Source organism: Microcaecilia unicolor, unplaced genomic scaffold (assembly GCF_901765095.1).
Source record: "Microcaecilia unicolor unplaced genomic scaffold, aMicUni1.1, whole genome shotgun sequence".
Taxonomy (NCBI): domain Eukaryota; kingdom Metazoa; phylum Chordata; class Amphibia; order Gymnophiona; family Siphonopidae; genus Microcaecilia; species Microcaecilia unicolor.
Window position 1 is genome coordinate 13350 of NW_021963145.1, and position 144179 is coordinate 157528.

A 144179-nucleotide genomic window follows, 5' to 3' on the forward strand; every position below is an offset into this window, starting at 1 on the left:
TGTTATATTTAATTTCTTTATTAATTTTCTTATACATTCAAACATGAATTAGTTATCAGAAATATCTGAATTTTAACACATAGAAAAAAAAATATAGCAAGTCACCAGGAAATTCTACAAAAACTTTTTGACCACAACATATGGATCCAAGATGAAAGTAAAATAAAATTCAGCAATTACATTCTATTATTAGAGCAGAGAGCATACCACAATACAATCAGACAGCAGTATTATTCTGGTTAGCTTCTACCGGGGGGGTCTCTCATCCTTTCTTTACTTATTACAAATTCTTGAAGTTTCTTGGGTCAGTGAATAGGAAATTATTATTTCATAACTTATCAAACATTTACTAGGAAATTTAACAAAGAAGGTTGCCCCTAGGGCTACCACTCTTGGTTTAAACACCAAGAGCTCCTCCTTCTCATTTGGGGTTTCTTTGGACAAATCTGGAAATATATTATCATAGCACCCATGAAAACATCTTTCATATGTTGAAAATATAATTTCAAAACATTGATTTTGTCTAATTCAAAAACAAAAGATACAAGCAGAGTTGCTCTTTCAGATTCCACTGATGTCTCTAGAATTTCGGTAACATTTAAATCTTCTCTAAGCATTTGAACATTTGTTCTCATATTTCTTTTTATATAATATGCTTTCACAACCGGTGGAAAATTGTCTTTTGTAAATGCCAGGATATCGTGAAAATATTTCTTTAAAAGTTCCATCGGGGAAATAAAAGTTGAAACAGGAAAGTTAAGAAATCTCAGATTATTTTTTCTAAGTTGATTTTCAAATGATTCCATTTTCTTTACAGTCACATTTTTTTCTTTTATCAGTGCTGACATTACTTCCTTAGCTGTTTTCATCTCACATTCTAATCTTTTAAAGTCACTCTTTTGTTCTTCCACTTTATTAGACACCTGTTGCAAATTATTTTTAAGTTCTAATGTCTCTCCTCGAAGGGATTCAGAAATTTTCACCAAAGATGAGTTCACCCCCTGTATGGCATCCCAAAGAGTGTCTAATGTGACTAAGGCAGGTCTTACCGAACCACAAATTCCCCCGGAAACTCTTCCTCTGGGCTGAATAGGCGTTGAGGTAATCCTCGTCGCTCCATCCGATATCTCTCCAGCAGAAAGTACGGTGAGGGGGCCTCCTCCAAGCACCTGGACGGGTAAGCCCACGCCGGACGCCTCCAAGTGTACGCTAACCAACAAACCGTTGCTTCCGGGTTGTGGCGGGGTCATGCCTTGCGGGGGAGGACTCAAGGTAGCTCCCTCCGTACTGCTGCTCGCGGCTATTTGCCTGATTTCCCCTGAAGTATTCGCTGGAATGCCCGACATCAGGACTCCATATTGCTCCAAGGTAGGTTGGCGTGTGGGGGGGAAATTTCCAATCGGACCCGAGGGGGCTGGGGTGCCGATTTTTCCCTTTCTTTTCCCCATTTCCTGGGGACGCACCAAACAACCAGCACAAACTTGAAGTTCAGGAGCACTCACGATGTACGTCAGCTCACAAGCGCCATCTTGGAGAGGGGCTATTTTAAATACTCCCTCCCTCAAACCCACCCAACTGCAACATTCGACCAATGGGCTCATCAGCGGGTCTGGTAGGAAGAAGTGCATCAATTGAAAAGGCTAATCAAGTAGCCAGACCAGGAACACTATCCCTCGCCTACCAGAATTTTTGCCTGACACCAACGAACCGAGTCAGGGTAAGTGGCCCAGCCCATGGTTAATTGAGCCCTTCAAGACAAGCTTTCGGGCTTGACTAAACTATTTGTTATAAATTGAAACTTGCTAATCTAGTAGTTTAAAACAAGCCCTTACACAAACTAATGCCCTTATGTATTAAACAGATGTTGATGTGCTATTAGCTGGCATGCCTGTTAATGTTCTGTTGTCTAGGTTTACTTAATATATCACCTACTTTTACCAGATCTAAGTGGTTTACAAAATAGATCTAATATATATATACACATACACAGGAAAAAAAACTCCATAAAATGATAGGGTACACCTAATGCAACACTCACCAAGATTGCATTCATTCATCCATACAATCACAAAGACAACTCAATTTAGGCCAGTGCACAAGTCCAGTCATGCCCTCCTCCCGGGCTACAGATTGAAAGCCTGCTTAGAAAAATAAGTTTTTAATATGATTTTGCATCTCTTATAATACTTCTCAGTGCAAATTTCCTTAGGCAGGCCATTCCAGAATACCGGGACCTTTTGCTTTGTACTTGCCCAATGTGCCTAAGATAAAGAGGGCTTGACATCCTATGATCCTGCATTGACCTAAGACACCTAATTGGTGTATATAGTGTTGTCCATCTGCTTAAATATAACAGCTTTTGCTCCCATAGAGGAGCATAATCGAATGTCGGTGGCCAAATAGATCGCCGGCGATTTATGTTAGCGGCGGTGCTACAGCTGGCTGGAACCATATTATCGAAAAAGATGGCTGGCCATCTTTTTTTTTCGATAATACGGTTTAGCCCGGCCAAATGCCTTGGAGTTCGCCGGATTTGAGATGGCCGGGTTTGTTTTTCAGCGATAATGGAAAGTTATGTCAGCCATCTCAAACCCCGGCCAAATTCAAGGCATTTGGCCATGGGAGGAGCCAGCATTTTTAGTGCACTGGCCCCCCTGACATGCCAGGACACCAACCAGCCACCTAGGGGTCACTGCGGTGGACTTCAGAAAAGCTCCCATGTGCATAGCTCCCTTACTTTGGGAGCTGAGCCCCCCAAACCCACTACCCACAAATGTACTGCACCCACTAAAATTGCTCCAGGGACCTGCATACAGCCTCTAGGACTTATTGCTGCTGTATAACTATTTGGCACACCAGTTCACACCTGAAGACTAATCTCTCTGAAAAAGTCCTTTCTTGAAATAACCACGTTTACTCACAGTTAACTGCAGATCAGAGGTTGTGCCCCACTGGCAAAGAGTCCCCTGGTACTAAGATTAGCAGTAGGTCAGAGCTGGCACAATGGTGTACAATGCCCTCTTTCAATACCTTTCAAGGTAAGAACTACGTTCTATAACGTGGGGTAACACAGGAAAGGGAACTAAAACTGGCTTACAAAAATGGCCACTACCGCATGGACTACAACAGGAAACAAAACAGGGCACACTCTGACCCAGTTAGCAGGGGGGAAAAGCACCATGGGAGTAGAGCCCAGTACCCTACACCCACCACAATGCATTGCTAATGTGATTCTGCAGGGCACCTAACAGAAAAGGTGTCACACTCACCCGAGAGCCACATCGGAGGATACAACACATTCTGCTGTCATGGAGGTGGGTACGGCATTTGAGGCTGGCATACAGGCTGGCAAAAAAGGTTTTTAGTTTTATTTTTTTAGTATAGAAGGGGGTTGGTGACCACTGGGGGAGTATGGGGAGGTCATCCCCCATTCCCTCCAGTGGTCATCTGGCCAGTTGGGGCACCTTTTTGAGGTCGTGAAAATAAAAGGACCAAGTAAACCCGGCGAAATACTGCTTAACGCCTCTTTTTTTTTGTTCATTATCAGCGAAAGCCGGCCATCTGGTAGCCACGCCCATGCCCGCCCATGTCCCGCCTTCTACCGACACGCCCCCTTGAACTTTCGCCGGCGAAGCGACGGGAAAGCGGCGATGCTGTCTAAAATGCCGCTTTCGATTATACCGATTTCACCACTTTTAAGAACTAGCCGGCGATCACTTTCGATTATAAGCTGGATAGTGATTTATGTGCTAGGAGGCAAAGGATCTTAAACCTAATTCTGAAAGAGACAGGCAGTCAATGATATGTAACAAATAAAGGTGACACATGATCAAATAATCAAGCACTCCCTAAAATCCTAATTGCAGTATTTTGCAACATCTGCAGCCACCTAAGCTGACAACCAGGTAGTTCCAAATATACTATTTTGCCATAATCCAGCCTGGAATGGTATGTATTAGTGTTTGCAAAAGCCATTTCATCAAAATACCCTGCAGCTGTATCAGCAATTAAAATGCCTTTGTCACCAAGGAAAATATTTGATCCTCAAAAGATAGGGCTCAATCAATCACCACCCTCAAATATCTTAACCTATTCACCATTGGATTGATTTATCAAACAGAACAGGTGTTAAAGTTGAGAAAGAATAGTTCCCAGTTAGGTCATGGTCTTAATGACATTTAAGACAGGCCAATGCAGCTGACACCAATCAACCACTTCTAGCAGCCTCTTTTGTAAGAACAATAAGCCCATTGTAAATGGAAAGATCTTTGTCAGAATAAGAACATTGTCTGCATAGCAGTATATGCTCAGGGCCAAATTCTGTATATGGCACGCAAAATGTAGGTGCTGTCACGTCCGTGAGTCCTTGTGCCCAGGCGGAGCACAGAGATGAAGACTCAAACCTGCGCTCTGTTGGGCAGCCGAGCAACCCCGAGGCTTAACCTGTAATGACCGCCGTTCCCCGAGGGTTGTGCCCCCAGGTGCAGGCAGCCGACAGGACTTCCAGATGTAGACATGGGTCAGACGGCTGCAGACAGCAGGCAGAGAGGAATCTGGGTTCAAGTAGAGGGCAGAGGCAGGCAGTAACCAGAGAGTAGTTCAGGTTCAGGTAGCGGTCAAGTCAGGCAGCAGGCAGAGAGTAGTCTGGGTTCAGGCAGTGGTCAGGCAGCAAGCAGAGAGTAGTCCGTGTTCAGGCAGTGGTCAGGTCAGGCAGCAAGCAGAGAGTAGTCCGGGTTCAGGCAGTTGTCAGGTCAAGCAGCAAGCAGAGAGTTGTCTGGGTTCAGGCAGTGGCCAGATCAGGCAGCAAGCAGAGAATAATCCAGGTTCAGGCAGTGGTCAGGTCAGGCAGCAAGCAGAGAGTAGTCTGGGTTCAGGCACTTGTCAGCAATGAGAAGGTAACAGCTTGAGAATAGGTACCGCACAAACAATCACCCACCGAAGTAGAAGCCGAAGCAAAGAAGTGGAGCAACACTGCTCCTAAAATAGCCCCCACCATCAGGAAAAACAGAATCAGCTGGCAGGGAGAAGCTCCCATTGGCTGGCCAGCCAAAAGAGAAGGAGGAGCCGGGTCCAATCCCGAAGAGCAGGAGGCGTGGCAAAGAACTCAGCTTTCCGTCACAGACAGGCAGAGGGAATCACGGAGCGCCGGACTGCCAAGATGGCCGGTGCTCCATGTTGCAGAGGGAAGCCAAGGAGCCCCCCTCCCTGGAGCGTCGTGAGCAGGCAGGAGATAGAGGCTCGGAGCATCGCGAGCAGGCAGGGGAATCCCCGGAGCGTCAGTCCTGCCAAGATGGCTGGCGCTCCACATCGCAGGAGCACCCTTCACCGAGGTGAGGAGCATGACAGGCGCATTGGAATAAATGCCTAACCTTATTCTATGAACCATGTCTTCAGTAAGATGTTATTTATAGAAAAGTGCATAGACTGGGGGAATGTGCATACATTTAGGCATGGCCATTTACACCACTGAAAACCTGGTGTAAATGTCCACCCCTAAATGAACACACGTTTCTCCCTGACACACCTATATTCCTCCCATGGCTATGCCCCCTTTTCAGCTACACATGTCGGAATTTATGTGCGCCTCTTTTTAGAATATACCTAAAAAGAAACATGTTAGTCATAATTGGTTGATATCTGCCAATTGTTATCACTAGTTGGCTCATTACTCAATTGAGTAGCATGCGTAAATTGACTGAGCACACAATTTAATGTGTACTGCTCACCGTGCATTATATAGAATCCAGGGGTCATTCCATATTCCTTTATTGAATTTATCAGCGGACTCAGATAAATCTTAAACAACAAAGGTGATAGAGCCGAGCCCTGGGTACTCCACGCTGTAGTGATACTTAAGATGAAATCTCACTCCCTACTTTCATTGTATAAGATCTTTCAGAAAGAAAGGAGTCAAACCACGCTAAGGCTGTGCCAGTAATACCTATAGATTTTCAAACGCTGGATTAGCAAAGCATGATCCACTCTTGCAAAAGACAGTGCACTGTTCGCAAAGAGAACATTCTTATTTTAGTTTACTCAAAAATTCTGTAGTCAGGTGAGCAAATGTTCCTGGAAACAAAATGAGAAACAACATAAAGCCTAAATTTTCCAGCCGGAAATCAACGAAGCAGATCAGTAGGAGATAAACACACATTTATTGAATGAAAACCAAATGGATATAATGAGCCCGACACAGGCCGTGTTTCGCCCAGCAGGGCTGCGTCAGGGGCTGCACATTGATCCTTAGTTGTCAATATCTGTAGACATATGTACTAATGGAAATGAATGTACAGGAAACTGAAATCATGGATCTTCTCAAATATAAAGTAAAAAACAGCTCAAACTGAACGATCCTAAAGAGTGATTTCCATCGTGGAGTTTGCAGATCATCTGCCTTGCTGTTTTCTTAAATTTTCCAGCCTTACATTCCTAGCAGGTGCCTAGTTGTCTTTATAAAAAAACTTGCATATGTGGTGGAAATGACATTGTACCTGCCCTGGTGCTGGTGTTAATATTCACACCTATAATTTTAAAGTACATGTGTAGACTAGCGTATTTTATAATCTATGCGTGTACATTTATTTATTTATTTATTTGCAGCATTTATATCCCACATTTTTCCACACACTAGCAGGCTCAATGTGGCTTACAATAAGATTTATCTGAGTCCGCTGATAAATTTGATAAAGGAATATGGATTGACCCCTGGATTCTATATAATGCACGGTGTACATGCACACTGTACCCATGTTCTGCCAAACTTCAACTCCATACTTCCCTACCGTCAAAACACATACTTTTAAGCCAGTCAGTATTTTCAAAGAGGCCATTTATGTGCATATGTGGCTTGCTTATGGCTTGGGGTGAAGAAAAATCAATTTAAGGTATTACAAGTTGCACAGAATGCTGTTGCAAGGGTTCTCACTGGTAAGAATGGTATGATCATATTTCTCCTGTGTTGAAGGAGTTTCATAGGCTCCCTATTGCTAGCAGGGTAAAGTTTAAAATCCTCTGCCTGATGTTTAAGGTTTTTGGTCAGGCTTCACCATTATTGGCATCTAAGTTACATAATTATCAGCCCAGAAGATCCTTGAGGTCTGCAAACAAATGTTTGTTTGATGTCCCCTCCTACCAATTGTTCAAATTAAAAGAATATAGGAACACAATTCTTTACATAGCAGGTCCGGTTTTATGGAACACAATCCCTTTGGAATTAAGAGGCATTCAGAATTTTTAGGATTTTTAAAAAGACACCCATTCTGTTAGAATATCAATGAAATGCTTTGATGTCCCCATGCATACCCCCACCCTCCCACTCTGTCAGACTGTCAAAGTAATGCTTTGATGTTTCTCTTATATATACTACCTGCTACCACATTTGCTTATTTCCAATCTGACGAAGAAGGGCAACCTTCGAAAGCTAATCAAGAAATGTATTAAGTTATGTCCAATAAAAAAGGTATTATCTTATTTTCTTTTCCATGTTTTATTTTGTTTGATTTCTATTGATAACCTAAAAAGACCTCAAAAGGTTTTTGTGTATAAAGGCTTTTCAAGGAATATGAACTGTATAAATGTTTCAGCATTCAGTAACAACAAGTACCTGAGAATGTAAAGTTTGAAGTTTTTGTGATGGTTTATTCTGAGTGATCTTGTCTACTGTCATGTGTTGCATAGTTGGCTTCTATTATGTATGTGAAATCGTGAACCGCCTAGAACTTTTGTGATAAGTATTGAATAGAAGGGGTTTTTTTTTACAAAAAAAAAAATGTGTACACAAAAATGTCATGTAAGCCGCTTCGAATTTTAAATGAGTGACATATAAAGAAAAGTCAAATAAGTCATGATGGGATGTTTTCAGTGTTTTCACGTGATTTGATGCTATGTTTTTGTCTCCTAAATCTTATTTAGAGCAGGTTATAAATTTGTTAAATAAATAAAATGTAAAAAAAAATATCCTTTTGCATGTAAATTCATTTTTGTATTTTATTTTGAACATTTTGTTGGTTGTAGCCAGTTTGCTGTTAGTCTATATTTGGAACCTTTCTTGACGTGTCTGTTCTTCATGTATCTTTTCTTACTCAATCGGAGCACAGTCATTTGTGATCTCATCTTCTGCAGGTTGCATCAAAATGAATAATAACAACAACAACGTATTAAGCAGAAATTTCGAATTTCACCTGTCTCATCAGCTTTGCAGACAGGGAAACACCCTAATCACTCTTCCTCTAAGTGGTTAGTCCTGAAACCGTCCCCCCCCCCCAAGTGATTAAGCTGGTAGCACAACCCCTGCCCCTCCCCTTCTGACTAAGTGCTGGTCTTCCCTATTTATAAGAGCGGGTCTTCCCTCTGACTTCTATTGCATTGCCACAGTCCTTGCAGTGAGGCGTCTCTGCTGACAGGTAATGCTCACATCTGCTGAGAGAGGACTGGAAGCTGCTTTTATTCTCTTTAGTGCGTCTATCTGGTAGGAAAGAAAATGTTAAATGTCCACAGTTTTATTTTTTCCAGCTGAGGGGGAGGGTATGCTTGTATCTCAGAAGCCTAGTGGGTATGGTCTCGGGCATTATGCGTCTTATCAACATGGTAACATAGTAGATGACGGCAGAAAAAAGACCTGCACGGTCCATCCAGTCTGCCCAACAAGACAAACTCATATTTGCTAGTTTTTGTGTATATCTTACCTTGATTTGTAACTGTCATTTTCAGGGCACAGACCATACAAGTCTGCCCAGCACTATCCCCGCCTCCCAACCACTTTATCTCTTCTGTGCTGCCATGAGTGTGTGCAGTGCACATAAGTGACAGTCCAGGCTCCACGTTGCTAGACGAATCAACCAAAAGGTTGTAGAAAAATAGTTAACATCAACAAGAGGGGGGGAAATTAGGTTAGATTTAAAAGTAAATCTCCAAAGATGGCTATTTAGTTTGGATTTGAATATAGCCAAAGAGAGAGAGAGAGAGAGAGCAGGATGCACCAGGGGGCAGTGTCATCCCAGCTGTTAATTCTTTAGATCACATTACACAATATTTTTGTTTACTAATGACTTGTTTAATTAACATTATCTGGGAAGTAAAACCCCTCTAGTGTCCAATGTCCCCATCGATCTGTTCCCATATGGCTTATTATGGGAACATTGGACACTAAAGGGTTAATATAACGTGGTAACATAGTAGATGACGGCATAGAAAGACCTGCACGGTCCATCCAGTCTGCCCAACAGGATAACTCATATGTGCTACTTTTTGTGTATACCTGACCTTGATTAGTATCTGCTATTTTCACGGCACAGACCGTAGAAGTGTTGCCCTGCCCCCCCCCCCCCCCCCCCCCCCCACCACCACCACCACCGATAGTTAGTGTACAACTTTCAGTGGTGGAGCGGATAATTACTACTAGCTGAGTGGAAGGTTGCCCTTCTTCGTCAGATCGGAAATAAGCAAATGTGCTAGCTGACAGTGTATATAAGTGAAAACATTCAAGCATTACTATGACAGTAAAATAGATACCATTGGAGATTCTACATGGAATGTTGCTATTCCACTAGCAACATTCCATGTAGAAGGCTGCGCAGGCTTCTGTTTCTGTGAGTCTGACGTCCTGCACGTACGTGCAGCAGACTCACAGAAGCAGAAGCCTGCGCGGCCACATTGGTGATCTACAAGGGCTGACTTCTACATGGAATGTTGCTAGTGGAATAGCAACATTCCATGTAGAATCTATAGAAATCAAACAAAATAAAACATGGAAAAGAAAATAAGATGATACCTTTTTTATTGGACATAACTTAATACATTTCTTGATTAGTTTTCGAAGGTTGCCCTTCTTCGTCAGATCGGAAATAAGCAAATGTGCTAGCTGACAGTGTATATAAGTGAAAACATTCAAGCATTACTATGACAGTCTGACAGGGTGGGAGGATGGGGTGGGTCGGAGGTATGCATGGGGACATCAAAGCATAGCATTGATATTCTACATAGACATCACATGAACAATACTGGTGCCAGTAGGGCTCCCACCCCTGTTGGTCAGCATTTTACAGGACCAGGACACTGTACCAGTGACTTCACAGTGAGAATCCTGAAAGGTAACTTTAAAACCATACAAGAACGTAAGACCTTTGAAGTCAGAATGATTGAATATTTTAACACCTAACAGAAAGGACTTAACAAGGATCTGGGGTTCCTAGCCCATTATAAACCATAAAGCTGTATTCTCTGTTGATCACCCCACCCCTCACCTATCCACACCCATCCTGTTAGAATATCAATGATATGCTTTGATGTCCCCATGCATACCCCCACCCTCCCACTCTGTCAGACTGTCAAAGTAATGCTTTGATGTTTCTCTTATATACAGGGCCGTGCCTAGGGTCTCTGGTGCCCCCCTGCAGACTATCAGTTGGCGCCCCCCCCCCCCCCCCCGGTCTAGTATAAAATGCCATAAATAAATAAATAAATATAAACTTTTAACGTTGAGAACTTGATTATCAAAGTGCACATATTCCAAACACTATAATGAAAATAAAATGATTTTTTCTACCTTTGTTGTCTGGTGACTTTGTTTTTCTGATCATGCTGGCCCGGTACCTGATTCTGCTGCTATCTGTCCTCTTAATTCCATTTCCAGGTCTTCCTTTCCATTTATTTCTTTACTTTCCTCCTTTCTTGCCTTACATTGGTAAGTAAAAGCTGGGTCCTCTGCAGACTTGATTGTCCAGTGGATCCAGCTTCTGCCTATTTTCTCCATCCATGTGCAGGTTTTCTCCCTTTTCCCTCATCTCATCTGCTTCCTCTCTCTTCCCTCCCCTCCATCCATGTCGATCATTTCTTCTCTCTCCCTTCCCCTCCATCCATCTGCATCGCCTTCCTCTGTCTTCCTTCCCCTCCATCCATGTTCAGAATTTCTCCCCTTCATCCACGTGCATCTCCTTCCTGTCTTCCCTCCCCTCCATCCATGTCCAGCAACCCTCCTCTCCCACCTGCCTTCCCCTCCATCCACCCATGTCCAGCACCTTCCCTCTTTCTCTCCTACCCTTCCATCCAGTGTCATCCCTCTTTCTCTCTCCATCCTTCCACCCATTACCCTCTCTCAATCCTTCCATCCATTGTCTCCCTCTATCTCCCCTTCCTTCTAGACAGTTCTCTTTCTCGACCCTTTTCCATTCAGCATGTCCTCTCTCTCCCCATCCTTCCAGTGTCTTTTCTCTTTCCCTCCCTACCAGCGTCTTCCCTCATTCTGACCCCTCCTTCCAGCATTTTTCCTTTCTCAGTCTGACAGCTAGGGTCTCCCCCAGTTTCTCCCCAGCAGCTTCTCTCTCTCTCCTACCCATGTCCCCTCTTTCCACTCATCTCTCTCTCTCTCTCTCTGTACCCCCTTCCATCCAGCATCTTCTCTCTAGCTCTCCCCTGCTCTTTTCCATGTCCCTGGCTCTCCCCTGTTCTTTTCCATTGCCCCTCTTTCTGTCCCCATCTCTTTCTGGCTCTCCCCTGCTTTTTTCCATGTCCCTGGCTCTCCCCTGCTCTTTTCCATGGCCCCTCTTTCTCTCCCCATCTCTTTCTGGCTCTCCCCTGCTTTTTTCCATGTCCCTGGATCTCCCCTGCTCTTTTCCATGGCCCCTCTTTCTCTCCCCATCTCTCTCCTCCTACCGTTTCCAGCCATGTTCTCTTCTCTCCCTCCGGGCCTCTTTACAGTTCCAGTTACCCAGTTCCAGGCTGGAAATTTTGGGACAGTCCTGCATTTCTGCCCATTCTATGCTGTTGCATTATGGGACTCGAAGCACTCAATGGGCACTACAAATCCCACACTGTTTTGGGATATAAGTTCAAAACCAGGATTGCCCCAAAATCTCCAGCCTGGAACTGAATAGCTTGGCATCTCTGCAGCTCTGCCCTTCCCTACCCTTCATGCCCCAACATCTGCGCTGCCCTTGCCTACCCCTTTCCCCATCCTTCCTTGTAACTCAACATCAGTCCTGTCCTTCCCTTCCCCCATAGCTCAGCATCAGCTCTCCTACCTACTCATAGTTGGGAACAGTCCTGCCCTTCCCTCCCCCATAGTCTAACATCTCCTCTTCCCTTCTTACAGATGGACCCACACATCGGCGGTCCCTTATTTCTAATCTTTTTGCTATTGTTTTCAATAGCATTTACTATCATTGTGGGTTAAGTCTAGATAGCCTCCCCCCCCCCCCCAGTCCAGCACCGCTGTTTTCCCTCTCTCCACCCCCCCCCCCCCCCCCGAGCACCGCTGTTTCCCCCCCTCTCTCTCCAACGCTTTGTTTTCCCCTTTTTCTCTCCCCCAAGTCCAGCGCCATTTTGTTCCCCCCTCCTCTCTCTCCCCGTGTCCAGCGCCCCTTTTGTCACTCCTCCCTCCACGGACCGTCAAACCTTACCTTAGCAACGACGAAAGCACACTGCCCACATGGCCACATCCTTCCCTCGCTCCTCCGAGTCCTGCTCTCGCTCACACACTTCCTGTTTGCGCGAGGGTGGGACTCGTGAGTGACGAAAGCAGAGGGAAGGATCCGACGCCGGCTGGGCTCAAATCAGCTTCTTCTTGCTGCAACAAAGTAAGAGAAAACTTGACAGTCGGGGCCCGGGGGTGGGAGGATGAGAGGGAGAACGGAACGTGGTTGGTGGTAGGCTTGGGAAGGGGCTGGGTCTCGGGAGGCGTGTTGCGGAACGGTAGGTGGGAGGAAAGGGAGGGGAGGAAGCACAAATTTTAAAAAATGTGCCTGCCTGCATTTTTTTTTTTAAATCCGTTTTTAGCTACGCCACTGCCCGGGGGAGGATATGCGAGGGGATGTTGGATGGGCGGGCTCCAGCGCTGCTGTCGGGGTCCGGGAGCTGAGGTAGGTGGCGGCGGTAAGCATGGCGCGGCGGCGCCCTCCAGAGGTTGGCGCCCCCCTGCCATGCTTACCTCGCTTACCGGGTTGGCACGGCCCTGCTTATATATACTACCTGCTACCACATTTGCTTATTTCCAATCTGACGAAGAAGGGCAACCTTCGAAAGCTAATGAAGAAATGTATTAAGTTATGTCCAATAAAAAAGGTATCATCTTATTTTCTTTTCTATGTTTTATTTTGTTTGATTTCTATTGATAACCTGATAAAGATATAATCTCTCAGTGATTAAGGGCTCAATGTGTATCAGGAAGATTCTGTTTCCTTGCCAGTTGAATGGGTAGCTTTGTGCTACTAATGCTGCTGTAAAAACAGGCTTCGGAGTAGCTAAGGGATACCTTAAGAATGTTCCCAGTTAAGGAAAAACAGAAGTTTACAAAGCTTCATTTGTTGTGGTTAAAGAGGGCTCTGAATCATCATGCGTCAGCTGTTTCCCCCTCTGATGCCATCTGAGCAGCAGCCCAGCAAAAGGGAAGTGGATGCCTGGCACTGTGGGTTGGAGCTAGCTGTAGCTGTGACAGACAACTTTTAGCTGCAGGGTTCATGCTTATAAGTCACGTCTTGGATAACCTTGTAAGTTATTACTGGCGAGCAGCAGCAATAACTTTTCAAAGGTTACCAAAATTCAGGATACTTCTGAACAAGGATCGCTTGAAAGAACAGTAAGCAAAGCACTATGGGGTCCTTTCACAAAGCTGCGGTAAAAGGGAGCCTGCGCTAGCATTGGCATGTGGGTTTTTTTTAATGTGCGCTGAGGCCCCCTTTTACCAAAGTGGGTAAAAGGTTGTCCGTTTTTGACGAAAAGAAATGGCTCTGCAGTAAGTGAACCACTTACCGCACAGCCATTTTACTACTACTACTACTCATCATTTCTACAGCGCTACTAGACGTACGCAGCGCTGTACACTTGAACATGAAGAGACAGTTCCTGCTCGACAGAGCTTACAATCTAATTAGGACAGACAAACAGGACAAACAAGAGATCAGGGAATATTAAAGTGAGGATGATAAAATAAGGGTTCTGAACCAGTGAACAAGGGTTAGGAGTTAAAAGCAGCATCAAAAAGGTGGGCTTTTAGCCTAGATTTGAAGACGGCCAGAGATGGAGCTTGACATACTGGCTCAGGAAGTCTATTCCAGGCATATGGTGCAGCAAGATAAAAGGAACGGAGTCTGGAGTTAGCGGTGGAGGAGAAGGGTGCAGATAAGAGAGATTTACCCAGTGAACGGAGTTCCAAGGGGGGAATGTAGGGAGAGATGAGAGTGATTTTGGTGGGGATCCCTTACCGGCACCCATTGAGATGGCAGTAGGGGCTTCTACGCTAACCTGGAGGTAACTGAGCAGCACACGGCAATATCTGATTACTGTCGGTTAAGTTCTGGTGCTACAAAAATTAATTCCCATAGCACCCAAAATGGTACGCTGGGGATGGGAACTACCACCGGGCTCCTGCAGTACCCTGGTGGTATTTCCAGATTGGTACCCGGCAAGCCTGTTGCCATGCATGAAAGGGCCTCTATGCTTTTTAAAGTAACTTTAAGTACTACAAATGTGTTTGAATTGTATCATTTGTGCTTATAGAAAGGAGATAGGCAAAGGATAAGGACGGCTCTAACACATTTTTTTTTCTGGTTTTATTAAGGAAAATGAATCCGGCAATCTCACTAAAATGTTTTTCTGGCATAGCAATACTACTATGCCTCTCTTTTCACCAAGTCAGACCACAGGTAAGAGACCTTGCTTGGCTGAGGGGGGTAAGATGAGAGAAAGCAAAAAGAGAACAGAGTCTTAAGGGCAGCCACAAACCTTGCCGAAAAACTGATGGCCTGTTGTGAATGTGGCTTACTGAATACACCCTGCGAACTACGCTATGGCACTCATTTTCAAAAGAGAAAAAACACCTCCAAAGTGGCACAACGCAGCAGATGGCTGTCTTCTTGCAAAAATGTCTAAAAGTCATGATTTTCAAAACTCGGAATTGGGATGTTTTACTCTGCAGTCCATCTAAATTGCAGGGGGGGGGGGGCCATATTGGAGGCATGTTTTGGGTGGGACTTGGACAGGTTTAAAATCTGGATGTTTTTCAGCGATAATGGAACACAGACAAAGGCCCAGGGCAAAAAAAAAAAGAAGTTTTTATATAGATCTGTTTCAGAAAAGGTGCCCTAACAGAGCAGCTGACCACTGAGGGGATTAATGCATTACCCCCTCTTAATACCCCAGTGGTCAATGAACCCCTCCCACTCCCCAAGATGTGACAGTAGATATCAGGCGTTATGACAGCTCTCTATATTATGGCCATTCCTAGTGGTCAGTGCAGTGGACAGTGAACAATGGGGCACAGGTTCAATTCCCACTTTAACTCTTTCATTTCAGTACAAATATGTGAGCCCTTCTGGAACATACAAATACCTCCTAAACCTAACTCTATAACTGACCTGCAAGTCTGAGGTCTATTGTAATGGTGGACCTTTAGGTACCGTAGGCTTTCTCAGTTCTGAAGGGCTCACTGTACAATATAAAGGGGTTTAGGTGGGATTTGTACCTGGGTCCTTTAATGTGAAGTCCACTGGGCTGCCCCTCTGCACTGCTGGGATGTCTATGTGGCCAGTTTTTCCCTGGGGATTTTTTTTAATTAAATGGTCTTAGAGATGAATGTGTTGAGCATGAAGCATATAGTTCCAAGCTATAATCAAACCAGAAATTTAGACATTTTTCTGGTTCAGTTATGGCTGTGAGCTAGAAGGGTTGTGATGTTTTCTGTAAAAGTCTCAATTCAGACTTAGACGAAATATTGAAAATGCCCCTCCACAGTAGAAGGCAAGATGTCTTGCACCAATTTTCTTGATAACCAATTTAACTTGCAAATCATTTTATTAGGGGGGAGGGGAAATGTAAGATTGCTGCACTTCCAAAGTAAAATATATACTTTTTCTTTTGACAGAAAGTACCTCTTCCAGAAGGTAAGACATTTCTGAACTTTATTTATGTGAGCTATTATGCCATTTGGAATTTATATATTTCAAACAGGAAAAAATATTATGAATAAGTGACATCATATTATCTGGTTCCATTGACATTACATACATTTGTAAAAGTTACTGGCCATTTTGTTGAGTAGTAAACAGATTACATATGATGAAAAGGGAGATGTGGACCTGAAGAGCCTTCCAATCATGGCCTGAGCTTTGGGAACGCCTTAGCACTTTAAATCTTGCACAGGAGCGGAGCATAGCATATGTCATGGTGACAAGTAAATTCTATTAATGCAATTATATTGCTGATTTCACAGTTCTCGATCTAAGGAAGATCTATCTACCATGCAATGTGTATTAATTTCAGCTTTGAACTGATCACTGAATGTACTGAAAACAAACATGAGATGCATTACAGGAAAACATTTTGACCACAATGTAAGCTCTGATTGTCTGGTTCAGGATTTGCTTACTTGTCTAATGCCATACACAATGAGATTTAGTGGCTCAATTAGACACAGGGAGTTTTCTCTTTAAGTTCAAATTAAATCTCTTGTTACATCTGGTCCAAGTAGAGAAAGCTGATTCTTCTTCATGTTTCCTACTGTTTGAAAACACCAACTAATGCAATGTGTGTAGAACACTCAAATCTGTCTGTAAACCAAATTTAATGAATTAATGGAGATACTATTGTTAGCCTGCTTCGCAAAGGGAGGAGAGCTCATGTGGGTCTGCATCAGGGGTTCTGAACCCAGTCCTTGGGTCATACCAAGCCAGTCAGGTTTTCAGAATACACACCAGGAAAAGGCATGACATACATTTGCACGCACTGTCTCTATTCTATGCAAACTTATCTCATGTACATTCATTGTAGCTACCTTAAAAACCAGGCTGGATTGGTGTGTCCCAGGACTGGGTTCAGAACCACTAATATATCTATATCTACATTTATATACTATGTTGTGAGTCCTATTCACTCCAAAATTTCAGGGCAAGCCAAAGAGGATCCCAACAAGTGGACTGTTTTCGAATCTTAAAAATATACAAGGTTTCTTGTACACCCCAGGGAGCAATAGGCTTCTTAACTAATGTGGAATTTCTTGCATTTTTAAGAAGTGATAAGAGGACTAATGTGACATCAGAACTATATACAGTATAAAGATGTTTAATGCTGAGGCCTCGATGCCTACGATAATTGTTTTGGATTATAGACCTCTGCAGCAGCAGTAGTCAAATCTTGGTGCTTTTGTTTAAAAAAAAAAAAAAAAAGAAATTAGCCAAAAAAGATGCTACACCTGTTTTTCATCCGTAGTTGACATATTGCTTATTCTTTCATTTTTCTGTTTCAAAGGTGAGGATTGTTCCGACATCAGGAAGAAGAATCCTTCGTCAGCCAGTGGAGTATACTGGATAAAACCAGCAGGAGCCACACAATCTTTCCAGGTAGATCTACAGATCATCTTTTCCTTAATTTAAAAAAAAAAAAGTATCAAAACTTCATAGGACACTGAGATTAATATCCATTATGACCACAAGGAAATGTTTCTTGAATCTTTAATAGACTCGTATGTATTAAAAAGTTAATGAAGAACACATGATTAAAAAAAAAAAAAGTATTCCAGGAGTTTTGAATTTTTAGACCAATACTTAGGGAAACTCCATGGCTTACAAGCAGAAGTAAAATCATAATCTAACCCCACTGTTTACTAAGCCACTCGGCAATACCCACACAGCCCATTTAAAGTGAATGGGTTGTGTCAGCATCAGCGCAATGGCAGCCACTAGCATGGCTTGGTAAACATTGGGGGGGGGGGGGGTAAGGTTTTGTTTTGTTTTCATTTGACATAGATCAGAGATTCCAAAATTTGTGATCCAGCTGCAATGTCTATTTTTGTAAACTAAGGGGTAGAGAAGGGATTTGGGATTTAGCTCGCACCTTTTTTCAGTAGTAGCTCAAGGAAAAGAACATTCACACAGAATATTTCCCTCTCCCCAGAGGATTTACAGTTTGCATTTTGTACCTGATTGAAATGCAAAAGTCGCATATCTTCTGTTCTGCAAACATTATACCAAATTAGCAATGACATATTAAGGTCCATTTTAGGTAGATCACAGAAATTGGAATTGCTGCATCCAGGCTGGAATGTGTACAATTCCAGTAATATTTTAGAAAAGGATCTGACAGTGTAGATCTATTTCTAACATAGGTGCAAGAATGCAGATGTATGTGGCTAGAGCATCCATTTAGAAGTATTAACATAAGTATTGCCATACTGAGGACAGACTGAAGGTCCAATAGTGGCCAATCCAGGTCACAAGTATCTGGCAAGATCCCTAAACAGTAAAACAGATTTTATGCTGCTTATCCTAGAAATACACAGTGGATTTTACCCCCAAGTCATCACCGGGACCTGATGGTATTCATCCCAGAGTATTAATAGAACTAAAAAATGAACTTGCGGAGCTACTGTTAGAAATATGCAATCTGTCCCTAAAATCGAGTGTAGTACCGGAAGACTGGAGGGTAGCCAATGTTACTCCGATTTTTAAGAAGGGTTCCAGAGGAGATCCGGGAAATTATAGACCGGTGAGTCTGACGTCGGTGCCGGGCAAGATGGTGGAGGCTATTATTAAGAATAAAATTGCAGAGCATATACAAAAACATGGACTGATGAGACAAAGTCAGCACGGATTTAGTGAAGGGAAGTCTTGCCTCACCAATCTAATGCATTTTTTTGAGGGGGTAAGCAAACATGTGGACAATGGGGAGCCGGTTGATATTGTATATCTGGATTTTCAGAAGGCGTTTGACAAAGTGCCGCACGAAAGACTCCTGAAGAAATTGCAGAGTCATGGAATCGGAGGTAGGGTATTATTATGGATTAAGAACTGGTTGAAAGATAGGAAGCAGAGAGTAGGATTGCGTGGACAGTATTCTCAGTGGAGGAGGGTAGTTAGTGGGGTCCCGCAGGGGTCTGTGCTGGGTCCGTTGCTTTTTAATGTATTTATAAATGACCTAGAGATGGGAATAACTAGTGAGGTAATTAAATTCGCCGATGACACAAAATTATTCAGGGTCGTCAAGTCGCAGGAGGAATGTGAACGATTACAGGAGGACCTTGCGAGACTGGGAGATTGGGCGTGCAAGTGGCAGATGAAGTTCAATGTTGACAAGTGCAAAGTGATGCATGTGGGTAAGAGGAACCCGAATTATAGCTACGTCTTGCAAGGTTCCGCGTTAGGAGTTACGGATCAAGAAAGGGATCTGGGTGTCGTCGTCGATGATACGCTGAAACCTTCTGCTCAGTGTGCTGCTGCGGCTAGGAAAGCGAATAGAATGTTGGGTGTTATTAGGAAGGGTATGGAGTCCAGGTGTGCGGATGTTAAAATGCCGTTGTATCGCTCCATGGTGCGACCGCACCTGGAGTATTGTGTTCAGTACTGGTCTCCGTATCTCAAAAAAGATATAGTAGAATTGGAAAAGGTACAGCGAAGGGCGACGAAAATGATAGTGGGGATGGGACGACTTTCCTATGAAGAGAGGCTGAGAAGGCTAGGGCTTTTTAGCTTGGAGAAGAGACGGCTGAGGGGAGATATGATAGAAGTGTATAAAATAATGAGTGGAATGGATCGGGTGGATGTGAAGCGACTGTTCACGCTATCCAAAAATACTAGGACTAGAGGGCATGAGTTGAAGCTACAGTGTGGTAAATTTAAAACGAATCGGAGAAAATTTTTCTTCACCCAACGTGTAATTAGACTCTGGAATTCGTTGCCGGAGAACGTGGTACGGGCGGTTAGCTTGACGGAGTTTAAAAAGGGGTTAGATAGATTCCTAAAGGACAAGTCCATAGACCGCTATTAAATGGACTTGGAAAAATTCCGCATTTTTAGGTATAACTTGTCTGGAATGTTTTTACGTTTGGGGAGCGTGCCAGGTGCCCTTGACCTGGATTGGCCACTGTCGGTGACAGGATGCTGGGCTAGATGGACCTTTGGTCTTTCCCAGTATGGCACTACTTATGTACTTATGTACTTATGTACTTAATAATAATATAGAAATTTAACAGAGGAAATGCAGCAACTTACACATGTAAGCGTCAAGATTTACACATGTAACAGAGTATTTCAGAACTTGCACTTGGATATGTTGGCATTAACACCTCTATGTCTGCCATTTTGGAAAGCTATTTATGTCCTACCAATCAACTGCAGAGGGCACAATCTTTTATTTTGTTTCAATTTGGAGGAGGAGGAGATAAACCATGGAAGATTAGGAGGATGCTTCCCTTAATTCTTCCTGTACAGGGCTGGCCAAAATGAGCACTTTTAAAATACACATATGTGGTAGGGAGCAGCTGTAAATCCCAACATGGACATGGGGGATACAGGGGGTAAGAACATAAAAATGTAAAAATAGCCATAATGATCCATGTAGCCCAGTATCCTGCTTCCAGCAATGGCCAATCCAGGTCACAAGTACCTGGTAGAAACCCAAACAGTAGCAACATTCTATGCTATCAGTCTGACCCCCCCTCCCCGCCCCCCCCATGCAATCTACATTTGTAAATACCGGTTTTCTACAATTGGCTTTTACATGTGTGTAGTATTTACATGTGCAAATCACGATTATGGCTTTTGAATAAGGACCATGTAGAAAAGACAGCAGTGGCATTTACATTCTGAAATCATTCCCTGAACTTGTGTAATGCAAAACATAATGTAAAAGAGGAGTTGTTGGTTAACCAACACGAGACTCGCACTCTTTAAATGAACCGCTTTGCACAGCAGTAGCTTATTTTGCATGGCTCCCTATGCACAGGTCGCTTGTGAGATGAACGAGGATGGAGGGTGGACTGTCATTCAGAGACATAACGGTGAAAACTCCCTGGACTTTGAGAAAACGTGGGCAGAGTATAAGACAGGATTTGGAAACCCTTCAGGTAGGTGAAGACTCTGGTATTGGTTATTATCCTTGTCTCACACACAGCACGTAGTCCAGGATCTATTTATTTTTATTTATTTAAAATTTGCACAATCCACAACCAATGAACATGCACAATAAGCTTAACAAAACCAATATAAAATAAGGTCCAATTTATTGTCATCTAATCTGAACCAGATGATTCAAAACTGTATACTACAAGTCAAACAGCCCTCCAAAACAGATGAGCCTTCAGATGTGTATGAAAATGTAACTGATTTCTGTTTTTGTTTTTTGTTTTTTTTTTCATTTTGCTGAAAGCCAAAGGGGGAGTTGTCATAAAAATTGAGAAACGATAGTTATCTAACCTTATTTGCCTAAAAAATGGTATATTTAATATTAATGTGTCTGTGGATCACAATGCACAAAGGGCCACTGGGGCCAAAGCATTCAATAAAAAAAAAATCAGTAATGTTTTAAACTGAATTCTCAATTTTAACTGGAAGTCAGTGGAGATCCTTCAGACTCTAGACTTTGAGCCTTAATACTGTTCTTTCCAAACCTGTGTTCAAGGCAAGTTACAGATTCAAGGACAGTGGCTAGGTTGCTTCCCCTAAAACTTGTAATCTAACATCCTGCATCCCAATATGCAAAAGCATTTATCTGGGCAGCAGCACCTGCCAGTCACATAAACCCCAACATTTCAACATGATTGAAGGTGCCAAACAGAATACAAATTACTCCCCCAGGACACAAGTGAAGGAACTGAGGTGCTCAGCATCCATCAGCACCCACAGAGCTGGCTTCTATGCACCTAGATAAGTTCTACTGGCCAAGGCCAGTTATGATTTTCAGCTGCATTAGCCATATAATACCACTGAAAATCATTGCACGTTTTATTACATTGTGATTGACTAATTAGGTCCTTTGCACTTATTTATATAGCAGTTTAATCAGTTCCCAAAATGGGACCCAGCCCAACTAACCCTCATCGAGGACAAATCTGGCCCATAATAAAGAAGTATAGGAAATTAAATATACTAGAGAGCATTCTGTTTCCTAAACCGGATGCGTATCCCAGTTTAAGTTCCCATTTTCAAGATTGAGATACAGAATCGGAAGCAATGTTCTCATGTTCCAGCAAAAGCTGCTCCAGCTGTGCAGGACCAAAAAATATATAGGGGTCCTTTTACAAAGGCATGCTGAAAAATGGCTTGCGGTAGTGTAGGCATGGGCTTTGGGTGCGTGCCGATACATTTCTTTTTTAGCGTGTCTGTAAAAGGCCCTTTTTTTGCCATAAAAGGACATGCAGCAAAATCAAAATTGCCGCGTATCCATTTTAGGTCTGAGACCTTACCACCAGCCATTGACCTAGCGGTAAAGAATCTGGGCGGTAGTGACTTCAGCGTGTCAAATGCTACTTGGTGTGTGTCTGTTACGCACGCCAGAAAATAAAAATTATTTTCCAGAAGCGCATAGCGGATGCGTGCCAAAATTGAAATTACCGCAAGGGCCACGCAGTAACCGGGCAGTAACTCCAATTTGGCATGCATTCCATGCGCGTAGGCACCTAAGCAGCTTAGTTAAAGGGCCCCATAATCTTTACCAGATAAAGAAATTAAACACATAGAAGGAAATTTAAAGAAACGTGCAACTTTAGCTGCCATGGAGTTTCAGCTATGAAATTTGGCTCACAGAACACAGCATCTTTCTTTTTTTGAAATAAAGATTTCGAAATCAATATCTTACCATTCTCAGATGCTAAAGTCACACAAGGTCATGGTGCTGCACTTTGCTCAGGTTTTTTTCCCATGTTAAAAACCCTTTTGACAGAGGGTGCTAATCTTGTGTTTTTTGTTTTTTTAATTTCTACTTTTTTTATATATAATTATTAAATGCAACTAAGAAAATTAGCAAAAGGTAAAGAAATTACAACATCCAATTCAATAAATACATTTATTTCGGCATATATTCCAAATTTTCCAATCAATATTGTTCATTGCTTATTCTTGCTGTATACCGGCTTGAGTGAATTCCTTCAAAAAGAAAGTAAATATATCCAAATAGAGTAGTTACAGTTAACGGGATGATCTGTGTCTGTCTTAGGAAAGAGGTGGAGTGAAGGAGAAATGCCTCCTTGATTTATTTATGTGGATTTTTCTCGCTCCGTTTCTGTTGTAGCTCAAGGTGAGTTAGTGTATTTCCCTGTCCTTGAAGGGTGCTTAGTGACTTTTTCCCCCCCTTGGCTGGTGAGGGTCCCTAATTCCCATCAGCTGAAGACTTTGTCCAGTGTTGGTCTGCGGCGGCAGTGCCGCACTGCCTGCCCTGCTGTCTTCCCCTCACGTCCAGCGCTGGACGAAGTCTTCAGCTGGTGGGGATTAGGGACCCCCCACCAGCCAAGGTATTTGCAACAGTGGTGCTTCAGCTGGTGGGGGTTGGACTCCCACCAGCTAAGATGTACAGCGGCAGCAGAGGGGGGGGGGGGCGGTGACAGGGTGGCAACCAAAATGTGCAATTTTCAGAAGTTATCTATGGAGGGAAATAACTATCCAGGTAACCTGTCTGTTTGAAAATTGCCCATCATTTGCCTGCTTGAAAGCACACCAAGGACCAACAACCTCCATAATTTTTGGTAGAAAAGTAGGCTTTCCAAGAAGTGCATTTAGGGCAGGGGAGGGAAATAATGCATAGAATACATTTTTAAATCTTTGTGTGTTATTTTCAGTGGAAAGTAGAAAAAGCAGGTTCACATCTCTGTGGGTACTTTTTCCCTGAGCAATTTTCAAAAGGGAAAGCATGTTTGTACATTTTTCTTATGAAAACTGGTGCAAAGCTCATGAGCACAATTGTCCACAAACTGAGCATCAGTGTACCCAGTTTGGAAAATTGCCCCCTTTATAAAGCCAACATCCTATAACTTGAAAATATAGTTTGTGATGCTATCGGTGACCACACAAGTCACATTTCATAAAATGTGTATCTGGCAGTCCTATACCAAATAACAAGTGGGTCAATGTTCTAAGGGCTTATACATTTATACCCTAATTCTATATATGGTACTCAAAATTGCATGTGCAAATTTGGGCATGCATCCAATTTGCGCATACAATGTAATTGCATAATGAGCCAATTAGTGCTGATAATTGGGCACCAATAATAGCACTAATTGGCAATAATTTGAATTTATGCCTGTGTCTTTAGTCACTAATATGGAAGTGTAAATTTTACGTGCAGATCTGAAAAGGAGGTGTGGCCATGGGTGGGGTCACGGGCAGATGCAGTGTTACAGAATAAGGGAGATCCGTGCCTAATTTAGGCACGAGAACTTAGTCCAGGTTTCAGTTGGTATAAATCATCGCGCCCAAAATTGGGTGTGGTTCCTGGCACCAAATGCCATTCTATAAACGGTGTCCAACCCGAGCACCATTTTATAGAATGGACCTTCACACTAATTTTTTTTCAGCCCTTAGCGACTGCCACTAAACATGTAAGTCCTTTGTCCATAGATTTTCAGCAGCTAGTACTGCTGAAACTCTCTGTAACATAGTAGATGATGGCAGAAAAAGACCTGCACGGTCCATCCAGTCTGCCCAACAAGATAAACTCGTATGTGCTACTTTTTGTGTATACCCCAGTGGCGTAGCCAAGGGTGGGCCTGGGTGGGCCCAGGCCCACCCACTTTGGGCTCAGGCCCACCCAGTAGCAGCATACCTATGATGTGGCTGGCAGGGATTCCCAAGCCCCATCAGCCGAAAACTCCCAACAACTGTTCCTCCTGCATACATTATAAATAGCAGATCTTTGCCTGCAGCGACTGTTACATACTGCTCGCACCGGCCCCATAGCCTTCCCTCTGATGTATTCCCGCCTATGCGGAAACAGGAAGTTGTATCGGCAGGAAGGCTGTGGGGCCAACATGAGCAGTGTGTATTAGTTGCTGCTTGCTGCTGGTGAAAATCTGCTATTTAAAAGGTATGCGGGGGAGGGGGGATGTTTGAGATACCATATGGCATGCAGGCAAGAGAGGGAGAGACCAAATCATTTGTGCGACAAGGTGGAGTTCTTCTGCCCACCCATCTTGGGCCCAGGCCCACCCAAAATTGGGTGTCTGGCTATGCCCCTGGTATACCCTACCTTGATTTGTACCTGTCCTCTTCAGGGCACAGACCGTATAAGTCTGCCCCGCCTCCCACCACCGGCTCTGGCACAGACCGTATACCACATGGCACTATTTGGATAGATAAGATCAGAAGACATTAAACTGCTTAGCTATATGTATAGTGGCTGAATGTTACTGATATATGTTTAGCTGGTATCGGTGACCTACGTCACTATATGAATAGGGTGAACATTTTTTGGAATACCAGATGCCCCATTTTTATTTATTACCTCAGTTTTTTTTCTTCCTTAGTAGGGAGTTGTTTTCTGTTGTGGCTTTTTTTTTTCAGGGCTCCAAGTGAAATCTGTACTAATAGCCGTTGTTGGAGGCCATCTCTGTAGGTTATCCTGGGCAGGGAGTTCTGGTTTTCTTTTGTTAAATAATATTTATTTTAGCCCAAATTCTCTTCCCTTTCTGTCTTGAGCAAAAAGTAGTTTATTATATTATTATTTTTGCTCTCCAAAGTTTGGATTTTAGGGTGAATATATGCAATTGTTAAATGCTGTGGCCAGTGTTTTATTTTAAAATATTCAGAGACATAACGGTGAAAACTCTCTGGACTTTGAGAAAACGTGGGCAGGGTATAAGACAGGATTTGGAAACCCTTCAGGTAGGTGAAGACTCTGGTATTGGTTATTATCTGAATATTGGCCCTAATAATAATAGAATGGGTTCCTTAGGGTAAGAACTTTTTTAAATGTTCTGCAGATTTTCCCCTTAGTACATAGAATGAGCCAAAATCAAGAGAAATATATATTTGTTTTTGAGTTATCCAATGGTACTTTAAAGCTGTGACGTCTGAGCAATCTTTACAAAATAATTTAAAATCTCCTCCAGGTGAAGTCTGGCAGGGCCTAGACAACTTTTATTTCCTGACAAACCAGCCAAACAAGAAGGCACAGCTAGTCGTGAGTCTGCAGGCCTTCAGCGGTGAGACAGCCATTGCACAATACGATTCCTTCAAAGTTGGCAATGAAGCAAGCGCCTACCAGCTCTCTTTAGGTGCTTATTCTGGAACCGCAGGTGAGTATTAAGCCGAAAGTCTCTCAAGTACTAAAAGAATAGGAGCCGCAGGTCACTGCAAGATTCTGGAAAAGGCTTAGTGTTTTGTCAAGGAAGAAAGCTAACCATGGTTCAAATGGTGCAGACATACCTTCCAGGCAATTTTCCCTCTAAGCTGTGTGGATTACCTCCACTTACATTCTTGCCAGTGGTGATGCTGTTTCAATATACATTTTCAATAGCGAGAGAGACAGGCAAGTTCTACAGGACTCCAGAGGCCCTGTAGGCCCCTAGTGCCTGAAAACTCAATATTGAAACACCACCCCCTACTGGTACCAATGCAGTTGGAGGACTCCCACACTGCTTCCAGGGCAACAGTTGATACTGTCTGGTGTTAAAACACATAACGTCTGTTTCCCAAGGCAAGGTGTTAGTCTCTGTAAGGCCAAATTAAGAGTTGTGTTGCTACCAGGATTTCAGACTATTAGCAGCTCTGCTCAGTGACAGACTCGGGTCCATATTCAAAAGCACACCCTGCAAACCGGATAACACACCTGACTGGGATATTTAGAGGCACTTTCTGGATACTGCCTCTGCACTATGAGGGCACTGATTGGACAGAGTATGGGCAAAGCTAGGGCAATCCTGGAACGTTTCCAGATCGTGACAATAGCTGGATAACTTAGGATAGATAGAAAACTGTGCTAAGTTGTCTGGATAAGTTATCCAGATAGCAACAAAGGTTTCTGCTAGCTGGATAAATTCTGGAGCTGATTACCTTTATCTAGATATCCAGATAGTGGCACTGAATATCTGGAAATTTAGCTCCCGTGGCCAGCATTGTTGTTTTTAATACCTGCAGTAGTTACTAATGAAATTGTGTAGCTAGATATGCACATATAAGTACATATGGCAAGATGGCATTTACTTACATGTAGACTGGGGCCATAGTTTGGGTAGATGGGGTGATGTGTGTGGGTGTTTTATAACATACATCACAACGCACATAGAGAACACTCATGCACTTGCACCGTCTTTGGCGCAGGTGTTCAATTTGTGTGACAGAATTTGTGCACCATTAAGGTTAGTTCTGTGTGCGTATTTGATAAAACAGGCATAAAACTTTGCTATAGATGCTCTATTATAAAATTATCCCCTTCCCCCCCCCCCCCCCCCCCCCCCACTCCCCAAGAAGCAAATTTCAAAAACAAGTTGGGTGGGGGAAATGGCTTTTTACTCAGATAAATAGGCTTTCTGAAAATTGCCAGTTTCTCTTGTGAATAAGTCCAGACACATAGGGATTTCATGTCTATTCATACTTGCATTCTATGGAGGTATTTCCAAGGACAGAAAGAGGGTGGGTAATGCAGCAACACACAAACAGGACCATATCTTTATGGGTACTTATCCCTAGGCAATTTTCAAAGGAAAGTACACAGGGAGGTGTGTTTTCAAAGCACTTATAAAGTTACCTAGTAGCCTGTGGAACTTTGTAAATATGTGCTTTGAAAATGAGCCTCACTTTCCCTTTATGAACTGAAGCAAAGTTTGTTGCTAGAGACTTTGCAACTACCCATCACTATTTAAAACGTATCTTGAGATACAGATGAAAGTGTGTTACTATAATACGATCCACTCTCACACTTGCTCTCTTCAGGAGACTGACTCATCTTTTGATTTAAATGATAATTTTCCCACTGTCCCCTTCCTTTAGGTTCCTGGGCTATGATATATTTTCATGCGAGATAGACTGGAAAATGTTTAAAGTAGAAAAATAGACATGACAGCTGTAATTGTAGGAGACTGGGATGGTAAAAGAGTGCATTAATCATCTTCTATCCTACTCGAATCCAAGAAAGACCAACCAAAGATTTTTCTTTCTTGAAGAATTTCTGTTTGAACAACTGAATCTGAGGCAATTCCAGATTCACATGTACCCTTGCATTGAACTGACTCCTGGTGACCACACAGTGAGGGCCCCCCTCTTGTGCTTTTCTTGGCAAACCATTCCTGTATCATGCTGTTGTCTTCTCACACTGTGTGAGGTACCACTTTACCAATGCTGCCCAACATAGGAGGGTGTATTCTGGATTGGCAATGCTTCCAGGACCCACCCAGTATCGCACCTCAGCTAATGGAGGGTTAAATTACTTGCCCAAGGTTACAAAGAGCTACAGTGGGATTTGAACCTGTGGCTTCTGATTCCAAGCCTGTTGCTCTATTAGACCACTCCTGAAGCAGTTTGGAGAATACTAAATCTGAAAACTGTCCTCGGGAGTATTCAGTGTGGTGTGGAGAAGTGGCCTAGTGGTTAGGGTGGTGGACTTTGGTCCTGAGGAACTGAGTTCAATTCCCACTTCAGGCACAGGCAGCTCCTTGTGACTCTGGGCAAGTCACTTAACCCTCCATTGCCCCATGTAAGCTGCATTAAGCCTGCCATGAGTGGGAAAGCGTGGGGTACAAATGTAACAAAAAAAAATCTACTCTGATGTTGACACTATTCATAATGAATATCCATGAGATCTCCTGTATGTGTGTGTATATACACATATTGGAGATCTCAAGGATATTCATTATGGATAGCTTCATCACACATAACCTCTAACTCGGTGGTCTTCACTCCCAGTCTCTGAGAACTGCAACCAAGTCGAGCTGAAAACGGGTTTGCAGTCCTCAGAGACAGAGAGTTTGCCAGGACTGAACTTTGTTGCTTTAGGATTGCCAACTGGCTTCATTCCATCTAGGCAGGCTCAGTCAGTCCTGGTTTTACCTCGGTGCATCTGTGCCCTTGTAGTCCTGCTCACCTGGGGGAAAATCAGCTTTAAACATCCAGCAATAGCTTGGAATAAAAATAAATGTCATGCAATTACGGATGATTTTACAGTTCTTATGGCGACTTCTCATACTACTGGGTTGTCCATCGCAGTCGTAGAGCCATATTTTAAAGTTTCACAATTTTTGACCATGGTGGTTTAAGGTTAGAGCAAATTCCCAGAGCGATTTTAGTAACAAACTTGGATTTATACTTTGACATCCATACAGGAGTCAAATTTTAATGCAATGGCTTATGTGTAAGGCTTACAAATAATTCCCTATAGTCAAGAGCATGCCTCACACCAAGGAATAACTGCTTCCTTTTCCCTAGTGTAGCCAGACAGGAACGTGGAGGTTGCTGCTGGTTCCAAGCTGGAGTAACTCCACTAGAGGTGGTATGATTTTCTGTCAGGTCACAGAGCTGGTTCTCTTCTGAACTGTGGCAAATTGCTTCCTTGGCCCTAGTGTAGCCAGATAGTAGCTTGGAACCAGTGGCAGCCTCCACCTTCCTATCTGTTTGTTTATTTTTCTAAAACTCAGCACTGATTCCGTGGAAGATTTCATCATAGTTACCTAGAAGGTTTGAAAAATTAAATGTCTCCAATACCATGACAAAATGCAGTGCTCTAGAACATATCCCAGGGAAGCAGCATAGCCAACTACACTGCTGCCCTGGCCTATGCACTGAGCATTCTTGTTAGTGGCACAAAAATTTAAAAACAAAAACCCTTAGTAAATAGGAAAGTCATAACTGGGACACTTCAGAAAGAGGGAGTATTCAGCTAAGATTACCTAAAGCAATGTTGCTCTCATGTCACGTATCCATCACTTGGTTTCAGAATACCATCCCTTTCTCCTCCAGTCTTGTAGCTAACTGCTTCACCATCCTCAGGATAAAGTTATGATAGTTTGCCTAACTTTTATGTGGCAGGCATATGCATAACTTGCATCAATTTTCAAAAGGAAAGCATATGCATACTTTCTTTTTGAAAATTAGCCCACAGCAAGCACACATATATATTTATATCTGTTCTTCGGCATGCACAATTTCCAGGTTTAACTTAAATGCATATTTTATAAAGTATGTGCATTAGTCCAAAGCTGGCCCCAGTTCTGTCTCCTGGAATGATTCAGTTAGGTTGGATAACTTTATACCAGGGGCGTAGCCAGACACCCAATTTTGGGTGGGCCTGGGCCCAAGATAGGTGGGCAGAACTCCACCCTATCCAACGAGTGATTTGATCTCTCCCTCTGTTGCCTGCATGCGATATGGTCTCTCAAACATCCCCCCTTCCCTGCATACCTTTTAAATAGCAGATTTTCACTGGCAGCGAACAACAACTAATACGCACTGCTCATGTTGGCTCCACAGCCTTCTCTCTGATGCAACTTCCTGTTTCCAATAGGCAGGAATACATCAAAGGAAAAGCTGTGGGGCTGGTGTGAACAGTATGTGTCAGTCGCTGCTCGCTGCAGGCCAAGATCTTCTATTTACAAGGTATTCAGGAGGGACAGTTGTTGGGAGTTTTCGGCTGGTGGGGCTTGGGGATCTCTGCTAGCCACATCATAGGTGTGCTGCTACTGGGTGGGCTTGAGCTCAAATTGGGTGGGCCTGGGCCCACCCTTGGCTACGCCACTGCTTTATACACAGAAGCTGATGTAGATGCATATGTTGAATTACATGGACTCTGGACAAGCTTAAAAAATTACTGTTACCACCAAAATGATTTGCTTCCATACTGGTCACCTTGTCAATGGACAAATTTGGAACAGTGCACTTCCTTAAGTCTTAACTGCTTAAAACCTGCAACTCAAAAGCTGCATAAAGTCTATATCAGTTCCTGAGATAAGCTTAGGTGAGCCTATAGAACCCTATATATATGATGGAAGGTATAAGCCACTGAGCTGTGTATTCCAGATGTTTGATTGCTATTCCCCATCAATGTTCTTACGGAATTCTCCCCCCCCCCCCCCCCCCCCCCCCCCCAGAATCCAAATTATAACAGTTGTAGTCCTGTCATGTTTTATGAAGCATATAATTCAAGGGCACTCACAACTATGTCATATATAGAAAGAACCCTGGCTTTTGGAAGGAGAGATTAGCAAAGACATACCTAGAATAAAAAGTGAAAGGAATACAACTGTAGCCCTGGAATTGTAGCTGAGCTCTTAACTCTTTGTTGGTCAATAGAAAAGTGGTTGTAGAAACCTTTGCATTCACTGCTATGGACCTGTATATACTGAGCTCTGTACTCTCTGGTACTTTCTGGGCTCCAAATGAGATAAATGGTTCATCTAATTTCTTCTTGGCAGTAATTTAACTAGTGTGATCTTCATGCCAGTTGGTGTTATCATATACACAGGATAATACTTTGTGTACAGGATTCCTCATACATATATATCCTTCAAGGCGCATAGTATCACCATTGTGCTTTGCCTTGCAAATATTTAAAATGCTTAGTTTATGGCAGGTCTTCCCATTCCCCTGCACTGAAATATGACTAACAAAAGCATTGTCTTTGCTCACAGGAGATGCATTCCGAGGGCTAAATGACGGCGACCAGGACCACAAAAGCCAGGAAGGTAGCAAGTTCAGCACCAAGGACAAAGACAATGATAATTGTGACCCCTGCTTCATGGGTGATATTGCATTTCCGAGCTGCAGCACGTCCTCAGGCTGGTGGTTCAGCAGCTGTGGCATGGCAAATCTGAATGGGCAATGGCATCCCCAGACCAACTATATTGGCTGGGCCTCTGGGTTGCACTGGAAAACCTGGAAAAATTTAGAGTCCTTGAAGAGCAGTGTCCTCAAAATCAAAACAGCTTAATTGCACTTTCAATAAAGGACAGAAGGAGTAGTGGAAAGCATCCTGTCTTATCAATAAGTGTTAAGGAACCTAAAGCTGCACTGTAGGATCTTATTCAATAAGTTACTAACAGAAAACTAAATAAAAATGTCATAAACAAGACCAGTGTGGGAATTTATTTCCTTTCTTTGGATTTAACTCATGCCTGTTCACTGGCAGCTCGAGGCAAATTACATTCAGGTACTTATACCCCATGCTCAAGCAATGGTCTCTGTCTTCTCCATCTCTCCCTCCCAACATCAAGCTGTCCTGATTGTCCTGGTAGCACATCCTTCAAAGAGCCCCATGCTCAAGCAATGGTCTCTGTCTTCTCCATCTCTCCCTCCCAACATCAAGCTGTCCTGATTGTCCTGGTAGCACATCCTTCAAAGAGCCCCATGCTCAAGCAATGGTCTCTGTCTTCTCCATCTCTCCCTCCCAACATCAAGCTGTCCTGATTGTCCTGGTAGCACATCCTTCAAAGAGCCCCATGCTCAAGCAATGGTCTCTGTCTTCTCCATCTCTCCCTCCCAACATCAAGCTGTCCTGATTGTCCTGGTAGCACATCCTTCAAAGAGCCCCATGCTCAAGCAATGGTCTCTGTCTTCTCCATCTCTCCCTCCCAACATCAAGCTGTCCTGATTGTCCTGGTAGCACATCCTTCAAAGAGCCCCATGCTCAAGCAATGGTCTCTGTCTTCTCCATCTCTCCCTCCCAACATCAAGCTGTCCTGATTGTCCTGGTAGCACATCCTTCAAAGAGCACAATCTGTGCCATAGGTTGACTGACCTGTAACAGTAGGTGTCTATTTCCTCCCCAGGTCTCTGTATTCTTGCTCCACATGGATCTGGCATCATGGGCAAGTGTCACTACTCTCCCATTTACTGATTATGGTGATGATGTAATAAGCCATGTGTTAGAACTATCCATTGAGCTTCAGTACACTATTTCCTAATGCACACGCTAAAAAGCTTTATTCCCAAAATCCCTGGTTCCTAAATCTAGTCTTGGAGGCACCCCAGCCAGTCAGCTTTTCAGGAGAGATTTGCACGCACTGCTTCCACTGCATGCAGATCTCTCTCACTGCATGCCTCATGTTAGCCTTGAACCAAAAGGCAGTATGACTTTTTAACAAACATGCTCACTGTGCAGTTATAAAAATAAAACAATTATAAATGCAGTATGCATTGAAAATCTTTTTTTTTTGTCAGGCAACCCTTTCTCCAATAAGTATGACTACAGTGGCACTCAGGGAGAACAGGGTCATAGCAGAGAGGCTGATATGCCTTGGTCTTTACTGAAGAAGATGTAACAGATCTACGTGTACCAGAGATGGTTTTCAAGGGTGAGAATGGTTTAGCTCCTCTTCCCAAGTCATTGGGAAGGATAATCAGTGGAAGGCTGCCAAAAAAGCAAACAAAATGCTAGCAATTATTAGGAAAAGGATACAAAATAAGACAAAGAATAGTATAATGCCTCTGTATTGTTCCATGGTGCAACCTCACCTTGAGTATTGTGTACAATTCTGGTCACCATATCTTAAAAAAGATAGAGCAGAATTAGAAAAGGATCAAAGAAGGGTGGCCAAACTGATTAAGGGGATGGAACTCATCTCATATGAGGAAAGGCTTATGAGGTTAGGACTCTTCAGCTTGGAAAAGAGAAGGCTGGGGGTGGGGAATATGATAGAGTTCTACAAAATACTTAGTGGTGTAGAATGGGTAAACATACATTGATTTTTTTCACTCTTTCAAAAAGTATAAAGACCAGGAGATACTCAAGGAAGTTACCTGGTACTACTTTTAAAACAAACAGGAGGAAATTTTTTTACTTAACAAATAGTTAAACTCTGGAACTCGTTGCCAGAGGATATGGTATCAGCAGTTAGTGCATCTGGTTTAAAAAAAGGTTTGGACAAGTTCTTGGAGGAAAAGTCCATAGACTGTTATTGAGATGGACATGGGGAAGCCGCTGCTTTTGGGATCACAGTAGCATGAATCTGTCAGGTACTTGTGACCTGAGTTGGCCATTGCTGAAAGAATACAGAGCTAGATGGACCATTAATCTGACCCAGTATGGCAATTCTCATGTTGGTGTGCTAGTCCACCTGCGTGAGTAAAAATAAAGGTCAACCAACAACAAAAGAAATATTAATAAAAGTTGACATCTTTCACTTGAATAATGACACTTTTCCAAATGGAGACTACAAGCTGATTTTCATGTGCACCTCTGTTTCAATATGAAAAATCCCTCACCCCATTTCACTGGTTATTTTCTTCTATTATTTATTTTTAAATTTTATTTACAGTATCTGATAGACTGCTCTTATCAGGACAACACCAGGTAGTGTAGAGAACCATGTGATACACTGTGAACTGACAAGCACAACATATACAAATGTAAATTGTACAACACACTATTAACCAATCGACAAGTAGTAGGGGAAAATAATGGGTGCAAACCATTAAGGGTTCCCATGACATGTCAGGAAGTAACAGAGCTACAAATAATTTGAAAAGGCCTTGGTGAAAAGCCAGATTTTTACACCCTTGTATAATTTAATGTAGAAACTTTTAAGGCATTAATTGGCTGGAAGTGAATTCCATAGTGAGGGAGCCAGACAGTAAAAGGCAGAGTTGTGAGTCGATTTGCTAGTAAGCCAAACTGGATTCACATGTCACTGGGTGGAGTTTTAATTTGTGGTCTAAAAGCCATTGGGCAACTGCATGTAAACATACATTCACAATAAGGACAAATCAGAGGCAGAGGAATATGTATGAAAAAAAAAAACCTCAATATGATCTACAAAAATGTATGGACTAACACCAAGTGACTGAAGAAATATTGCTAGAGGAGCCATAAAAATGTTAGAGAGGACAGGGGCCAATACTGACCCATAAGGAATGCCACATTTAGGACTGCAGAAGGGAAAACATCAAGTCAAGCCTCACCTTAAGCATTCTACCAGAAAGAAATTGAGAAAACCAGTTTATGTTTCAACATTTTTATTGGTGACAGTACAGAATAAACATTAATATAAGAATAAAGATTGATCAAAAGTATCGTCTGTCGTCCGACTTTAAACCATTTAACCCCCTCCCCCCTCACCTTTTTTACAGGTATTGACGGGAGAGCACTGCAATATTTGTTCGTCCAATCTCAAACTTTATACATAGAAACCACTGCCCATTGAAGCATGTTTAGAAGATCCCAGTGACTTCCCCCAGAGAAAACCAGTTTAAAACAGTCCCCACCTAATTCCTATTTAACTAGCCAAGATAATATCAATAAATGATCAATCACATTAACCCCCGGATTCTATATAGTGTGCTTTGAGTTCCATGCACAAATCCAGGCGTATTCTGGACTTGCGCATGCAACTTAATTGGTTAACAAGCCAATCAGTGCAGATAATTGCCATTTAACAAGCAATTATTGCACTAATTAGACTTTATGTGCACAAGTTGCTAAGCGTATTCTATAAACTGGTACATGCAAACTCTACCATGCCAAAAGTGGGCATAGGCATTCCTAAAATGTATATGCAGTGCTATAGAATATGCCTGCTCTGCGCCTACATTAAGCATGGGAATTTATACCAAGTTTTATTTGGCATAAATGGTCACACTTATATTTAGTCATTGCTAGGTGTATTCTATAAACTGCACCAAAAAGTTACACTTAGTCATATTCTACAAACCACACCTATAGTTAGATGTGGTTTATAGAATATGCCTAGACATAATTGTTTTCAGCACCATTTTTTTTAGGCACCATATAGAGAATGCGTATGCCTTGTAGCGCTATAGAAATGCTAAATAGTAGTAGTAGTAGTAGTAGAATCTAGCCCTAAATATGGTGCTTAAATCCAAAAGAATAAGCATAGTCACCTCCCCATTATTTTGGTACAACCAGGCTTCATTCATGACGGCTAACAAGGATGGTTCAGTACTATAGCCCTCATGAAAAGTTGATTCAAATTAGTCTTGTCCAGAAAATCAGTAAGGTGATTAAATACCAAATTTTACAGTACCTTGGAAGGAAAGAATAGACATCCAATGAAAGAGAACTCGATGATGGCTTTTTCAGCAATGCACATACTATTATTGCCTTTTTGCAACAACTGGGAACGATGATAGATGCTATACTTGACCTAATCATGGCAGGAATAAAAGGATCTTCCATAACATGTGGTGGAAATGTCACAATATTTATAAGAAATTGGGGAGAGGTACAAAAGTTAATTGAAAATATCATTGGAGTGTCTATTCTGGTGGAGCTCAGGTCTTTCTTTCTTGGATTGGTTAAAACAGAATGAGCCCCTAAAGAACAAAAGGAACTCATTTTGAAGATATTGTTAGCAAGATACTGGAAATCTTTGATAAACCGGTTATGAAGGAAGGAGGAATTAGACGTGTCCTATTAATTTTTGTTCCTCGAGTCCCTCCAAACCACTCCAGATGTGTGGGTTATGCCGTCTCCTACCAGCAGATAGAGACTGAGAACCACAGGTTTAATGGCATCACACTGTATAGAAGTGGTCATCAATTCCAGTCTTTGAGGGATGCCAATAGGTCAGGTTTTTGGTGTATTCCTAATGAATATGCACGAGAGAGTGAGAGAGATTTGAATACAATGAAGTTGTAGGCATGCGAATTTCTCTCATGTATAGTCATTAGGGGTATCTTGAAAACCTGACCTGTTGGCGGCCCTCAAGGACTGGGAGTGAAAATCAAGGATATACATGGTCCTATGTAGTCCACAGCCAATCCTGTTTTTGCAAACATTGCAGAGTTCAGGCAGCTGTAAGGTCCTTGAGAAAACTGGATTTTTTAAATAGGTTGTGCGGTATCTTTCATTGGACTAACACAAGATCAATCCAAAGATGTATATATGAGCTTTGGAGGAGGCTTACTGTATGGGAGTCTTTTTCAAATAAGTGCATGTTATTTGCAGCAGGGCCCATAGGAATAAAATAACATATCCTCTCACAAAAACAAGAGGACAAAAGGATCAACTGTCAAACAAGATAAACGTCAGCCCATTCACAATTTACAATCTAAATTAGCAACAACCAACCAGAATCAAGAGGAAATACACACCTGCTAATTTCCTACTCTGCCGCTGCTCACCAGGACTCTTTATTTGCAGGATGCACAAACCAAGGGTTGGACTCTGGATTAGTCTGAAGCAATGGTTCTTAACCCAGTCCTTGGAGCACACCAGGTCAGTTTGGTTTTCAAAATATCCACAATGAATATGCATGAGAGATTTGGATACAATGGAGCAGGGCTTCCCAATCCTGTCCTAGGGACCCCACAGCCAGTCGGGTTTTCTGGATATCCACAATGAAAATGCATGAGATGAATTTACATATAATGAGCCTCCTGTGTATGCAAGCCTATCTCATGCATAGTCATTGTGGATATCCTGAAAAGCCAACTGGCTGATGGGTCCCTAGGACTTGTTTGAAAGGTTCTGCAATGGAGGGAGTGCATACAAATTTATCTCATGCATATTCGTTGTGGATACGATGAAAACCTGACTGGTTGGGTGTATCCAGAGGACTGAGTTGAGAAACTCTGATCTGAAGGGACTCAAGGAAAGAACATTAGCAAGTAAGACTTTTAATCTTTGTTTCCAAGGACTGGAGTCCTAAGGTCATGGACATGAGATGGAGAGAATTTATTTGGATGATAGCTCTTACTAAATGTTTTTCCAGGGAAAAAGGAATCCAGAACTAGAGTAGAAGAATTCAAAGCTTGATTCCATAAAATTATTTTCAAATCACAGGATTAGAAAGCCAAAATTCATCTTTTCTTGATGGTGCTCGTCATGTTCCATTCACTCGATATAACTCCAAAGCGTGTGTTAAGTTTTTTGATATTATCATATGAAATTGCACAAATAACTCATTGGCATGTTTTATCTTTTTATTCAGTTTTCCAACAACAACCTTGCATAGCTTTTACGCAAGGACACAATTTTAGGGACAGTTTGGTCCACACTGCTGGACATTGGATAATACTTCTAGTAATCCTATTGGCCATCAACCATGTGGTGAATGCATTTTTTTTTTTTTTTTGTCAACAGACTATATTACAGTACAGACTTGGCAACATCCTAGGACCAGTAACATATATTCTTTAAGGGCATGGACTAATTGTAAATTCACCTTTGTGGTATATGTCATTGAATGTCTGTGTGGACAGTTATTTGTGGGACACACTACCAGACAGATGAGGATTCAGTTAACTGAGCACAAAAGTTAGTTATGGACAGAAACTATGACTGATCCATTGTTTATCGATGGGTCACAGTTTTGATGATATGACTTGATCATGTAACCCCTTTGATAAGGGGTGGTGACTGTGAACTTATGTTGGCCAGGAGAGAACAATTTTGGATATTTGAACTTAACGCTGTTGGGCTCATTTTCAAAAGAGAAGGGCGTCCATCTTTCAACATAAATCAGAAGATGGACGTCCTTCTCCCAGGGATGTCCAAATCGGTATAATCAAAACCCGATTTAGGACGTCCCCAACTGCACTATGTTGCAAGGATGGCCAAAGTTCAAGGGGGCGTGTCGGAGGCATAGCAAAGTCAGGACTTGGGAGTGCCTAACACTTGGAAGTCTTTGATCCATAATCAAAAAAAACAAGGACGTCCCTGACGAACACTTGGATGTTTTCACCTGGACGTGTTTTTATTACGACTAAGGCACAAAAAGGTGCCTGAAATGACCAGATGACCACCGGAATCAGGGATGACCTTCCGTTACTCTCTCAGTGGTCACTAACCCCCTCCCACCTTCAAAAAAACATCTTTCAAAATATGTTGTGCCAGCTTCAGATGTCATACTCATGTCCAAGGCAGCACATGCAGGTCCCTGGAGCAGTTTTAGTGGGTACTGCAGTGCACTTCAGACAGGCAGACCCAGGCCCATAACCCCCCCCCCCACCTGTTACATTTGTGGAGGAAACAGCGAGCTCTCCAAAATCCACCATAAACCCACTGTACCCATATATAGGTGCCCCCCTTCACCCATAAGGGCTATAGTAGTGGTGTACAGTTGTGGGTAGTGGGTTTTGGGGGGCTCAGCACACAAGGTAAGGGAGCTATGTTCCTGGGAGCAATTTATGAAGTCCACTGCAGTGCCCCCTAGGGTGCCCGGTTGGTGTCCTGGCATGTGAGAGGGACCAGTGCACTACAAATGCTGGCTCCTCCCACGACCAAATGGCTTGCATTTGGCTGTTTTTGACATGGACGTCTTTGGTTTCGAAAATCACCAAAAGTCAGAAACGTCCATGTCTAGGGACGACCAAATCTATGGACGTCCAAATTTAAGGATTTGGACGTCTCTGGCGGTATTTTCAAAACAAAAGATGGACGTCCATCTTGTTTTGAAAATACAGATTTCCCCGCCCGTGGATTTCGCCATTTTGCAAGGATGTCCAAATCGCAACTTGAACGTCCCTTTTGAAAATGCCCCTCTGTGTCACCCATGGGTCTCAATGACGCAATAGAATGGAATTTGATCATTTAAGCAAATAAGTTGCTATCAGTTACTGTGTTTTCATTCATTATAATTGTACAGTATTTGAGAAAGTGTTATTGTTGGGTTGGGAGGGAATTTGGGGACTGTTCTATATGCTTAATGAAGTCAATGTTTTGCCTCTTATACAATATGTTAGTGATTACATCTGTTCATTTGCTAAGAATTTCTTTCATGCTGCTTTTTTCAGCATACTGTCTCAGTCTGCTAGAAGTGATTTATCATGCAGGTTTTGACACAATAACGCAATGCCATTTGGGAGTATAAATTTTAAAAAAAGCTGGCATGCTAAGTGTTTGGAAGGTCCGCACCCTGTTGAATTAATTGCTCAAGTTAGAAGATGCTACCTGAGTCCTTGAAAAAGTCGTGGTTGATGAAACCCATGGTTGGGCATGCAGAGAGAGTATATTCAAAGGACATCTGAGAAAAGCCCGAAGTTGGGAGAGCTTTTTGCTTTGGAGTTATATTGAGTGAATGGGACACGGAGAGGATCATCAAGAAAAGATAAGTTTTAGCTTTCTAGTCTTTTGATTTGAAAATAATTTTATGCAATCAAGCTTTGAATATTTAAACACAATTATGTTGAACATTTAGCCACAATTCACGTATCATTTGGTGTTGGTGTCTTGGAATGGCCCGACGAATGAAACTGAAGTCAATTCACCTTGAAGGTGTCTATATTTAGACGCTGTATGAGTGAATTCATATTATCTGAGGGCATTTCATATTTCCATATATATATTTACTAACATTTTTATGGACTAGTTCACCATTATGGTATCAGCTATTGACACTGGTCTTTTGTGAGGTGGATGTTATATTGAGGGGCCCTTTTACAAAAGTGCGTAAGGGCTTGCATGCACCAAATCAGCATTACAGTCCGGCTATTGCGTGCCCCAGGTGGTAATTCTGAATTTCGCGCAAGCTGAAAACACACGGTAAATATTTTCTATTTTCTACCATGTGGCACATGGCAGTCAGCGTGCACTGCATACCTACTGCCTGGGTAGCGCATGAGACCTTACCGCTAAGTCAATGGGTGGTGGTAAGGTCTAAGGCCGAAAATGAACGTGTGCTGGTTTTTATTTTGCTGCGCATCCATTTCCAGTCCCTTATAAAAAGTGCCCTTTTTCCAGGACGTGGTAAAAACTGGCCCAGCGTGCACCCAAACGGCATGCTTGCAATGCCGCAGGCCACATTTTGCTACGACTTAGTAAAAGGGTCCCTGAATGACCTGTGCTATTTGAACTTTATGTGTATTAAACTAATTGTAGCATATTGACAAACTGAGAATATATGCTTTCTCCGAGGAGAAAGGTTCCATACTGCTGCCAAGTCCTCAAGGTACCTGTAACCCGTGTATGTGATCCACTGAGCGAAAAGGTACCAAGAGTTGGGTTCCAAATAACAGGGATAAAGACTATAAAAGCTTGGAGGGGTAAATTTGGGTACTTTCATTTTTGAAAATTTTATATACTATAGGGTCAGTAGAATAGAACTATGTAATTTTTTTTACAACTTCAATGTTTTCCATGTGTTACAGCCTCAAAACTGCAACTGCCTAAAAGGTATCTAAAGAGGGATTTTTTAAATTGATAAATGTTTCTCATTTTTTAAAAATGTAATAGTCCATCCCTGAGAATGAAATTTTGCAGGATTATGCAGTTGATCTCCCTCTATCTTGTGGTATAAACAAGTCACATACCCCACTTTTGGTACCTTTTCACTCAGCATGTCACATATGGATTAACTAATGGGCTTCTTTCACCCTATCAGGGATCCAGGGCTGCCTTACCCATCTTATTTGTCAATATGTTCCAAATGCATTTGTTCCCTCTGCTGCCTATTAAAGATGTTACATTGTATCATACTGACTTTGTAGCATTATTTATATTATAAGAATGTTCTATCATTCTGCTATGGTGTTGTTAAATGGTCTGTGTTGTTGTAATGTATATGCATATTACTGCTATTACTAGGAATTAATTTGCCCATCTCCAAGTTTACCTCATTATTGCTTATGAAAGATCATCATATTCTCCCTTCAGGAACTAAGTTACCTTTGCGGCTTGGTAGACTCCATTTTTCAGTATTTTAAAGAAGGATGTGAAGAATAAAGGGATTTTGCCCTGTTTATTACTAAAACAAGAACATAAGACATATCAACCGTTCTTTTTTCATTGTTCTTCTGAACTTTATTTACAAATTTTATGAGAATACAATATTAAGCATGTTATTTTTTATATGTGCATATCAATGTTAAAAAATAAATAAATAAAAGTTTAAGTGATAAAAATACTTTTTGAGTTTTCTTTTAGTTTTTAAATGGTGCAAATAATATAGATAAAGCCAGAGATCATCTAGGGTCTGCAGCACAGTAATAAATAAATTGGATAGATTATATGGCCCTTATAGTGCTTATCTGCCGTTATAGACTGTTATGAAAGTTAAAGCGTATCAAAGGAGGAAAAAAACCGCAGTGTCTTTGTATTCTAACTGAAACAGACACTATGCCACAACAGTAATGTATTTGGATTTGGGATTTAATTACTCACCCTTCCAAACCTGAGTGTAAGGAGAGTTACAGTAAGTACGTCCCTGCCCTTGAAAGGGCTTACAATCTAAAGGCCCTGTTTACTAAGCAGCGTTATAAGCAAGTTCACATTTTTAACGCGCGTTAACCATGTACGTGCCTACAATATCCCTATAGGCACCTACATGGTTAGAGCACAAGCTAAGTGTAAGCACAATAAAAACACTAACGCACCTTAGTAAACAGGGCCCTAAGACTGCGTGCCTAAGGTCACAAGGAGTACCAGTGGGGGCAGTGGAGATTGAATACCAACTTCCCTGATTCTCAACCCGCTGCTCTAATCTCTAGGCTAGTCCTCTACATCCCTATAATAAAGATGCTTATTTACCTCTGCTTTGGATATTCAGAATATGTACAGTCAACATATTTGAGAAATTAAAGGAAGACCTTTGCTCATTTATTCATTACACCAAATTGTATTTACACTAAACATTTACAGCCACTTTACAGAGCTAAACATCTGCCATTTATTTGGTGTCCAAGGGAGAGCTCAAGTGTCCTTATAGTAGTTATTGAAGTTGATGCGCAGAAGAAAGTCTTCCAGATGTGGTTGGTAGCCTCTGTTCACCAATTTAGTCACCACTGCAATCAAAAATTCAGACAAAGAAAAAGTAAGCATTTTTCCTGTCATGATAAAAATGCAAAATACCTGAAAGCTGTAACAATCAAACACTTTAACTGGACATTTTAAACACCACAGCCCTTATGTTCAAAATCTAGCAGTAAAAAAAAATTTGACAACTTATAGCACGTTGGTTCAATGCAAAATCTATAATCCACCATTCCCCCAAATATTAGTGGGATCTTATTTTGACTATCGTGAATCCTGAATAATATCCGGTGAAACCCTAATGACATGGGACTACAAAAGCAGGACTGTTAATTTAGGGAAATTTTCAAAGCATCAATTAGGGGTAAAAGGTCAGTGGGGTGTTGTGTTGAGGATGGGAAGAAAACGAATGCATACAGACTGTATTTCCAAATCTATGTGCACAACAAATCACTGCTTGCATGAATATTACGCACCTATACTAATGGAGGGTGAAGTGAACAGCTCAAGGTTTCAGGTAGCAATGCTGATATTTAAACCTGCCAGCCGTGAATATCAAGCCAACTATTCTAACCACTAGGCTACCCAGGGATTTTTTTGAGGGGGTACTTGAGGGTACTGAGTATCGGCACCTTTTCCATTGTCTGCTAAAATTGACCCATGGTCCCCAAGTTTTAATGAAAGAACTCAGGCTCTACACACTAACTCTGCCTTGTCATAGATTCTGTGACTGGTTGCAGGGGACCTGGCTATTGTGGGGTGGGTCCCTCAGTGATCACCCCACCCCTGAAGGGTGCCCTGGCATTTGAGTACTTGCACCTTTTTTGCTAGAAGAAATGCACCGAGGCTACCTCCCCCTCCAGTGGAGCTGGTGAAGACAATGACAGTTTCTCAATTCAAGAAAGCATGGGACAAGCACTAAAGATCTCTGAGGGAACAGAAAGGGTTACAGAGACTGGGCTGTTTGTTTGGATGGGCAGGCTGTATGGTCTTTATCTACTGTCATGTCCTTTGTTTCTACATTACTTTGTTCTTGCAACAGTTTTCAATGTGAAAGCAGATCTGCACTTTAACTTGAAAACTTGGTACAAAGCCCACAACTGAAAAAAGTACATGTGAACTTTGAATACAACTATTTTGAAAATTTCCCCTTAAGTGGTTAAATTCTGAAGTTAGATTACACTACTCAGAGTGTGATTTTTTTCTAGATGGCAATTAATAATGATCTGCAAATTTTATTTGCACTCTGAGTTAACATCAACACGGCAGTTCTATGAAATCAGGAAGTTTTTCTTTGTATGTTGGGAGGGTAATTTTATATCAGGGTTTCTAGTCTGGGAAGGCACATCAGTGTCGCAATGGATAGACAGAGGAACAAGAAACTAATCTGTAGTAATTTCCACATGTAAGAACACCTGCATAAGTGTCAATCCTGCGCTTGCTTCACCCAGGAAAAATAGGTGGTGTGTTTTATGCTTGTTTACATTTGAGTGTGTTAAACTCTGTTTTATATGCACAAGTCACTTGTCAAATCAACCTTTTAATGGGCTCCACCCTAACAGAAATAATTACTGGTGTGAATGTATACTAATGCTTCCAAGCTGCAATCAAGTGTCACAGGTTGGGTGGAGCTGATGGTATCCAGTTAAAAAACATTAAGGAAGGACTTCTGGTGACGTCACGGACCTGAATGGTTGCCTGAGCCCATAGCTCCGCGCTTACCCGCTTAAAAATCGCTTCATTTGCGGTCATCCAGTCCTGCAAAAGTGGTGGGAACGGTCTCTGGAGACGTGAGGAGGTCCCGAAAACAAAATGAGTAAAACGATAGCATCCCAGCCGCGAGAAGGAGAGCAGAGCTCGACGAGGCAAGTGGCGAAGAACCGCTCGAGGCACGCGTCGCACGATCCGGGAAACACTTCAGGATGAGTCAGCTGCCTCTAGCGCTGAGGTGCGTAGAACTGCCCTAAGCACTGTAATACCTAAAGAGCTGGCCAAATGTCTCAAAGAGATCAGGGCAGAGATCAAGGCCTCTAAACAAGAAATCCTCGACCACGTGGATGCCATTAGCCTTGATCTCCGTGAGCTAGGGGGTGTTTATAAGGATTGATGAGGATTGCGTTACACCCCTTATTGATATATGCTACGCTCATTTAGCCTTATTAGGGGAGGGTACGCCTATCTGACTGATCCTAAAAAAATTATGCCTTCCTGAGTCAGGGGATCCTGGAGATAAATTGGTGTCAAGAAATAAATTGAAGCTGGGCATATATATCAGAGATTGATTGTGAGCTCCCTTCTATTTAAGTAAAATTGGTGTATATTAATACTGTAGGAATAAAGGCAGGGCATCTTAGGCAGCTGTCCGTCTCTAATGACCCCTCTCTTGTTAGTGCCTTGTTCAATTATTTTAACTGAATACAGTGTTTCATTGAGGGGAGCAACACTGGCAGAACTCCTTAACAAGAAACTTGCAGCATATCAAAGTGTCAAATTCTATTTGTCTAGTTTAGACAAAACACATTTCTTTTCTCTTCGTATCCTACTTTCTTACCCTTGGGTGACCCTTAAAACAATGGCTTTAGGATTTCTCGCTGCTGCTATACACTGGCAGCAACAAAGGATTCATGCATTTCACTACCTTTTCTGTACCAGAATAAATTTCAATCATCTGGAAAAGCTTCCAGTGAAGGTAGCAGTTTTGTTGCAAGCCTGGCTTGTGTGTCATCTTACCTTCAAAAAGGAAATCAGAGTAATATTTGAAGGTGTTATAGGACTGCTGCATCACAGTAAAGTTGGGATGAATTGCCATTTGCTGCTCAGTGTCACAGCTCCAAGGCTGTGAGATCAATTGGACACGGAACTTCAAGATCAGGCTGAAAATGCTATGTATAATGTTCATCACAGGGGTAGCTTTCTCTGTTAGCAGGCCCCTACACAATATGCAAAAAAACACAACAAAATCAGGCAGCGTTGGATTAAGGCCTAGGCAAACTATTGTTTATTGTACTAAATTCATTACACTCCTCCTTACTTTAATAAGCTTGAGGCATGATACAATTAAAATCCCCCCACCACTTTTTTCCCAATAAAATAGTGCAGTGATGGCGAACTTATGGCACGCGTGCCAGAGAGGGCACGCGCGCCGTCGCTGGTCCGCCCGCCCGCGCTCCCTCCCTCCCACCCAGCACCAGGCCGCCCACCTTCCCTCCAAGCACCAGGGCCCCCCCTCCTCTGAAACTTAAAAGGCATACCTGGTCAGGATTAAGGTGGCGTCGGCAGCGAAAAGTATGTTGTGTTTGCTCGGCGCGCTTTCGGTCTTCCCTTCTGTCTCTCAAGCTCTGGTCCCGCCCTCATTTCCTGTTTCTGCAAGGGCGGGACCACAGCTTGAGAGACAGAAGGGAAGACCGAAGGCGCGCCGAGCAAACAACATACTTTTCGCTGCCAACGCCACCTTAACCCCGACCAGGTATGCCTTTTAAATTTCGGAGGAGGGGGGTCCCTGGTGCTCGGAGGGGTGGCCCTGGTGCTTGGAGGGAGGGAGGGCGGGCTGGTGCTGGGTGGGGAGGGAGGGCTGCCTGATGCTGGGTGGTGGGTGGGAGGGAGGCAGGCCGGCCTGATGCTGGGTGGGTGGTGGGAGGGAGGCCTGGTGCTTGGTGCCTCCTCTCAGCTATCATATGATTTCTCTACATTCTCATTCCATCCTGCATCTCTTGATCATTCTCCCCAACCATGACTCATTTCTACTAATTAACCTACAAAAAAAGCCCTGAGTAAACAACCATCCATTCATCTTCTGACAGTTCTGAAGGATGGACGTACAAACACAAATGCATTTAATCTAGTGATTTGGAATCTGATCTTATCTGGTACACACAATAAATGTTGGTGCTGCTAACCGAAAAGCTTTCCTAGGTACATACTTTAAGAGTTTCTCAGTGAAGTAATCAGGGGCCGTGTCATCAAAGACATTAAACACCAGGCAAAGAAGTTTAAACCTGGGATCAAATGTTTAGGGGGTCCCTGATAGAAATATTCAGCATCAGGCAGCTGGAATTCTCAACTGTCTGGATATTTTCTGGTTTGTACGGATTTTTGCACTCATCTCTGGAAGCTAAAAGGATGGCTAATGTGCTGGATTTTTTTTCACTGTTTAGGACTCATAGTAACAGAGTAAATGACGGCAGATAAAGATCCGCATTGTCCATCCAGTCTGCCCAGTCACATTCATATTGAACCAACAATACAATTCTAGTATTACGACATTTTACTTGCTAAGTTCCACTTTACAGGACTCGCACTCATAGCATACAAAATGAATGTGGAGGAGTGGCCTAGTGGTTAGGGTGGTGGACTCTGGTCCTGGGGAACTGAGGAACTGAGTTTGATTCCCACTTCAGGCACAGGCAGCTCCTTGTGACTGGGCAAGTCACTTAATCCTCCATTGCCCCAGGTACAAATAAGTACCTGTATATGTATGCCGCATTGAGCCTGCCATGAGTGGGAAAGCGCAGGGTACAAATGTAACGAAAAAAAATCCTGATCCGTCCTTCTCATTTTCAGCTCTTCAATCCTCCTCACTGTTGGGCAGATGATCAAAAGTCCTGCACTGTTCCAAACAGCACTATAAAAATACTGCCCCTATGATCAGAGATAATAGCATGTAAATTTATGCGCACTATTATTGCTGATCATAGGGTAAAATGCGGGAGGATTGTCAAAAGCCCAGACCTGTCAAACACAGGGGCTGGAGGTCCATGGGACCACCAGACCCCAAACAGCATGGCCCTGGTGGCCTAGTACCCCCACCTCGAGACAAGCAGCACGGGGGCTAGAGGTCCAGTGGACTTCAAGTCCTCCCGACACAAGTTCGGGGGGGGGGGCGGGGCTGGAGATCCGGTGGGTCTCCAGCCCCCCTAACTTCCCCTAGCATCCCCTCAAATAGAGCCCTGGTGGCCCAGTGGGCCGCGATTCAACCCCCCCCCCCTGACCTGGTGGCCTAGCGGCCCTCTTCCTCACCCCCTACCTTCATTGGAGGAGGGAGGTGGCCTCCCTCCTCCTCCATCTGCGCCACCTCAAAAATGGCAGCGCCAGCCCTGCGCATCCTGGGATGCATTGGGCAGGGATTCACACTATATAAGGGAGGGGGGGTCGGTGTTCCTGCGGGGGGGGGGGGATGCTGCATTGGGGGGAATGGGTGGGGGGCTACTAGAATGCAAATGCATGCTGGACAGAGCTCACCATTCCTCCCTAATTGTCTGCAAACCCTAATACCAGCTCCTAGCTGGCATAGGGTTTGCTGCAGACAGAGCGCTGTTTGGTGTGCTGCTTGCTGATCATTGGTGAGGAATACATTTAGCATGCATTTGCATGCTACTTGCGCTAAGAGCCCTGTGCATGCTAGTTGCATTCAGAGCCCACGAGCGCATTGTTTCACATGCTTGGGGGCTCTGATTGTGGGGCGGTAGCAAACACAGGCTCTAGTATGGCGCTAACAGCCTCTAGCGCCTGCATTTGCTTCTGATCATCGGCCCATGTATGAGTGAGTGTGCTTTCAGCATTATTACAAGCAGAGACTGTGGCTAGGATCCAGCCAATGGGAAGGCAGCTCTAGTCACAGGAGGGAAGGTGGGGAGCCAGTGGAACCGGTAAATGTCTTGGACAGCGGAAAAGAACAGTAATGCGAGAGGGATGGGGAAACTGTGAAAAGGGTACTGCAGGCTGAGGCAAAGAACTAGCACCACTACAATAACTTTACATGACAAATGGCAGAGCTGGTAGGGGGAGACAACACTCACTAAATGTACACAGGAGCAGCAGCAGGCAGCAGTCCAGCACCTGAACATGCACCTTTGCCTGTGTGTGAATATGCGTTTCTATGTCTATGTCTTTCTCTGGTGGGGACAGTATCAGATAAATAGCTTTCTGTTAAAAATGGGTGCTAGAGTAGAGAAGTCCACTGTTATAAATATACCTGTTTGAGCATTAAGGGGAGGGAAGTTTTAAGTCCAAGGAATTTACCCAGCTATTTAGCTATCTGGAGAAAATCCTTTGAAAACTGCCTTAATACTCTGTCTATATTCTTTCAGAGGCACCAAAGAAAGCTAAGTATTTTCTTTTACTTCTTTCAGATGTTAAGCATTTCTGACACTTAAAATGTCCTAAATTTATAGTATATCTTAGATACATCACCTTTACATTTTACTCTTTGGGGCAATCCACCCTTGACACATCCACTTTCCATTCCTGGCTCCCATCTTCAAGTGAGGTTGGGGATGCTGTGGAGGCAGTGCTCACAGCCCCAGGGGAGTCACAGTCATCATGCAAGGACAGTCCTAGTGCATGGTCAATGTGTCAGTAAATGACTGAACTAAATTACATAACTGGAGAAAAAAATAATCCTCAGGCAGTTGCATTTGAAGGTCCACGGTGTCAGATCACAGCATATGAGCTGGAAGCCCAAAAGAACAGAGGAAACTGCCAGCTGCCACCCCTCTTCAAATTTAAAAAGGGGACTCTTAATTGTTTTAGTTGCCAACTTTTGTTATAAAGTTTGGTTTTTTTTTTGTCTTACAGCTACTCCTTTAAAAGCATATATATATATATAGACTCTTTTTATTTTCAATTATGCCCTCCACAAACCCAGTCTGACACAGTGACCGACTTCTAAATGCCCCCCAGTTAATGCACAGTTGGAAGACAATCAGCTCCATGCACAAACTTCTACGAAAGTAGGACCATGTATACTAAATATATCTCTTGCTTTTTGGCTGCATCTTTTTTTTTTCTGAAAGCTCTTGCCACCTAATTTTGTTTTTCCCATTGCCCTACAAAACATTACAAACCCCCAAGTATGCATGAAAGCATAGAATCCAATAGTGCTACTTTCATGAAAAGAGAAAAAATGTGAGATCCAGTAGTGCTGAAAAAGCCCCTAAAATGTTGGCACATGACCATCGGAACCACATTTACAGCCCTGTTTACTGAGGTGCGCTAGCATTTTAGCGCGTGCTAATGCTAGAGACACCCATATACTCCTATGGGTGTCTCTAGCATTAGCGCGTGCTAAAAATGATAGCGCGTCTATAGCGCAGTTTAGTAAACAGGGCCCCTAGTATTTTTCCTTGATTAGGTGTAAGAGTGGTAACTGTTTACCGGAACAGTGCTTTGTTGAGGTACTCTGCATGTGTTCTGTGAATCTCTTCCAGGTTTCCAACGGCAGATAGCTTGTTCCTAAATTCACACCATGTCACATGCAATATCTGGTTAGCGATATAGCCCTGAATGACTTTCACAAAATGCTGCATCTCATGTCTGTAGAGCTGGAGCTGGCGAAACTGAACGGCATTTGATGCACGATTTACCAACGCTAAAAGAAAAGAAAAGAAAATCAGTGATGAAAATTGGAACTCTTATCTCTTGTAGGAACCATGGAGAAATGTTACTAAGAGGGGCATAATCGAAAGGGAAGCCCAAGTTTTGCTGAGGACGGGAAACCCGTATTATCGAAACAAGATGGACGTCCATCTTTCATTTTGATAATACGGTCACGGATGCCCAAATCTTGACATTTAGGTCATCCTTAGAGATGGTCGTCCCTAGACTTGGTCGTTTCTGATTTTCGGCGATAATGGAAACCAAGGATGCTCATCTCAGAAATGACCAAATGCAAGCCCTTTTGTCATGGGAGGAGCCAGCATTCGTAGTGCACTGGTCCCCCTCACATACCAGGACATCAACCGGGCACCCTAAGGGGCACTGCAGTGGACTTCAGAAATTGCTCCCAGGTACATAGCTCCCTTACCTTGTGTGCTGAGCCCCCCAAATCCCCCCCCCCCAAAAAAAACCCCACTACCTACAACTGTACACCACTACCATAGCCCTTACGGGTGAAGGGAGGGATGGGCCTGGGTCCGCCTGCCTGAAGTGCACTGTACCCACTAAAACTGCTCCAGGGACCTGCATACTGCTTTGATGGACCTAAGTATGACATTTGAGGTTGGTATAGAGGCTGGCAAAAAATATTTTTAAAGATGTTATTTTAGGGTGGGAGGGGGTTAGTGACCACTGGGGGAGTAAGGGGAGGTCATCTCCGATTCTCTCCGGTGGTCATCTGGTCAGTTCGGGCACCTTTTTGTGCCCTGGTCGTAAAAAAAAAAAAAAAAACAGGACCAGGTAAAGCTGTCCAAGTGCTCTTTTTTTCCATTATGGGTCGAGGATGTCCATGTGTTAGACACACCCAAGTCCCACCTTCGCTACGCCTCTGACACCCCCCCCCCCCCAGTGAACTTTGGTCGTCCCCACGACGGAAAGCAGTTGGGGACGTCCAAAATCGGCTTTCGATTATACAGATTTGGGCGACCCTGTGAGAAGGACCCCATCGTCCGATTTGTGTCGAAAGATGGGCATCCTTCTCTTTCCAAAATGAGCCTGATAGTGATCTCATTTATTTATTTACTTATGATATTTCATATGTCAACATTTAACACTAGAATTACCAATAAATTTTCCGTTCCTAGAACCACTAACAGTGACATTGACCCTAATTTAAAATTGCTTCTTATATAAAAATAGGAGATGTAACTTACAACTACTGAACAGAATTACATGCAAATAAGGTATTAACAACAAAAAAATGTATTCATTATAACTCATTTATAATTCATTTTTTAACAAATACATTTGTGGAGAGTGATTATATTCTTACTGCAAGGTTATAGCCATTTTGGAGAGTTAATTCATTTTTCAAATAATTACAGAAATTAGGGGAAATAACTGAAGAAATGGAGGCAAAAATCAAAGGTATTTTTAAAACAAGTCATTCTATAAATATTAGTTATTCTGGAATGCATGCCACATTGATACAAAGCTTCTCAATTTTTTTGGTACATTTCCCACCACACATGAGCTTCTTGCAGGTTCCACAAACTTCCATGGTTTTGTTTGTTGCACATTGCAATCTGGCACTTCATCATTTGAAGTTTCCTCCAGGCTCTTCCTGGTTGACAGGTGCTTCCAGCCTACACTTTCTCAAGGAGATGTGATGCTGTCGAAGCTTCAAAACTAACTGAAGGATAAACTTGCGTTCACTTATCTACTTGCCAGTAACAGTATTATACAACAAGTTGACTGCAGCCAGATCAAGGACAATGTGGAAAAGCTGGAGTGGCCATCTATGGCTTTCCTGTTTCATGGAATACTTTTGAGCCATTTGATCCGAAGTGCTGACCCCTGATTTCATCTTTTTCTAAAAGGCCACTGTGTCAGGTTATCTTTTTTTGTCTGCTCCAATGTGGACATCTGGATGGAGGGTTTTCAGTACTAGATAATTTTTGTTTACGTTGTAGAGATTCACTCAGAGTTTTTCGCCAATGTTGGAACCTCTCTTCACGAACAATTCAATGTTCCTATGATGCTTGTACTCTTGGTCTTCAAATTATCACCTATTTTGACTGAAATAAAAGAAAATCTTGGTAGCAACATTTCTTCCCTTGTTCAAGGAAGGGTCTAGCAGCTTATATTCTGAAAGAGGCTGGTTAGCAGGTCGGTGATCGTCTTTAAGTATGGGAAGCTGTTCAAAAGGTACTTTATTTCGGCATCTGCTACAAGCCAGAATTTGATTCCAAATTTATGAGGTTTGCTCGCCATGTACTGAAAGTAATGCAAATTTATCTGTCTTCAACCAAAGTGATCTTGTTGACTAAATCAAATCACACAATGTAAAATTTCCTGGAATCTATTGTCCCCTCCTTCTTCCTTTCATTTCTTCTTTTTGTCTTTATTTCTTCTGCCCCCACCCACAGCTTCAGAATAAATGAATTTTGTTTTTATTGTTGTAAACTGCTCAGTTGTCTGTATAGGCTCAATTTGCAGTATATCAAATGTCTGGAAATAAATAAAATCTGGGTCCTCATATAGCACACCAACGACTTACCATGGAAAGGTCATTTGTGTTGTACGCATCATGGACATATTTACTTATTTATTTATTTATTGCATTTATACCCCGCCTTTTCCCACAGGATGCAGGCTCAAAGTGGCTTACAAGAGACTGGAAAGGCTAACGCCAAACCAGAGAAAATACAAATACAATATTTAAACAGATAAATAGAGGGGAGAAAAGAAAAAAAAAAGAGGAATGAAGACATTAAGTTTCTCTAAAGAAGTTGTGGTGTCTCACTGCCTCAGTTTCAGTACACTTTTTATATAGAGGAGGATAGCTTCATTATAAACATCTGCCATGCGCTGTTCATGCTGTCTTCTTTTATTTAATGTTTTGTGTCGGTCTAGGAGTTTCTTGAAGTACGTTTTGCTGGGCCTCTGCTTCTGGAGCAGAAATGCTGTCAATAACTTCCCAATAACTTCTGTCAGAGCCAGGTCAAATTTTCCCCAACTGGAGAGGCAATGTATACATTATGTCATCTTTCAACCCGCCCAAGGACTTGTGGAGATCCTCTCTGACCGGTTGTCTTAGATGAACGGCTTGGATGACTATGTCCACACTCATGAGCCATTCTCATCGATGAATGCTTTGAATCATATCCATCACTTTCCAAAAGACTGTCAGATTGTTCGTTGTTGTCACTATCCAAAATACTTGTGTTGGCCATATCTTCCTCAGTGATGTTGGAATCTGATCCAATTTTTCATTTCCAAATCTTCAAGTGGTTTTAGAACTTCTTCAACTGTAAAATGACGTCCACGAGGCATGTTTACCAAACAAAACAAAACAAAAAACACAAGGTACAATATTGGTCAAGTCTACAGAGTACAGAATGTTCTTTAAAAAAAATCAACTAAGAGGATAAAAGAGTGTGTGACAGAAAAATTGTCTAGAACTAGAAATTATGTTCACTTTTAGTCTAAGCAGAAAGCCTTAAGGTGACAAAGGTCTCAACATAAATAAAGCCTGGCAACTACTTATTCAAAAAGAAAATCTAAAATCCGAAAATCAATGCTCAGGACCAAATGACCTCATCTGTACTTCAAAGGAAAAATTATGTTCTTATCTGATAATCTTCTTTACTTTAGTTATGCCAGACCAGTCCAGACTAATAGGTTATGTCCATCTACCAGCAAATGGAGACAGAGAAAAGCAGTTCCAAGTAATTTGCCCCTTAAGGGTATCATGCAGACTGGAATGCTCAGTATTTTGAACTGCCAAGCCTTGGTGCTGCAAAATATATAGTTACGAACATTCAACAACTCAAGGGCTGGAGCAGAACCCTACATGCAAAACTGGAGCTGAGCCATACATTCTGAGATGGAGCAGCACTCCACCTGCAGAGATGGAGACTGACTCTATGTCCAGGGATGTTGCAGTGCTCACCATCCAACTATGGAACCGTGCCTTACAGTTAGCAAGATATCACAGGAATGACCTGACAGATTTGGCAAGTGGTCTCAAACCTCCCAGAGATGGAGAGAAGCTCCATGGATAGAGATGGGTCCATGCTCTTCAGTCAAAGATGGAGTGGTGCTCCATATCCAGAGATGAAGTCAATGAGGATACCACAGAGGAACAATATGCAGACAAGATGGAATGCCCAGTGTGGAGAAGAATGCAGGTGGAACCAGAATAGGCCCAAATTCAGACCTCCAGACACTGGCACTCATAAGGGTAGGAGCATGAGAGCTCAACTGATTGCAAGAGGCTGTAAGTGAATTATCCAGGAAACAAGTTCCCCTAGGGCAACAGAGAGGCTGAAGAAACTCTGATGATCAAGACCTGTCAGTAAAACATACCCCATCCATTGCTGCCCAGGAGCCGCACAAGAAAGCAGAAATGACAGAAGTCCCCTGGAGACCCAAAATTGCTGAAAAGACCAGAGCAGACCAAAATAAGGCTCTGGCACCGCAAAGGTTGGGAATCTTGGTTCATTCTGAATCGAAGAACACACAGGGCACCGAACCACCATGGCTTGGAGAGCGGGCAGCAGAATGTCTGGCAGAGGAAGACCAAGACTACTGGTAGTACGCCAAACATGGCGATGTGGTGCTATCACAGAAGACAACTGCTTCTGGTAGCCCCGGACAAGGGTGCAGGAATTGGGCAGCCTAGAGGCCTTGCAGAGAGCAACACAAGCCTCTAGAATACCTACAGTGGGGGAAATAAGTATTTGATCCCTTGCTGATTTTGTAAGTTTGCCCACTGACAAAGACATGAGCAGCCCATAATTGAAGGGTAGGTTATTGGTAACAGTGAGAGATAGCACATCACAAATTAAATCCGGAAAATCACATTGTGGAAAGTATATGAATTTATTTGCATTCTGCAGAGGGAAATAAGTATTTAATCCCTCTGGCAAACAAGACCTAATACTTGGTGGCAAAACCCTTGTTGGCAAGCACAGCGGTCAGACGTCTTCTGTAGTTGATGATGAGGTTTGCACACATGTCAGGAGGAATTTTGGTCCACTCCTCTTTGCAGATCATCTCTAAATCATTAAGAGTTCTGGGCTGTCGCTTGGCAACTCGCAGCTTCAGCTCCCTCCATAAGTTTTCAATGGGATTAAGGTCTGGTGACTGGCTAGGCCACTCCATGACCCTAATGTGCTTCTTCCTGAGCCCCTCCTTTGTTGCCTTGGCTGTATGTTTTGGGTCATTGTCGTGCTGGAAGACCCAGCCACGACCCATTTTTAAGGCCCTGGCGGAGGGAAGGAGGTTGTCACTCAGAATTGTACGGTACATGGCCCCATCCATTCTCCCATTGATGCGGTGAAGTAGTCCTGTGCCTTTAGCAGAGAAACACCCCCAAAACATAACATTTCCACCTCCATGCTTGACAGTGGGGACGGTGTTCTTTGGGTCATAGGCAGCATTTCTCTTCCTCCAAACACGGCGAGTTGAGTTCATGCCAAAGAGCTCAATTTTTGTCTCATCTGACCACAGCACCTTCTCCCAATCACTCTCGGCATCATCCAGGTGTTCACTGGCAAACTTCAGACGGGCCGTCACATGTGCCTTCCGGAGCAGGGGGACCTTGCGGGCACTGCAGGATTGCAATCCGTTATGTCGTAATGTGTTACCAATGGTTTTCGTGGTGACAGTGGTCCCAGCTGCCTTGAGATCATTGACAAGTTCCCCCCTTGTAGTTGTAGGCTGATTTCTAACCTTCCTCATGATCAAGGATACCCCACGAGGTGAGATTTTGCGTGGAGCCCCAGATCTTTGTCGATTGACAGTCATTTTGTACTTCTTCCATTTTCTTACTATGGCACCAACAGTTGTCTCCTTCTCGCCCAGCGTCTTACTGATGGTTTTGTAGCCCATTCCAGCCTTGTGCAGGTGTATGATCTTGTCCCTGACATCCTTAGACAGCTCCTTGCTCTTGGCCATTTTGTAGAGGTTAGAGTCTGACTGATTCACTGAGTCTGTGGACAGGTGTCTTTCATACAGGTGACCATTGCCGACAGCTGTCTGTCATGCAGGTAACGAGTTGATTTGGAGCATCTACCTGGTCTGTAGGGGCCAGATCTCTTACTGGTTGGTGGGGGATCAAATACTTATTTCCCTCTGCAGAATGCAAATAAATTCATATACTTTCCACAATGTGATTTTCCGGATTTAATTTGTGATGTGCTATCTCTCACTGTTACCAATAACCTACCCTTCAATTATGGGCTGCTCATGTCTTTGTCAGTGGGCAAACTTACAAAATCAGCAAGGGATCAAATACTTATTTCCCCCACTGTATATCTCCATGCTGTAGTTGCGTAAGAATGAGTAAGCTCAGAAACAAAGAACATGAATTTTGTTCTATAGCCAGAAACTAGAGGAATTCATAGTTCAGGGACAAAGATCCCAGAAAACTCCATTGTGCAGCAAAAGAAAACACTGGCCATAATACACAGTGACAGCACTACACATATGACTGAAAAATGCTACCCATGAATATGCTTAGCGGCACTGGTGACATGAGACTGCTGCAATGCTGCTACAACAGCATCTGAGACAGTCCCTGGAACAAGAAAAGGTACTGTATACCTCACTGGAGACACGCGATTCTCGACTTGTGCAGCCCAGATGACAAACTAGTCGGCCGGCGCTAACAAGAGAGACAAGGGAAAACTTCCCAGAGGGATGTCTGTGACAAGGAAAAGACAAGGGAATGTGGCTATGTGGATTCCCGAAACCAGAGAAAACTGCAAACTCTGAGCATACAGTATTGTACAGCCCTAGTTAGAGCAGGAGCAGAGATCTATATCTGTATCTGAACCCTAGAGAAATGGATTGCCAACTCACAGAAATGAGACACTTGGGAAATGTGACAATGCATCACAGCCAGGACAGAGGGCAACAGGCTGCAAACAGAAATGACCAGTTGCAGGGAAACAAGAATTACTGTCCACAGCACCCAGAGGGCTGCCACTAACTAGATTGTGGCTCATCCCAATGGAAGAACCTCAACAGTCCCCGAAGCCCACCAAACCAGGGAAGAAAAACAGAACCAGGCAATTATTCAACAAACAAACCGAGGCCTAAAGGTGGGAAGAGAGTACAGCTGAAAGTAAAAACTGGCAACAAGAAGACAATGCAATGCTTAGCAACCTCCAGCCAGGAGGAGAAGAAAAAAAATGCTCATAGATTGCCAAAGTTTCCCACTGACTGTATCAGTGCAGCCGCTGTGACTGAAACAAACAAGCCTGAAAAAAAAGGGCTGTGAAAAAACATGTCCCACAGAACAAAATGCCACAAGGGCAGACAAACAAAAAACACTTACCTCAGTGCCTAGAAAAGCCTAGAGAAGGAAAAGCATTAAACAGAAAGAGAATACTTCCTGGTTGAGAGTGTACAGCCTCCCCCCTCACCACAGAGCAGTGCCTGTCTTATCCTGTTTGTCTACCTCTTTTCAATCCTTCTAGGAAAAACCCAGGGAAGGACGATGGCTGGGGAAGGGGAGAGAGGACCCAGTACCACCCCAGCTGGGAGGATGAGGGACCCGGACCCAGCAGGTGTCATCTAGCTCAAGCAGGAATCCCAGAGAAAAAGAGCAAATTCATCCAGCAGTAATCCCTGCACAACTGACAGGGGAATGTTAAAATCACCCCCTATCAAAAGCATACCTTCGCCATTGTTTGCTAAAGTGTCTGACATTTGCTGAAAAAAAGAGGCCTTGATTTTGATTAGGTGGAAATAAATTAAGAAGGGTGAACTCCAACCCTCGAAGTTCTACAACCATGATCAAAAAGTGCCCCTCTTTATCTGAGATTCTTTTACGTATTTGTCAAGGGTGAGATTCGCCTAACAGGATACCCACCCCGCAGTTTTGGGGCAGACGCGGCTAGAGGCAAAACGAACTACTGTTTGCTTAAGTAAGTATTCATATTTAGATAGTAAATGAGTCTCTTGTATAAAGAGCCCATCTGCCTGCAAACACCTTGCCTCCTTAAATAACAGTTGATGTTTATATGGTACATTCAAACCCTTAACATTAAGGGACATGCATAGCAATTATGTGAGTTGTAAATCTCCACCTCCAAATAGCTTAATCCAGAGACCCCTCCAATGCTGCAATCCACTTTGATGTATCTGTCCCTCCATTAATCTTAGTATAAGTCCCCAATTGCCTCTCCTCAATTTCTTCCCAGCCCTCCCCCTTTCCCCCCTCAAACATTTGTCAATGAAGACAGGAAGGCATACCCCAATGGGCATGATCAAAAAGGTCAAGTATGAGGAAGAAGCAATTGGCCCGCAGTCCGATGTGCAAATAAATCATATACCTTCCAACAAGATCTCATGATATGTGACTATTCAACTCACACAACAACTAGTTAAACCTCTAACATGCCCAATTTCAGGCTACAATGGTAGTACCGTTATCCATGAAACGAGGACTCTCCACGTGTAGCACAGCCAAGTGTCCGCTACTGATTCTTATAAGTTTTTCCCCTCAAAACAGTCACGATATTCCTCAAGTTCTAGATGCTGCTATCAACATAGAGTTTGATTCCTGACGTGTCAGGCGCCTTCTGCCTTTAGCGACCCATTGCCATTTGGGGCGAGAGCTGCGTGACTTCAGATCATTGGATTGTGATGATTTTTTTCTGCTGAGACAGAGGATGAAAAAGAAGAAGCCAATTCGGGGAAGATGGTGCTTGCGCCTCAGTCAGCGATTTTAGTGTATATCGCTTCCCCTCTAGAAAGAAGGCTAATGCAAAGGGATATTGCCAACTATATTTCAACCCCTTTTCCCTGAGGTATGCAGTTAGAGGCTTAAGTTCTCCTCTGTGGCATAGGGTTAATACTGTCAAGTCCCAACACAGTTCCACGCTGTATGTATCCCACATTATCGGACTTTTCGCTCTGGCTTTCTGTAGGACTGCTTCCTTGGTTTTGTAATTGGTAAAGCAAGCAATGATGTTTGTGGGTAGATTTGCCCTTGGGCGATTTACCACATGATGGGCTCTATCCAATTTAATGTGCTGTGGCATCACTACTTGACCTTCCTCTGATAGTAACATGCTGGCAAACGTTTGCACCACCAGCTCGCAATTAAGATAATCTGCCATTTCCGAATACTGGAGCGACAGCTCCGGTTCTCTAAATCTTCAACTTTGTCCAGCAGTAAGATATGTTTCGTGTGCTGCATGGAGAGGGAGGCATCTAGGCTCGTAAAGGCTTCTTGATGTTCCTCAATTCGCACCTCTGAGTCCTCTACTCTATTACCTAATTCTCTTATCTCCCCCCAGAGGTCTGATGCTAACATTGATAATTCCTCTCATACTGCTTTAATATCTTCTTTCATCTCTTGTAGTAATACATGAAGCTCCAGCAGTGGTTCTTGCTCTATAAAACATTTTAGAGAACAGAGCAATTCATGGCTTGATAAGATCAATTGCTACAACCTAAGCAGTCAAAAAGTGCCCATAAATCATCCTTTGCATATGGGATAAAGTATTAGCTGCTATGAGGCAATGAAAAAACTCTGTCTCTGTATTCTTAGTCAGTCAGCAAATCATGTATATACAGTTTAAGGTTTCACTCAGATTTCCTTTATTTCTCTGTTAGTAGGTACACTGCTCATGAGATCAGTTTTTATGAAATGTGTCAAACCTAAATGAGTAGCCTTATCATCGGTTTGAGAATTATGTTTCAATCATTTTTATTAGTTATTCAACCAGCAACAGATGCATTTTTCATACAACATTTTGCATTAAAACATAATACCTCTATAATCCCTTAACTTCTTTACCCCTTTGTCCCTTTCTTATACCCTTCCTCCTCCTCCCTCTCCCTCTCTAATTCCCCCTTTCCCATCCCTTCCCCCTACACGGTTTGAGAATTATTAATGGCGTTTTCTGCTTGCATTCCATTTCTTTTGCAATGAATAAGCAAGCTTTTTAATCCAACAAAACAGCACTAGGAGATGACAGGCTAAAATGGATCAGGGTATTCTTTACAACACCAACCAGCCAGCAAGATAATGGTGCCCCTACCAAGTAATGCCAATGCACACAAAGTCTAAAGAAATTGCAGTGTTTGGAATGCAACTACTAAGTACATTATCAATTATCTATTACTAGTAAAAAAGGCCCGTTTCCAAAACAGATGAAATGGGCACTAGCAAGGTAATCCCCACCACCACCACCCTCCCTCCCTCTTGAGTTCCAGACCCCCCCCTCGGTGCATCACCCAAGCCCCTACCCCCCTCGGGCACATAAACCCCCTCACCACCCGCAGCCGCCAATACTAACGCTGTCCAGCCACTGCTGCTTCTCCTGTTGAGCAGCAGCGGCCTGGTCAAAAAGAAAAAAGCAAAAAAACATTTCAAACCTCAAACAGTGCTCTGTAGACAGCCAGCTGGCATTGGCTGTCGTCTCTGCAGCCACTCCTCCTCTCTCCTGCACGTCACTGCCCCTAGTGGAAGACCCCAGAGGAGCGCAGCGACATCACAGGGGAGAGGAGGAGCGGCTGCAGAGACGACAGCCAATGCCAGCTGGCTGTCTACGGAGCACTGTTTGAGGTCTGAAATGTTTTTTTGCTTTTTTCTTTTTGTCCAGGCCGCTGCTGCTCAACAGGAGAAGCAGCAGCCGCTGGACAGTGTTAGTATTGGCGGCTGCGGGTGGCGAGGGGGTTGGTGTGGCCGAGGGAGGGGTGGGTATGGGCTTGTGTGATGCATCGGGGGAGGGGCTTGTGTAATAAGCCGAGGGGAGATGGGAGCTTGGGTGATGCCGAGGGGCTTGGGTGTTGCGCTGAGGGGGGGGCACTGAGAGCTGTTTCGTAGGCAGGGAGAGGAGTAGGGAAACACGCTTTGTGTGTTTCCCTACGCCTCCCCCTGCCTGGCCGGGGTGTTGATGTTCGTCAGGTGGGGGGGGGGGTGGTTTGGTGATGTGGCGAGGGGGGGGTGTCTGTGTTGCCCTGCTCTCTGCCACTTGCTCCGAAGTGGCAGGGAGCGGCGCACTGACAGCTGATTCCCAGGCAGGGGGAGGAGTAGGGAAACACGCGAAGCTTGTTTCCCTACTCCTCCCCTTCCCTTGGAATCAGCTGTCACTGACATCACTGACGTCAGTGAGTTCTAGCCTGCCTAGCAGACCACCTTGGAGGGAGCCACGGTCCCAGGCAGGTTAGAACTTTGGAGGTGTGTTTTATTAAATAGGACATGATTTTTAAAATGAATGTAACATTCACACATTAACAAAAAATGTATAAACTTGTGTTAAGTCCACAGAAGCATGCAGACAGAATGAGGTATGTAGTGGATGTCTTCTCTCTCTTACCGGAGCGTTTTAAATGGAACCAGATGTCCTTCAGTGTCCACACCATGTGCTTCAGCTGCAGCAGGAAGGAGAAGATCTTGCTGTATTTACTCATGCAACTTTCTGTGATGACAATGTTCAGAGGCCAATCAACCTAGACAAAGGAAGAGCTATCGCATTACTCTCTCCTGACCTGTCTTTTATTCCCAGCTTTCTCATTTTTCTTTTAACATATTTTTAGTAAGAAATCAACAGCTGTATTCCATAAGTACAGTCCATTTTTATAAACGCTGAAAGCAAAACTCTGCCTAGGTTGAGGCAGAGAAAAGATGATTATCAGTTACTAACCTTATAATGAAGCTCCAAGCAGCTCAAGGCATCTGGTGCATTAGGTTTAAACACCTCAGGGAGGTACTTCAATGCGAATGAGAGGTTGGAAGCTAGTTGGGAGTCTCCATGCAGACTATACTGTAGAGCTTTGTTTAAAATTGAATTGAGAACCAAAGGATTCAGGAGCTCACCTGGTGTCTGTCCCAATCCAAGCTTTAAAAACAAAAATCAAATAAACTGTAAACCATCAATTATTTTTCTACACAGATCAACTTCATACCTTACAGATTGATATTCAAAAGATTTAAGCACTCCCCAAGCATCTACATTTAGGAGGTTAAAAGAGTGAGTAGGAACAGGGCTGGGGGCAGGTTGGAGAAGTAAGTTAGGTATTCAGTGTTGATTTCCAGTCTTAGGCCCCGACTTTGGTGCTCAGCTTTTTCTTTGATATCTGTCTTTCAGTGATCACTACAGTTATCTGCTATCATGTTCTCTGTTGCTATAAGGACTATACAAATCATCTAATCTGTCCAATTAACTTCCTGGAACAATACTATAGATCCTAGTTGCTCTATGGTTAAAGAGAACTTATCTTTAAATAATCCATTAAGTCTTGAAAGGGGCCTCTCTTACATCCTCTGGTTTTGTCAGGAGACAAAATCCATCATGTACTCCTAATCGCATTGTGGCATATCTTGCAACAAAAACACGTTTTTGCCTCCTGATAAATCCAGAGGATGAAACAGAGACCTCTGTTGGGACTTAATGGATTACTTAAAGTGCTATTTAACCTTGGGACTATAATAAGCATTTTAAAATATATGTGATTTGATCGATCTTTGCACAGGAACATTTTCACTAGCATAAAAAGAAAAATAGGTTTTTGAGTGATGAATGAGAGTCCCACAGGCAGCATCTAAAATCTGTCACAAAGTCAATTACAGTGACAACTGTGTTGTGAGCCAGGACCGCCAAGGTCTTCTCCTCCTTTTAAAAAGTTAACTTGTGCCTTAGGCATAGTTTTTGTTGCATCTTTGACAATTATTACCCAATCAGACACTCTACTGTAATTTGTTTACTCTCTAAAGGTGGATTGTTGGCTCCCTCTGTGGAGATAATCGACTTCTGGCTTATGGCAATAAAAGATATTGCCTGCCATTGCAGTGGAAATGAACCAGCAGCCCCGGCTCTACTGTATGCATTAGGCATTATCTAGCACAACCAGCAGGCAGACTATCATCACACCTGTACACCAACGGCTTTGCATCTACTCTTAGTAGATGCTGTTGATGATCTAATCACTAAGGTATGTTTCTATTTGCTATGTGAAAGGTAATATTATAACAGAGAACTTAGGATGTGAAGGCACATAGGGGTACAGGCAGAACCTATTTTTAAAAAGTTGACATGTACCCATGTGAAATTACAAAATAAACCTCTGGAAAATTCGCACAGACTTATACACCAGCTTTGAGGAAGGCACAAATGATCTGCCTAATTATGTGCAGACATGCACATACTTTAACACGTATGTGCAGGTTTTGTAACTGAGAATGCCCATACCATGCATAAAGTACTTGTTTATAGCACAAACTCAAACCTGTGGGCAATGTTATAAGCACCTATTTCTGTGGTAAAATGCTGTTTCACCCACAGAAAAACTTTTATATGTGGCTTAGATCACATAAGCTTGAGCTTAATATTCAGAAGACATGTCATCACCTGACTGCACTCCCAACACTTCAGGAGGAGACAGCTACTCTCCAGGGTAGTGATACCATCAAAGTATTAGGGCTGGTACTGGACTCTAACCTCTCACTTTTCATTCGCATGTCTCACACATTGTCTTGCTTTTTTACAATGTATTATTTATTTAGATTTGCTCACACCTTTTTCAGTAGTAGCTCAAGGTGAGTTACATTCAGGTACATTGGATATTTCTCTGTCCCAGGAGGACTCACAATCTAAGTTTGTACCTGAGGCAATGAAGGGTTAAGTGACTTGCCCAAGATCTCAAGGAGCAGCAGCAGGATTTGAACCGGCCACCTCTAGATTGCAAGACCGGTGCTCTAACCACTAGGCCACTCCTCCACTTTAATTAGATCAATTTAACATCTGCTCAATCAAGATGCGCTCTGCATTTTGCTAAATGTTTTGGTCATTACTCCCATAGACTACTGTAATGTTCTCTTGAGGGGTATCAGACAGAGAGACCAAGCAGCTACAGATGATTCAAAACATTGCAGTGAAGCTGCTTTCTAACACTGGTAAATTTGACCATGTGACCCCACTGCTGTGCGCTGAACACTGACTCCCAGTGGAATATCAGATCATATACAAAACTCTGTTACTGATATTCAAGATTTTGCATGTGGGCTTCCCAACTTTTTTGATTTCTCATTTGACACTTCCTCTAGGGCGTGTACATTCTGGAAACTGATATTTAGCATAGCAGAGCCCTCCCTGTAGAACACCCTCCCATTACCATTATGCACAGAGGACATGCTCCCCAGGTTTAAAATTACGCAGAAAACCCACCTGTTTCATTTGGCATATGGGCTATGACTCTGGTTTCTGGATATGGACAGCTTTCTCCCTCGGGACCTGTGTATGAAGCAACATAGCTACCTTTCTTTTCTCTCTACTCACTTTCTCCTTTTCTGAATTCTTTCCTACTGCTTTTAGCAGAATAGAGTTCCTTTCCCTCTATTGAGTTATTTTTGATTGTATCCCGCTTTGATGGCATTGCCTTAAGTGGTAATCAAACAAACAAAACCTTGAACCATGACCTTCAACTTGCATGTGCAATTTGGGGGGGCCCTTTTACTAAGCTGCATAGCGTCTACGCACGCCCAATGCGCGTCAAAATGGAGTTACCACCTGGCTACTGCGTGACTCTTGCGGTAATTTTATTTTTGGTGCGCGTCCAAAAAATAATTTTTATTTTCGGACACGCGTATCAGACGTACGCCAAGTGGCATTTGATGCACGCAGGTCATTACCGCCCGGTTACCGCATGAGACTTTACCGCTACGTCAATGGCTGGCGGGAAGGTCTCAGGCCCAAAATGGATGCGCGCCAATTTTGATTTTGCCGCATGTCCGTTTTCGGTAAAAATTTTAAAAAGGCATATTTTACAGGTGTGCTGAAAAGTGGAGCAGTGCATGCCCAAAATACGCGCCTACACTACCGCAGGCCATTTTTCAGTGCACCTTAGTAAAAGGACCCCTTGCTCACCAAGCATAAAATAGCGTGTTCAAGTTTACAGAATTAAAGGGTACATGGCTACCCTAAAGAATAGTAGGGATCAACAAATATTCTCATAGCTATAGTTTATTCTTCTTCAAAAAAATTAGCCGTTAGATTTTTTTTGAATTAAAACACTCAGTTTATGTGAGGCCCATAAATATTTGGTAAGTCAATTGTTAGGCAGTATTCTATAAAACTGTGCACCCTAAATCCATCATGTGCAACTGCAAGGGGGCGTCAACCTAGAAGGGGCATGAGCGTGTCAGGGGCCTGACTAGCACTAGAATGTGCAATTTTTAGAATACTATCCTGTAATAGAGATCCAAGTGTGGGTTCTCTAACATTTACAACCCAACCTAGAAACCCCAAACGGGCCTACCAGACTGAGTACACTGCACAGGCTGCACACATCTACCTTCTGCTGAGACTGAGAAAATACAGGTTAGGTCTGCACAGGCTACTTATATAAGAAGTTTTAGTGTTCTCAGTCTCCCTCTGCTGGTAGGAGTGCATAACCCAAGCGTCTTGAACGGTCTGGAGGATTGCTGAGGAAGGTGCATTTATACCAGCTATTTAGCTGGAATAAGTGCTTGCACCTCATTAGGCATGCTAGTATTCTGTCTTGGCAATTATGCGCGTAACTACCAGTATTGAATTTGCACTTAGTCCGCCCAATATTTAGCGCTATTTAACTGGTCAGAACGGATGCTGGCCGGTTAAATACTGCTTAACCGTCTATCCGTCAACATTCAACGGGGGATAACTGGCTATCCTCCGTTCAATATCCATGGTTAGAGGATAATCGGTTATATCATGTGATATAACTGGCTATCCACCGATTTTAAACTGGGTTTGGCAGTCATATTTGGCCGCGTCAAACCCTGGTATATCTTTGGCCAGTTTAAAGATAACCAGCTATATCTGAATATCGACAAAGCTGGTTATCTTCAAACCGGCCGAAAACCCCCAGGTATTCAATGCAGGTCACTGAAAATGGCCCAGCACTGAATATCCGGGTTCAGTGTAGACTGCGGGAGACAGCCCAGCTATCTCCCGTGCTCTGAATATCGGGCTAGTGTGTTTTATCCTAGGGCCTAACTTTATCTTATTCATTTAAAAAAATGTTATTCTGCCTACAACTAGATGGATCACAAAGCAACACACACAATAAAAAGATTAAAACAAACACATTATCATGACAAAGTCATACATTGCTCAAAATAAAGACACAAGCATCAGAATGTACTTTTGAGAATTATCCCCATGGTGGTTAGCTCAGTGGGCTGAGAACCAGGGAATCCAGATCCTGCTTCTCCCACTGATCCAAAAAAATATGGGAAATCTTCACAGAATGGCTACTTGTCTCAAAGGGCAGTCTAGCCGAATGGTGGTCTTCAGAAGACAAGTTTCTCAGTTTTCCAAACACGTAAAAATCCAAAAGAATAACACAAACCAAAATACCCAAACGCATTTATTATAAACCAATGCTATCCAAGTTCACATGGTGCAAAAAAGTGAGGGGCACTTGTCAAATGCTTGGCTAAAATGCAAGAAGGACTTCAACCTTGGGAGCCTGGAAAGCTTCAGTCGTGATAATTATTTGTCAAGATGTGAGGTGAAGAAAAGTATTTTGTACCTTATCGAAGAGCAGGTCACTGAGAGACTGGGCAAACTCTCCATCTTCCATCAACAAGAAATGCTGGAGAGCTTCAAAGTGCTTCTCCATGTTCAGCTCCACAAAATAGTAATCCACAATGGCTTGGTTCACAAGGGACACACTTAGAATAGAAAAATTGTTTTGATTTTTTTCTTACACAAATCAAATAGTCAAGATAAAACGAAAGATTTATGTTTGCACAACACACAAAATATATGTATGTGGAGAAGAAGATATCACATCGCACTCATATTTCATCAGGGATCCCAGAAAAATAAGCAGCTGAATTCAGGGAGCGGGTTTATACCATCACTTCAAGGTAAGCGCCGTCAAAGGGATGTTCTTGACTGACCGTTTCTCCTTAGTTCTCCTTGAAATGTAACTTACAAAGAGGTTCCCAAGTCTGTCCTAAAACAAAGCAGCCACTTGGGTTTTGAGGATATCCACAGTGAATATACATGAGATTAATTTGCATACAGTGGTTGTCCCAAGTATGTATATTAAGCTCATGCATACTCACTATGGACAGTCTGAGCACCTGAGTGGCTGTGGAATCAACAGGGTGGGGTTGGGAACCATTGACTTATACTGCTCGGAAAAACCTTAGCCTTACAAAGCTGAGTCCTGACAATCCAAGTCTAAGTAGATAATCTTTCTACTTCTAACAGCAGAACCTCTGTACTTAACATTCGTATGATAGAATCCTGCCTTGGCCCCTTTACAGGGACCTTAAAAGGCAGTGCATAGCAGATCGTGAGACAGGAAAACCTAACAGAAAAGCCAAAAATAAAACAAAATGCAAAAAAACAGAACAAAAAGAAAACACAAAAAAAGATTACAGAAACAGTAAACTACAAAATAATGGAATACCTTTTTATAACATAGAACATGAATGTTTCTATTTATTTAAATAACCATATTGAGAATACTTTTTTTTAAAGGGGATCTAGATGGGGAAATCACATGGGCTTTTATAAAATTACCCCACAGAAAGTAGGCATGCACATTTAGATCTGCTTTAACGTGTCAGAACAAGCATATGTGTAAATTTTATAACACACACATACACAAAAGGGCCAATCGCATCCCTGCTCTATTTGTTTCTTTCAGGAATGCCTAAGCATATAGGAGGTAATTCAATGAAGGTTGTCTAAAGTTAGGCGCTTAGGACTAGATTCTATATATGGTGCCTGAAAAATCAGCGCTGAAAATAATTCTGCCTAGGCGTATTCTGTAAACCGTGCCTAGACTTAGGCATGACTTATAGTATACATCTAGCCAGTTTATAGAATATGCCTAGCGACCATGCCTGCACCTAACTCTAGGCGCATCCATTTACGCCAAGTAAAACTTGGTGTAAATACTGGTGACTAAGATAGGCGCAGAGCAGGTGTATTCTATAACCGTTTGTGTAGATTTTCGGAATGCCCATGGCCACGTCCCCTTTTTTGGCAGCGCATTTGAATTTATGTGCACCACTTTACAAAATATGCCTACCAAGTTGTACTCGTAAATTCTAATTAGTACATAAGTATTGCCATACTGGGAAAGATCAAAGGTCCATCAAGCCCAGCATCCTGTTTCAAATAGTGGCCAATCCAGGTCACAAATACCTGGCAAGATCCCAAAACAGTACAAAACATTTTATACTGCTTATCCCAGAAATAGTGGATTTTCCCCAAGTCCATTTAATAATGGTCTATGGACTTTTCCTTTAGGAAGCCGTCCAAACCTTTTTTAAACTCCGCTAAGCCAACCGCCTTTACCACATTCTCTGGCAACAAATTCCAGAGTTTAATTACACGTTGAGTATCAATAATTGCTTAAGTGGCAATTATCGGCATCGACTGGCTTGTTAATTAAACTGTGCATGAAAATCCAGAATATGACTGGACTTGAACAAACAATTTCGGTCACACCACACAGAATCCGGAGGTAACTGCAAATTCTATTTTGGAAAATACACCTATAATAATTGCCATTATAGAATACTAAAACAAGTTGGCATTTTAGCACCTAACTTTAGTCACTAGCACTTACACCGTGACAATGGCGGGTGTAAATGCTCACGCCTAAATACAGGCCATTACGCATGTAACTGACAATATTCCATAAACTTAGTGCATAATTGCTTGACCTGCCCATGTCCCTTTGTAGATGTGCACCATAGAAATTAGGCGCTAAGGGGGAGATTCTATATATGGCACCTAAAAAATCGGTGCGGATATTCTATAAGTGGCATCTAGATTTAGGTGCGGTATATATAATACACTTAGTTGATACCTTAGTGCCTAAAACTATGCGCATCCGTTTACACCAATGAATATGTGGTGTAAGTCCCTGTGTGTAGATTTACATGGCCTAGGCCATATTCTATAACAACACGCGTAAATTTGGGAATGCCCATTCCCCCACCCATAACCACTCCCTTTCTGCCTGCATGCGTTATAAGTTCGACGCACTTCGTTACACAATATGCTTAGCGAGTTATGCAGTAAATTCTAATTAATGCTCATTATTGTGTAAGTGCTGTTATCAGTTGGCAGCGCTGGTTAGCTTGTTATGCGCGTTGCTACAAAATCCACTTGGATTTATGCGCAGATCTCTAGGCGCGCTATATAGAATCTAAGGGTAAGTTTCTAGAATAGGGGATGTAAGTCAGTTATCTGCATAGCATAACTACAAATTAGTGACAATTAGTATTTGTTAGTGCCAATTACTGGTACTTAATGATAATTAACTAGCTGAATCTATTCTATAAGTGGTCGCACAATTGCCACTTATGTGCCAGTCATGGAATTAAGAAGCTAATGGGTAAAAAAAGCAAGCATTAAGGAGATAATTGTATAAAGTCATTTTCAAGCATACATGGCCTGATATAAATTTCTGATTGGTGTGAAAGTATGCCAGTTGACATAATGGCATGTACTTTGCCAGCAGGTGTATACAGGGGTGGAGTTCACAGGTACCCATATAAAAATCATAAAATAATCTAGATACAGCCATTTACACCTGCTCTTGATCAGGTGTAACTGTCTGTGCCTACATTGTAAGTGCAATTTCCGCCACTTATGCTAGCTTTATTACTATTATATAGGCACTTCTGTGTCTTTATAACAGCACTGAAGTAAGCACCTAAGAACATAAGAATAGCCATAATGGGTCAGCCTAGTATCCTGCTTCCAACAGTGGCCAATCCAGGTCACAAGTACCTGGCAGACACCCAATTAGCAACAACATTCCATGCTACAAATCCCAGGGCAAGCAGTGGCTTCCCTATGTCCATCTCACTATTGCCTTCTTAAACTGGACGCTTCTTATAAAATTTCATTCTGTGTGTCTGTGTCCCCAGAACAACTTTATAGGTGTTTAGCCAAGTAAATAAAACACGGTTTAACACATTCAAGTCCCTTATAAAATTACCCCGAATATGTCACAACTTGTTATGAAAAAACTGAAAAAATATAGCTGTGGTCAGATCCTGACTATAGTCGCTAAAACTACCCAAGAATTCAACACTGTCACACAAAAGGCTTTTCAGTGCCTGAGCGGCAGCATTTGGATTGAGATAAGTTCCCTATACATTAAAAGTTTTTTATAAATTAAGAAACTGCTATGGATACTATGGGCATTATTAGGATTTTGGAAGAATAAAATATAATAATATATTTAAGAAAATCTTTGGGTCGATCAGGATTGGAGGCATAACTTTTGGACGTCATAAGTTGAAAGCTATAAGTGAATGCTTGTGCTTACTTTCTGATTGTTCATATTAACCTATATAGAGAACTACCTTTTGTGAGATAGTGTTGAACAGCTTATTATGAAGAATATAGGGCTAACACATGTATAGGTGTTTCAGGATCCCTGTGATTTTTTTAAAATCACCCAAAAGGAAATTCTTCTGCCTACAGTCTGCAGTGGAATAAGCCAAATACTACTACTACTTAGCATTTCTATAGTGCTGCCAGGGTTACGCAGCGCTGTACAAGTTTAACATGGGGAAGGACAGTCCCTGCTCAGGAGAGCTTACAATCTAAAGGTTACAAACTATGTAGTCAGTGTAGGTAGCTTACAATCTAAAGGTTATACACTAAGTAGCAAAAGTTATACATTAAGTACAAATAGGAACAGCAATACTGTCTGGGTACAGTCAAGAAATCCCCCTACCCCACACAACAAACCATAGTGCAAACTGAAGAAGCCGCTATGAATACTTGGAACCCAAAGGCCATACAGAGGCGCAGAAACACTTACTGAGACACCAACGGAGCAGTGACAGAATACTTCATCAGCACAGGCAGAGACAGGAGCTCGGTCAGTTGCACAGCTGTTACGTCCATTGCTGACTGGAGATGAGGATCCCCAGGGAGAGAAAGCGGTCTGGGCATTACATGGTGCAAAAGATTTAAGACTGGAGGTTCAGCTACAATCAGAAAATTAAAAGATAAAAGATTATTTATAGACATTTTGTGAGATGCAGTATGTGTTAAGTGTGGACAAGAGAGACTTTCATTAATATGAACTGAAACAGCAATTTGTTTATGAAAATCTACAAGAAATACAGGCAGGCAGGTTAGTGCCTTCTTCTTTGTTCCCAACTTGAGTTCTGGCCCCTCATACCACTACTCAGTGAGGCCCCAGTCTTGAGGTCTGTAGGGCCTGATATTCAGCTGATTTTTCTAACCACCACTGGCTTTATCCACAGAAATTCAATGCCAGGTCATGTCCAGGTATATGGGGGTGGTGAAACATAGCTGGTTAAGGGGCCCTTTTACTAAGCCACATAGTCACCGCCCGGCTACCGCATGGCCCAGGCGATAATTTCATTTTTGACGTGTGTCATAAAATATTTTTATTTTCTTGAGCACGGACAGTAATCAGCATTTAGACACATGTTGACCATTACTGCCCGGTTAATGTGTGAGACCTTACAGCTAAGTCAATGGCTGGCAGTAAGGTATCAGACTCAAAATGGACGAGCACCAATTTTCATTTTGCCGCACATCCATTTTCGGCCCCCAAATAAGGCATTTTTTTTACAGGTGCGCTGAATGTAGTAAATTTAAAACAAATTGGAGAAAATATTTCTTCACCCAACAAAATTAAACTCTGGAATTCGTTGCAGGAGAACATGGTGAAGGTGGTTAGCATGGCAAAGTTTAAAAAGGGGTTAGACGGTTTCCTAAAGGACAAGTCCATAAACCACTACTAAATGGACTTGGGAAAAATCCACAATTCCAGGAATAACATGTATAGAATGTCTGTACGTTTGGGAAGCTCGCAAGGTGCCCTTGGCCTGGATTAGCCGCTGTCGTGGACAGGATGCTGGGCTCGATGGACTTTTGGTCTTTTCCCAGTGTGGCATTACTTATGTACTTATGTAGGTCCAGACTGAATCATATTTGGGTCCTACGTATGTGTCAAGTTTGCCTGTACCTTAATCCTGAGCAAAAGACAGAACCTTAGTAACCGTCTCCACCTAATTTTGGAAATGTTTATCTAAAACAGGTCCCCAGCACTTCCAATATTAGGAGGTAGACATAGCTGATAAATCAAAGGTGTTAATATCTAACTTTCTTCCTATAAACAATCATAGGAGCCAACTTTTCAAAATGACTGGGGGTGCTAAACCCAATGGAAATTACCCCCCCCCCCTCCCTGGACACAAAGAATGTGCTCATTACTGGGAGCTGACTCCTATGCAAACACTTCATTGCCATTAAAAGTCTGAAGGGTAATCTAAATTGAATCCGCATTTTATAACTTTCTAGAACTAACGCACACTTCTGTTTCTGCGTGAAATGGACGAACAAGAATCTCATTATCTTTCTGGTTGCTATATTAACAAAAATACTGTTCTAATCAGTTGCATCAAAAACACTCCATACTTGAAGTACTCACACATTAAATCATAGTTATCCTGATACTTTTCAAGACAGTACTTTTCTGACAAGCTCTTCACATAAGCTTGCTCATTCTCCCACACATCACCATCTTCCTCCACCTTCTCTTCAGTACCAGAAGGGATTATCTCAGGGTTAGCAGACTCTGCTGCTGCATGCTCAAAACAAGCTGGAGAAGGTCCTTCTAAAATATTCTTTTCATCACTCTGAAAATGAACAGAGCAATTATGCTAAAAGAATTGGTTCGTTTACTTTATATTTAAACACAAATTCTAAAAAAAGAAGCTGCAACTTTTAAAATGTAAAACTATATACTGACATCGTCTACTCCGCCTATTCGTGAACAATCTTGTTTCTGGGGTCTTGCAGAAATGGGATTGTTCAAATGGCTGCCATAACTTCACCTCTCCCCTACCCCTTCTCCTACATTCTGGTTCTGGCAGCACATGGAGGGAACAGCAGCTAGATCACACCACCACATACAAGCCTTTCCCTAGAGTACTCTTTAACCTATTACTCCTAGTACTTATTAAAATAAAAATTGTGGTGATGTAGAACTAGCAGTTTCATTAATTCATTCTTACAGGACATGCCCAGCACTTGGGGAAGTAGGTGCAGTCCTGCAAGTCTTAGCTCTTTGTAACCCAGCCAAACAAGTTCTCAAAAGTATGTGTTTCAGTATGATAGACTTTTACCTATAATGGATATGCTGATATACCTTCTGCTGGGAATCCCTGCACTGGGCAAGGAAGGGAATGCATAAGCATACCTCACCTCTTCTGCTAATCTGCTTAAAAGGCATTTCAAAAATGAAAATTACACTAACTTTGACTTCAGTTCACTCTCTCACCTCACCCTCTTAAACTGCCATTAAAAGTCTGAAGGGTTTAAGCCTTATTTTAAATGTTGTGCTAACTTATTAAACCAACAGGATTATCCAGTATTAAGACACCTGTGCACCTCAAAGCAGAGTAGCAGCAGAGAAAAAAAAAACACTGCTAATGTAATATATAACATAGAGCTAGATTAGGACATATACATACCTACCATCTGTTGGAGACTGAGAAATACTGGCTGGCTGCGGGCTGCAGACTGCCAGGACACTTAAGTTACTTTGAAGCTAATAGCTCTCGGTCTCCATCTGCTGGCAGGAATGAGCAATCCCACACATCTGAACTGGTCTGGAGGAATTTCTACCCCTTAGATTTAACTTCACTACATCTTGAACTAAATGCCTGTGTTATCTGTTCCAATATAAGCCACACAAGTAAATTATATATATATATATATATATATATATATATATATATATATATATATATATATATTACCCGCATCATCTACAATCCTAGGCAGTTTACAGTAAAAACATATGAAGAATAACAAAAATATAGCTTACAACTAAGTACAATAAACAAAACAATAAAATAATCACTTATACAAAATAAACACATCATATTATCTGTTGGGTAAAAAAAAAAACTATCTAATATCATGCAAGCAATATATTTTGTTTTGATCTACAACCTAAAACTCTGATCAAAACAATAAAATACTTCTGCTATCAAGGAGTTTCAACTATGGAACTATCAACTTTTCAGGACAGCTAATGTGGCAGAGATTCTTTGATAAAGGTCTGTAATCACATTTTACCTGCAGATTTTGCAAAGGACAAGAAGAATGGTCCTTGCTCTCAAGACTTGTTGGCACTGTAAATTAAAACAATAATGAAATATTAGGAAAATCTTCTATAAATCAAGCAGGCTTACTACTCATCTGTGGGTCTCTTGTCAGACAGAGTTGTTTAGAACACATTTCCTACTGCAATATAAAACTAAGCAACACACCGAGAGCAAGATGTCAGATGACAGAAAACATGTCCAATCTGAAATCATTCTGTAATTTCAACTGAAGTGTACAACTCATTTTCAGGCAAGTTAACCATGAACCACAGAGTGTAAATAAATCCCACTGCATTCACCAAAAGTGTGCTGAAAACTAGGCCAAGGTGTGAAACTTGACAATAGGAACCAACAAGCTGTGTACTAAGGAGATTGTCTCTGCTAAAGCAATTATGACTGAGAAACAGATACTATCATCTCACACAAAAAGTTCAGAAGGAATGTAGGAATCCTGTTCAGAAGGAATGTATCCTTGGGAGCTTAGCCAAGTTTAGGTGGCAGAACCGGTGGTGGGAGGCGGAGCTAGTGGTTGGGAGGCGAGGATAGTGCTGGGCAGACTTATACGGTCTGTGCCAGAGCCGGTGGTGGGAGGCAGGGCTGGTTGGGAGGCGGGGATAGTGCTGGGCAGACTTATACGGTCTGTGCCAGAGCTGGTGGTGGGAGGCGGGACTGGTAGTTGGGAGGTGGGGATAGTGATGGGCAGACTTATACGGTCTGTGCCAGAGCCAGTGGTGGGAGGCGGGGCTGGTGGTTGGGAGGCGGAGATAGTGTTGGGCAGACTTATACGGTCTGTGCCAGAGCTGGTGGTGGGAGGCGGGGCTGGTGGTTGGGAGGCGGGGATAGTGCTGGCCAGACTTATACGGTCTGTGCCCTGAAGAGGACAGGTACAAATAAAAAGTAGAACATATGAATTTATCTTGTTGGGCAGACTGGATGGACCGTGCAGGTCTTTTTCTGCCGTCATCTACTATGTTACTAGGGCTGCATGTTAACCGTGGTTAATTCCACGATGAACACATTATTAATCATAATTTAAAAATGTAATCATGATTAATAATCGCATGCTGCCCGCCTTCTGCCTCCCTCCCGTGCCTCCCCCAACCATATTTTTTCCAGCCCCCCTCCCTGCACTCACACATAGCACCCACTTTTTTTTTACAGCCCTTTCCTCTACACACCCACACATAGCATCCAGCTTTTTGTTTTTACAGCCCCTTCCGCTCCACAGCATCCACCTTTTTTTACAGCCCCCCCCACAACAATCATATAGCATCCGCTTTTTTTTTTAACAGCTCCATCCCTCCCTCCACATTTTCTTTTCAGTTGCCCCTACACTCACCTATGATATGTGATCCACAATGAACTATATATTGGTATTTGTGGACAATAAGCTTGTATAACATAACAACAGGAGGAGCTGCAGGGGAGTACCCCTTCGGGGCAGCAAAGAATCCCACTTTTTCCTGCCCACTGCTGCTGCCCTGGGCCAGTGCCGCCGCTTTTTCCAAAAGTCCACTGAGACTTCCTGAAGCAGCCTCACGAGATAACTGCTTGAAATCTTGGCGGCCATTTGGAAAAAGTGGCAGCACTGTCTCAGAGCAGCGGCAGAGGGCAGGAAAGAGTGGGGTTCTTTCCTGCCCCCAACAAGGCTTGCAGACCACCCGGACATACTCAGGTAGGCTCGGGAGGGTGGGGGCAGCGGTGGTGGGACCAAGGCTGGGGGGTGGGGGGGGGGAGGCAATGGTGGTGGCACCGGGACCAAGGCTTGGGGAATCAGGGGAACCAAGTAAGCCTTTACCGCGGGTTGGGGAGGCCAGTCGGAGCGTAGATTCTGCACAAAAATATGGAATTCTATGCAAATTCTGCGCGCCGAAGTCGCACAGAATTCTGGCAGTAGTATTTTATAAAATATCTATGCACATTGCAACTATGCCCCCAGGAATACCTGTAATATGTGTATAAAATAAATATGTTTCCCAAGGACTGGGTTGAGAACTGCTTTAAGGGGACAACTTGCAAACTACTGGTATTGCTGAAAAGTTCATAAGTACTTATTAAAGTGAAAAAAAAAGTGTATATATTCACTTTTGAAAAACTACCTAAGGAAAAACCATCCATTGAAAATTTTCACTACCCTTTTCTATGGTTATTTTCAACAAGAATACATGCAGTTTTGAAAAGTCTACAATTAGAGAACATATCTTTCTGTATACACTATGTAAACCACTTTGAATATAGTTGCAAAAAACCACAGAAAGGTGGTATTATCAAGTCCCATTCCCTTTCCCTGCCAACCTAAATCCACCCTGGTAAGGCCTCCACTACAATGCAGCAGCAACAATCACATCCTTTTACCTACTTACAGGGTGAGCAATTTTCAACCAGCCAATTTACTTGGGTAAATCTCTGAAAACCTGTTCTCCATGCCTACTTTTACCGGAATATTATTGTGGAGGAATCCCCAGGGTAGGAAGAAAGCTACACACACATTGTTAGCTATTTCCAAAACAATGGGGCCCTTTTACTAAGCCGCGTAAGCATCAACGTGCGCCTAACGTGTGCCAAAATGGAGTTACCACCCAACTACCATGTGGCTCTTGCGGTAATTTCATTTTTGGGGCGCATCCGATACGCGTGTCCAAAAAAATATTTTTTATTTTTGGGCGCGCGTAACGGACGCATGCCAAGTGGCATTTGACGCGCATAGGTCATTACCGCCCAGATTCTTTACCACTAGGTCAATGGCTGGCGGTAAGGTCTCAGACCCAAAATGGACGTGTGCCAATTTTGATTTTGCCGCATGTCCATTTTCGGCAAAAAAAAAAATCCCTTTTTTACAGGTGCGCTAAAAATGGATCGGCGCACACCCAAAACACGACGCCTACATTACCGCAAGCCATTGTTCAGCGCGCCTTTGTAAAAGGACCCCTATGTGTGCTGGTTTTCAGGGATCATGCATTAGAAGAAAAAGCTAATGCAAATCTCTGAAGGTTCTTTTCTCTATGATCTGTTTAGGGGAGGGGAAAGCACATGCACATTATCTCTCTGAAAAGCTAACAGATAGAAGTACCCATGGATTTTACATCAAAATGTTTACTTTTGAAAACTGTTCCACAAATATAGTTATATTTATTTAATGTAATCAGTCTGGCTATCACATCTCGCAACTGTATACTCGTTTTGCAAATCTAATGCTTCATAACATGCATCTAATTAGTTCTTAATATACCAAGGAAACAAAACAGATTTTGTAACCCTCCATATACTGATTTCTTCTTGGACCTCTCAACAATCTCAAGTCAACTGCCAATATACCATTTTTCTCCTTACAGAGGGATACAAAACCTGATTTAAGTTTCTTAGCGTATTAAGAACTTATCAGATGTATGTTTTAAAATACTAGATTTGGAAAATATGTCGACTAAAATTATGAGATGTGATGGCCATAAAAGGGTGGAATTCAATAGCCAAATAGACTAATTTAAATATATGTAACTACATTTGAGGGGCAATTTTCTCTACTGGAAGTGTAGAGGGGAAAGCAATCAAAATTCTTTACTTTGGACTCTTTCCCCTGCCTTTATATCATTTTCTAGAATGATCAGAAGACAAACCGTACAAAAATATATGTTGCTTAGGAGAACATGACTAAGGCAGTACTTTTCAAGCATTATACACAGGCAATCCTTGTTTTTTCAATATATTTTAACCTTCCTATAGATACACTGCAGGAAACCGATGCAACCAAGATAACCCAGAGCAACATATCAACTGCTGTGACCTGTACAGAGTAGGTTTTAGCTCTACAGTGACCTAAAAACATTTTCCTGCCTCTCCCATCCCAGGGAAGCATGAATGAAAGTGATGGAGGAAGTCCCAATTGACAAACTGCCCAAACCATCTTTACTTGATGACTCTCTCTTATTCTGACCTTGTTTGTCATCCTCTTGCTCTTTACCGTCTTTATTAGAAAGCAGATGGGCCTCCACATACTCGGTTGCTTTACTGCTGCTGGTGGTTTCATCGACAGGAGTTGATTTGTCAGAGTACAGCAAATCTTGAACAGTAGAGTCAGCCCAGGAACCTGAACGTGTTTTATCATGTGGTTTCAGATCCACTTCCAAAGAAGGTGTACAATCACCAATTTTGATGCTGGACTGTGATACATGGCCAAAGGGACTCCACCGAGGTTTTAAAGTCTCTGGATCAGAAACCAGTTCTCCAATTTTAATATGGGACTGTGAAGCATGCCCATGAATGTTCCAGCGAGGTCTAGATGATTCAACGTCAGATACATTTTTGCCAATTTTGATATTTGCATCAGATACATGCCCGTGGATGTTCCATCTAGGTCTTGAAGGCTCCACATCAGACATATTTTCACCAATCTGAATATGGGAATGTGATGCACCTCCATGAACATTCCACCTGGGCTTTGATGGCTCCACATTGGAAGTGTATTCCCCAACTTTAATATGTGATGCAGAAACGTGCCCATGGAGATTCCATCGCGGCCTGCTGGGTTCAACATCTGAGGAGTATTCTCCAACCTTGATGTGTGAATCTGAGGAGTGTCCATACTGGCTTGCTTGTGGCTGTACAAGTTCTGCCTCTGGAACATACGTGCCTATTTTAATGCTTGCATCAGAGGAGTGCCCATGAATATTCCATCGAGGTCTTGCAGATTGCACCTCAAAAACATTTTCTCCAACTCTTACGTGCGCTTGAGTTGCTTGTGAAAAGACAGATGGCCTAAGCACAGTTTTAAAGTCATACTCATCTTGTTGATTGGATTGTGCATCTGTGACTTCTTGATTTATGTCTTGCATAATAGGTTGACTCTCACTTGTTTCTGTAGCCCGAGAAAGGTCAGACTCGATATCCTTCAGTGCATTCTCTACTGCAGAATTCTGCATGTCGGTTTCAATATGCTCTTCTTCTTGTTTTAACTTGGGTAAAAAATCCTCAATATTCACATCAAGCAGGCAAAGAGTGGACTGGGGGGACCGGTGAGTGCTATCTGCATCACACTGTTCTGAATTCAAAGGGGAGTAGGCACTTTCTGATGGTACCAATGTTAATAAATCATCAGTATGAGGCACACTTTCCAGTCCAAATTCAGTATCTGCTCTACAAACATTGTCATCTGCAGATGAAGTTTCAGGAGCTTGTGCCTTTAAAAAAACAAAAACACATCACATTCGAACAGTATTACTTTATTTTTTTTAAAGGACATTTTGATTACTCTAAGCTGAATTTTTTTTCTTTCCGGATAAATCCCTTTGTGTAGCTCTCTCTCTGACCCATCACATTTTCAGGATTACTTACAAAGTTTGAAAAGGCAGTATAAGAACACAATAACCCTCCATAAAAGGAGCTTCTGAGAGCTGACCTGAATCTGGGGCAGCTGAAATATAACAGTATAACTAACTACTGAAAAAACAACTACTTTAACGCACACATTAGAAGTGCAAAAACTCCCCAGGAAACCCAAAGTTAAAGATATTAATTAACCAAAGTTAAAGTTATTCATTTTGGGGGTAATTCTCTATAGGTCACCTAAGGTTAGAATGCAATATCCCAGTAACTAAGCGTGAATTCTATACCGGCAATTATGTACGGAATTGCCATGATAGAATACTAGCATAAGTCCACAGGTGCAAGAACTAATGCCAGCAGAAAGGCTGTTGTAAATGTTCGCGCCTAACTCATCAGTTAGGTCACATAACTGTTAGTCTTCTGTAACCTGCCTATGCCCCCCTCCCAGGTCCACGCTTTGGATTTGCGTTCACAATTTGTAGAATACTAAGGATAGTTAAATATCAAACCAGAGGGGTGACGTAAATAACCACAAAAATTCTAATACATCTTCACCAAACAAGTGTAGTATAGTTCAGATACTGTCACCTTAAAAACTCTCAGAATTTATGCTAAATGAAGGAAAAAAAGCCTCAGAACATTGGTGCTATTATTGTGTGCACATCAATCTGTCAATCATTGGCTTTAATAAAAACCTCTGAACATTTTAATTCAAATTTATTGATTTTTATAATTTAAAAAAAAAAGAATTTTCTTAAAAAAAAAAAATCACTTAACTTCTGCATCAATTCAATTCAGCGAGGTCGACGCTGGCCACCGTTTCATGGTGCCTGATCCCGCTGCTTCAGGGGGTAATGACCTTCAGAATGTTGACTTTGAACCTTTAAACACATTCTGAAGGTCATTACCCCCTGAAGCAGCGGGATCAGGCACCATGAAACGGTGGCCAGTTTCAACCTAGCTGAATTGAATTGATGCAGAAATTTAAAATGTTCGGAGGTTTTTTTTTTTTAATTAAAGCCAATGATTGATACATTGAGGTACATAAGTAAGTACATAAGTAATGCCATACTGGGAAAAGACCAAGGGTCCATTGAGCCCAGCATCCTGTCCACGACAGCGGCCAATCCAGGCCAAGGGCACCTGGCAAGCTTCCCAAACGTACAAACATTCTATACATGTTATTCCTGGAATTTTGGATTTTTCCAAGTCCGTTTAGTAGCGGTTTATGGACTTGTCCTTTAGGAAACCGTCCAACCCCTTTTAAAACTCTGCTAAGCTAACCGCCTTCACCACTTTCTCCGGCAACGAATTCCAGAGTTTAATTACACGTTGGGTGAAGAAACATTTTCTCCGATTTGTTTTAAATTTACTACACTGTAGTTTCATCGCATGCCCCCTAGTCCTAGTATTTTTGGAAAGCGTGAACAGATGCTTCACATCCACCTGTTCCACTCCATTCATTATTTTATATACCTCTATCATGTCTCCCCTCAGCCGTCTCTTCTCCAAGTTGTATAGCCCTAGCCTCCTTAGTCTTTCTTCATAGGGAAGTCGTCCCATCCCCGCTATCATTTTAGTCGCCCTTCGCTGCACCTTTTCCAATTCTACTATATCTTTCTTGAGATGCGGCGACCAGAATTGAACACAATACTCAAGGTGCGGTTGCACCATGGAGCGATACAACGGCATTATAACATCCTCACACCTGTTTTCCATACCTTTCCTAATAATACCCAACATTCTATTTGCTTTCTTAGCCGCAGCAGCACACTGAGCAGAAGGTTTCAGTGCGTTATCGACGACGACACCCAGATCCCTTTCTTGGTCCGTAACTCCTAACGTGGAACCTTGCATGACGTAGCTATAATTCGGGTTCTTTTTTCCCACATGCATCACCTTGCACTTGCTCACATTAAACATCATCTGCCATTTAGCCGCCCAGTCTCCCAGTCTCGTAAGGTCCTCTTGTAATTTTTCACAATCCTGTCGCGATTTAACGACTTTGAATAACTTTGTGTCATCAGCAAATTTAATTACACAATAATAGCATTCATCAATGTTGTGAGGCTTTTCTCCCTCCATTTAGCATAAATTCTGACAGTTTTAAGGTTGACATTAACTGAATAATACTATACTTGTTTGGTGAACAGGTATTAGAAGTTTTAAGGACAGTTAAATAAATAACTGCAAATTAGTGCCAATTAGCACCAACACCATTTAAAGCTTATTGGTTAACAGCAATTAGCAGCTAGTTAAGCAATTAAGCTACATGCATAACTAATACTATTCTATAACTTGAACGTGCAGCTTTGCACACTTAAGGGAACCTTTTACTAAGCTGCAGTAGTGATTCCATGAAGCTCATTCAATTCCTATGGGTTTTGTTGCATTTGTTGCACGGGAATTACTACTGCAAGATTATAGAATTTGGGGGTTTGTGTATACATTGCTTGTAACTGCCCTGAAAAATCTCTATCATCTGCAATAAATGGAATAACGCTACTGGACAGTTTCAGTGAGACCATTCTGTATTTTGTTCTCTCCAGCACAAGGTAATTTCTGTCAAGAAACCAGTAGGACCAAAACAGAGGAACTTCATATGAATTGTTTCTGGAGGTTGAGAATCTTTGTTGGCTTCCAGTCATCTATATCAAACCCAAAGACTAAAACAAGTTTCACATAAAGAAACAGGTTAAGCAGTCAACAGGCTCTGCAACAGGAGGTGGGGTCAGTAATGGAAAATGTATAACATGACAGGGTGAAAAGTTCACATGGTGACAGCAAGAAGAAGGAAACCAACCTGAGAACTTACACCGTCTACAACAGAAATATTAGTCATTACGCCTTGTTTCTTGGAACGTGGAAGAACATCCAGTGTTTCCCTGTAATTCTCCTTTGGAAATTGTTCAAGCAAAGCCTAGAAATTTATTAAAAAACAAAACAAATTCCCTTTAGCACGTTACTATGTAAAATTCTTCAAACAAGATTTATGTTGATGTTTAAAAAGAAAGAAACTTGGGAACTGGCCTGTGGCTTAGGGGAGATGGCTTCCAGCCCTTAACCAGTGAGGAATCCCGTTTGTCCGACATACTGTTGAGCGAGTTACTATGTAGGGGGAAAATTGGTGCAGGGGATAATAATACCTGAATATGTTTTTCTTCTGCCATCAGGAAGTTGATACGTGCTGTTTCCAGTTTGTGCCTCTGTATTTTCCACAACGCTTTCTGTTCCTTGCGAGCTGCCTCTTCTGACAATTTGCTATAGTGTTCAATCATTTCTTGCCTAAGAAAAATATATTAAGCCATTGTAAGTAAACTACAGTTTTATACCAGTGACTAGAATGACATTTTGAATTGTTGCTGTTGTTTATTGTTTATTTAAAATTTGACAATTTACTATCAAAAGGCCAAGGCAGTTTACATAAAAAGGATAAATTCCATTAACATAAAAAAAAGGAAGTACAATAATAGGAAAGAACGCATTCATACCAAGCACAGACAATATAGAAAGGCTATAACTCAGCAGTACCACATCAGACAATAGCTGTAAGGCTACTCAGAAAAAGTGTTGAAGGCTATTTGGAAATAATGGGCCTTCAGGAATGATTTAAACTGGGGGAAGGAAAGTTTGGCTCTAACGATAGGTGGTAAATTGTTCCATGAGTATAGGACAAGATAAAAAAAATGCAGAAGACCTTGTAGACTCACAGTGGGCACTCTTAGGTGGGGGCAGGACCAACCAATGGGCATCCAGGGAACAAAGTGAATGAGTTAGTGTGAAGGGGATAACTGAGATAGAAAGGTAAACAGGAGAAACAGTATGCAAAACCTTATGGGTGAGGACAAGTAGTCTGATTCAAACTCGGTATTTTATTGGCAGCCAGTGAAAAAATAATGGGGTAACATGATCAAATTTTTGTGTTTGAAAAAGACATACTGCTGAATTCTGAAGCAACTGAAGTTGTCACAAATGAACCTGTGAAATACCTACATAAACGGTGTTACAATATTTGAATCTAGAGATGATAGAAGCGTGGATGAGTGTATGCAGAGAAGAAAAACTCAAGTACTTTTGAATGGAGCGTATGCGGCAGAGCCAGTAAAAAACCCTAACTACTTGGAAGATTTGGTGCTTGAAGGTCAGCAAAGAATTAATTAATTACTACACCCAAGTAATGGAATGATTGTGCTGGTCTAATTGGAAGATTAAATTGTACTGGTGTCAAAGATGGCTCTTTAAGGAGACAAGTGATCTACCCCAGTCTACCTCAATCTTCAGCAGTGCAACAGGAATGCACCTTTGTTGTCTGGGTCAGCCTTGCAGGCTTACCTCTGCCTGAATCCAGGAAATAGGAAGGGATGTCAAAAAGCCTGCGGGGCCAACGCTGGCAGCAGAAATGCATTACTGATGCGCCAGAGAAGGTGCAGAGGTAGACAAGAGAGGGAGGGGAAGCTACTGGGCCACAGGAGGGGAATGCCAAATCTGGGGGGGGGGGGGGGGGGGGGGGGGGGAGAGCAGAGGCCTGCCACTGATCTTTTCTGGTGGGCCTGAGCCAAGAATGAGTGGGCCTGTGCTCACCCGTAGCTATGCCACTGATTCAAACACAGCCTGTAGGATCCAAAAAGACATTGCACTAGAACACATTTATGGAAATTAAGAGGTTAGGAATAGCCAATCAATGTAAATCTGAGCCAAGCAAACGTTTTCTAAAATGGCAGCTAGTTCTTCTGGTGGCTCATTTCCCCAGTTAAAACCAAGAAAGTAATACAAATAAGCTCCCAAACAACTACAAAACCTTCAGATGAATAAAAACAGGTTCTGTTGCTCATTACAGCCAGGGTAAACTTCACAGTATACCTTGCCTTTCTTTCTAACTCCTCTTCTAAGGCTTTCAGTCGCTTCTCCCTTTCACGCAGCTCCCTAGCATAGCTGAAATCATCATCAATTTCTTCTTGTTTTGCTGCAAGCCGACGCTAAGTGAAAAGAAAGCAGGAGACTTAACAAGGCATGGAGAATAAAAAACTTAGGTTTTTTTTACAGTTGTTTTTATGCTTAAGCTGCTCTGGTATCACATGATATGAATCAACAAGAAACTGGTCCTTTTAAAAGGGGTTGCTTCCCTGTGATGTACAAATTAAGCAGGAGACTCACCTCTTGATCTTTTTCAAACTGATCTTTCAGTTTCTGGAACTGTTCTCGCTTCTTAGCTTCCAAGGCCATTTTCTCGGACATTTTTTGGTCTGTATTTAGTTGAGAAGAAATGATTTGACTTAAACAATCAAAAATCTGCACATTTCCTTAGAAGAAATAATAAGATCCCACCTTTAAAGGTTTCCAGTGCTTTGGTCACTTCTTCTTGGGCCTGAATGATTAATTCCTGCTTGGCAATTTCCATTTGCAAATTCTATGATAGAAAAATGTATAGATTAATGATGAAGTTCTAACAGAAAAATATTGGTGTCAACTATAACTGTGTTAAAACTTATAGGAGCTTTAATTTTCTAACTCTCCCATTTGCACATGTAAGAAAGGATCAGACTGATATTCTGTCCCATGCTCTCCAGTAAATGTCTTTCCTTCCTTTTTTTTTCTTTTATTATTATTATTTGCTGCATTTGTATCTCACATTTTCCCACTATTTTAGGATTGTTGTGCTAGAAAAGGAGAGTTCCACAGGTAACAGGTGAAGGGAGGGAAGAAGTAAATTCACAGGGCACCAGAGACATTGATCTGAAGACCTCCAGATATAACTCTGCAGACTCAAGCCACCCACAAAGCTCAACTGGGAACCAGTTGACCAACTGGACCAAGAGCAATTCACTCAAAACTGGAGGCTGAAAAATGTGACCATCCACTTGCTGGAGATAGAAAATACTAAGGAACTGGACTGGATGCCAAGAGAGATATGTCTCAGCTTAGTTTTAAATTCTCTGTCTCCACCTGCTGGTTGATGGAGACAGCTATGCCCACAGGTTCTGGAATTGTGGGAAGCTACATAATGGAATTATATGTTTGTGTTTTGTTTTTACTTTTAATTACATTAAGCAATTATAAACATTTCCACAGTATCTTATACATTACTGTATGAATAATATAGTTAATTAAGGGGGTCTTTTACAAAGGACCCCTAAATCTCCAAGAACTATAGTTGAATAAAAGAACATAAGAGTAGCCATACTGGGCAGTGGCGTACCAAGGAGGGGGCGGTCCGCCCCGGGTGCACGCCGCTGGGGGGGGGGGGGGGGTGCCGCGCACCTGTCGGCTCTTCGTTTTCATGCTCCCTTTGCCCCGGAACAGGATTCTGTTCCGGGGCAAAGGGAGCATGAAAACGAAGAGCCAGCAGGCGCGCGGCACCGCCCCCCCCCGCCAGCGGCGTGCACCCGGGGGGGGGGTTGTTTCGCCAGTGGGGGGGGCGTCGCGCTGTTCCGGGGGGGGGGGGGCGCTGCACCCGGGGGGCGGGGCGCATCGGCGATCCGCCCCGGGTGTCAGCCCCCCTAGGAACGTCACCGATACTGGGTCAGACCAATGGTCCATCTAGCTCAGTATCCTGTTTCCAACAGTGGCAAGGCCAGGTCACAAGATCTGTCAGAAACCCAAATTGTGGCAACATTCCATGCTACAAATCCCAGGGCAAGCAGTTGCTTCCCATGTCTCTCTCAATAGCAGACTATGGACTTTTCCTCCAGGAACTTTTTTAAACCCAGATACGCTAACCGCTGTTACCACCTCCTCAGGCAAAGAGTTCCAAAGATTAACTATTCGTTGACCGAAAAAATATTTCCTCCTATTTATTCTAAAAGTATTTCTGTGTAACTTCCTTGAGTGTCCCTCAGTCTTTGTACTTTTAGAATGAGTAAAAAATCGATTTACTTCTACTCATTCTACACGACTCAGGATTTTGTAGACCTCAATCATATCTACCCTCATCCGTCTCTTTTCCAAGCTAAAGAGTTCTAACCTCTTTAACCTTTCCTCATACGAGAGGAGTTTCATCCCCTTTATCATTTTGGTCGCTCTTCTTTGAACCTTTTCTAATTCCGCTATATATTTTTGAGATACGGTGACCAGAACTGTACTCAGTACTCAAGGTGCAGTTGCATCATGGAGCAATACAGAGGCATTATAGTATTTTTGGTGTTACTCACCATCCCTTTCCTAATAATTCCTAGCATCCTGTTTACTTTTTTGGCTGCTGCCACACACTGAGCAGAAGATTTCAGCGTATTATCTACGACACCAGTGATGACCCCCAAGGTCACTATGATTTGGATTATTCTTTCCAATGTGCATCACCTTGCATTTGTCCACTTTAAATGTCATCTGCCATTTGGATGCCCAGTTTTCCAATTTCCTAAGGTCTTCCTGCAATATTTCACAGTCCGCACATGTTTTAACAACCTTGAATAGTTTTGTGTCATCTGCAAATTTAATCACCTCACTTGTTGTTTCGATTTCCATACCATTTATAAATATGTTAAATAGCACCAGTCCCAGTACTGATTTCCGTATCATTTACAAATATGTTAAATAGCACCGACCCCAGTACTGATCCCTGTGGCATTCCACTGTTCATCCTCCTCCATTGAGAGAAATGACCATTTAACCCTACCCTCTTTTGCGTCCAATAACCAATTCCTAATCCACACCAGAACCTTGCCTCCTGTCCCATGACACTTTAATTTTCTCAGGAGTCTCAAAAGGAACTTTATCAAAAGCTTTCTGAAAATCTAGATATATCAACCGGCTCACCTTTATCCACCATGTTTAATCACGCCTTCAAAGAAGTGAAGCAAATTGGTGAGGCAAGACTTCCCTTGGCTGAACCCATGCTGACTCTGTCCCATTAAACCATGTTTGTCTATGTGTTCTATAAAGGTAAATACCTTTTTTTCCCTGCTGATGGCGCTGTAGCGAGCAATTCTCTCCATTCTTCCTACATAGGTTGCACAATCTTTTTCCATTTCCTTCAGCTCCTCAAGAGAGAATGTTACAGATATCCGTGGGACAGGGATATCGGACCAGCAAATGTAATGCTGCCAAAAAAAGACACCATTTATTAGAAGACTCAAGGACAATGTGCAAGATCTGGAAGCTGACTTTAAGGGTTTCACACAGAAGTCAAAAATTCATGAAACACATAGGATCCTTGGCTATGACAAAGGCGGGCTCTGTGTGATTGTAATACAGAGAAGAAATGAGCAGACTAAATGGACCCTTTGGACTATATTTGCTGTCATACTGTAAGTTAGATTTAATTGATATCTTGGAACAAGAGCAACACCTCAAAATCAAGGACTCCATTGATTCAATCAAAGCGCTGCTCATGCAGTGTAGAGTCTGGAATTACTCTACTTATGGATTTGCTTGAAGTATCTTCATAAGGGCATTTCATCTTAGCTCCTAAACTCAATTATAGAGCAGTAGAATCTACAATCACTCTATATATACTTGAATTATTATCCTATTAAAATAAAAATTAGACAAGATCAACTTCTGTGGGCATACCAATCCTTTCTTTTTATCCAGAGCGTTAAGGACTCAAATGCATGCAACTGTACACCCAAGTTCAAAGTTATGCATCTAATGCTAGACACAGCTCACTCATCGACTGGTCTGGCAAGGATAAGGAAAAGATGAGTACCAGTTATTTTCCTCATCCAAACAGATTCCAGATGTCTCATTTCTGTGTAACAGCATACAGTGTATGATCAAAAGGGTCAACATGGTTGAATGCTCATGAAGAAAATGAACATGCCAAAGTAAGGTGAAATGCCTCTGAACAAACTAGAGGGTGGAATCATGGCAAGGTCACTGATCTTAATTTGCTGAATGGCTAACCTTCGGGAAACCCAATGATTCCTGCAAAAATTGCAGAGTATGGTATATTCAAAGCTTTGTTTTGTTTATAATTCAGGGAGGTCAGGGGAAGCCTATATCCTTCATACCCAGGGGTCAGATTAAATCATTCAAACTGCCTTTTGCCTTTATGGAGGCAATTTTCAAAATTCTGCATTTTGATGCTAAAACCACAGCTATTTTTCCCCATAGATTTTGTAACAATTCACAAATGGAAAGTTCATACATACTTTCCTTTTGAAAACTGCTCAAGGGAAAAAGTATCCATCTGTTTTTTTCTGTGAGTACTTTATCCATGACATGGTTTTGGAATACACAACTATGGATGTTGTTTCCTCCCCCATCTCTACAAAATTGTATTTAACCCTATGCATGTTTTTTTTACTCACATGCAGGATGAGCAATTTTCAGATAGCCCTCTTATCCACTTAAGTAACCATTTACACAGATTAATGGCTCTTGAAAATTGCCTTCTAGAGATCCTAATATTTTAAGACCCTTTACAAATGGGCTTACATATTTAAATAAGTTTCTACACTTCTCAAATTTTTGAGGTATATACCTTGGGACAGCACAATTTTAATAAGTTTATGGTTTTTCCACACATATAGATCTCATTAGCAAGATGCTTCAGAAACACTGGAACAAAATCTTCTACTTCCTCTGAGGCCAAAATATAGCCCTGGGTCCAGTACCGTTTATCTACAAGGTAAAACACAAAGGCATGCCATCAAACACGACACTCAAGTTGCATTTTATGGGCCTGAAATTAAGGACTATTGACAAATTAAGAATACCAACAGAATAGCAAATTTCACATTTTCAAGCTTTTTTTTGTAATTTTAGCCTATATTCCAAAAGGTGTATTCCAAAAGGGTGTGGGTGATTTTCTAACTGCCCCCCCAACCTGCACAATGATAGTAAACCAATGCAAAAATGAAAGAAAGGGAAATAAAGTCTAAGAGGACCGAGCAGCAACCCTCCAAATCATATAAATGTCCCATATCTTGTGGTAAGATATAAAACGACTGTATTTGTAAGCTGTAAGTTGGGACATCACACAATAATAATCCACTTTCTTAAAAACAGTCCCAAGAGGTGGAACAGCTGATTGCTTCTAAAGTTGTGCCAACACAGTTTTAGATGCAGTAAAAACATGTATCTCCTTCAGAAGTATATTACATTTACTAGTTATTTTTCTCTTTTTCCCTATGTGGTTTTAGCTTTTAATTTTATTGGATTGTTTTTTGTCATTTTGTGATTGTTTGTAGATTCCAGAAGCAGGCCAAGAGGCTGAAACGCAGCTTGTACTGAATCTTGGATGTAATAAATACTTGAACTTTTTAAAGCATTGTCTGAATATCCTTTTTGTCTCCTTCACTGTGTTTGTGTGTGTGAATTATAGATCATGTCATTTCTTATCCATGAAGGGGGAACAGAGATAAGCTTTAGAATTAAAAAAAAAAAAACAGTCATGATCTAAGGCAATAAAGAGATTCCAATTAGATTAATAAGACTAGTCAACCTCCATATTTAAACCAAGAGTGTTTTAATGTGATTGGTAATCTGCTTTGGAGCTGCTTTGCTGATTGGCAGCTGATTGGCAGTCTTTCTTTTTTAGTTTCTCCTGAAAAAGCTGCTGCTGCCATCTTGAGCTGCCGTTCAATATGGATTGCTGAAGAACCTAATAACTTTTAGCTTTTCCATCTGAGACACACCAAATTTTCAGGCTACATAAGGGAAGACATATTAATTGACAAGACGTAATTGTTGACCACTAATATAATGTGGGTCACATGCCAAGCCAAAAATAAATTTTAACTACATATCTTGAAGATAATTAGGGGATCCAAAAATACGTACAAGCTTTTTTACCACCTAACTGCATTTTGCTTTTAAATCCAATCCAGGACAAGTTTTCAGCAAATGTTGAGGGGTCTACAAGGATAATACAAGAGAATACACATACACAATTGTACTACATAATGACACGCTGGTTTTGCATCTGAGTCACATCAAATTTCAGGGCATACAGGGGGATGATACAAGGATCAGGAAGGGGTACTTTTTAAAGAAAGTACATGCGCTCAAATATGCTATTTAGTTGCTTTGTATTTTGTATCCCAACCATAATACATGTTGGAAAGTAGGTTACATTAGCTCTGAGTGGAGCTTCTGGTTTATTTTCAAGGTGCTGGTTTTTATTTTTCCCTGTTCTGCCTCTAGAATGATTATATTATATTATATTATATTTACTGGAACCGTCTACCTTTCTTTTACTAGGAACCAGAGAGACAAAGCCATAAGAAGGAAGGCATACCAATTCCAGACCAACAGTAGTCCTAGAGAACTTACTTAAATAAATTCTCATATCTTTAAATAAAAAACAAGTTTCCACAGTTCTGCGTACCCCCATTCACGTTACAAGAAATTATAAAACCACAACATATTTTACCAGAAATTACCTCTAAAGTGAAGATAATCCTCATTCACCTGAATCATAAATTCTCCATAAGTATCTTTGAAAAATCCACTGTATACCCAATCATATACAAACCTGTAGCGAGGAACAAAAAAAAAAGAAGAAAAAAAAGAAAAGAGTTTTCAGTAGTGAGCTAGGACAATTCTTTTTAATTATATAAGGAGTTTACTGAACAATTCAAGAAAAGTAATTCTTTGATCAAAAACACAACATGCTCCTTGCCATGTAAGAAATACTGGGTCTGCAAAAAAACATAGTGAGGACTTACCTGGTATATGGCTCACAGCTAGTTTTTAACAGTGACAGCAAAACCATATAATGTTCATTACTGCAGTTTTCTAGAGCCTCTTTATAAAGATATGAAAGCAATTTGACTCCCTGCAAAAATAAAATAAAATAAAAAATTGTAGATGTAATGTTTTAAATAAATACAGTCAGTAATGTATACCAGAATTTTCTATAACCCATGCAGATTATATTGTTCCAGACAGCACAGATACAATAAAGGTAGCCCGATTCAATACATCTCATTGAGTTCTTTGGCTGGGTGACTAGGCAGTTAAGAGCAATTCTATAAACTAGGAACTAACATTTACATGTTACTGGAGGAAGCAGTAACGGCAGTTAACACATCTGGGTTTAAAAAAGGTTTGGACAAGTTCCTGGAGGAAAAGTCCATAGTCTTCTATTGAGATAGAGGGTGTATATGCCTTCCTATGCTTGGCCTATGACTAAGGGCTAGGCCTAAGGCCAGTACAGTCAGTTTGGTTCTCACAAGTTAGCCTACTAACTCAGCATCTTGTGTAACAATCATTGCCTTCTCAGGAGCTGAGAACTGACACTTCATAACATATGTTTGCAGCTGAGTATGTTTTTCATATAAGGTGGATGTAACCTTGATAGTTGCTAAGGGACTGAGAACACAGTGAAGCCTACCAGTATGTTGCATTTGTGGAGAGAGACAGCGAGAGGACACAAGGGTATTGTTCTGACTGAGCACACAGAACAGATAACTGACTAGAAATAGGTACCGATTTTGCACGTGAACTCCCATCAGGAGAGACTGATAGAATACAGGAACAATCCATATATGGTAGAAGGCAACCTAATGGTGCTAGTTTACGGGAAAATCACATGATTTATGAGATTGTATGCTGCTTATCCTAGAATATGCAGTGGATTCTCCCAAGTCCAACTTAATAATGGCTTATGGACTTTTCTTTTAGGAAATTATCCAAACCTTTTTTTAAACTCTGCTAAGCTAACTTGATTTTACCACATTCTCAGGCAATGAATTCCTTTTAATTACTCGTTCAGTGAAGAAATATTTTCTCCAATTTGTTTTAAATTTACTACTTAGTAGCTTCTTTGCGTGCCCCCTAGTCATAGTATTTTTGGAAAGATTAAACAAGCGATCCACATCTACCTACGACTGGTAGCACTACAGAAATGATTTGTAGTAATAGTAGTACCTGTTCCACTCCATTCAGTATTTTATATACCTCTATAATATCTCCCCTCAGTCATCTCGTCCCCAAGCTGAAGAGCCCTAGCTGCTTTAGCCTTTCCTCATATTGCTTTCTTAGCTGCCGCTGAACATTCAGCAGAGGGTTTCAACGTATCATCCATGATGACACCTAGATCCTTTTCCTGGGCAGTGACTCCTAATGTGGAACTTTGCATCACTTAACTATGGGTTTGGGTTCCTCTTTCCCACATGCATCACTTTGCACTTGCTCACATTAAAAGTCATCTGCCGTTTAGATACCCAGGCTCCCAGTCCTCTTGCAATTTTTAACAATCCTCTTGTGATTTAACAGCTTTGAATAACTTTGTGTCATCAGAAAATTTAATTACCTCGCTAGTTATTCCCATTTCTCGATCATTTATATAAATAAGTTAAAAAGCAGAAGTCACCTGGGGAAAGAATGCCAATGTAATGGTATCAGTTTATTACTGAAATACGTAGCATATTTGCTGGATTATATATACACCAATATATTTGTGTATCTTTTAAAAATATATATTTGACACTGCAGAAGAGAGAATAGTTTCATTTCAAGCCTCTCTCTCTCCATTCCTTTTTCTGGGAACTTCTGAGAGCAGGGATAGTTAATTACAAACACTTAACAAACACAAAAGAGCTTCCTCTGCCCTCCCACCTAACAAAGGCATGACTAAGGTGGGCACCTGAATAACTCAGGGAAACCATAAACAGGACATTTGTTTGTCAAAGGTATACCTGCCCCTCCCATCATCTATCAGACAAATGGACGTCAGGACATCTGCAGAAAGAAGGACTTATAATGTGGTCATGTGAACAGACTACATCAACCATAATGCCTTGCAAAATATCCAGGACATGCACACACCATGCTTCTCTGCTAACATTATAAAAGGCCTGGAAACAGCCCAGCTCGCGCTCTTGGGACCTGCCTCCTCTTGAAACCTGGCTTCTCCTCTTGAAACCTGCCTCCTCTTGAAACCTGCCTCCTGCTCTTGAAACCTGCCTCCTCTTGGGACCTGCTGCTCTCTTTGGGGTCTGCTGATGCCTTGCTCCTGAAACATGTGCTCATCAATCAGCTGGACCACAGCATGCTTGTAACAAGGACTTGTAAGTTAACCTACCTGCTACTTTGTTCTATTTTTATGCACAGATTACCTGTAAAGATCTCTTAAAACCTACCTCTCGTGTGCAGTTGTATATTAAATCAACCTTTTTGAAGCTAAATACGGTCTCTTTGTGTTCTGATACTTAATTTATTTAATTTATTGCAATTATCACCTTTGGTGATTGGTGGAGAAATTAATATCCTAAAACTTATAAATACAGCACCTGCTCTTAAATTATAAACAGTGGCGAGTTGCTCTAGAGCTATTTTCCCCAAAATAAATCATTTCTTGTAACACCAGCAAAGCTGGAGTTTGTTAGAATGGTATACTATTCTGAAGTAGTTTGGAAGTGTTCTCAATAAGCTGAATTTATTTTAAACCTTTGATATTTTGCTTTCAAACTTTATTTTAAGTAATAAAAACTTAAATAATTCCAGTCCAAAGTGTAATATCTTTTCTCTGCTCTAACCACATAATTGTACACCATATACAAATTATCTTTCCTTTTTCTTTGAGGGAGAAAGACGAGGTTCTTTTGTTTATGTGTAAGAGCACCTCTCCCAAGGTAAAACTTGTCGTGATAGCTACTGTTGCAGATCTGGTACGTCGTAGGGTAAGGTCTGCTCAGGGGTGAGGGGACCCCTTACAATATTTATTACAAATATCTGGAAAAACAGATTGGTTTGTGACCTTCCTAACTGCAGTTTGACACCCATGGGGTAGAGAATCCTGGTTGTCCAAAGAGTCCGAAACTTATCTTTCAACAATCTGTATATGTGGACAGTTGAAAGTTGATCTTCCAAAGATTTATGGAAGTAGAACTGCCCCCCTTTAAAAATATCCCCTCTTATGGGGGTAACTTTGTGCAGCTGGATGTCTGCAAGGGTGAGCTAACGTATTGAGCCAGACAGTGCCATATTGAGAACTATTCCGCAAATTCTATAAAGTCACTAAAAATTGCGCACGTGCACAATTTAATTGACTAACGAGCCAATTAGCACCGATAACAGATTTTAATGAGCAAGTACTGGTGCTAATTGGATTTAATCAAAATTTACACATGTACATCCAAAAAAGGGGGCACAGCCACAGGAGCGTCATGAGCAGATAGGAGGCTTTCCTTTAATGTATGCATGCTATAGAATAAAGGGGATCCATGCCTAATTTAGGTGCAGGGATTTACACCACATTTCCGTTGGTGTAAATAGTCGTGCCTAAATGTAGTTGTGGTTCCTGGCGTTATTCTAAAAAGGGCACTTAACTTTAAGCGCCATTTACAGAATAGCACTAAGTGCTATTTTTTGGGCGTAGTTTATAGAATTTAGTCCTATGAGACTAAATTTGTGCAGATAAGGGGTCAGCACAAATAGCAAGCCCAAAGTTATCTGGATATTCAGCAGCAAACATAATAGCTTCATATGTTTCTAAAATATGGCCCTTTATGTATTCTACTGCACCATAAAAATGATTCCTACAGTTGAATAATCAACTTAAACAGAAAATAACACTCACGGTTGGGAATGATGCATTGTTTCCTCGGTTTACTCCAACACCAGCTGCTCCGATGCCACATAGTTCAGCTAAATACCTACCACAAAATTATGTAAGCATAGACAGTTACTTAAAGTCATTTTTTTTTAGGTCCAAACAGCACAAAAGGCTTTCCAGAGTTTAGTCATGGAATATCTTGCCAAGCAATCAAAAGCCTGTAGTTAAGCTGGAACACAATGGAATGCCTTCTTCAATGCTCAAGGCTGTAACCTTAAGCGCCTCTCTTCTGACACTCACACTACTCAAGTGCCAAATCTGGCCTCCCTCCGACCCATACCAAAACCCACCACCACAATAATGATCCCATACTCCACTGGTGACAAAACTGAATGCTTTCCCTTGAGCAGAAGTGCTAACAAAGCATAGGAGACAATACTTAAACACTCATTAGATTTTGCAAGACAGAAGCAAAAATCTACAAAATATGCTTCCATTTGAAAATCAAAGGCACTGCGGGCATAAACAAAAGCCAATTTTAATCTTGTAGTCATGAAAACGGATGTTGCAACGTATGACTAGGGAGCATAAAGTGAGATAAAAGATTAAAAAGACAGGCTTAAAGCGGAGTGAAGGAGTAGCCAAGTGGTTAGTGCAGCGGACTTTGATCCTGGGGAACTGGGTTCAATTCCCACTGCAGTTCCTTGTGACTCTGGGCAGTCACTTAACCCTCCATTGTCCCAGGTACAAAATAAGTATGAATGTAGTTGCAAAAAACACAGAAAGGTGGTACATCAAGTCCCATTCCCTTTCCTTCCCCTCCTTCCCCTTCCCTTTACAGAAGCTCTCCGCATACAAGGGACAGTAAGCCATTTGGCACTGTAGAAAGTAACTTCAATTATACCAAGAGGTACACTTTGTTTACCGTCTACTAATTTATGATAAAGGAACTTTAATAACAACAACTTTGAATGTTATATTCGTGGGTGCTATTCAGTGTTAGGTGATCCATGATCAGCGGAATATCATACTCTCTGTAGTATTAGGACCAAATGAATACACATTAAATGAAGATTTACCTTAACTGACGCCCTAATTTTCGGAACAAGAAGCCGAGAGCTAAAAGAGTTAAAGACGGAGGTGTGGACAAGACGCATGCACGGTAATAGTGCAAGTACTTTCTCAACCCACTTGTAAAAGCCTACAGAAAAATAAAGGAAGAAAAAGATTTCATTAACATATAATTTATCACCAGTGTTTAGCTGAGACACTGTGCCACATTTCTTCGGCTGCATAGGGTTTTCTATATTTTTTTCTTTGCTTTTGGGGGTAATTCTGTAACATGGCACCTAAGCAGGAAAGGCACACAGGTGCATGTACTGCATCTATTTTATAAAGGAAACAGATGTGCCTAAGTATCTTCATAAAATAATCATCACACTCCAATGGACAGGATAACTTCCCTATGGAGTTGAAGCCACAGAAAACAAAGGAACCGGGAAGGGATGTAGGCCAATCAAATAAACGATGTGATCCAGAGGTGGGTTGCAACACATTTATCGAGCAGATATCAAAAGCATATACAGACTTGACACGGAATCGTGTTTCGGCAACAAAATTGCATGCTTCAGGAGTCAGTATATCTGATATTGGATATCTGTACCCTATATAAATGCTATAGTTTTAAGAACAAAAGCTGGAGCTTTCCAACGAGCCAAACCGCTGGCGCAAATTATGATCTGCAAAGCGTAGGAATGGTAATCTAACCCACCTCTGGATCACATCATTTATCTGGTTGGTCTATGTCAGTACCCTTCTCTTTTGTTTGCCTTTATAAAATAACCCAGGGAAAGCAGGCAGACATGTGTGGGTGGCAGAAAGGTCTATTACAAAGGCGCAATAGTGTTTTTAGCATGTGCTAAATGCTCGAGACTACTACTACTACTTATCATTTCTATAGCGCTACAAGGCATATGCAGCGCTGTACACCATACACAAACAAGACAGTCCCTGCTCAAAGAGCTTACAATCTAGATAAGACAGGTAGACAGACAGAACAATTAAGGGAAAGGGTAAGGGAAAGGGAATAAAGAGGAGGATAAAAGGACAGGGCAAGTGAGTAGTGGTTAGGAGTCAAAAGCAGTGGTAAAGAGGTGGGCTTTAAGTTTGGACTTGAAAACGGCCAAAGATGGGGCTAGACGTACAGGCTCGGGAAGTCTATTCCAGGCGTGAGGTGCAGCAAGATAAAAGGAACGGAGTCTGGAATTAGCAGTAGAAGAGAAAGGGACAGATAAGAGAGAAATATATAAGCTCAAAGAAATATATAAGCGTCTCTAGCATTTAGTGCATCTGCAAAATAAACATTTGGAAACAGTGCCTAAGCACTAAGGTATTCAAACATTTATTCACCTACCAGAGCAGGTCACAAATAAAATAAGATATACAGAAACAAAATTCTAACAATAGCTGGGAGGTCACCTACACAAAGCAGTTAATTTTTCATTTCAAATCTGTGAAATTCAAGATCCTTGCCTCCGGAACATCTTGCTATAGTGTCAACTTTATAAGCAGAGTGCATAGTGAGAAAATCTACATTAAGTATCATGAAATCTCACACAACGAATCCAGAAAATACTTCTTATAAAGACTATAACAGCCTAACTCAAGACTTTTAAGATGATTCATGATCCAACTTACCCTTCTGTCCTCTCTCCCTTGTGGCCCTGTGTTCCCCAATGCTCCTTTTGACCCAGAAGAGGCAGGCTTATTGGCACTCAAAAGTTGAGGCCTTAAAGAGACAGGAGATGGGACCCAACAGTCACCAGCTCCACTGCCCCCAGCTTTCAAACCCTTTCCCTATAAGGACTGTAGTTTGGCAGTGACTTCACTCAGCACTTCTCATCAAAGGATCAGGTCTTCCCAACAACTTATTCCTTCTCATTTATGGTACTCTGTGCATCAGGGGACAGCTGTGGATCAGACTAGCAACCCCTGTGCTTTTTCTCCTTCTCTTTTAGTCTCTTGAGTGGGGAGAAAAAGCTCATGTGAGCCCCCAAACTAGGGTAAACCCATCTATTGTTTATGTTTATTAGCCTTTCATATACCGTTCCATCTTGCACATGCTCATTTCTGGACCAGCTCCAGGGAGGAAGGGACATAGTTCCTTCCTTAACTCAATTTTATACTTACTTCCAAGAGATAAAGTTTCACTGTTTTTGAGCTAATTTTCCTTGAATAGACCAACTGTATTCAGATGAGAGGCACCTTTCTGGAGCATAGGCCCGGAATGTTCTAGGAAAACACATTTTGGTAGTCTACTATATCAACATTTATAAGTAAGCATAATGTACTGTTTTAACATGTCATTACATATAACTTCACTTTTGCGCAATGCATACCTGGAACACCAGTCCTTTACTGCATGAAGAGTCCAATACCGGCTGAAGAGAGAACCGGCTTAGGCGTGTGTAATATGTACCGTGTTCTGCAATTTGTGAGAGCAGGTTACTCATGTTCTCGGGAGAGGTTCCCGAGACATAAATCCCCTGCTTTACCACAAACGTCTGGAGAGACTAGAAAGGCACAAAAAGGGATACGTGAATACCTGTTGAGAGATCATGCAGAAATATCTTCACCTGCCAAGCTCTTAATGAGGAACCTTGTAAACAGGCAGAACAGTTGAACAATACATGGGCACTTTTAGTCTTCAAGATGAAGATATTAAAAGCACTGCACACTTTGTACCTCCTATTTCGAACATATGGCTGAGAGAAATAAAATAGCCCTTATAACTTTTGAATACATCATAGCTGTATGCAGTTTCCCTTTTCCCATCTAACATCCCCCTGAACAGCTCCCCACAAACCAGGTAAAGGTATGTGTGCTGTAGACGTCTGTATGCCCCTTTTAACAGGACAATTTTCACCAGATTCTATATAGCGTGACTTACGTTGTGCACGCAATTATAATCGTATTCTGTATTTGCATGCGCAACTTACATAAGTACATAAGTATTGCCATACTGGAAAAGACCAAAGGTCCATCGAGCCCAGCATCCTGTTTCCAACAGTGGCCAATCTAGGTCACAAATACCTGGCAAGATCCCAAAAATGTACAAAACATTTTATACTGCTTATCCCAGAAATAGTGGATTTCCCCCAAGTTCATTTAATAACGGTCTATGGACTTTTCCTTTAGGAAGCCGTCCAAACCTTTTTTAAACTCTGCTAAGCTAACCGCCTTTACCACATTCTCTGGCAACGAATTCCGGAGTTTAATTACACGTCGAGTGAAGAAACTTTTTCTCCGATTCGTTTTAAATTTACTACATTGTAGCTTCATCGCATGCCCCCTAGTCCAAGTATTTTTGAAAAGCATGAACAGACGCTTCACATCTACCCGTTCAACTCCACTCATTTTATAGACCTCTATCATATCTCCCCAATCAGTGCTGATACTTATTGGAATTTACATGCAGAATTGTCTAAGAGTATTCTATAATGTGCAGCACATAAATTATAACTGTATAGTTGGAAAGTAGGAGCGGCCATGGGTGTGTCATGGGCGTTTCTAAAATCTATGCACATTGTTATAGAATACACCTGGTCCACGCCTAATTTAGGCATCAGGATTCACATCAAGTTTTACTTGGCGTAACTGCCTGTGACTAAATTTAGTCACGGGACCAGAGCTCAGGGTATTCTATATACTGCATGGAAATTTAGGCTTATAAAGCAGTGTTTCCCAAGTCCAGTCCAGGAGTGCCCCTTGTCAGTCAGGCTTTCAGAATATCCACAATGAACATGCATGAAAGAGATTTGCATATAATGGAGGCAGCATATGCAAATCAAGTACATGCATATTCATTGTGGATATCCTGAAAACCTGACTGGCAAGGGCTACTCCAGGACTGGATTTGGGAAGCACTGCTATAAATTATGTCTAAATTAAGGCATAATTTATAGAATACGTTTAGGTGCCGATTTTTTTAGGCATCATATATAGAATCTAGTTCATTATGTGCATTAATCTGTTTTAACATGGTTACACTGCTTTGAAAATTGTCCTGAGGGGCAATTATTTACTCAGGTAAATTGGCATCCTGAAAATTGCCCTTCCAGTCTAGCTATATGCATGTGTGGTTCCACATGGTTCCACAGTTCACTTGCTTTTAGCTGGATTTGGAGTGGGGGGGGGGGGGGGGGTAGTATTTTTGGAACAGACTGATTATAGTAGATGTAAATGATATTTTCAAAAAGTGCACATAAAATTTTCCTTAGAAATTTTGCCTGCAAACAATGCAGATATAAAAGTCTGCAAGCACTTTCTACCAATGACATTTCCAAAAAGGAAAGAACACGTATACTTTCCCCCTTTAATAAGAAGGTACAAGGTACCTGTTTGAAAATTACCCCCATGGTCTGAAAGTTTAGTGCTGACAATTTTACCCTCACCTGATTAAATGAAAAAGTAGAGGACACCACACCAATGAGGGCATTTAGAACATCCTTCACTAGGTCAGACTCCTTCATCATCACTAGCTGTGGCAGCTGCAGTGATGTATTGCTGAGGATTTTTAATTCACCCTCTCGAAGTCTGTAAAATCTGTCAAAAGCCTCTCTGCCGGCTTCAGTGAGGTAGGGCTCTTCTTTCTTACCAGGGGGGCTGTCAGACAAAAAGGGGACAAGACAATCATTAAAACTAATACTAATAAAAATACGAATATATGTGAAATATAATAAAACACCCAGTTGGAGGGAAAACCCAGCTACAAAACAGGCAAAATTAACAAAGTCAAGACACAATGCAGGCTGAAGTTTCAGATTATTCAAGTTAAATAAATAAGCTGATTCTTCAATACATTTGGCAGGGGGATGGGGGATGACGACTGGGACCAATATGATTTCTCCAAAATGCAAAGGATGTATTGAGATCAATTTTTTTTAACTTTTGTATAAATATATAAATCAATTAATTAAAAAATCGCAAAAAAGCAACAAATAAATTAGCTCAAATAGCAGCCCAAAAAAAACAAACTTAAAAGCCTATACTTAGCTCATCCACACCCAACGAAACCCATTTCACCGGCAGACCTGGCTTTGTCAGGGGTCACTGAAATGTGCTAACTTCCATTTCAATGCTTACTGTGTTCAACTAGCGACAGGCTGCAGCAGTGTCATGATGAAAATGAAGCCTGCCACTGGTTGAACACAGCAAGCACTGAAATGGGTGTTAAGTCCATTTAAGTGACCCCTGACGAAGCTGGGTCTGCTGGTGAAATGGGTCCCAATAGGTGTGGATGAACTAAGTATAGCCTTTAAGTTTGCGTTTCTTGGGCTGCTATTTAAGCTAATTTATTGCTGTTTTTATTAATTGATTTAAATATTTATGAAAAAAGTTTTTAAAAATATTTGACATTTTTGGGAAGGGGGAGGGAGATAACTGTATAAGGGAGAAAAATTATATAAACCTTGAAGTTCCAAGGAGTTAATATTTGGTAGTTGAAATTGTTGGATGAAGAACCATTGGATAATTTTGAGTGTTGGTATAAACTATGTAACAGAGAAATGTTATTGTTGTTCACAGAGCTATTGTATTGGCATTCTTTTTATTTGAGCAATAAAGACTTCATACAAATTAAAAATATTTGACATATTTAGTAGGTTGCACTGAGCACTATAAGATACTGTATTGGAGGTTTTTTTTTAGGACCAATGAAAGATAATTGGAGCCAGAATCCGATGACCACTATACACACTGAGGGCCCCTTTTACAAAGGCATGCTAGCGCTAGCGTTTTTAGCACAAGCTAAAAATAAGCATGCGCTAAACGCTAGAGATGACCATATATTCCTATGGACGTCTAGTGCGCACAAAAAATGCTACTGCGCCTTTCTAAAAGACCACCTGAGTGTCAGTTTTGATTTCTGAGATCCTTTTCCTCCAGTTAATATTTATTTATTTTATTACATTTGATATACTGCCAATTGCCATGTGGCATCTAGGTGGCTTCAATTAAAAGTAAAAACAAAAAAAATGTAATAGAATTCAAGTACAGAATAAGAAGAAAAGAAAAGAAGTTAGATAAAGGAATTAGGGAGTTCACATGAAAAGACCTGAGTAAAGAGCCAAGGTTTAAGGATTTTCTTAAATTAAATGTAGGAAGGAGCTGATTTGATTTGATGAGGTAGCATGTTCCACAGTTTGGAACCAAGGTAGGCAAAAGCAGTGGTGCGGGTACTATCTAAACATACATATGACAGAGGGAGGAGGGACATGGAGGAAGGATTGTTGAGAGGACCAGAGAGGTTGTGAGGGGGCGTAGAGAATAAGCAACTGAGAGATATAGACAGGGGATGAGTGTAACAAGCCTTTATACACCAAAGAAAGTAGTTGATCTGGTAGGTTACAGGAAGCCAGTGCTCTTGTTTTAATAAAGGTATAACATGATCAAATTTCCATGCATTATAAAGCAACTTAACAGCTGGAGATTGAATGAGTTGTATTCTTTTTAACGAGGACAGTGGTAGGCCGGAGAACAGGAGAGAAGAAGAATACGTATGCTTGAAGCAGTCCGCTGCTCCCCCACCCCCCGGTCCAAAATGGCACTGCTCAACTCTTAGTGGTGCATCCCAATGAACTGCTAGGGGTCAGTCTACTAAATATTGGATGTTCAGTATGCTTGCTTGTTATTCAAAGAAAATTCCTTATTTTGTTTGGGTTTAAGGACCAATATGATTTCTCCAAAATCTACTGGCACAAAAATATAAAAGGTGGGGTCAAGACGTATTTCATTGCTGAGCCCTTTGCTGTTTTTGGATGCACCAGAGGAAAGTGCACTGTGAATCTTTCTTCCAGACTAGTTTTAGAACCAAAGATTTGGGGGCTTCAAAGATGCTACTTTGAGTGCATGAGTTCAAATGTACACACAGACACACATCCACATAGGAGTTGGTAATGATAAGAATGGCTTTTACCTTGCACTGCAAGGGGGTGGGGTGGGGATTAAAGTCTCAATCTGCTTTTTACTTGGAGATTCTTTAGGCTAAATGATATCAGAGAGAGCTGCACTGTTCTTGTACTGCAATGTGTTAGTAAGTCTATTTTATAAGCAGAAATGAAAAATTCCCAAGCAATAGATTATATAAAAAAAAAAGGTTGTACAATTATGGTTCAGGATGCTATTTTAAAAATATAAAAAGATAAAGAGGAGACTCACAAAATGAACAAATTACACAAACTGCCACTTCAAAACTGGTAAACAAAAGCAGTTTGAAAGAAATTGTTCCTTCCAAAAGTTGATTACAGTGCATTCCAGCTATGGGGAGTACTCTTCAACTGGTTTTTTTTTGTTGTTGTTGTTCTTTAAAGAAAAAACCAGCATATTGCCAGAAAGCTTGAATTCAAAACAACCATTTTATTCAGGATAAACAGACAGAGAAAAGCAGTAAACCAAAGTTTTTGACCAAGAACAGTATTCAGATTGCTTTTATTTTGGAAAGGTGGTGTTATCAAATTGATGTAATCATAAAAAGATACTGACATCTTATGGCCAGAGTGAGTACTGCAACATGCAAAAAAAACCAACAACAAAAAAAAACCCCCACTTAGCCTGCAGGGCCGTTTATTTTAAAAAACACCTCTTAATTGCTATGCAATTCTTTCCTTATGTGTTCCTTTCTTTGCAGATTGGTGTTGAGGAAATTATCCAGAATGTTGTCTGAGCATTACACAGATGAGAGATGACACATTTGTTTGAAAGCTTATCCATGACCCACACAACATATGGTCATTTATTTTATTTTTTTTATTTTTATTACATTTGTACCCTGCGCTTTCCCACTCATAGCAGGCTCAATGCGGCTTACATATTATATACAGGTACTTATTTGTACCTGGGGCAATGGAGGGTTAAGTGACTTGCCCAGAGTCACAAGGAGCTGCCTGTGCCAGGGCTACTTTTTTCTTAAGATACACCTTTAAGTGTTTGGTCAGCTGGCAAGGGAAAGATTACGTCTTTTGACTCAACACAACTGGAGAATTTTCTGGGAGGGAGAAAGCAGTTATCTTGTTTTATTACCTTTTTAGGCAGGTTTTGGGGTTTGTCCTTTATTTTATGATGTACTCACTAGACAGTTCGGGAAACCCAGTTTGATCTAGTAGTCTCCTAATGGTTTACCTTCTTTTGATCTCTTCATTATTTGTAGTTCACATAGCCCTCTTGACGTGGGCTAAGGCACCTATTTTGCCTGGTTTAAAGAGATTTGATTTTACTTGTGTATTTCCAGAATGAAGTACTTGTCAGGACTGAAATCCTCTGCTAAGAGCCAAGCAGGACTGAACCTTCACATTCCTCCCAATTCAGTCTATTCTTTAATGTTGTGGCATCATTTATACAACCCTGCAACACAAATTTGGACTGCAGAACTATCATGAACTCCTATAGATAACTTACAGTACAAGAAACTTACCACCCAATCCTCTCCCAGCATCGGCGTTTGCTAGTCCCGTAGGTCAGTGCCACATCCCAGAGGTCAATATCTGGAGTCATGCCAAATTCTGATTGGGAATCGGGAGTCAAGTTTGAAGCTGACTGGAATCCTTCATCTTCAGAAGGATCAATGCTTTGTGGAACCTGCAAGTCACACAAGACAAGACAATAAGCAGCAGTATGCCTGCTCCCAAAATAACAATCCTCGGGGCCCGTTTTATCAAGGGGGTTCAGGCATTGTATAAGTTTTGGTGGGAAAAAAACCCCAAAACATTTTTCAAGTCAGGCCCCAGATTGTACCAGACACTCCAAGTTCTGTCTCTTATTTTAAAAGTTTTGACCTTGTGCAGTAAGACAAAACATGCCAGTACTCACATGCAGGGAGCAGGGCCATCCTTACTGTCACCCCCACTGCAGCTCTACTCCCACATATCCAACTACAGATTTTGGAGGATTCGTCCTCTAGCTTAGATCGTATAGGAAATAAGGACTGTTATGTTGTCTGCATAACTGTAAGATAGATAAGCCCTGGTGCTCATGCAAAATTCCTAATGAGTGTATAAAAATATTGAATAAAACAGGAGAAAGCAGGGACCCTTGAGGGACCCCACATGAAATAGTCCATTTATCAATTATTCTGTTTTATCCTATAGAATCTAGTAGAATAGAGAGAACCAATTCAGAACCCTACCAGCAATCCCTATGCTCTCCAAAATTTGAATTAAGATGTTATGATCCACAAGATCGAATGTGGCAGAAAGATCAAACTGAACCCTGTGCTAGATGTGATGCAACACGATAAAGGTTGGCAACCACTGACTTAGGATACAATCAAAACGTGCCGGCAACCCGAGCAGAAGTGAGAACATCAAGAGTGATGAATTTTAGCCTGCTAACTAGGAAATGGGAAGACTATTCCAAAACTTTCTGGATAAACAGCTGTTTACTCCCCTAAATAGGTCCAATGAAAACTGTCTCTTTCACTGTGGATAAAAAGTATTTGTGCTGTAGAAAAAAAAAAAAACAGTATAGCATTAGGTAAAGGAGGGAAACTATATACATGTCTGTCATTTTGAAATCCCTCTATCTCCCAATGGGTATTCTGTATCTACTTCAGATGAGGTCCTATGCAGGGGCTTTCCCTTTGAAAATGTACTTACAAGAATGTGAAGGCGGTTAGCTTAGCAGAGTTTAAAAAGGGGTTAGACGGTTTCCTAAAGGACAAGTCCATAAACTGCTACTAAATGGACTTGGGGAAAAATCCACAATTCCAGGAATAACATGTATAGAATGTTTGTACGTTTGGGAAGCTTGTCAGGTGCCCTTGGCCTGGATTGGCCGCTGTTGTGGACAGGATGCTGGGCTCGATGGACCCTTGGTCTTTTCCCAGTGTGGCATTACTTATGTACTTATGTAACTCTACAAACTATATGGGCTGTAAATAAATTGCCTGAAAGAGAAATTGGTGAATGTCAGTTATGATACTCAAGTAGCTTACTGCACACCAACACAAAAATAAACATGTTCTCTCTAAGTATTAAGTTTATCAGGTTACCCCGTGTTTAAGTAACAAACAAATATGTACCTTAATGGCAAGTCCAGACAGGTCAGCACTGTCAGGCACTGGTGGCAAATCCAGCTTTATATCCATATCATGTGTGCGACTGTGGACCAGAGCACCAAAGAGTGAGACACGGGTTTCCTTCTCAAATCTGTCACTAGCAAGGTTATTCTGTGAAAAACAACCAATGCTGGGGAGTCCAGTGCCAGGTGCAGCTTCCATTATTTGGAGTGTCCTTTGAATGGTATCATTTATTTGGCATTCCTCATTCACAATAACTGATTGCAAACCTTTTTCAAACACACTCACATCATAATAATCATATCCTTGATATTTCAGATTCCTTCCAACGTATTTGTTACTGAGGAAGTAGTCTCTCTTCTGTGGCAGAAGCTGCAGTGGTCCAGTTCCAGCAAGTTCCACCAAAAATTCTAGAACAGCATTAGTCTCTACAAAAGGTAAACATTCACACTTCTCCAGATGCTCCACAAGTTCCTCCAACCTATCAGCATCAGCAATCCTGCCACTGGTCCGCAGATTGAAAGACAGCATCAGAATCTTATTTTTAACTGGAATTTGTGTTACATTGCACGGAAACCTATGGGCCACATCTTGAAAGAGGTTCATGAATAGGGTATTGTATACCACCCGTTTCAGATTTCGCTTTGCCCTGCTCTTGCTGACTTTTGGTCTACCAAGACACACCTTCCATGGCAAGCCTTTCACGTGCGCATCACACAAGTCACCAAATAGCTGGGTAATGCTCTCCATGTTTGCTCACTGTGCTCCTTTCTTTGCGCATGTCAGAATAACAGAGGTTTTCAAGAGTACTGTGCTTTGCTTTTTATTACATCACCCAATCTGTTAATCAAGAACTAGAAAAAAAAAAATATATCACATAGTATCCACACAAATGTAAATTAGAACAAGCAACTTAGCATTCCTTCTACAAGGACAGCATTAAAAAGGCGTTAAAAAAACTATTTGCAGTGCTACAAGATGCAGAGTAGTGCAAGAGTACTGAGCAACCTAGGCAAACTTCCAGACTTTTCCCCTCAAAGACATTATGCTTTCAAATATTAAGTTGTGTGTGTGTGTGTATATGTGTCACAGACACAAATAATGAGGGCAAAAATTGCCCACCTGTCCTGGAAATAAAAATAGGTTTGATGGTTCCATAAGTTTGGGTGGCTATCAAAATCTATTTTATTTACTTATTGTGATTTATTAACCGCCTTTATGAAGAAATCAACTACTGTTTTGCTTTGACTGCAGCTGCTCTTTGTTGCGCCCACCCCACCCCCCAAGAGTCTGCTTCCCCTTGGTGCCCTCCTAGTTTTGCCTAATGGCTGGGTCAGCCCTGACAAGATGGAAAAGCAGTCTGAAAGGTGAAACTTGGGATATCAAACAGAATCTAATGGATATGGAAATACAAAAAAATAAGCTCTCATAGGGGTCCTCAAATGCAGTCCTTGATGCCCACAACCCAGCCCGGTTTTCAGGATTTCCACAATGAATATGTATGAGATCTATTCACATGCAATGGAAGCAGAGAATGTAAATAGATCTCATACATACTCATTGTGGGAATCCTGAAAACCAGACTGCTTTGTACACCTCGAGAACTGGATTTGAGGACCCTCGCGCGCTCTAAAGAATAAGTGAAAGATACCAAGTCACAGAACTCAGCTGCCCTCACATGTATGTGGGGACCGGTCTTGTCTCCTTCCTCCTCCCCTCCCCCTCCCTCCCTATCCGCGTTTCGACAGCCCCCCACCCCCCCGGGGGGGTCAAGCTCATAGTTGAGGTTGCCCACCAACAATTCTCCGCAGCTTTGCAGGCATCCATTCCCAGCCCGCCCTGCCGGAAACAGGAATTAGCATCAGAGGAAGAGGAGGCGGAGCCTGTAGCTATGCTAGGTGCTAGCTAGTGTCACGCGCGATCTCGAAGAGCAGTACAGAGCTGCATAGGAATAGGATTTGCGGGAATTCTCAGCAACTAATTACCTACCTAACCAGGGTCCAAGACGTCCAAGCACCGCTTCCTTCAAGGAGGTGTAATAGACAGGAGTGGAAGTGAGCCTATCTAGCCCACTGTAAGCAAGGAAGCCAATTAGGTTGATCTCTGTTTCCACTCCGCTGTGTAGCCGTCGTTTCTAGTACACTCAAAGGAAGCAAACCTATGAGCTTCTGCATCCATGTTGTCGTCCATCTGTAACAAGTCTAAAGCTTTCAGTTGGATAGGTAGTGCCTTAAAAGGTGGAGGACAAGAGGTTTGGCTTTGGTTTTTTTACTTATTGGACAGCTTTTTAATTTATTTGAAAGGTTCCCATATATAGATATAAAATCATTAAATAAAAACTGAATATCACTAAATTAGCTTCAAACGTTATTGTAGCTGCTGGAAACAGCACTAATAAAGGCTGCATTTTGTGCTCATTTTTCTATACTGTTCTATACAATACAGTAACACATGGCCAAATTTCAGTGAGGATATCCTGTTTACTGATGGGTTCATCTTAACTGTTGTTGTAACCTGCCTTGGGAAGCCTGGTGTTATAAACTTTCCTTTCATTGGGGCATATCTGGAATCACATCTTCTGTTTTGTATAAGTTTACCCTTTAGATACACAAATTGATTATTCTGTTTTTAACATGTTTCAGGGGCAAGTGGTTTTATAAGTCAAAATAAAAATAAATATTTTGTTTCATGCAGATCTCTTTTGTTTAAACAACTAAATGGGATATAAGCTGCAGATTCCCTCACCTTGCAACACTGAATCATACCGTTTTTTTTAAATCAGTCTACTCTCTTGCTATAATATTGCCTGTATGTGCACGGTCTTTTTAAAGACCCCCATAGAGCTTTCAATGTTTATCATCACCGACACTCAATTGTTTAAACGCTACAACAACAGACTCCTGAGATAGGCATCTTGCATGCCAAAACACGGTTGCCGTGTCGAGTCCATGTACAATCCTTATATACATTTGAAGAATAAAGTGGATTGGTTGAACCAGAAGTTTGCTTTGGTTGAACCAGAGGTTTTCTTACCTGTCCTTCTTTTCCCCAATTTTGCACTTCCTATAAGCCCCTACTGCAGTCCATTGGTTTTCTTATATTTTGTTCTTGTGATGACTTATACTGTGCCAAAACAGAAAACTCTTATCTCTATCTGGTTGGTAATAAAAGGAGCTCATTATGAACACTATCCACCCTAAAAGGTTGTTTTGTGGTTGTACATGAGGAATTGTGATATTGAATAAATATGTGTATGTTTGTGTCTCTAGTCATGCATCCAACGTTTATATAATCCTTTCAAGAAAGCCAGTTAATCATTTAACTTATTAGTGGAATATAACCACAGAGGCATGGTATGGTATGGTTGCATTTTCAATATGGTAATATTAGGGCCCAGCTAAGGAGCAGGTTATTCATTGGACCAAACTTACTTTCCTTGTGCCATCACTATCCAGTGGGCAATCAGCTTCTTAAAATGTGGAGAATAAAGGATTTTTGTTTTTTTTACATTTAAATCACACATTATCCCAAGCAAAGCTGGGTTCAATGTGGCTTACATTTGAAAATACAGTGAGACAGAATAATAGAATTCAGCTATATCATGGGAGCAAATAAATGGTTATGTCTGAAAACATTTAACAAAGTTGAGATTAGCATGTATACCTAACTGGGCATTTAAAAGTTTATCCTTTAATGATGCCACATGTTCAGAAATCATAGCCATAAGTATAGGCTGTTATTCAAAGATTATCACATGCACTCACCAGAACAGGCATCCATCACACTGCAAAAGTAAACAACAACTTCTACAGAGTACATCCAACAATTTAATTTTTATTTCCTTATTTCCATCTTCCAAAATTCCAGACAGCAGATGTACAGATCAGCAGGACCCAAAGCACTCCAAAACAAAGTAAAGTCAGAAACAATACAGTTTGCAATACAATACCTGATTGTTCAACCACCCTTAGGATTCACCTTTGGATTCAAAAAGCAAAACTATGTGTATGCAAAGTCTGGATAAACAAATTATAATAATCAAAGTTTAAAGCAAATGCTCATAATATGTAATATGTGGTAGTAATAATGAAACAATGATGGAATATTTACAGTAAGCAGCCTGAGGCAACAGATTTGTTTTCCACTGAGCATAATTAACTTTGTATGAACTTGGCTACTAATACTGTGCGGGACTGGACAATTTTGGCATATTTAGACTGACTCTGGATGTCTGCCCTCATTCTTTTAATATCTTTCTTTTAAATAGTAGAAATAAACAATATTAAGTGCATTTGTATAATGTATTACTTCAATCCACAAAACAAAAGGAGCAAGTTCCCACAAAACATATTTCTCTTTTGATCTAGGCACAGGAAAAAAAAAGATTTTAAATGTTCCCAGGTTTCAACCTAATTCATGTTAAATGTGGGATATATTTTTATTTTATTTATTTTTGTTACATTTGTACCCTGTGCTTTCCCACTCATGGCAGGCTCAATGTGGCTTACATGGGGCAATGGAGGGTTAAGTGACTTGCCCAGAGTCACAAGGAGCTGTCTGTGCTGGGAATTGAACTCAGTTCCTCAGGACCAAAGTCCACCACCCTAACCACTAGGCCACTCCTCCACTGCCATAAATAATTAAATAAATAGATAGATAGAAACTCTGAATGTTTTGCACCTGATTCTTATAACATGATGTCTGTTTTAGTGGTCCTTTACCAGAAGAAAAAAAATCTCTGCACAAATATAACACATGCTAAGGTGTCCCTATAACCAGCCCCTCCAAATGACACACTGATTACAATTAATAATAAATTACTACTCTACCTATGAAAAGTTATTCTGTTATTATACTTCCTCTGTGTACATTCATATGCTGCAGAAGCTGGCATGTTTGAAAATATAAGTGAGATTAAATAAAAATGCTACCAACAATAACGACAACATGGATGCAGCAACTCACAGGTTTGTTTTGAGTGTACTAGAGATGACAGCTGTGCGGGGAAGTGGAAACAGAGATTAACCTAATTGGTTTCAATGTGTTGATGTCACTTCGTCTCCTGTCTATTAAATCTCCTTGGCTTCCACCTCCCTTCAGCAATTCAATGTAGCTGCACTTTGTGCCCAGGCTGATGCAGCAAAGCTCACACCAAGGACATTGGACAAAGCCACATTGAGCCTGCAAAGAGGTGGGAAAATGTGGGATACAAATGCAATAAATAAATAAAAAATAAAGAAAAGGAAACAGCATGAGCCTATCTGGCCCATTATGTGGGCTGAAGCCAGTAGGCAGAGCTTGTCACCCAAAACAATAGTAAACGCTATTCAAAACAATAGCAAACACACTTATTAGAAAAAGCGGACAGGACTGCCTATGAATGGTTCATCTGTAAAAAGGCTAAAGCTGTTCCAGTTGGATAGGCAGTGCATTAAAAGGTGGCAGATAAAGGATTTTTTTTAATTTGACAGCTTTATTTACTTGAAAGCTTCTCCTATATAGATATATATCATGAAATTATATTGAAAATCACTAAAATAGCATAAAAATTATTGTAGCTAGTAGAAACAGAAATATTTTGTGTTCATTTTTCTACACTGTTCTATAGAATGCAGTAATACATGGCCAAATTTCAGTGAGGATATCCTGTTTCCTGATGGGTTCATCTTAACTGTTATTGTAATCTGCTCCCAGGTTTCAATTTAATTAAATGCCCTCCCATGTGGTGGTGGTGGAGATGAAAACGGTAACGGAATTCAAAAATGCATAGGATAAACATAAAGGAATCCTGTTCAGAAGGAATGGATCCTCAGAAGCTTAGCGGAGATTGGGTGGCAGCACTGGTGGTTGGGAGGCGGGGCTAATACTGGGCAGACTTCTACGTTCTGTGCCTTGAAAATGGTTGATACAAATCAAGGTCAGGTATACATATAAAGTAGTGCATATGAGTTTATCTTGTTGGGCAGACTGGATGGACCATACAGGTCTTTTTCTGCCGTCACCTACTATGTTACTATGAAATAAAAAAATAAAAAAAAGCTTTGTACTTAAAAATAAAAACTCTGAATGTTGAGCACCTGATTTGCATAACATGATGTCTGTTTTGGTGGCCCTTTACCGGGTGAAAAAATCTCAGCACCAATACGATGCCTGCTAGGGTGTCCTTATAACCAGCCCCTCCAAATGACACAATGTTTACTATTTAGGACACATTACTACTCTAACCAATGAAAGGTTATTCTGTTGGGATAGTTCCTCTGTGTACATCCATATGCTCCACAAGCCAGCATGTTTCTAAATATAACTCAGATAAAATAACAATGACAATGTGAATACAATATTATTAAAGACTGGATAATTGATGCTCAAGCAATACACCCAAGAATTTCATAGAATTCATTGTTTGGCAATTCTCGCTTTTCAACAGAATGTCCTCTCATGTTAAAGGTAATCAATTAGATATATTAGCAACAAAATTTACAGACCCAACTACTTTTTTCATCTCAGATTTTCATTGGACCCCAATACCTTGGTCAGATCACAGTAGCCTCTTTTTTTTAATTGCACTGGAAGGAAATTAATTGTCATTCCAAATCCCAAAATTTGTTACATTCCTTTAAAACAAGAGGTAAAATTGACCTTTTAAAATTCTGGCCCAATGAGTCATTCACTACATTACTTATCTCAAACCATTCCCTGAGTTTCATTCACCAATGGAATAATACTTGTAAAGCAGTCCTTGATGTTATTGCACCTGTGACTGTCAAATCTCATCCAAATAGATTATCTCGGTTCAATGATGATCTTTTACAAATGAAACATAACTGCAGGAGACAGGAGAAAATTTGGGCTAAGGACAAATCCACTGAAGAATGGATTGCTTGGAAAAAACTTGAAAATCTACAAAGGTATGATCTCCAAAGCGAAAACCTTCTACTATTCCAAATTAATTTGGTGATACAGTAGTCAACCTGAGAAAACTTTACACATTAGTTAATAGTTTATTAAACACTCAACTAATAACCAATTCAAATGATCCCACACCTACTGCCAACCACTTGGCTACTTATTTTAAACAGAAAATAGCTAAAATCTGACTACAACTTAATAATACCCCTTCATCTATAGGCTATTTCCTCTATTTACATGATCCTTTACTGCCTCATTCTCAAGCAAATAGAATCTGGTCCATTTTTTAACCAATCACTACTGATCAGGTCAATCATTTTATTTATTTATTTATTGCATTTGTATCCCACATTTTCCCACCTTTTTGCGGGTTCAGTGTGGCTTACAATATGAGTTGAATGTTGGAAATACAATTTGTTTCATGCATTATGAAAATATACAAATTCACATTGTCTGCTTGATATATGCCCTACTTATCTCAAGTCAGTTCACTGCATTAACCACTAGGAGTAGCATAGTGGTTAGTGCAGTGGACTTTGATCCTGGGGAACTGAATTCAATTCCCACTATAGCTCCTTGTGACTCTGGGCAAGTCACTTAACCCTCCATTGCCCCTGGTGCAAAATAAGTACCTGAATATATGTAAATCGCTTTGAATGTAGTTGCAAAAACCTCAGAAAGACGGTATATCAAGTCCCATTTCCCTTCCCCTTACATCATTGCACTCAAATCTTACTTTGATGTTGTCTCAAGGTTTCTTTCCGACAATATTATTTTGACTCCTATATCTAAAAATATCAAAACCAGCCCAAGTTTAGTTTCCAACTATAGACCAATAGCCTCAATTCTTCTTCTTGTTAAAGTAATGGAAGGACTTGTCATGCGCCAGCTTCATGACATTTTGCATAGTTCACAATCTGGTTTTAGGCTCTCTTACAGTACAGAAACTGTGCTTACTACCCTCTTAGCTAACTTTAGGAGAGAATTAAGTTTTGGCAACAAAATATTGATACTTCAGTTTGATCTATCCAGTGCCTTTGATTCTGTTGATCATAATATTCTTTTAAATATTCTTGACTATTACAGAATCTATGGAGTTGTCCTGAAATGGTTTTCTAGTCTTCTTAAGATCTAGGTTATATCAAGTCAAAAAATCAGGTGTACTTTCTTCCACTTGGTCCCCTGGCTGTGGGGTACCTCCGGGTTCCCCTCTTTACCCCATCTTGTTTAACATTATGATGATACCTCTTGGTCATCTTTAAAAAAAAAAAAACAAGGTCTTTTGACGTACACATATACTGATAATATCACCATTTATATCCCATTCTCTAAGGAATTACTTGACATAACTCACATGATTAGTCTAGGTATAAAACTTATGGAATCATAGGCTTCTAATTTCAAACTAAAACTTAACACAGATAAAACTACATTTCTAATTATAACTAGCCCACACCATCCTATGAATCTTAGTAACTTTACTATTAAGAACAAAACCTATTCCCTTGAGTCATCAATGAAAATTTTGGGAGTCACAATAGATTGTTTCCTCACCCTTGAAAACCAAGTCTCTAAGTTGACCTCTAGTGTCTTTCACTCACTTTGGAAGGTAAAGAGATTGAGGCCATTTTTCTCTAAATCTGTCTTTCGTACTTTGGTTCAATCCCTTGTCCTCACCAAATTCGACTATTGCAATTCCATCTATGCTGGACTTAAAGGTGGTCTTCTAAAAAAATTACAAACACCTCAAAATACTGCTCATTGCCTTATATGTAGATCTCCTCGCTTTGCCAAAGCCACTCCTCTTTTATATGAGCTACATTGGTTACCAATAAGAGAATATCTTTCAAATTATGCATTTTCATTCACCAAATCCTGATTGATCAAGCCCCATCATATATGAATAACCTTATTGAATTACCCCCTCGTAATGCTGTATAATCTAGAGAATATATTATCTTACAATTCCCAATCTGTAAGAATGTGATATAAAAACAATTCATTCTGCTAATTTCTCCTATCAAGGCACCAAAATTTGGAATTCTCTTCCTAAATCAATCAAGTTTACAGATGATTACCTTTTAGAAGTCTTCTAAAAACACGTCTTCAGTCTGGCCTTTCAGAATACAAAGAACTCTATTTGAATTTTACCCACATCCTTTTCTTTAATCTTGTTTCCCATCTAGTCCTGCCTAATTATGCTCTCACCTATTCACCTTTAATTATTCGTTTGGCTTTGAGATAGTCTAAATCCCTGGTAACTTACTGCACATGTATTAATTTGATTCTTGAAGTTATTATAATTTGTGTTATATTCTGTACATTATTAAGTTTTATTCACTTTATTGTTTGCAAGCCACATTGAACTTGAGTCTATTTCGGGATAATGTGGGGTATAAATGTCATGAATAAACAAACAAACAGCTTCCTTGTTTTGTGTGAGTGTATCAATATGGTGGCTGCTTGGGGAAACCAGCTTCAGCCATGTGATGTCATGCTGCTCCTGTTCTTTCTCCAACCTCCTTAGCTCACACTAGTACATTCATGGACCAGCAGCACCAGAGGTCAGCTGATCTACTGGTTGACTAATTGCTGGAAGCACTGCTGCAAAAATGGGCACCTTTGGAGAAGCAAAGTGCTTGTTTAAAAAAAAAAAAAGAATAAATTGATTAAAATTAAATGGAAGAACACTGGAGGTTTTTTATGCCTATGATTGCAATTAAGCCCAATGTAGACCAAGCTAAATCTGGTCCAGGCTTGCTGAGGCTTTTTCCTCTGTGTGAATTTCAGTACTTTTCTTCATGTCAGTGATTAATGTAAGGGTATATACGTTGTATTGGTTGTTATGAAAAAATGTTCACCATTTTGTTACATTGCAGTGGCTATAACATAGGATTTCTTCACCCCTAAAGCAGCTTTGGTGAAAAAGGATTCCCTGTTGGGTATTGGAATTAAGCCCTCAGTGAGAGGGGCATACTTGCTGTACCTGAATGTAGGTCACTTTGATCTATTCCTGCCTGCACAGCATAACTCTAGCTTCAACATGACCAGTCCAAGGGTATCTGATAATCTGAACAAACCATCAGTTATGCAGTCTCTCCATCAAGAGATGCAGCTCAAGGACCCATGGTGTTCAGTGGCTTCCTTTCTCTTCCCTACCCCCTCCGGGGAATCACAAGTGGAGGAGTCAGAGCATATCTAAGACTTGCCATGGTTGGCATGGAGTCTTGAGCATCTGCACATGCTCAAGGCCTGTCAGGTCCCCCCTCCCCCCAAAAAAACAAACAAACAAAAACAGACAGTTGGAAGAATGAGACCTGGCAGGCTTTCAGCACATGCAGATGCTCAAGGCCCCCACTGGCCATAATGAGCATGTTGCAGACATACAGCCCCCTTAACTATGCTGCCTTAGATGGATGGTAGTCCTCATAGTGGTTAGGCCAGCTCTGAGATTTACCATATGGATTGTATAGGAGCCTCCTGTCACACAATATCTGCTCTGCAGCTCATAACAAGAGAAGATTTTCCTGACTGAAGAGAATCAAGTTAAGAGCCATGCAACAGAAAGAATTCACTGAGGGAGAATGGGAAAGACCTGATTTGGAGTTCAGGACAGTTGAATATAAAACACTGGGGGATTGGTGGCTGACACACGGGAGGCCCTGCTGCAGGAGAGAGGCGCAGCCAAGGTCAGGGGCAGATTGCCCTATTGGGAGGGAAAAGAGAATCCTGCATCCCAGTGGCTACTGATGTAAACAAACTGCAGAACGTCTGTCCTTGTAAAGGTGCAGGGTATGCAGGATAGTAGTAGCAGCCAGCCCAATAGTCTTTGTGCCTTTAAGAAGGCAGAGAGGATGTACTGCTGCTGCAGTCTGTATCAATTGCAGGTATGGTTTATGCAGCTTGAAGTGGGGTATAGAGCAATTGCAAGTAGTGTCTGAAGCAAGAGAGGATGCATCAAGTGTAAGTGGGAAGGGGAAGCAGACAGGATATTCACACCATTGCAATGGTTAGCCACAATCCATCCCTGGCTGGTCTGGTAGGGGTAAGAAAGTGTAGGAAACATATAAGACACCTAGACAAGCAAGAAGCAGATGTAGAAAGGGAGGCAGCAAGAAGTTAAAAGGAAACTTGCACCACAGTTTAAGTGGTCATGCCCAGCATCAACTCCTCCTTTTCCTACCTCCTTATACCATCATTTCTTCTTCCTTCTTCTACCTTCCCCATGTGTCCAGGAACTGACTCTGCAGCGCAGTCGCTGCTACTGGTGCACTGCCCTGGCCCATGCAGACTTGGCTTGTAATTCTACAGCAGAGAGTATGGCTGGTGCAGGGCTTTGAATATCTGTGCATGCTCATGGTCTGCTGAATCCTACCCCTTCCAAATTTCCTGTCCTGACTTTAGTGCAGCCCACTCTCTTTCAGCCCCCCCCCCCATACTGCCCTAGGCAGAGGCCTAGTCTGCCTAATGGATAGGCCGGCCCTGTCTCAAAACTCTTATTTATGCTTTTCTTCTCTTTCAGAGCCAATGTTAAGACATGCACAAACTCAGAGCAAAAAATGGGAAGGGGCCCCAAAGCCCATCTTTCAGTTTAGGACAATTACGGAGACCCAGTGCAAGTGCCCTGGTTGCCACCACCTAATGCTGGGCCCTACTATCTTTCACAGAAAATGCCACCAGTATCAGAAAGTATATTTTAAATATTTAGATTGAGTGGGGAAGTGGCCTAGTGGTTACAGCACCTGTCTTGCAATCCAGAGGTGGCCGGTTCAAATCCCACCACTGCTCCTTGTGATCTTGGGCAAGTCACTTAACCCTCCATTGCCTCAGGTACAAACTTAGATTGTGAGCACTCCTGGGACAGAGAAATATCCAGAGTACCTGAATGTAACTCACCTTGAGCTACTACTGAAAAAGGTGTGAGCAAAATCTAAATAAATAAACTGAATGAGGGGTAGATGCATCAAGCAAACGTAAAAAAATCAGAAACGTAAAAACCTTTACCGAATCTCAAATAACGAAGCATGCTCCAAAAACACAGCCCCAAAAAGTTTGGTGCGGTATTGGAAAGAACGATGCACTAATCCCCGTCGGTAATTGGCTCGTAAAGCATGCTTTTTCTTCCTGTGTCCGCCCTCCTCTGATGTCAGTTATCTACGTAGATAGCTGACGTCAGAGGAGGGCGGACACTGGAAGAAAAAGGAGACATCGGAGGAGACATAAGAGCTAAAGAATAGCTGATCCATCCTGTGCAGTGCCTTCAAACATAGGTGAGAGGCGCTGCACCGGCCATTATGGTGGAGGGGGGGTCCGGTGGGGGGGGGGGGGAGCGGCGGGGACGAAACCGGGGGGGGGGGGGGGCACGGAGGTGGAGGAGGGCAGGAGGCGGAGCATTGCCGACTAAAGAAGAGAGACACAGGAAGGGAGGGGGAGCCCAGCAACTGCAAAGGTTTGATTTTTAAAAGCTTTTATTTCACAAACGGAGCAGCGGGGACTTTGGGGGGGGGGGGGGCCCAGGGAAGCAGGGAGCCACTTTTCTTTTAAAACATGCCAGCAATTTGGTTTTTCATCGTGCAGGGGGCAGTGGGGAGATGACAGCTCAGGCTTTAACGACAGGTCTGAGCTGACGTTAAATTTCTGGTGGTAAGAATCGTTGCTATCGTCGGTATGGTTAGTGCATTCTGAATTGTCTACATTTCAATGGTAGTTTCTCATTTGCATTCCAGTTTCGTTAGCTGCTACTACCGTCGAAAAATAGGCTTTAGTGCATGGAAAGGATAGGAAATTCTTCCTTAAGGGCTCATTTAACGATGAAAAACGTTTAGTGCATCTGCCCCTGAGTCCCTTGAAGATTCTTTTCTTTTCACAGGATTAACAATGACACCAATCAGGTAATTACACTTATTAGAGCAGGAGCCAAGTGAGTGTGGACCTGCAAAAATGCCACCAGCCTCTATCATTTCAGTAAGCCAACCAACAGTTTAAAAGATGTTACATGTCACTAAACAAGTGTCTTATCTTTTAATGCATTTATGGCCAGAAGCGTCTTTTAGAGTACATGGGGTGCCAACTTGAATATATCAAGTTCTTTTTCAGAACAAATCTCTCTCTTCTTCTGGCCCTTTTCTTCTTTAGCAACGGTTTACCTTTACAAAAATCAATTGCACAGATCTGTAGTAGGCTGTGTGTATCCAATGCACATCTGCCACTACTTCTCTCTGCCAACTCCAGCTCCGCCCTTTTTGCCTCGCCTCACCCCATGCTTGGAATAATCTCCCTGAGCCCATACGCCAGGCCCCCTCCCTGCCCATCTTCAAATCCTTGCTCAAAGCCCACCTCTTCAATGTCGCCTTCGGCACCTAACCACTATACCTCTATTCAAGAAATCTAGACTGCACCAACTTGACATTTCGTCCTTTAGATTGTAAGCTCCTTTGAGCAGGGACTGTCCTTTTTGTTAAATAGTACAGCGCTGTGTAACCCTAGTAGCGCTCTAGAAATATTAAGTAGTAGTAGTAGTACTTCTTTCTAATACAGATATTGTCTTTTTTATATCCAAAAGTCCCAGATCTAAAATCATAATGCACGAATACCAGTGTTTCACAGTAACTATGTAAATGTAACCAGTTACTGTACTTAAGATTTGTTACTTTTACTTGTAAAGTAGTACAGGATAACATTTGTTTCTTTTACTTCTACCGAAGTAATAATTTTACCAATTTTTGCTACTTTTATTCAGTTACATCTGATGCTTGCTGTTAAAAATAAAAAGTAAAAGTTGAAAAGCAGACCTAAATGATAATTCTTCAGTAAACCAAATGAAAACCTGGAACAGGATTTTATCATTTCAAATCTCATCATGCAAACAGTGAATCATCCCATGTAAAATGTTGCTGTTCAGCTAACACAGTCTATGAGAATGGTGCCGTTGCTTGTGTTCACTGAACTGGTTACTGCTCTCCAGTCAACAGAACAGAACAGTGGTGAGTTAGGTCACTTTGAAGCGGAATGAAGCTGAAGCTGGTTGCAATTCTTGGAGAAGTCATGTCATTACCACAACAGATTGCTGATCATCTCATGAAACATTTTACATTGGGGTGACTGTCCACTGGATTGGTAAAGTCTTTAAAGAGGAAGTCATCTTGCCTGGTCTTAAGACTGAAGGGTTCCTACACATTTAAGTTCTTGCAATAGCTGAAGAATTCAAATAGAGTTTGCCATCAGATATAAAGTTGTTATAACAACAGACAATGATTACAACTTTGAGAAAGCTGCCTCTGTAACTGGATGCGACAATGATAAGGATGAAGATGAAAATGTAAGTGATGAATTAGACAGCATTACTTGTAATGCTGATGATAACGACAATGATGATGATAAAGTATTCTTTGCTATATGAAGTCAAGTGTTCAGAGAGAAATTATCTTGATCAATATCTGCAGATCCTGTCAGAAGACATCAATAGTGTTGCAGCCTGGCCTGATTTGAAGGAACTTTTTAAATCAGACTGAACACTCCCCTTCCTGCCAGTGCAGTTGCTGGACACTGTTTTAGCTGTGCTGGACCTGCATGAGTGACAGTCAGTCATTTTCAGAATTTAGTTTTACTTAAAGCAAAGTGGACTCAATTGTAGAGCAATAAAGTCATTGGGATAAAAATGACAACAATACTTGCATTCATTGTAGTTGCAGTACTCTCGCTTTTTACTAAAAAAAAGTATTATATTAGGCAATAACTTTTTTTTACCTTCACTTAAGTAAATTTAATGGTTTCTTTACTGTACTTTTACTTAAATAAAAGTAAATATATATTTTAGTACTTAAGTACTTGAACCTAGTACTTTGCACAACACTGCTGAATAAGAATGTTTTATATTTACGTTATCCTTGCATGATAATTATTTTCTGTAAAAACCTTTATCCAAGCACTTCTATTTGTCTTCCTGGGGAATAATGGAGAAATCACAAGTGGAGAGAGAAAAAAAGGTGGTGGTGTAGGAATGTACAAGAAGCAGGTTCATAGAGGATCAAAGTGTATTTTTAAAAAAAATCTGTTGAATTTCTTCTTGCTGGTATCAGACAAGCCTTCACAATGGGTAAAGCATGTTTCAAACAGGAGTCCATGCCTGGGTACCTCTGCCCAATCTCACAAATGCTTTCTGGGAGCAAAATAGCATATTAGCTTGTGAAAGCATATTCAATAACTGAAAATAAAACCAGTTTATTTTCTTTGGAACCCGGTGGAAGCAAACTGAAACTGTGGGTATTACAAACTTTGTCAAGTTACTGTGGGCTAGGTGCTGTATTTGTAATCAAAAAAAGCATCCTAGAACAGATGAGGTATTTGAACATTGTCCGGAGTATTTCAGAAGCCACATGGCAGGCAGCTAGTTGATACAGTTCACCTAGCAATTTCTTCTTTGTTAATTAAAAAATATTTTCATCACGATACCACCAAATAAATGTTCTCTCTCCCTCCTCCATCTATATAGACCTTTGCTTTTTGACCATGTTTTTCCATTCATGTTTTATTCTTCAGCCAGGTTGCCCAAAATCATAGCCCATTAGTTAACTGAAAAAGTAACAGAAAAAAAACACGTTACTTCCTGAAAATGTAGTATTTTAATGCATTCAATATCTGGTGCAAGGACCACACAAGATGATTGATGAAGCATCACTGTTTGTCTTACATAGTAACACAGTAACATAGTAGATGACATCAGAAAAAGACCTGCACGGTCCATCCAGTCTGCCCAAGGAATGTGCCACTTTTTTGTGTATACCTTACCTTGATTTGTACCTGTCTTTTTCAGAGCACAGACCGTACAAGTCTGCCCAGCACTATCCCCGCCTCCCACCATCGGCTCTGGCACAGACCGTATAAGTCTGCCCAGCACTATCCCCGCCTCCCAACCACCAGCCCCGCCTCCCACTACTGGCTCTGTTATCCAATCTCGGCTAAGCTCCTGAGGATCCATTTCTTCTGAACAGGATTCCTTTATGTTTATCCCACGCATGTTTGAATTCCGTTACCGTTTTCATCTCCACCACCTCCCGTGGGAGGGCATTCCAAGCATCCACCACTCTCTCCATGAAAAAATACTTCCTGACATTTTTCTTGAGTCTGCCCCCCTTCAATCTCATTTCATGTCCTCTCGTTCTACCGCCTTCATATCTCCGGAAAAGGTTCGTTTGCGGATTAATACCTTTCAAATATTTGAACATCTGTATCATATCACCCCTGTTTCTCCTTTCCTCCAGGGTATACATGTTCAGGTCACTGTTTGTCTTGTCTCAGGGATGTGTTTAAACAGACCTGAAAGATTTATATAGTGCTATTCACCTCTTTTTTTTGAGAGCACTGCAGAAATGTTGCTGCCTGGTGGTACTGCCATGTGGCTGACCTGGATCTATTCCGGGGCCACAGCTCTTACTCCTTGGGCTGGATGGGACAGCTGTGTTGGCAGTGTTCACAATTCCTCCTTTTAGCAGAGGAAGAGGGTGGGGGCTGGAAGTTGAGGGGTGGTTGGAAATCTCAGTCATACAATGGTGATATCTAGAAACAGAACTCAGAATGGGAGACAATACACCAGGGCTCCTTCTAGAACTCTGGAACGGTATCCACTGACAGAACTTAGTGGATACCGTTCCAGAGTTCTAGAAGGAGCCCTGGTGTATTGTCTCCCATTCTGAGGCTTGTGACTGCAATGACTGGACTAAATGAGGTGGAGATACAAAGAAAAATCCAGGGTAGCTCCAAATGAAGATTGATAGTGCCAAATCCCTGCCCCAATTCCAGCTCAGAGAAGAGAAGCAAACTGCTAACTCCCCCCCACCCCCGCTCAAAAAAAACAAAAATAAAACAAAAAGGTTGTGTCCTGGAACCTCATTGAGCACCACAGATTAAAAAGTCATGCTCCTCTGGTGTGTTCTCAGAAAACAGATGAGAGAAGAGAAAGTACTTAGGCCTTTTCTAAACAAGATACTAAAAAAGGCACAGGAGATATGGTGGATGGGGCAATCTCAAAGTGCATTTTAGTGGTATGCTACACTGTTTTAAACAGTTTATGTTTAACTGTCCTTTTCCAAGACCTTTCTCGGCCCTCGTTTATATGTTTGTAAACCAAAAATACATATAGGTACGTGAGGTGGGGAAAGGGAGAAGTGGGATGTCCTAAATGAGATAAAAAGAGGCACTTCAAATAAGATGATAGTTATTGCTGAGGTATCTCAAACTGCCTCTCCCAATACAATGACTAGTAGCACTAAAATGATGAGACCAGGAAGCTCCTTCATAGCTATCTGATAACAAGGAATCTGACCCTCTAACAAATGAATGGTCTTGGAAAAAGCCACCTACTCTTAAAAAAAAAAAAAAGTACATATGAAAACACAGACCCTTCCCCATTAACAATATAGTACCCAAATGACTTGCCTGAACAACGAAGCAGTTTCCATTGGTGCTGAAGTCTGTCTCTTTCTCTTTTTATTGCCAAGATAGCTTCTGAAGTAGCTGGAGTACCAGATCCAAAGTGAGGTGTACAAAAGGCTGTCAAGACCTCAGCCATTGCTTCTGCAATTTCTACTTCCGAGTCCTGGGATGCAAATACCACAATTGTGAGCCTTAGCAAACCACTCAAAAAATCCTATATAATAATTTGTACCTCCAATGTTCCATGGCTGGCTGGGTTTGTAACATCTCCTGACGTCAGCTAGCCTCCAGCGTTCCATTCACTTTCACTGTCCGACCCTCGCGTCAAAACGTAATGACGTCAGAGGAGGGCGGAACAGTGAGAGGGCAGGGAACGCTGGAGGCTGGCTGACATCAGGAGATGTTACGAACAGAACGTTATGGAAGCCAGCCAGCCAGAGCTTTCAGGTACAAATCGCTGGACATGGAGGGGAGGAGAAACACTTAGCATGCCATTAAATGCCCCTGCCTATTTGCCTAAATGCATTACAGCTCAGGTTAAACGCAATGAAACTGAGAGGCAGAGTCAGATCACTTCAATTCGTCTGCCTGTTCAGGCTCCTGCAATCGTCAGGCTGGCAGGGGTCCAGATAACTTGGGGGTGCTACAGGAAAAGCTGCTTTGCGATAATTCATTGCCCTCTCCAGTAGCTTTAAAACTTAATACAGCAAGTTGACTCCCGCTTCCTCCTCCCAGGCATTTTAAATGTCCACTAAACAGTTGTTTTACCTACCAGCTGGGACGTGTAAAATGTAAATATCAGTCTGTGGGCCATTATGGAAGTAGGTTTCGCATTCTCAAGTTGAACAACGAAAGAGGAGGGGAGGGGAAGATAATATGTTTGGTTAACAGAGCTGTTCCGATAATAAGTCACTTAACCCTCCATTGCCCGCCGCATAGAGCCTGCCATGAGTGGGAAAGTGCGGGGTACAAATGTAACAAAAAAAAAATAATAGAGATACTGAGAGGAAAGCTTTGATGGTGTCAGCATGGTAGCTCGGCACACTGCTCCGTTCCAGCTCTCCGCTACTGTATCAGGGTTGAATCTTTGCTGGGAAGTAAAATTGGGGAACACACATACTCTCTCTCTCTCTCTCTCTCTCAAATACAGCCTTGCTAATACCATGCCTCTCTCCCCAGAAACTGCCTCTCACACATAAACAGAACATACCGATGGACATGGATGGAGAGAATCGCGGGACATGGATGGGAGGGCAGGGAACAGAAGAATCCCTGGGCATGGGAGGGGAGGGCAGGGGAGAGAGAAAAAAATGCTTACACAGGCCTGCTGTGATACATATGTCCAATAGTACATAATGCAAGCACACTGCCAGTTTTTCATATGCAGCACCCAAAGTAGAGAAACTGGAGTGCAGTGGTCACCTTTGCTCACAGGGATAGCAACAAAATACAGATATTTTAACATTCAAAACCATTGATTTAAATTTGTTTTCCACTATTTGAAGTGTCAGTATAATTTAAAAGCTGGTACTCCCAATTTTTGAGCCACTCTAGCCACAGATCCTTCTAGGATCTACATCAAATGATCTCTCCCACAACTGAAAGCCTATAAGATTAGAATTCATAAGCATATAGGCAAAGTTAGTGCAAAAAAAAAAAACTAAAATCAAGTGTATGACCTTTTATAATGGGTGGAAATTTTAATAAGAATGTTGAAGAGTCCTGTATTGATGCAAGATATGTATTACTGATCTTGCTAAACACAAGGAAAAGACCTCAATATACCCGAATGCCGACTTGAATTCTAGCGTCTTTCACTGGGGTTGTGGTGATCATCAGAAAAGCTGAGCACTTAGCTAACACCCGACGGTGGCCAGCTCCGTTTCACTTCTACGGCTTCCTCAGGGGCTGTGCTTCGACATTAACTGATTCCCAAGGATGGTGTCATTCATTTCAATGTACACATTGCATCCTATGTGTCATTCTCAACAGCAGGTCAGGAGTGCTCGGCTTTTTTTCTTTTAGAAATAAGATGAACATAAGTGGTTTTGGAATAAATAATAAATGAAAAGTTATTTGCAATAAGAAATTGAAACAAATAATTTAAAAATAAATATATGTTTAAACTAAGGACCAAAAATTTAATAAATAAAAACTGACTTAAAAATTTGAAAAAATACACTACGAGGTTTCAAGACCGATGATGATCACCACAACCCCAGTGAAAGATGCTAGAATTCAAGTCAGCATTCGGGTGTATTGAGGTCTTTTCCTCGTGTTAGCAACATCAGTAATACATATCTTGCATCAATACTGGACTCTTCAACATTTTTGTCTAATTAGATTTTTTACAGCCACAGTTATTTTTCTCTTTGTTTTTGTTACTGTGGAAATTGTAATAAATCACTTGAAACCTAATTAAGTTACGCAAGCAATTAAATGTAAGAACTAAGCTTACCTGAATCACTGCAAAAGTTCGACCTTCAGCTAGTCCTTGTAAGAAACAGGCAAGTAAAGAAATCCCTTTAACATCGATACTACACTTTGCTCCTATGGTTATGAAAACGATGTCAGGCTGATAGCTGTAAGCCAATGGAAGGATGAATCGAAGCACACCAAATACAAAACTGTTTTTCTCATGGTGATCCTTTAAGGAATTAAAAAAAAAATACAGTTAAAGTATTTACTTACTGAGCATACAGTTTTCAAAATTCCATAGTGGTTAAGGAGAAATTAGGTCTTACCTGATAATTTTCTTTCCACTATTCCAGAACCTGTGGGATAGTTGTGTCCATCAACCATCAGGTGGAGGTAGAGAACTGAAAAATGAGCTGAGACATCTCTTTTGGCATCCATTCCAGTCCACCTCCTCAATATTTACGTAGACAAGCAGTAAGGACAGAACAACCTTAAACAACTCATTAATCTAACACTAACCAGATGAGAAAACATGTGTGGACCTCTCTCAACTCTGGACAACTTGCAGAGAGCAAGAGATGTGCAGGAAGCACCATGCAAGGTGACAGTCATTATTTGACCCACTACTTCACACTGACTAACCATCTCAGAAAAAGTGGAATAGTGGGAAGGACTAATGGAAAGAAAATTAATCAGGTAAGACCTAATTTCTCCTTCCATTACATAGCTTCTCACTATTCCTGAACCTGTGGGATGTTTAAAAGCAATCCCTAGAATGGGTGGGATCCTGGCGCCACTGCCCTGAGAACCGAAGCCCGAAAACTGTCTTCCCAGTGCACCACAACATCCACCCTGTAGTGCTTGGCAAAGGTATGCAGCATTGACCACATCCTCACCTTGCAAATATGCACTAGAGACAGTATGGTAGTGTCCAACAGGATGTTGCTCTATACCTCATAGAATGAGCCCACAAGGCCTGAGGAGCCTGCTTCCCCAGAAGCAATAGTCTCCTTCAGCCATCTAGCAATTGTGGGCTTAGAAGCAATAAGGCCAAGCTTCTGCTTACCAAAAAGCACAAACAGTCTGTCTATTTGCGAAACTAATTTGTGACTTCCAGATACCTAGTGAGGACTCTACGCACATCAAGAAGCTTCAAGGAAGAATACTGAGGCCTCTATGTCCTCTCTACGACAGGATAGAAACTCTGCAGATTAGATGAGATGAAATTGCCGATACCACTTTCAGAAGAAAGGAAGGAACCACGCACAGGGAGACCCCTACCTCCAAACGCAGAGAAAGGGGTCCCAACAAGAGTGCTTTAAGCTACGAAACCCAAGTTTATTCAGGGCTTCTACCCTGCCTACTAAACATATTATCTAGGTGGCTTACACAGTACAATCAAGAAAGGGAGGTAGGAGCAGGGGTGGTCTGACAGTGTTTTGGGCCCTTCGGCAATAAGGGCTGTGGGCCCCTAACCACTTATCAAAAGTGTGTAAATTAGATGGAAGCCAGGGGAGAGTGGACCTCCTACTGCTGTGGGCCATGAGCACAGACCTATTATTCCAATGGTCAGTCTACCCCTGGGTAGGAGAGAAAGGTCAAATAAAGGTCATAAGTTTTAAAGAGGGAGAGGGGACTGAACTACAATCATGACAGTAAAGAAGGGGAAGGGGGGAAAGAGTACATGAGGAGGGGGAATCCTTCGTGCCGATGCAACAGCCATCAGAACGCTGTCTTTAGCGTAAGATTTTTCAAGGAGGCCTTCCAGAGTGGTTCAAAAGGAGACTTCTGAAGAGCATTAAGGACTAAGGTTCCAATCTGGACACAGTGTACAAAAGGGAGGCTGCAAGTGGCCTGCTCCCCACAAGAATCGAATATCCGAGTGAGCAGCAAGAAATGTCTTCTGTAGTTGGCCCCTGAAACAGGTCAAACCGAACACCAATCCTTTCTGAAGACCACCCTGGAAAAACACTAGGCGTATGTGATCTAAGCAGAGAAGGGAAAAAGTCCGGAATCAGAACATCAGCCCTCAAACGTCCTCCACACCTCGCATACGCTACAGATGTAGAGCATTTCTGAGACTGAAGCAAGGTCACAATGATTGAATCAGAATAACCTTTTTGTCTCAACCAAGCCCTTCAATGGCCAAGCAGTAAGACCAAAGGGGCATGGATCCTCCACGAGCATTGGACCTTGCTCAGTAGGCCTTGTATCTGCAGAAGATGGAGAGAACCCCTGTCCAGCAGTCAAATCAGGTCTGCATACTGTGAAGACGAGGCTTCTCCTCCCGCTCTCCAGCAGGCCTCACTGGCCTCTGGCTCCCAAGCAGGACTCCAGCCAGTCTCTTCCCAGTATCCTGAACACTCCAACCTCAAGATCCTGGGCCCCTTTTTCACTCAGGGTGAGCTCCAGGGAATATGCAGATTAGATGCAAATTACTCAAGTCCAATACAGCATATTCATCAATCAGCTCTTTATTCCAGCCCCCCCGGCACACTTCTTCCAGCTTAAAACATTATCACAAGCTTCAAACATTTCACAGATCTTCCCACTGAGCCTCACACCCATAGACTCCTGGGCTCAGTGCTAATAGCCTTCTGTCCTCCAGCCCTGGCTGCTAGTTCCTTGGTCTTCTTACACAGTTCTATATACAACAGATTAACGCAACAGTCTCTCTAGAGCCCAGCCAGTACCTTCAGGGAATCCTCTTCCTCAGCTGCCAGCTCTCCAGTTCCTTTCTCTTCTCCTTCTTCCAAACTCAGGCACATATAAAATGGGTGACTAGCTTTCTACACCCCTTTAGGCTCTTCCCCCTAATTCCAGGCAGGACCCAGCCCATAACAACCTTCACCTGTTTCCAACCCAGGACTCTCCCAGGTCCTAGCGACCTCCATCTGGACCTTCCCCTACTGGCTCCCTCTAGTGACGCATCCTAAGCATAAGCATTTCCCCCCATTCCTATGGGAACAGCACCACCTAGTGGCCTACCCAGGATAGGACAGCACCTTATTCTTCACAATACCATGGCCTCTGTGGCCAATCCAGGGCTACGAGAATTATTCGACCACGGTGCAATGCGATCCTTTTCAACACATGGTCTACCATGGGCCAAGGAGGAAAGACAAAGTAGGGCACTGATCCCCATCGAACCTGGTGCTTTCCAACAGCTGAAGAACTTGGGCACTTTGGCATTCCTTTTCATTGCCATCAAGTTCAGAAGCAGAGAACTCCATTGGTCCATTATCAGCTGAAAACCCTGGCTGGATATTTCCCAATTCTCCTTGGTCCTGGGAGTACCTGTTGAGAAAGTACAAACTCCACATTCAACAACCCAGCAAAGTGAGCTGTTGACAAGCAGAGAAGATTTCTTTGACCAACTCATTAAGGAGGCCATCTTCATCACCATCAGATGGCTGCGGGTCCCGCCTTGCTTGTTGATATAAGCCAGTGCTGTCGCATTGTTGGAGAAAACTCACACCGGGGCCCCTACCAGAAAGGAAGCAAAGTCATGTAAGGCATTCCACTCTGCCCTGAGCAGCAAGTGATTTATCGACCACAGAGACTCCTATTCCATCTAGGTGTCTTCTGCCAGATGAAACTTGTATGAACTCTCCACCCTTACTTGCTGGTGTCCGTATCACCACCTCCCACTGTGTTATCGGAAAGGGAGCTCCAACAGTCAATTCATGGGTGACAACCACCACATACGGCAACCAGTGTCCAAGGAAGATAAAGGTCTTACCTCTGTGACTGGAGACAAGTGGCTGACAAGAGAGTACTGTAGTGGCCACATATGAGCCCTTGCCCATGGCACCACGTCCATCTCCACTGTCATTGACCCCAGAACCTGGACATAGTCCTAGACCCTGGGCCTACCTTGACTGAGAAGAAGATGAATCTGTTGAACCAGCTTCAACCTCCTGCATTCCGTGAGGAAGATCCTCTCCCTTGCTGTGTCGAATCGAACACCCAGATATCTAGTATTTGTGATGGAGTTAGTCTGCTCTTCTTGAAATGAATCACCAACCCAACGACTGCAGAAGTTGGACAACTTCGTTGGTTGCTACCACAGTACCAAAAATAGAACATAAGAGTAGCCATACGAGTCAGACCAATGGTCCATCTAAACTGGTATCCTGTTTCCAACAGTGGCCAAAGTCAGATCACCAAAGTCAGATCACAAGTACCTGGCAGAAACCCAAATTGTGGCAACATTCCATGCTACAAATCCTGCCCGCACCTGGGCACATGCTATATTAGCACTCACCTCCCACTGACTGGGTCCCACTTGCCTCTGGGCTAGTCTCCCACTCTCAAGTTATTCCCTGCTGATTTCTAGGACACTGAGGCCATACTCCCAGGGGTCCCACAGTTTCTAGAAAGCACTCACGGACCCAAAACACAAACCACCAGGATTTTTAGTCAATCCATGACAGCAGAGCCAATAAACTAATGGGTTTATCGTTACAGTAAACAGTAAACGTTGAAAACCAGTAACATAAGCAATATACTATGTAAAATGAGTTATCTTGTTGGGCAGACTGGATGGACCATTCAGGTCTTTATCTGCTGTCATTTACTATGTTATGTTACAGAAAGCAATAACAGGTAACTGAATAAAGATCAATATTAAAACTATCTAACACTTGTTACTACCTGGGTAGCACCTGGGGAGTTTCAGGAAATTAACTGCTCACAAGTCTTGAACAGGGTCTCAGGACAGAGATGTTTCTTCTCTGTACTCCCAAGCTGAGCCTAAAGAAAATCCAGTACCTCCTGGCTAGATCTGAACTCCAGGGCCAATCAGAGCCCACGGCACCAACTTTGAAAGTATCTGGCCAACGGTACTTCAAGTTCCCTTTTTTCACAAGGCTAAATTGAAAAAAGAAAGTAATCTCTGCAACAGCTTTAAAACTGAAAACAAACACCATACGCTGGCCAATTAGGAGAAATACACTTCATGAAATTATTATTTACTGTAATTCACAGGCTTGGAAACCCGCTGTTTCGTTACAGATACCTTCTTGTCTCTTGACAGATTTCATTCATCTCAAAGTAACAGTCAGGATGGGAGACTTAGGGGCTCATTTTCAAAACAAAAAACCATTCAAAATCTCAAACCCCCATATTTTCTTCCCATTTTATGGCCTCATGTCATGAGTCTTTGTTCTCTTTGTCAAAACTAATAACTTTCTATCATTTTAGGAAGTACTATAACAAATATACCTTTTAAATAATTCTTTCTAACATTCTGTATGTTGAACAGCATAAAAACAGAAAGGGAATCAATGACATGGAGGTAGAGGGGGCTTTTCCAACAATGTTGGATTAGCCTTGTAGTGAAGAAAAAGGAGTGAGCAGAGGCAAGGCTGGAGAAATGGTGAGTAATATGATCAGACAGATAAGCAAAACCAATACAAGAGAAGTAAAAGACCAGAAGGGCAAATTTATACTGAATCCTTAAAAACATTCAACATTTGTGAAATTATCCGAAGACAGGGAAAATACAATCATGCCTTTCTGTGTAAAGAAGAGTGAAGCATTTGTATCTTGCACATATTGAAATGAAGAATTGGATGACTATAGAGTTTAGACAGCATAATCTAGTCAAGCATGAATGAGTTCCACCAGAAGAGTCAAGAATCTGGCAGATGTAAAAAAAAATATTGTTGGTGGTGAAGGTTTTTGATCTGTGAGATGCAAGGGGAAAGAGATAAGAATCAAGAGACACAAAGAAGGTACAAGCAGAGGTGGGAAATGTGAGATCCAATTCAAGGAGTAAGACAGAAGAAATAATATTGAGGGAATTTTTGTTGTTTAAGAAAACGTCTTCCATCTTACAGATATTTCATAGCAAGGCATTAAGACAACTCAAAAGTTGACATGGTCAAAAAGGATACATAGAGGACAAGGAAAGAAAAAAGGAAGGGGTCAAATAAAGCCTATAGCTGGATGTCTGGACAAAAGTGGTAATGAAGGATGAAGCTAAGGATTAGATGACCAAAAGATAGAAAAATAAATCAGAAAAAGCCCACCAAATCAAGTACCAGCTCTGAAGGCAATTTGAGAGAATGTTTTAATTTAATAGTCTTTAAATTCAATTCAAGGCAGATATGTGAAAGGACAAAACATTAATCAGCAGAGAGCAAAATATCTGACTAAATAAGTGAAAATGATTTCAGTGCTATTGCTAAACAGAAGAAATCCATTCCAGGAACAGGAAGGTGCATAGTGATGCTATATACAAGATCATTTGGATTTGAGATTTAAATTTATTCCCCAAATCCGAATTCAAAGTGTGTAAAAAGGGGTATGTGAGTTATTTCCCTAAGTGGACTTACAATTTAAGTTGTACCTGAGGCAATGGAGAGTGAAAGGCTTGCACAATGTTACAAGACGCAGTGGGAGAAGCAAGATTTGTAGCCTGGCTGTTCTGGTTTTTAGCCTGCTGCTCTAACCACTGTGCTACTTTTCCAAACAATTCAATGCATATTTTTAACCAGTAGGTGCATCTTCAAAGTTATGAAAGAAATAAGTGATGGAGGAATCATTGATGATACAAAACAAAAGGCACACAACTGCTTACAAAACAGTATATAAAAAAAACAAAGCAGTGGAATCAAATGCATTTATTGGAACAATGCCTGTTTAAAAAAAAAAAAAAAAGACACCTGCGAGACAGACAGAGGGAGGAAGGAAAGAATCTATGGGATTATGGAATACGCAACAGGGAATGTCAGTATCACCTGAAATGTCACTTACTTCACTCCAGCTGAGAGAAATGTGATATTTTGATTTTGCCATTTCTGAGTTTTGCTTCCCACAGATCTTTAGCAGCATGGTTTTTCTGTGGAAAAATAAGTCAAAGCAGGATAAGAATAGCATGGGAGTAATGTATAATTGTGTGCACATATTTTCCTCTTTATGAATTTTGCTGAATTTTCAAAGCAAAACTACACATGCACTTTGTTTTAAAAAGTACCTCAGAAAAACTGTGTACTTAAATTAACCATAAAATTCTGTGGCAAAAAAGGTATATATGTAAATGAATACACTTGAATTTTAATGTTTGCACGTAAGCGAAAACTGCACTCAACTTCACCCTTAGGAATAGCTCTATTCACTCTGAGTAATGTTATACATTTAGCAGCTGTAAGCTCACTCTTTAACCAGTATTAAGGAGGCCAGCTTTATAAAGGCTCATTTCTACAGGTAAAAGCCCTGTTTCATCCACAGAAATGTGTCTGAAAATTATCCACCCCTTTGTCTCATTCCCCAAGGTGCTTTGTTTTGGTTAAAGTAAAATTGTACTTTCTTTATCAGGTAATTTATTTTGGTTGTACATCTTTCCAAGTTCTTTGAAGACAGAGGGAGTCATAAAATTCAGCAAATATTTTTTGGATGTCTGCTAGTATAACATAAATACTATTATTATCATTTCTAAAGTGCTACTAGATGTACGCACGCTGTACATTTAAACTTAGTATTAACTATTAACAACATTCTGTTTTGTTTTTGAGATTACCAGTGTCTTGACCGTTACCTACGTCACAGGTCTAAAATATCTTACCCTCATTACTGAATCTTTTCCAATATCCACATCACCAATAGCTACGCAGAGCACTCTTCAAAAAAAAAAAAGTAAGTTATATTCTACTAAAACATAAGCAGAGTACAATAAAATATAATTTAAAAAAACAACACTCCAAAAACATACTACATCTAAACAAATTAAGGAGCGTGCTGAAATGCCGAAGATCACTATACGCCAATACTCTACTTCAAGCCACAGGATAGCCAAAGAACAAACAGATCTTAAAAGTTTCTTAAACTGTACTAATTCGTAACAAAGGACGTTACCCATCCGTGTACGTGTAACTTGTTAGTCTTGCAGCAAGTTAAGAGATAGAAATCAATTCTGTATAGGCTATCTAGGCCACAGAGAAAACGTATATGTGAGCACATATTTCAAAACCCAGGTAGAGTGGCATCTCTTGGGGTTCTGTTCATGTAAATGCCAGTGCTTAAGGTGTAGGCAGCACATTTTGTAACCTGTATGTTAGTGCCAGGATTTATGCTGGTAAGTAGCAGATTTAGAAAATTGCAAGTCCAAGGGAGCCAATTTTTGCAGGAGCTTTGAACGAGAAGAAAACACAATTCCCTCTTATCACTTTCCCAAGCCCAGGTTTAAATGAGCAGTTAGCTGATAGTTATGTATGTCTTGAAGTCTCCACTCTGGCATTTACACCTGTTCAAGCAGACATTTATTTTGTTTGCAAATAAAAAATGCATGTATACGTTAAGGTCCACCCAAACCACAGCCCTTTCAAATATGCACATTCTGTGAACGTACACATGTAAGTAGCAGTCTTTCTAAAATCGCTACTTGATCATGTATAGTCATTTAAACATGCAGAAGGCAGTTAACCATTCTAAAATGACCTCCGCAATCACTTGTAAAGGGGTCCTCTGCTGATCTGCATCAATTTCACTGACTATTCAGATTATTATTATTATTATTATTATTATTTGGCTCACTTGTATCCCACATTTTCCCAACTTGTGCGGGCTCATGTGGCTAACAAAGTTGCAAGAGAATTACATAATACAGCAGGTATAATAGTTATATAAAAATTAACAATACAGTAACGAAGGCAGCTAAATAAGAGAATACGGATGGGAAAACAGGAGCAACAACAGGGAAGCAGACATAAAGCAAAAAGCGGAAATCAAACAAAATGAAAATAGGGGTTTTAAAGAGTATGGAGGTCTTTGGGATAGGCATTACTAAACAAATAAGTTTTGAGTAATTTTTTAAATGTCGGGTGATCCGTTGTCTCTTTCAGTAGCCTCGGCAAAGGCATTTCAGGAGTGCGGGCTGATGAACGAAAAGCAAGAAGCGTAGATTGACTTGTACTTTAGATTTCCTGCAGGAAGGATAGTACAGAAGAAAAGTACGAGATGACACGATGAATTTCTGGAAGGTAAATCTATCAAATCACACATGTAAACTGGTGCTTCTCCGTAAATGATCTAATGTGTTAAGGCGCAGATTATGAATTCAATACTGTCTTTAATGGGTAGCCAGTGAAGACTCTCACGGAGAGGCTGCGCACTATCAAAGCGCGTTTTTTATTATTAAAATATACCACTCAAGAAACCCAAACACAGTAACAGACTGATGGCAGATGACTATAAAGTTCATTTTTTACTTTGGTTTGTTCATTTTTTTCAATTTCATGAAAAACTAGTGGAACCATGCCCGTTTCCTCAACAATGAAATGGGCCCTAAGAAGGCTCTCATGTAAGCGTTTTTTCTCTCTCTCCTCCCCTCCATGTCCAGCGACTCTTCCCTCCCCTCCCCAGCGATTCTCCTCTTCCCTGCCCTCCCATCCGTGTCCCGCGATTCTCTCCTCTCCCTCCCATCCCATCCATCATTCTCCTCTGCCCTGCTAGGCCCTCCCCTTCCCCTCGATGTCTCACGATTCTCTCCTCCCCTCGATTTGTACCTGACGTTCTCTGGCTGGCTGGCTTCCGTTCGTAACATCCCTCCTGACGTCAGCTCGCCTCCAGCGTTCCCTTCCCTCTCACTGTTCACCCTCTGACGTCGTTACGTTTTGACACTAGGGCGGGACAGTGAGAGTGAAAGGAACGCTGGAGGCTGGCTGACGTCAGGAGATGTTACGAACCCAGACAAAATCTTTACATAAACAAAACCTGATAAGATCAGGAAAAGTAGATTAGTATAATAAAGAACCAGAAGAAACAGAAAAATAATTAAAAGAAAGCATATCCTTCCATAGCACTACCAAACTAAAGAAATATGGGGGATGCTTAATTTAGAAATTAATACTAACAGACAATGGCAGAAAACCTTGCAAAATAGTGTGACTACTATTATAACGCAATCCTCATCTAGGGTTTCATTTTTCCTGTTGTGTATCACTACTTAACTCTCCAGCTTCATTCTCATTCTCCTCCGGCTCCCATTCTCCGTAAGCATCTTCTTTTTTTCTTATACTTATTTCTGCCTACACCATCTCTTCTGAAGACCATTTCAAACTTTCACCACCCTTTTCTAAATCCAAATATTTTACATTTCTCCTGAGTCTTTCCCCATTTCCTTGTTCTTGAATTTCCTTGTTTTCCTTGTATGCATTATTCATACTTCTGAGTTATATGAAGGAGAATATATCTTACCGCCCTAATTTTTCTTTCCTTTAGGTCACACTAGACCAGTTCAATCACTGTGGGTTGTTGAATGCATCGATCAGCAGGTGGAGATAGAAAACACAGAATTGTGCTGTGGTCATAAGGACCGTGTTCTGCTCCAACAATTCAGTATTTGATAACAAAGCAGTACTCATGTTCAGAACAGATACACTTACTTCCTTCTAAAAACCTTCAAACCTTATCCTTTTATGAGTATATACATATAGCAAAAAACATGAAGAACTTTAAAGACCATGACAGAGACATTAACTATATATGTATGAGAGGGAAGGGAGGGTATTGGACTGGTCTGCTTGGACTAAGGGGGAAAAACTAGCAGGTAAGATCTAATTTCTCCTTCCTTTGCATCCCCCAGACCAGTCCAGTCACTTGAGGGATGTCTAAAAGCATTCCTCAAGAAGGGGGGGGGAGGGGAGGAGAACAGCAGCTGTTGCCCCAATCACTGACGCTACCTGATACAAGCATGCTGACGTGCCAGGACATCTAGTTTATAATGCTTAGCAAAGGTTTGAAATGAGGACTATTTAACTGCTCTCTACAAAAATCACTGGCAAAACTGCCTTCAATTCTGATTAAGAAGTGGTGTCCTCTAGTACAAAACACTTTTAGGGTTGTAGGATGCTGCTTCCCAGCCAAGAAAGATAAGCTATTGATGGGCTGAATTGCCTTCCACCATATCTCTGAATGCAAATGTTAAAAATGTGCTCATCTACCAAGCCTCTCACACAGTATGAATAAGGCAAAGCCTGATATCAGAACACAGTGATGGGAGGTTGGGATGGGGCCATGGCCCCCTGGGTGCCAGATGCTGGAGAAGGAAGCGGAGGGGGGAACGCACAATTGTAAACAACAGACCAAGTACTGAAGATTCACAGTACACCACTGCCAGAACATTACAGTTCCTCATGTCCAAGATAGACAACCCTGCATCTATCCTCTTGACTAACTTATTGCAGGAAAACAACTATCTCAGCCTTCTTTCACTTGATTACCCAGCCCAAAACAAAAAGATCCTAAGCTCACTTTTGAAATCCAATCGCGATGCTCTGCTTAATTGCAACAGAAGAAGAAAACAGAAACTGCGGGCGACAATGCGATCCCATTCCTTACCTGAAAAGAAAAAGCACAGGCAGATTTGTCCTGGTTTGTCCATTTCAATGTTGGCAAAATTCTTTGTAGCAAATGTAACAGATAACAGATCCATTTTCTCACTGTAGGTTTATTTATTTTATTTATTTGTTACATTTGTATCCCACATTTTCCCCACCTATTTGCATGCTACGGGCTGAGTTCAGGTATTCACAATCTCAATTGCAAATATAAATTTGATTGTTTGAACCCTGAACACAGCACCAACTGCAGTTCATTCTCAAACCCTTTTGTGCTGGTACCAAAGTTTAAAGTTAGTTTATGAAATGCAATTAGCTACAATCTCAGTTCTGTGCGTTGTCTGAACCAGGGGATCTCAGTTACTTTCTTGGCGGCCTAGAAAGTGCTCCAGCCCTCCAAGTGAACATCCACTGGAAAGGGGTGAGACTTGGGGGCCTGGGCATGGTTAGACAAAGGACTCAGAAGGGTTTTCTTCTTGTGTGTAAAGTCTAGTGAATAGGGGTTCATCTCGATGCACTTAATTCCCTGGTGGTCCAGTGGATCCCTTCTGACCTCCCAAACCTAAAAATTCTGTGGTGGTCTAGTGGACCCCTCCCCCCCCCCCCCAAACCTACAAAAAAATTTCTGGTGGTCTAATGGAAACCCCCCCCTCCCCAAACCCCCCCCCCAGTCTAAATTAAATTTTGCAAGCCCGGTTTGCTTTGAGCAGCTCCCCCTAAATGGGCTTCTTTATACCTAATCTGGTTATTTTCCAAAGTAGGGTATTAACCTCATCTCTAAATTATAAGACAGACCAGAATATTATCGACAGATGTGCCATTCAAGCTTTTATTTATATATATTATTGCTGTCCAAAGGCTCATGGCAATGTACATGGAATTTTACAGCGATTGCATCCCTTTTAACGTTCCTTCATAAAGTAAAAAAAGAGCTACAAAGTGAGGCTGCGTTATTAGCATGACTTGAACAAAACATTAACCAGAGCTATGACACTGCAGTCCTCCTTTTCTCTCCCTTTTTGTACAGAGAGCATACTTGTTGCAAGATTTCTTTCAGGAGATCAACATGTTTTGTTATTCGAGAGTTGTTAAGTATTGTACAGCTTATTTTTCTTTGTTTTTAATGTAAGGTGGTGTTTTGGTATAACGCTTTTTTCTCTTGAAATGTTTATTAACTATTGTGATATGCAAAAATAACTTTTAATGACTTTTATTAGGTTGTCAATAGCTTCCATTGTTTGACACTGTCTTTTGTTTTTTTTTCTTTTAAATAAAAAATATTGTTACTTTTGGATTAAGTGCTTGTGAAAGAATGCCAGATTGAGAGCACTGGAAACCAAAGTCCTTTATTTTCTATTTAACAAAAGAGCAGGAAGTGAAACAGGTAGTGGTGCAAGCTTTCTCTTCATTTTTCTGCCAGCAGACATCAACTTTGATTGGTAGAGGGGAGACCTCTAGAAAATGGGGGCGGGGTTGTCAGCAATTCAGTCCACTTATCTGTGCTCTGGCTTCTGCTGGACCGGTAGTGATGATACATCTGGGAACTGGCCAGAGTCCATTAGCTCATTTCACATAAGCCCCGATGGTTTTTAGGGTGTTAATGATTTCTGGCAACTACTAACCTCAATTACTTTACTGTTTGAAGGCATGATATGATATGGAGCACACACACAAACACATAAGCTGCAATGGAGTCAACTGAAATTAAGATAACCACAAGCCCTTGCAACAAATCTGAGATGCCAATTCAGCTGTAAATGCAAAGACATTCTCTCCTTAGGACCCTATTAGAGTTTCAAAATGTGTTTGACATAGTACCTCATGAATGTCTCCTAAGGAAATTAGAAAATCATGGGATAGGAGGCAGTGTCCTGTGGAGGGGCATAATCGAAAGGGGCGTCCAAGTTTTCCTGAGGACGTCCTCGCAGGACGTCCCAGCGAAGGGGCGGGGAAAACCCGTATTATCGAAACAAGATGGGCGTCCATCTTTCGTTTCGATAATACGGTCGGGGACGCCCAAATCGTGAAATTTAGGTCGTCCCTAGAGATGATCATCCTTAGACTTGGTTGTTTCTGATTTTTGGCGATAATGGAAACTAAGGATGCCCATCTCAGAAACGACCAAATGCAAGCCCTTTGGTCGTGGGAGGAGCCAGCATTCATAGTGCACTGGTCCCCCTGACATCCCAGGACACCAACCGGGCACCCTAGGGGGCACTGCAGTGGACTTCAGAAAATGTTCCCAGGTACATAGCTCCCTTACCTTGTGTGCTGAACCCCCCCCCCAAAAAAAAACAAAAAACAAAACCCACTCCCCACAACTGTACACCGCTACCATAGCCCTTATGGGTGAAGGGTGCACCTACATGTGGGTACAGTGGGTTTTGAAGGGCTCACATTTACCACCACAAGTGTAACAGGTAGGGGGGATGGGCCTGGGTCCACCTGCCTGAAGTGCACTGCACCCACTAAAACTGCTCCAGGGACCTGCATACTGCTGTCATGGAGCTGGGTATGATATTTGAGGCTGGCATAGAGGCTGGCAAAATATATAAAAAAAAAATTTTTGAGGGTGGGAGGGGGTTAGTGACCACTGAGGGAGTAAGGGGAGGTCATCCCCGATTCCCTCCGGTGGTCATCTGGTCAGTTCGGGCACCTTTTGTCGCTTGGTCGTAAGAAAAAAAGGACCAGGTAAAGTCGTCCAAGTGTTTGTCAGGGACGCCCCTTTTTTTTCCCCATTATGGGTCAAGGACACCCATGTGTTAGGCACGCCCAAGTCCCACCTTCGCTATGCCTCCAACACGCCCCTGGGAACTTTGGTCGTCCCTGCGACAGAAAGCAGTTATGGACGCCCAAAATCGGCTTTACATTATACCGATTTGGGCAACCCTGTGAGAAGGACGCCCATCCTGCAATGTGTCTTTCGAAAATAAGCCTGGTTAAAAGAAAAGAGTAGAGTTTAAAGGTCAGTATTCTTACTGGGGAAGGGTAGATAGTAGGGTTCCCCAGGGATCTGTTCTAGGACCACCTTTTAACATATTTATAAATAATCTAGAGATGGGAATAACTACTGAGGTAATTAAATTTGCTGATGACACAAAGTTAATCAAAGTTAATTGTGAAAAATTGCAAGAGGACCTTATGAGACTGGGAGACTGGGCATACAAATGGTAGATGACATTTAATGTGAACAAGTGCCAAACGATGCATGTAGGAAACAGGAACGTGATGCAAGGTTCTACATTAGGAGTCACCACCCAAGAAGAAACACACACACATAAACACACACAAACGCAAACACATAAACACACACACACACACAAACACGCAAACACACAAACAAAAACACACACAAACAAAAACACACACACACAGAAACACACACACATAAACACACACACAAACACACACACACAAACGCACACACACATACACACACACACACAAACGCACACACAAATGCACGCACACACACACACACACACAAAAACATACAGAGAAACACACACACACACAAACACACAAGAAAAGGATCTAGGTGTCATCAATGATATGTTGAAATCCTCTGCTCAGCGTGCAGCAGCAGCAGCTAAGAGAGCAAATAGCATGCTAGGAATTATTAGGAATGGAATGAAGAACAAAAGTGATTATTATAAAGCCTTTGACATTGTTCCATGGTGTGACCACAACTCGAATATTATGTGCAATTTTAGTCACCACATCTCAAAATAAATATATAGCAGAATTAGAAAAAAAAAAAGTACAGAGAAGGGTAACAAAAATGATACAGGGGATGGGACGACTTCCCTATGAGGAAAGGTTAAAGAGGTTAGGACTCTTCAGCTTGGAGCATTCGATAGGGTGGGTCACTATTTTACTTGATATTCTTAGAGTCGGGAATGTCTGGTGTGATGTATACTTGCTTCCATGAAAGTGTAGTTACTATGTACTGGAATGGAGAAAAATCTCCAGGGGCGACACTCTCTCCAAAACAATTTAACATAGTACTCAAGGTACTCATAACTATCTCTACACCATAAGAACTTGCTTATTTTCTTATGCTGATGATATTTCTATTTGGCTCCCTGTGTTTAACAGTTTGGAATCAATTTATGGTGCAATATCTCTATGCATCAATAATTTAAAATCATGGGCTACAAGATACATGCTGAAGCTCAATGCTGAAAAGACCAAAATATTGTGGTTCAGCAATACTTTGCACACTATTCCATCTGTGATTCTGCTAGACTTGTCTCAGTCATCAGCAGTTTCACAGGTATCTAACATTTGGGGGATTTTATTTGATTCTGCCTTGTCATTTGAGCCACAAATTAGTAGTTTGATGAAAAGGGTGGTTTTTTTTTTTAATTGAAGCGGTTAAAGATGGGTCGGTCTTATTTTGATTCACATTTTTTTGCACTAGTGGTACAATCTTATACATTGTCGCAGCTTGATTACCGTAACTCATTATATATTGGTCTTCCTAAAAAAACAACTAGATAGATTATAACTCTTGCAGAATACAGCTGCCAAGATGATTTTTAGGTGTAGAAAACATGACAGAGTTACCCCACTGCTGAATGATTTACACTGGCTGCCGGTGAATGCCAGGATTATATTTAAGGTGTCTTGTCTAGTATTCAAATCTTTACATGCTTCAGCTTCATTATTTTTATATAGCTTATTTCATCATTCCTCAATTGACTTTAAAATTGGAAAAAAATAACAATATTTTGCTTTTTCCTAAAGTTTATTGTCTTGTGTGTAAAAGTCATCATGAAAGATCATATTCATTGCAGGCTGCTAAATATTGGAGACCCAACTAATCCGAGACTCAAAAATTCTTACATGCTCATTTGTAAAAATCTCACGACTTCTCTGTTTGATGAATATGTAATTGTAAACTTAGCTTAAAGTGATTCTGCTTACTTCTCTCATTTTTTATGGATCTACACTAGTTTATGCTTTTCTTGTATTTATCTGCTGTGAACCTTTTGTAGGAATTCAGCAGTATAAAAGTACTAGATTAGATCAGAAGAGATGGCTGAGGGGAGATAGTATTTTATAGACTTCTGTCATGAATGGAGTGGAAATGGTAGAAGTGAATCGCTTGTTTATACTTTCCAAAAATACAAGGACTAGGGGGCATACAACGAAGCTACTAAGTAATATATTTAGAACAAAATCTGAGAAAATGTTTATTCACTCAATGTGTAATTAAACTCTGGCGTTGCCAGAGAATGTGGTAAAAGCAGTTAGCTTAGCAGTGTTTATAAAAGGGTTGGATACTTTCCTAAAAGAAAAAGTCCATAAGCCAGTAAGATAGACTGGGGAAAATACACTACTTTTTTCTAGGATAAGCACCATAAAATCTGTTTTACTTTTAGTATATTGCCAGGTACTTGTGACCTGGATTGGACACTGCTGAAAACAAGATTGATGGACCTTTGGTCTCAGTATGACAAGGCTTATATTCTAGGTCCAATTACTTTTACATCTTCAAGATCATCTTCTGTGCAAGTAATTCCAAGAGATTCAGAGCTCTGAAAGAACTAGCACACTAACCATAAACAGAAAAAAACAAAACAAAGGACCCTTAATCACAGGGAAATAAAAATAAAAGCAGGGACAGTACTGGGAAGATGAACTTATGGCCTTTATTCAACATCAATTTATGCATCTACTAGTCGTTGAGCCCGTTAAAACGGGCTGGTATTGGGGCTTTCGGAGGTCGACGCTGGCTCCCCCCCGCGCGAGGTCGCCGCTACCGTCCCCCACCCCCACCCCCGGAGTCGCTGCCGCCAGCCCTCCAGCCGGCCCAGGCCCTCTCTCCGCTACTGAACTTACAGCCATTCGCCGGAACGCAGCAGGGCAGATCAGCTGAGCTGCCGTCGGCCTTCCTTCTCTGCCTGTGTCCCGCCCTCGTGTGACGTAACGTCAGCGAGGGCGGGACACAGGCAGGGAAGGAAGGCGGATGGCAGCTCAGCTGATGTGCATGCTGCGTTCCGGCGAATGGATGTAAGTTCAGTAGCGGAGAGAGGGCCTGGGCCGGGTGGAGGGCTGGCGGCGGCGACGCCGGGTGGGGGAAGCGGTAGCGGCGACCTCGGGTGGGGGGGGGGAGCAGTAGCGACCTCGGCGGCTTTGCACAGTTTCCCTCTCTGTCCCGCCCCCGTCATCACTTTTGCGAGTGAGTCGGTCACTCGCCGTTTATATGTTTGATAGACTGTGAATTTGATTTATTATTATGTTTGCTTTTTAAACTATTCTGAATGATTTATCAATGGTATGAAGTTATAGGTACACAAATTTGGTTTATGCAGTGCAGAAAGGCATTTGGACCAAGCCACAGCTAACACTATAAAGAAATCACAGAGAAAAGTGGAGCACGATACCTGCTTTTTCAGGATCTTGGTTAAAAGGCTCAGTATTTTTCCCACACAAACATAGACTGCTTCTTCCTTCACATGCATCACAGCAAAGTTACTGTAAAAATTCAAAAACATTTAGAGGGACATTATTGATATGTCGACCAAATCTGATTTTGGAGGTTCTATTTTATTTATTGACATTTATAGCCCACATTATCCTACATAGGCACGGGTTCAATGTGGCTTACAATTCTATTACTAAAACATTTACCCTCCTGTTTACAAAGCCGCGCAGCAATGCCGACACAGCCCATTCAAAGTGAATGGGCTATGTCGTTATTACTGCACCAGCAGCTGTTAGCGTGGCATAAGAGAAATATGATGAAACAGAAAACATTATAGCAAGCTCATATAGTAATTACATGGTTAGGAGAAATATCATTCCTGCACTCAAGGTATTTTGCTCACTTTCCATTAGTAGATATTTTCTCATGTATTTTACGGAAAATCAATTACATCTGATTTGTTTCAGGAGGGAGTTCCATAGTTTGGTACCCTGATAAGTAAAGCCTGCTGTAAAAACAGATTTATAAACTACTTTCTTACAACTGGGGAACTGAAGGAGTAAGTAATCTCTGACCCCCGGGGTTGAATTTCATAGAGGAAGCTCCACTAGAGGCTACATATGCTGTGGTGCCAATCTGGCTTTTATTAGGAGCCAGTGTAGTTTCCAGAGCAAAGGTGTTGCCCTCCTGAACTGTGGTGCCTTGCAGACTAAACGTGCTGCCGTGTTTTGAGCTGTTTGTAATTTTCAGTACTATTTCTTTAAAACCTACGTAGACAGCATTACAATAGTCGATCTGTGACAGTACCAAAGATTGTACTAAGCTTCTGAAGATCATGTTGGGAAAAAAAAAAGAGAGATCTTATTCTTTTTAATTTCCACAGAGTTCTGAAAATTCTTGGGGTTCAAAAGTTAGATGCTGGTCAATAATTACTCCCAGGATCTTCATACTAGACTCTAATGGATAAG

The 144179-nt window shown here is 41.6% G+C and overlaps 3 protein-coding genes across 4 annotated transcripts in view; 1 reads left to right on the plus strand and 2 right to left on the minus strand.

Annotated features, from left to right (window-relative positions):
* The first annotated feature begins 8318 nt into the window (after positions 1-8318).
* On the plus strand, positions 8319-31752 carry LOC115459005 (angiopoietin-related protein 5-like). 2 transcript variants are annotated; one of them, XM_030188868.1, is made up of 8 exons: positions 8319-8402; positions 14552-14636; positions 15854-15872; positions 17236-17327; positions 20707-20755; positions 25506-25577; positions 25805-25990; positions 31313-31752. In XM_030188868.1, the coding sequence occupies exons 2-8, from the start codon at positions 14556-14558 to the stop codon at positions 31609-31611; spliced, it is 798 nt and encodes a 265-aa protein (XP_030044728.1). In that variant the 5' UTR covers positions 8319-8402; positions 14552-14555; the 3' UTR covers positions 31612-31752. The 2 variants fall into 2 exon arrangements, with proteins under 2 accessions (XP_030044728.1, XP_030044727.1); XM_030188867.1 differs by lacking the exon at positions 25506-25577 and having other exon boundaries at positions 20707-20827.
* Positions 31753-41444: 9692 nt separating this feature from the next.
* Positions 41445-106428, minus strand: LOC115459004 (gamma-tubulin complex component 6-like). The gene is made up of 25 exons (XM_030188865.1): positions 105682-106428; positions 104077-104240; positions 100061-100271; positions 98006-98179; positions 95687-95808; positions 94632-94707; positions 90775-90884; positions 90490-90581; positions 88587-88726; positions 87052-87201; positions 84491-84572; positions 84320-84408; positions 84026-84141; positions 82312-82450; positions 81969-82085; positions 77778-79020; positions 73818-73873; positions 72163-72370; positions 70516-70684; positions 66238-66379; positions 61371-61565; positions 61044-61176; positions 49480-49693; positions 45058-45257; positions 41445-42359 (listed from the first exon to the last, which is right to left on the minus strand). The coding sequence occupies exons 1-25, from the start codon at positions 106426-106428 to the stop codon at positions 42268-42270; spliced, it is 5181 nt and encodes a 1726-aa protein (XP_030044725.1). The 3' UTR covers positions 41445-42267.
* Positions 106429-120631: 14203 nt separating this feature from the next.
* LOC115459006 (polyamine deacetylase HDAC10-like) overlaps positions 120632-144179 on the minus strand; it is a gene marked incomplete at its 5' end in the record, with an annotated part of 43020 nt that continues 19472 nt past the window's right edge. Inside the window, 8 exon segments of the mRNA XM_030188869.1 lie at positions 120632-121158; positions 123022-123181; positions 125477-125665; positions 132199-132283; positions 132984-133061; positions 136693-136739; positions 136741-136779; positions 143171-143261. Coding sequence (XP_030044729.1) covers positions 121151-121158; positions 123022-123181; positions 125477-125665; positions 132199-132283; positions 132984-133061; positions 136693-136739; positions 136741-136779; positions 143171-143261 — 697 coding nt within the window.

Coding starts and splice junctions, on each gene's coding strand:
- LOC115459005 (XM_030188867.1), top strand. CDS start 14,556: ATGAATCCGGCAATCTCACTAAAATGTTTTTCTGGCATAGCAATACTA. Junction 17,328..20,706: donor GAGCCACACAATCTTTCCAG/GTAGATCTACAG, acceptor CCCTATGCACAG/GTCGCTTGTGAGATGAACGA. Junction 25,991..31,312: donor TGCTTATTCTGGAACCGCAG/GTGAGTATTAAG, acceptor CTTTGCTCACAG/GAGATGCATTCCGAGGGCTA.
- LOC115459004 (XM_030188865.1), bottom strand. CDS start 106,428: ATGGAGAGCATTACCCAGCTATTTGGTGACTTGTGTGATGCGCACGTG. Junction 100,272..104,076: donor TGCTGGGAGAGGATTGGGTG/GTAAGTTTCTTG, acceptor TTTGTCTGACAG/CCCCCCTGGTAAGAAAGAAG. Junction 84,409..84,490: donor AGCACTGGAAACCTTTAAAG/GTGGGATCTTAT, acceptor AACTAAATACAG/ACCAAAAAATGTCCGAGAAA.